Source organism: Choloepus didactylus, chromosome 6 (genome assembly GCF_015220235.1).
Source record: "Choloepus didactylus isolate mChoDid1 chromosome 6, mChoDid1.pri, whole genome shotgun sequence".
NCBI classification, from domain to species: domain Eukaryota; kingdom Metazoa; phylum Chordata; class Mammalia; order Pilosa; family Megalonychidae; genus Choloepus; species Choloepus didactylus.
In genome coordinates, this window is record NC_051312.1 from 79,608,855 (window position 1) to 79,753,033 (window position 144,179).

Here is a 144,179-nt window from a genome sequence, read left to right on the forward strand (position 1 = left end):
AATGATATTGGCCCTATCCAAGTACTAACCAGGCCTGACCTTGCTTCTATGCATTTACTAAAACTCATAGAACTAAATAAGCAAACTTCTTAAAACCATATACCAAAAATGTGTATTTTACTATATGTAAAGTGTTTTTTAAAATATTACCTAGCTTTGATCATTCTTTAGATCATTTAGATCATAAGGAAAACTGAAATAAGCTCAAAGATAATCTTCCAAAAGAAAACAAGTTCAAAAACATTGCATTTAGAAACTCTTGAAGATCTACTTTCCCTCATCAGCCAACTCTTTATCTTATACTATATAATCTTCAACCAGGAGATTGGATATTTTAAAAACATCATCAGTAAAAATTACCCTTGATCCTTCACTGGAGAACATTTTATCTGATAGTGTTAACAACCAGCACAGCAGTAAAACTCCAAGGGACTGATCCTTGGATATGTGTTTCCAGCTGAAAATGGCATTATCCCTTTTCCTAAGACAACTATCCTGAAATACACACCTACTGGAACCTTAAACTGAACAATCTTGAGGCTGATCCTTGGAGAGCAACAGCTAACCCAAAATTTGTCTGGCCAAGATGACAGAACAAGATCGATTTCTTATATCCCTCTTTAATTTTTTCTATATTTTACTACTAATCTTACTTATTATCATAATTTGTTGTCTCCTAGTAGTTTCCTAAGGGTTTCTCAAGGTATTTATATATTTTTACTGTACTCACAGCCTAGTCTCGTACAGCATTTCTGTGCTATCCAATGCAAAACAAAACTCCTGTGGTGTAGGTATATGTGTTTGTGTTTCAGTTCACAGCTCTTCTAATGCTAATTGATTGCTGGATTTGTCCTTCCCCACCCCATCTCATTTATAAAATTTTAACTTTAAACATAAACAGATTTCTTTCTACTAGTCCCCCCTGCTATTTGCATTTTCTTCATATCATTAGGCTCAAACATTCAGTATTTTAAAGATTGAATCCTGATTCCAAATTAGCAAAATTCGTCAGCTGAAGTCAGTGTGTACATCATTGCCAGTGAAAGCAAGTCCAGTAGGACTGGAGACCAATATTGGGCCTATTTTTATTATAAGAGCATCTTCATATGCTCTTCATCCTGCTTTACAGGCACTGTTGAATTCCTCAGAGAATTTGCTCCCCTTGAAGAATCAAATTTACTTTCCAACTGTTGTGATAAGTGATACAATCACAATGCAGGTAAATTAACCATTTTCCTCTTAGCTTAGCCCAGGAGAAATTTTCACCATATCTAAGGCTTCCTGCTACACCTGTGTAAACACCACATTTTAGGCAAAACAGTCTGTGACTAGGCTAAAGGGGAAAGTCTTCTGGAAACCTAGCATAAGTTCAATCGATTTTGGTCATATTTTTTGTGGCCCACATTTGGTGATCTAAGTCCCTGTCTCCATGGCCTATTACCTAGGCTAATAATCATTTAGCTTCTGGTAATTGTGTATGTTGCATGTGTCCAATGCATCCAGTCTGGAGTCTTCAATTGTCATAGCAGATAATTCAACGATTTATCCCTCAACAACAACAAAACATGCAGACTAACTGTAGACCATGTTTTCTTACCAAACTTCTGATCAATAAAATGCTGACATTGGCGTGGATCTGGTTTATAGATATGTGCCAGTTTGGATATTTTATGTCCCTCAAAAGCCATGCTCTTTAATGCAGTCTTGTGAGGGCAGAATTAATCTTTTGATTGAGTCCTTCTGTGGAGATGTGATTCACCCAACTGCGGGCAACACTCTGATTAGATTACTTCCGTGGGGCTGCGGACCCTGCCCATTCAGAGTGGGGCTTGATTAGTTCACTGGAGTATTTAAAGCAGCTGAGAGAGACTTTTGGAGGGACGCTTGCTGATACCTTAAGACGTTTGGTGATGCTAGCCCAGAGTTTACTCCAGAAAAGCTAAGAGAGGACCCCAAAGCTTAGATGCATAGGAGCTGAACAAGCTAAGAGAGACAAGCCCAGAGACATTTTGGAGAAAGCCATTTTGAAATGCAGCCCAGGAGCAAAGGAAGAGCAGATGCCAGCCACGTGCCTTCCCAGCTGACAGAGGTGTTCCAGACAACATCAGCCATTCTTCAGTGAAGGTATCCTCTTGTTGATGCTTTAGTTTGGACACTTTTGTGGCCTCAGAACTGTAAATTTGTGACCAAATAAACCCCCTTTTTAAAAGCCAATCCATTTCTGGTATTTTGCATAACAGCAACTCTAGCAAAGTGGAACAACATATTAATGTTTTGCAGGTTTATTTCATCTGCCTTTGGCCAAAAGTAGAGGCTGAGAAATAAACAAAAAAATACCTACTTGCAGTTAGAATAGCAACACATTCATTCAAGGCAACTCTGTGACAATGTCTGTATACAATAGAGAAAAGGCTGGCAATGTTTGGAACAAGATAGAGAAAGGGCTAATTCAAAATTAACTCTCCTGACTAACATGAGTAACTGCTTTTTCTTTGCCAATGTAAACTTGAGCCCTCTTTTGTCGCCATGTCCCCTAGATAAAAATATTAAGATACAATCATCAAATTACCCCCATTTCTTGACTATAGCAAATCTAGAATCTCTCCACTTCTAAGATCCCTCCTAAAAATCACCTAGCACAAGTCCACATTCAACAAGAATCCTCTCCCAATGCTCTGTTATGAGTAGCCCAGTGATTTTCTGGAGTATTTCTCCCCTTGCTGCAGCAAGTTCAGTAAACCTAACTTTTTTTTTTTTTTTTTTTACTATAGGTATGTTCCTGATGGTCTTAATTGTTAAATTCTCCTTTCCCCCAAGAGTTAGGAAGCATCTTATTTTAAGTAACTCTTCATGGCATTTTTCCGTAAAAAGTCTTAGTTATTCAACATGGGAATCATTAGAGGACTAAGAATACTCTTAAAATACAGACCAGTTACACCTGTTTGCCCCAGCCCAAATGGAAAAGGGGTCTAGAATCAAGAAGGATCTAAAACAATGATTACTTAACTGTAAGAAAATAATAGAATTACCTTAACAAGTGTATATTTTTCTCTTTGCTCCTATAATTTCTTTCGCACCTTTCACTAAAAATGCCATATTCTGTTGTAATTACCGCTTTTCCTTTTCTTTAGATCATGGGTTTCTGGAAGTGTCTGACATTGTGTCTTATTCACTTGTGAAATTCAGCACCTATTATAGTCACTGGTACATAGTTGATCTTCAATAAATATTTTAATGGATGCCTGACTACATGCATACATAAATGAGCAGTGTTTTTAAAGTTCTTGCAAATTTATTTGTTCTCTGCTTACATGACACTCATTCTGCAAACACCGTGTTACATGCTAAGTTAACTAGACTGGGATCTGAAAATAATTATATTCTGTGCATAGGCTTAGTCTTAGTTCTTATAAGAAGGAAGAGATACGGGCACTGGAGTTCCAAAGTGGAATGAATGCCTTAGAAGATCATGAGTTTTTGGCAATACACAATATAAACTATATAATGAAAAACTGACTCTAGAGAAGATTGATATATTGTTTAGGAAGGTAGGGAAACCTAATCCCAGATCTCTGGGCTGTCACAGTTATCAGTGGCCTAGGATCTGCAACCCTTACTGCAAGCAATTTTGATCTAAGAAATTTCTGGTTGCATATTAATAAATACATAAAATAAAAAAACATACATATATATATATATATATATATATATATACACGAAAGGGTTTGTATACATGTGTTCATATTCTCAACTTCTTGAAATGGTAAGTAAACAGTTTTTTTATGGTCATTTTTCTTCTACCTCCAGCACATAGGATTTATGTCCTTAGGGAGAAAGTAACTCTTCCTGGCTCTTACTTTCAAATGCCCAGTATTGTCTCCTGACCTTTCCTAGGAAGATTCAAGGCCTAGACCACATAATGGCTTTACATGAAAATGGTGTTCTGTACATTTTAGGTTTAGATGAGTTATTTTAAAACTTAGAAGTGGTTAAAATGTGAAATTTTGAGCTGTATATATGCTACTTCAATTAAAAAAAAAAATAGAACTCTCAGATAATATATGATACTGGCTAGCTGGGACAACAGAAACAGTAACCTCTAGCCCAAGGATATGAATTGCTGGAAAAGGTAGGAGATTATAACTTTTCCCATTAGTCCTTGGGGTGTGTAGAGAGTACAAGCTACTTCCTTTCCATAAACAATCCAAATATTCTTATGCGGATCTGTTTGGTATTAATGCCATAGACCAGGGGGTTGAGAACAGGGGGCAAGAGGAGATAAAGGTTTGCAAGTACAATGTGGACCTGGGGAGGTACACGGTGGCCAAAGCGGTGAGTGAAGAAGGAGAAAAAGGCAGGGATATAGAAAACAAGAATCACACAAATGTGGGCTCCACAAGTGCTAAATGCTCGGAACTGGGCAACCTTAGAGGGCAGGCGCAGCACATCCCGCAGAATCAGGCCATAGGAGGTAGCAATGAGAACCACATCCATGCCAGTGACTGAAAGTGCCACTGTGAGACCATAAACAGTGTTGGGCTTGATGCTGGCACAGGCCAGCTTGGCAATGCCCATGTGCTCACAGTAAGTGTGGGGGATAACATGATGGCCACAGAAGGGTAAGCGTTCAATGAGGATGACAAAGGGGAAAACAAAGAGAAGGCCACGGGACACACATGCCAGACCAATCTTTCCAATCACAGTGGCATTGAGGATGGAAGTATAATGAAGTGGGCGGCAGATAGCCACATAGCGGTCAAAAGCCATGGCCAGCAGGACAGCTGACTCGGTGGCAAAGATGGCGTGAACAAAAAACATCTGGGTGAGGCAGCCATGGAAGGAAATTATGTGGGACCTAAGCCAGAATATTGTTAACATTTTGGGTGATGTGGTGGAACAAAGTATCAGGTCAGTGATGGAAAGTAGGCACAGAAAGAGGTACATTGGCTCATGCAGAGCTCTGTCTGTCATGATGATGTAGAGAATGGTGCCATTGCCAACCAGAGCAAGGATATACATGGAGCAGAAAGGGATGGCAATCCAAACATGCTGGTCTTGCATCCCAGGGATTCCCAGCAGGATAAATGTAGAAGGGTGGAAGGCAGTATCATTGGGAACAGATGCAGCGTGCATAATGACGCAGAGAACAGAAGGCTTAAATCTTCCTAAAATTGGTTAGAAAATGAAATGGAGTCATCCTAGATGCCATTTATTCCTCTTAAATATCCATGCAATTTCTTGCTTCTCATTTATTTCCTCCAATGCTACTGGAATTCATGCCTTCATCATTTACTGCCTAGGTTATCAAAATAGCTTTATAACTAATATGCTCACTTCCAGGGTTTACATTTTCCAGTGAAGGCTTTTAAAAAAAATTCAGTTTTATTGATATGTACTCACATACCCTGCAATCATCCACAGCGTACAACTGACAGTTCACAGTACCATCATACAGTTGTGCATTCATCACTCCAATCAATTTGTGAACATTTTCCTTGCTCCAAAAAGAATAAAATTAAGAATAAAATAAAAGTAAAAAAGAACACCCAAAGCATTCCACCCCCCCATCCCACCCTATTTTTCATTTAGTTTTTGTCCCCATTTTCCTACTCATCTGTCCATAAACTGGATAAAAGGAGTGTGAGCCACAAGGTTTCCAGTGAAGGCTTTTGCCTAAATATTCTAACATGCAACATAGTCAAGTATAATGCAAATACAACCTTTAAATGGTTACCTCTTACTTAGTAAATGTTCTATGGAGTATCTTGCATGACCTGTCTTGAGTCTACCTGCACCATTTCCCACCATGCCTGTGCACAGACACTGACCTCAATGGGCTACATCTACAGACCCCTTATCACTTTTGACTGGGTTTACCAATGGAAAACACCAACAGGAGATTGGAGGAAGAACAGTGGGATCTAGGTTGCTGTGAGCTAACTGGATCCCTGTGTAAACTGCTTTCTCTGGTCTGGTTTCCTCAGGTCACTGTGTCCTCCCCTTGTCCTATCAGGACTAGGGGTTGAAATAGTGCCTGCTCTTACTAATCTAGGGATGCCACACAAGAACTCCTAATTTCCCTACACTTACCCACACTTATGTAGATGGCTTCCTTATTACACTCTCCTCAAATTACCCAATTTGAGTAGGCAATCTCTCTCCTGCTGGGATCCCAAATGATACCGATTCAAAGGCATGCCAAGTTTTCTTGATCTTGCTCTTTGGTACCTATCTAACATCCTGTACCACTACATACTTCATGTTCCAGCCACATCTAAATGTTTCGAAATGTAGAAAATTATGCTTTCTTACACTTAGTTGCATGATCTTTTTGTGGTACTTTTTATGCCCAGAATGGCTATTTCCATTTGGTCTCCCAGCAGAATTCTAAGGTCATTAAAAAGTCAGATAAATATTTCCTCTATGAAACCCTTCAACAATCCCTTCTCCTATAGTGTCTCTACACTTTCAACATACCTCCCTTGGAAAGTACAGCATTTTATTATACTTATGTATATGACTTTCAGTATACTGTGAAATATCTGAGTCTTATTTTTTCTCTCTATCTAGCATCTATGTTTTATTAGACCCACCAATGTTTAATGAGTAAAATGAATGAAAGATTGAATACACTAACTAAATTTGTGAACAACCTTGGGGAATCACCATGGTTGAATAATGGTGTTTCAACTTGAGGGCTTTCCTCTATAGATAAGACAAGAGTTACCTGTCTCTTGCTAGATCCCACCATGCTACTTTCACTGTGTATATTCTAAAGGTGTTCCTCAGCGCTGATCTTTAATACATTTCTAATCTAACCTGTCTGTATAATACATTTCTGTCTGCTTTCTTTCTTGATTGGCCACATGCTTTAGTTTGATTACAAAATGTGCTCTTTCATTTTCCTTAGCCTGCATTGTCTGCTTTAGAGTCTGAACTCTGATAGGGCCTGTCAGTCCAGGGGCCATGCAATTGTGTCTTCAGGAACATCTCCAAGGAACAAAGCATGTGATAGAAAGGAAAGAAGGGTACAGACTGGGGGCTCACAAGTGAGTTAAATCAGAGCACCCTTCTCAGTATACCTGGCTTTGGTTTGAAGTTATGACAATAGAAATAAAGAAGGGAAAGAATGTTATAACGAGCTTGCCTTGGGAGATACGTATATAGGTGAAGTCAAATCATCATTCTTACCTTGTAGAAGTCCAGTATTTGGGACTCAAATATCCTTGTTTTTGAAAGGGACATTAAGTTCATCCAGTGGTTCTCACCTGAAAAGAAGTTTTCAGAACTTACATGCAGAAAGTGGATGCATGTAAGCTGGGATCAAATATTTCTATAGCAATTACAAAGGCTATCCTTTCTTCCATCTCCTGTCCACTGGCACCCGCATTATCAAAAGGCTAACTAATACTGTTATGAATTTTGTTTTCATAGTTGAAATATGCATTTCTTATATACCACTAAAAGTTTGTTTATGCTAACAGTCACTGTTGCTATAAAATGTATAGTAAATAATGTGATGACATTTTAATTGGTAATGGAATTATTATTTTATTTGTATTTTAAACCCCAACAAAAGAGTTTACTGCTAATTCTATGTAACTTTATGTATCCTTAAAAAAAATCTTTAATGTAGTTAAAAGTGGGATAAAAAGAGGGATTATAAACATTTCAATGTCTATCTTGGAAAAGCATAAATGTTTCTGGCTTCTGTCTTGTTCATACTTGAGAATTTTTAACAAAAGGTGAGTCATTGGGCTTGTAGTCTAGTTAGGGTGTAAGTTACAAAGCATATGGACTTCAGTAATTATATCGTGATTGACATTCAAATGTCACATCCTGAAAAGTGGTCATCTGGAAGTTGTTGTACCTCTCCAGTGACAGAGAACTTATGTCTTTTTGAGGCAGCCATTCTCAACTTCAGACCCTTTGAGACAGAGAACACTTTCTCTTTTCCTTGAGCCAATGTCTGTAAGCACAACGTCATCAAACCAACACAAATTGCTCTCCAGTGTCTCAGGCTTCCAGTATTGTGAACACTTGTGCTCCGGTGTTTTATGTCATTCCTTTGTCAAAAAAAAAAAAAAAAGATAATTAAGAGCCTACAACGTGCAGCCTTTTTTCTAGGTGTATGATGTACATTGAAGAATAAGAACCTGTATGCTCACTGATATATTAAGCTTCTAGTCTAATGAGAGGATGTAATTAAATAATCCCCAATATATATGTAAAAATTCTATGTTGATATGTGCTATGAAGGAAAGTTACTTGTGCCAAATCTAAGTCTTCTTCAAATGCTTCAACTATGTCTTGTACAACTTGACTCCCAGTGTCTTTCCCCTCATTATGCTCCCTTTCTGTGGTCCAGTCTGGAGATCAGCCCTAGATTTAGACTTCCTTGGTTCAAAACCTGACTCTATTGCAGTTATTTGCTAAATGTACTAACTCAAACACTTTTTTATTCCCCTCTGGCTTCACTTTCTTAACCTCAATTTCAAATAATAATACATACTTCATAGGGTTTTGCAGAGGATTAAGTGAGATAAATCATATAAATCACATAGTACAGTCTTTGAAACTTAATAAGGTACAACAAATATTAGTCATAATACTCATTGCTATTTTTCACAGTTTGCAAATCTGAGTTCATCAGCTTGATCTTACACTCACTTTTCAAAAGAGAAAACTTCATTTAGTTCCTCAAGTTCAAAAGACGTTTATCTATCTTGAGTCTGTAATCAGAGGTTTAAGGCATTGTGGTTTCACCCTCCTTCATCAAAAATTCTCTTCAGAGTTATCCAAGACTGATCCTCAGTTAGCTGAATTACCTGAGCTCTCATAAGCTACGTGATGGGATGGCTGCCCAAAGATCCCCAATCTTGTCAGTATGAAATGTCACTGTGATCTCCTCATTGCTTTCCATTGGGGTCAAGGGACTACTGTGACATTCGAGGTCCTTTAACACAAAAAGAACATGAATATACAGTGCTGCCTCCAAGAGCAGAGTAAGGAGGAAGAATTGCTTATCTTATTTATGTGAAAGGAAGTACTTCAATGTGGCTGTTTAATGAAGCAGCCAGCAGAATTTGCCCTGGAAAAGAGAAACAGAACCTGAGGATGCTGCAACAGGGGTTCCTAGCTTGGAAGGCCTCTAGGGTTTCAGCCTATGAAATTCCAGGATTACCTACACTGAGGGAATCAGATTTGGGTTATACCAGCTGTGCTTAAACACTGGGGTGATGGGAAGGTCAGTCAGATGAGTTTGCTGATCCCATAGGTTTTCTGGGTACACTGTGAAAGTTCCTGGTCTCGGGAACAAGGTTACTCACTAATAAATACTTACAGATTTGTTCCTGCCTGATTGGCCTGAATGATTCAAGTGGGGGCAAGACGAAGTTATGGTCAGGAATTTTTTTTTTCTTAAAACCTCATTGTTTTAAGAAAGACTCCAAGGATTCAGCTGACTGAATTCTCTTGATCCCATAAAGGAAACAGCAAGAAACTGAAATCTTTAACTGTAAGAAGAAGGATTCAGGTGGGAAGCAAAAAAGGACTTACTGATAATAAATTTTAATATGCTCTAAGGCTACCCAAATACCTGGGGTATTCAAGGAACTGTACTGTCTATAATGGAGTCTGAGATGCCCTCCAGAGTAGACAGTGATTTCAATATTTCTATGTGATTGTCCTTCCTCTACATCTTCTCCTACTTCTGTTCCTGGCTTTACAGAACTGTCCTTAGCTTTATTCTCTGTCCACATCACCCATTCAAAACTTACCCCAACTTTGGCAGTCTGCAGCAGTGGACAAAATTTTATCCAGAACAAGTAGTATAGCTCCTTCATCTGAGATTGGCCCCATTTATCCCCACCCTCTGAAGACTTTTGCTCCAGAGAGGCTACGGTGAGGCTCACAGCACCAATGGCCCCAGCTGCCAAAAGTAGACGTGAATTTGCAAATAAGGTCTCTTGGGAAAATGCCAGTAAGGTCAGGGTCTTCTCTTAAGGGATGGACATAAGTTAAGGCAGGATAAAGGGTTACCTCTCTTCTGGACTAAGGTGTCAATACTTGCCAATCTCTGTACACATACCTCATCTTGATCTAGAAGCATTTTCTGCCGGCTATACTGATCTCAGGCCCCCAGAGACCCATTCATTCAACTAACAGCCTTTGGACAAAAAAAAAAAAAAAGTAGCCAAATTGCTCCAAACTGTCAGGCATATAAATGCAGGGAGAAAGGAAAAGACAAGGAATGAAGTTAACAATGAGAAGAGATAGAGTTGAAGAAAAAAGGACCTTATCCCATTTCTAAAAGATACCTTGAGTTGGAATGTGCACAGTTTCCTTTGGTGTGTAACGCAGGAGCATATATTGCCTATTCTCAAGAAAAAAATCACTGTGTCCTCCAGGTTGATCTTGGCCCTGATTCTTTATTTCCCTTTAACATTTTAGTATCTTCATTAGGAAAATTTTTTGTCTTTTCTCCCTCATATAATTATGCCATATAATAAGTTACTTAATCAAAGACATTGCCAGGGATGGCCAATGGGAAGGTACATACTTCTCCCATAATGCGCTGAGGAAATGACATTTGGACCCTTTGGAAACACTTTTCAGCATTCTCCATGAACCTCTCTTTCAGACCAACTAGCTCTGAATCCTGGAATGGAGATCAGGAGTTATGTGCTGCACTGATTGTGTCAGATAAGACCCCTATAAAGTGAGACAATGTGGAAAATGGGTACTGGTAAGATATGAAAAGGGTCAATAGCATTTCCTCCCAGATCTGGATCATTATCTGGAACTATCCAAGACAAGGGCATATCTGAGCCATGGGAAGATAGCTTTCCAAAAAAGAAGGATCAGCGAGGTGGTCTCATTTTAATTTAAAATGTAATCACCAGGCAGAGCTCATATAATTGTAAACATCTTAGCTAGTCTGTCACCACTCTTCTCTCTCTCTCATCCCACACCTAGTTCTCTTGAGCTATATTGAGCTCTAAATACATCTTTCATGTTCAGTAATATTTACAATTTTTCTTGACTCTCAGGCAAGTTGGTATGTAAATTGGTTTAATTTTTAAAAAAAAAAGTAATTTGGCAGTGGGTATAAAGAAACTTAAAAGTTAATTTCCTCTAATCTAGTGCTACCACACAGAGGAATCTATTTTATTCAGAAAACTGAGCAAACTCTCAGCTCTGACATTTATTATTTGAGAAATTTTGAATAAATTACTTAAGTATTCAGACCCCAATTTCCTCATCTGTAAAACAGGACTTTTTTGACTATTTCAGAAGGGTTTACTGCAGCATTCTTAGAGACTAATTTGGCAACAACGTGTCAAAACATAAAATTCACATACCCATTCCCCTAGCAGTTCCAAATCTAGAACTTTTTTCTGAAGATACAGTCAAACAAATGAACAAAGACAGGATTTTCTTTGAAGCAATTGTTTTAATATTGAAAAGCTGGTATCAGCTTAAATTTTAACAGGGGAATGATTTTTAAATTTGCAGTTTGTATATTCAGTGGAAGAGTATGGAGCTATTAAAAGGAATGAGGTAAAGCTATGTGTATGGGAATCAAAGGATGCCAAAATATATTCATTGTTAAAAAATAAAATTATACTTCAATGGTAGCATCTGTTGATTATTGTTGATTAGTTATTCACATTTGGAATTTGCATAAAAAGCCTGGAAGAATATGCAATAACTTTCAGAGTGGTATTTATGGGGAGAATTTTTAAGGGCGTGGATGGGGAAGGATATTTTACCTTTCAACTTCATACATATGCAATTTATTTGTTTTACCAAACATGTTTTTATTAAAACAAAATATTAAAAATTAATCCCCAAGTCATTTTATACATGTAAGCAGCATTAATCAACATCCACCTTGGATTTTTAAATAACTTTTAACATAATTTCAGAACACATTTTAAAATCTAACAAAGGTATGTAAGCAAAGTTCTTTAACAATGAAGAAGTGGATCATGCCCTTAATGAGTTAAAGATATGATAATTAACTTACATTTGTTAAATTCATGGACCCATAAAATAAATTAAACACATAAACAAATTACTACATAGTGTATTGCTTGTTCAAGAATAAATATAGCCATTCAGCAGAATCTACAGCCCTGAATTGCCTGAAATTTTATGATGTTTTATGAAACTGGAGGAATTAAAAGCAGTGAGAAACTACTGGGTTATTCCATAAATGGTTTGGAAATCCTTTACTATTTATTGTTAAAAAAAATGTGCCTAGATCCACAATTCATACTAAGTAAATAAAGTTACTTATGAATCAAAATAATGGTAAATCTAATCACAAGGAAACCCCCAAATTATATAAACAAGTATCTATCTGAAATCTGTATGAGAATAAAGATTTTAGGAAATTTCTTTCAGTGAATAAATAAGCAACAAATATTAAGTAAAGGAGGAAGACAAACCTGCAAATATAGATTAGAAAAAGCACCAAGGACCATATTACATGGCAAAACTTGAAAAATAATGGAAGCTGTTTTAAGATGCAAACTTTTAGTCTTAAGCAAAATAATAAGAAATAAGTAATACAAATTTATTAAGCATCCAGAATATGAAAATCAATAATTTTAGAAAAGAAAAAAGTAGTAAATGTGGAGTTGAGTCTCTGAAGTCACAAGTGAAATATTTTAATATGATGATTCAAACCAAGATCAAAAGAAAAAAGCAAAATTTCTAATGATAAAAGAATATTTCCAACAATAAAAACATTTAAAAATCAATTCTTTTTTGACATTAAAGTAAAATTGATTGTATTTGGGAAGATATAAAATATCAAATATGATTCAACAATAATCAAAAAACCTAAAAAAAAAACAATTTATATGAAATAAATTGAAAAAGCTTTCAGGGACCTAACTCTCACTAAATGGTATCTAACAAGATAATTCAATCAATTCTATTTTCTTGTAAAGAACAAATAATTTAAACAGTACTATAATTGATTCCAGAGCAAATAAGAAATGTAAAAATCTTCTAGATTTATTTGAAAGGCTGCTATAACTACTTTGTAAAAACTTAAATGCATTCATTCATTCCAACAGTATTATTTTGAGTCCAAATATGTACCCCAAACTGAGAGGAATGAAAACAAGTAAACAAGCAATAAAACATGATGATTACTGTAGTAAGATCAACAATGCCAGCCAGAATTAATGTAACAGAAGAGAGAATGGATAATAATGATTAGATTTCTGAAATTCAAGAACACAGAACAGGTAGGACTTGGCAATTGATAGAGATCGGTGATGGAAGGAGGAGAGTCAAGGTTTATTCCACATCAATGAACCTCTAAACCAAGTATTTTTGTTCTGTTTTTGTTTTATTTGAGCCCCAGTTTCACTCCTGATTTTAGAGGATAATTTGAAAGTTTCTTCGAAACATGTTCATTTGTTTACTACCTACAAAGTTAAGCAAATGCACATTAACTTGCCAATATGTTACCTGGATGTATGTATAGTAGCCATCATACCTGGACTATATACCTCACTACCGAAAACTCTGCATACAATTCATGGCTCTCTACTACCTATTGATGCCCTTGTAGGCATGCAGTTTCTAGATGCCATGTTAAAAACCCTCCATGATTACCACTGTCCAGTCTTAGACAAATGTTATTTAACACACACCAGCCCCAGATGAGAAGATCAATGGGGAAGAGGCCATACAGCCCTCTCCCATGTCAAAAGTGAGATTATTTTATTCCACTAAATGAGTCAACCCACTTTGATTTTCAGCTCTTGGGAGTACTGTCATCTGAAATTATTCTCCACCCACACTTGATTTCTTAACATTTCTTCAACTTAGTCCATCTTCCCTCTTTCCCAACTAACTTCTGCTAATCAATTTTCCCCAGCAAGATTTTGTAACCAATATCTAAATTAAGTAGTGTTCCTATAAGCTGTCATAGTATCATGCTTTATCCAATCAGTCACCACACTATTTTATTACTTTTATCACTTAATCAACTATAAACTTTTAGAGGGCAGACATATTCTCTGCTTATATCATTGTAGTTTCCCTAGAACAGTACTTGGTACAGAGTATTCAATAAATATTTGTGGATTAAATTAGTGAACAGAAGTCCTTGGGAATTCACACTAATAAGCTGATCATTCAATGCATTTTGCATACAGTTTACTCATGTTCCCTACCTTATCATTCTCCTACCTCTCCCTCAATGCACACTTAAGGCCTACCATAATACCACAAGATAGGCTCCTACATTTATGCTCTAGGAAATGAAGATCTGGAAGACCATGAAAACTGAACTAGATAAAGACTCCTACCAAAAGATTCAACCACATTAACACTTTACCAACCTAGGAACCTATGCCTCCTCTCTTGTTAGTGGTGGCTTAGGAATTGGAGGATCTAGAAATATAGGACACCTGTGTCTTAGCAGAGTCCTTATCTACTTTGATAGCAATTTGATGAAGGGCTGGGAACAGATCTACCATGTACCCAGGTCTCCTAAAACTCCTTGTATAGGGACTGTTTCATCCTCCTCTGAATCATTGGCACAGCTTATTTCATGAATGGGTGTTCAGGAGATGTCTTTTATCTGAAATAGGTCTCCATCTAATCTTACATGAGAAAAGCCTGGAGACATTGCTCTCTGTTGCTGCCATCTCCCCAGATGTGAAAAGATCTCTGTTGTCAGATACTTTCTTTCATGTTCAGTCTTGATTGGCAGTTCTCCCCATCTTCCCTCAGGGGTGAATCAACATTAACTTTGGGTTTAGTTCCTTGTTTATAGTACAGGCTGTAATCTATTTATGTGTGAGTAAATCTCTAGCACAAAATACATGCAGGTTCTAAAATCATACGTACCCACCCTGGGTACTTAGTACAATCCTTCCAACAGAAAATCTGCCTTCACAAACCTCCTGTCACTCCAACCAAGAAGTCAGGTTTCAGGGTATAGTTGTAGTTAAAAATCTGGATTCTGGAATCTATTCCTTGACATCCCCCTTCCTTTGTGCTCCAAAAAAGACACTGGAAATCAATTTCCACATCTATGAAAAAGGAATAACTTGGAAATGCTTCTTTTAAAGAAGAGTTCTAAGGAATACATGGGGTAACAACTATAAACATACTATGGAGAATATAAGTCTTTCCCAATGACTCTCCAGAATAGTCCTTCAGATCATGCTGAGTTGTAAGTCCAGGCAGACTTCCACAGGGCAAAATATGAATTTCATTCATTCATTAAAAATCATATGTTTCAAATTCTTTATTCAGTAAATACTTACTGAGTGCCTTTAATGTACTAGAAACTTTACAGGTGGTGGGAATACAATGACAAACAAAGCAGATGCTGACCTGATCCTTAGTTACCTAATGGAGGAGATAGACAGAAAATAACTAATTATGCAATAATCACTTTATTAAAGTTGTAATAAGTGCTAAAGAAAAAGTATGTTGTGCAATGGAATACTAATCTAGAAAGCAGGATTAAAGAAGGAATATCTGAGGAGGGAATTTTACCTGAAGACAGAGTAGGAAGTAGCCAAGCAGGGAAAGTAAAGCACTCAGTATGGGCAGAAAGGATGAGAAGAAGTTTGGGGCATTTGAGAAAGAAACTGAACTAGGAAAGTATGGTGGGAGTGCTGTCTTCTTTCCCTAATGTAGTTACCAGTCAACTCTGTGGGGTCATTTTTCTCCAAATTCTCCAAAATGCAGAATCCAAGAAAAACAGAGGTGGGCTGCATCTTAGGAAATAACTAGACTTCAGATGTCCTAAAATTAGCAATAGGAAGTAAGTCTAGTCTTAGCTCTCTTCTCCTCCTGCTCGTCATCTCCACGTAGTGAGAAACACTTAAGCCCAAGAAAATCTTTGTTTTTCTAAAAATTTAGATTTTCTTTCTCCCATCTCCCTTCTGCTTATTCATTACACATGTGTAGGACCCCAAAATTTCAAATTAATAGGGGTTACAACTTTCTTTTTATATCTTTCTGCATTGTAAAATTTCACTATATCAAGTTTACATAAAGTTCTTCTTCAGCAGCATTTCCCTCTTATTGTTTGATCTTCAAACAGAAGAGGAGAATAAATTTGTCTTGGATCTGCTTGGTCTCCATTCCATAAACAATAGGATTTAGAGCAGGAGGGATGGCCACATAGAGGTTGGCAAATAGGACGAGCAAGTGTCGAGGGACACTGTGCCCAAAGCGATGAGTGAGGATGGAGAAAAAAGCGGGTGTGTAAAACATGAGGATAACACAGACATGGGAGCAACAGGTACCCAGTGCCTTTTGGCAGGCACCCTGGGATGAGAGTTGAAAGACAGCATGGAGGATGAAGGTGTAGGAAACAGCAATATATATCACATCTGAGATGACTGCCATGAGAGGTACAGGAAATCCATACCAGATGTTGACAGAGATGTCAGCTGAGGAAAGCCGAGCAACAGCTATATGCTGACAGTATGTGTGTGGAATAATGCGTGTTCTGCAGAAGGGCAACCGTTTCAGCAGGAAAACATCTGGAAGAATGACAGAGAAGCTTCTCACAACAAGGCTCACCACAAGCTTGACGATCTCCTGCGGAGCCAGGAAGGTGGTGTATCTCAAGGGGAAGCAGATGGCTACGTAGCGATCAAATGCCATGGGCAATAGGATGGCTGAATCCACAACAAAGCTGAAGTGGAGGAAGAACATCTGACTGAGACATCCAGGAAAGGTTATTTCCTGGGAGGCAAGCAAGAAGTTATTGAGATGTTTGGACACTGTGGTAGTGGACAAGATGAGGTCATTCGTGGCCAGCATAGAGAGGAAATAAAACATGGGTTCATGGAGGCTATGCTCAACTGCATGAGGTACAGGAGGAGGCAATTTCCCACCATAGCCACAACATAGATGAAACAGAGGGAAACCCAATCCAGATGTGGAACTTCTCCAGGCCAGGTATCCCAACAAGGATAAAGGAGCTGGGGTTATAACAGTTCAATTTTACATGGCCTCTTCAGTCTGGGATCCACTGGTTCTTGAGCCCTGAGGACAACAAAAATGTCAGAACAGATTGTAAAAACAAATTCCACTCTGGTGCTGAAGGCAGTTGGGGACTGCAAGTGTTACATTCAGATTTCCTACATTAGAAGTATCTCCTATCCCCTCAAGGAACTGGCATGTATAGAATTGACTAGTTATTGGCCCCACGTCATTTCTTTTTATATTTGCTACTGAACCAAATGGAATTGTAATTTTTGCAAATCAGAGGAGCTGACAATAAGCAATTTCATATTAAACCTAAATAGATGTGTTCCATTAAGGCAGATTTATTTAGGATTGGCCAAGGTTCAAAAGGAAAAAAAAAAAAATGAACTATCATATGGAGAAGGAGTGGCGGGAAGAGGAGGTGGAGGAGGAGGAGAAGGAGGAAAAGGAGAAGGGAGAGAAGTAGAGCTAGGGAGGGAGAGAATGAATGATAAAAATAGCAAATGAGATGAACTGTGAGGAAAGGGAATGATTGACTTTCATACAATTATGTTTTAGATAATGGGTTTAATACAATACACAAAAGAGTTTGGATAAAGGTGGGAATAAAACAACGAAGGAAAAGAAAGGGCAGATTCTAGTTCTGTGGTGGCACAAGAAGTTTTGTTACACAGGATTGAAATATGGTTCAGAATAGGGTGCATGCTTACTGGGATGTGACTATAAGAGACAGCATCTACCAGAAACAACAGATGGGCGGTGAGCAACATGGCGCTGACACAGGCAGAGAACAGTGAGCTGAGATGACCTGTGACCTCAGGGGCACTGCCCTACATCCCGGGGAATCTGTTACCTAAGCAGGGGAGAGGCAAGTCCCCATCAGTAAGTCTGGCTGTGCCTTCCTACCAGATATCAGTAAGTGTCATTTGGCAAAGGAGAAGTCAAACTGAGAAAAATTCTCATTTTCTGGAGATGAAATAAGGAACAATGAAGAAGGTCTTTGCCCTAATGTTTTCATTTTGGTCTGCCGGTGCTTGGACCTCATCTGTGGGAATCTTCAGCTTTGCACTAAATAGAGCCTGACTTTGGAGGTGGATTTGCATGGAAAGTGCCCCATGAGTTCTAATTCACTTAGTATCATCTATTTTATGAAGTACTTTTGGAAAGAGAAGGAAAAGGAATCAAGCACACCGAAACCAGGGAGCATAGCATGAGAGACCCAGCAGAAAATGGCCCATCCTTAGATCAGTTTTGGAGAGATGTGGTTCTTCTCTTCTCTGACAAATATAAAATGACTTTCAAGGAGCTTTTAAGGAAATTAAGTGGATTTTGTAAGGAAGTCATATCAGCCCTATTTTATCCCATTTGGCAGGAGTAGGATTAGTCTTATGAACAAAGAAGGGCTTGTGACATCTCTGCCAGGACCCTAGTCAAAACTTTACATAACATGCTTCTCTCATTTAGGGGACAGTTTTGTCATGGATAGAATCCTTAATTAGTCAAGGTGAACACATTACATCTGCCTTTGGAGAAATGTAACTAGCCTTCCATATGAACGAATGTTCTAAGTTACATCCCAAGGTCCGGTGCAGGCTGAACTCCGACAGGCACGAGAAATCAAGCTTCTAAGAATAATGTATAGCAACAGAGAGTCTTCATGATGTCCTCTGTAAAACAATGGCCACATTACTTCCTGTGACCTGAAAAACAGGTAGACTGATTTAAAAAAAAAATTAGAACTCCAAAATCTCTCTATAATTTAGGCTAGATTGCAGCTCAGTCTCTTGGCGCACAGATTCACTGCCTCCTGTCAGGGACCCCTTTTCCTCAGGGTTACAGGGGGTATGTTTAACAGGAAGGAAGATTACCACTAATCAGTAAGACTGCCAAGAGAGGTCAAAAGGAAATATCCAAACCAAGGTCTGCTACTTCAGTCAAAACCTACTCTGACCTCATTTTATATATCCAAAGAGCCCTTCTTTCATCTTAAGTCAGCTGGTGTGCCAGTTAAATTAATAGTGTCTCACCAGGGTGTGTCTCCTTATTTTAGAATCACTGGTGCGAGCAGGACCCCTTCCTCTCGAGTTCATGTCCTTCAGGGCACAGCCCCTACTTGGACCCTGAGTAAACCCAAGGCTAGGCTAATGGATAAAATTGTAGAGCCAGTGTAGAGTTTTGCTCCTCCCTAAGTGACTGCAGCTTTCAACTAACCAGCATCGTCTTCTGGTCTCTTGTTTTTCAGGATTAGTGGGAAGTCTCTATTTAGAAGGAAGCAAGAAAACTTGCTAGGAAAGATTCCAGTTAAGAGGTGAATTGAAAACATTTATGTGTTTCTATATATACCCAGGAGCTAGTGTAGGGGTTATCTGGGCCCATGCATTTCCCAGTCCTAGACAAGGGATGAAATCAACCATATTAACTCCTTTTCCCTTGAGATGGAGTGTGCTTGGGGATTCTAGAAGGCTGTGGACATCAGATCCCCAGGAGATTCAGACCTAAACAAGTCGGACGTAGTCAGCTGAGACAGAATTCTTGCAGGCCTAAGAACTTTCCTGTGCTTGCTGGAGTCTTTATTTAGTGTATTTATATAACCTTGAACTAACACTTAAATACTTAAATTAAAATTTTCTATAGATTTTTTTTATGTGTGCTTTTTTTTTTAATTTTGAGATAAATTCAAAGTTACATGAATAGTTGCAAAAACAATACTAGCCCCATACACAGAATTCCATTATACCCTGACCCCCCTCCCCCGATAGCTCAATCCACCAAATTTAACATGCTGTCACATCGCTATTTCTTTCCCTCCCTCCCTCCCTCCCTCCCTATCATCCATCATATATTTCTCTGTCTTCTGAACATATGAAAGTTAGCTGCACACATCCTTGAACATACACTATAATTCACGTATGTACTTCCCATGAACAAGAACATTCTTTTATATAATTCCATTAAGCACAGCTAAGTATAAGAGATTCAACAATGATACAATGCTTACATTCTATATTTCCTTTTCCTTATGTCTCAACTGTGCCCCTTCAGGCCACCTGTCCTCCACCCTCCAATCCCATCCAAGTTCATCCTTAGCATTCAATTGTCATCTAATTAGACTATCTGTTTTTTTTTTTTTTTTTTCTTTTTTCAATTGTGGAAACATATATACAGCCTAAATCTTCCCATTCCACCCCCTCCCTAGACTTCCATTAGTGGGATTAATCACATTTAGAATGATGTTATGCTCTTTCCCACCATCCATTACTAGAAATTTCCCTTCACCTCAAACAGCAACCCTACACTCCTTTCTTAACTCCCCATTGTCCCTTCCCCCATTTCTCTTAACCTAAACTCTACTTTTCATCTCTATGGTTATATTCTCTGATAAATTCTTTGTGTTTTCTGTGGGGCTTAAAATTAACCTCTTAAATCCCTATCAGAGAGGCGGGGCAAGATGGTGGACTGGTGAGCTGTATGTTTTAGTTACTCCTCCAGGAGAGTAGGTAGAAAGCCAGGAACTGCGTGGACTGGACACCACAGAGCAATCTGACTTTGGGCATACTTCATACAACAATCATGAAAATGTCAAACTGCTGAGATCAGCAAAATCTGTAAGTTTTTGCACCCAGGGGACCCGAGCCCCTCCCTGCCAGGCTCAGTCCCGTGGGAGGAGGGGCTGTCAGCTCAGGGAAGGAGAAGGGAAAACTGCAGTGGCAGCCCTTATCGGAAACACATTCTACTGATCCAAACTCCAACCATAGATAGACTGAGACCAGACACCAGAGAATCTGAGAGCAGCCAGCCCAGCAGAGGAGACAGGTATAGAAAAAAAAACAACACGAAAAACTCCAAAATAAAAGCGGAGGATTTTTGGAGTTCTGGTGAACATAGAAAGGGGAAGGGCGGAGCTCAGGCCATGAGGCGCATATGCAAATCCCGAAGAAAAGCTGATCTCTCTGCCCTGTGGACCTTTCCTTAATGGCCCTGGTTGCTTTGTCTCTTAGCATTTCAATAACCTATTAGATCTCTGAGGAGGGCCCTTTTTTTTTTTAATCCTTTTTTCTTTTTCTAAAACAATTACTCTAAGAAGCCCAATACAGAAAGCTTCAAAGACTTGCAATTTGGGCACGTCAAGTCAAAAGCAGAACTAAGAGATCTCTGAGACAAAAGGCAATAATCCAGTGGCTGAGAAAATTCACTAAACACCACAACTTCCCAAGAAAAGGGGGGTGTCCGCTCACAGCCACCATCCTGGTGGACAGGAAACACTCCTGCCCATTGCCAGCCCCATAGCCCAGAGCTGCCCCAGACAACCCAGTGTGACGGAAGTGCTTCAAATAACAGGCACACACCACAAAACTGGGCGTGGACATTAGCCTTCCCTGCAACCTCAGCTGATTGTCCCAGAGTTGGGAAGGTGGAGCAGTGTGAATTAACAAAGCCCCATTTAGCCATCATTTCAACAGACTGGGAGCCTCCCTACAAAGCCCAGCAGCCCAGAACTGACCTGGGGGGATGGCACTTACCTGTGACATAGCACAGTCATCCCTCAACAGAGGACCTGGGGTGCACAGCCTGGAAGAGGGGCCCACTTGCAAGTCTCAGGAGCTATACGCCAATACCAACGACTTGTGGGTCAGTGGCAGAGACAAACTAAGGCAGGACTGAACTGAAGGATTAGACGATTGCAGAAGCTTTAAAACTCTAGGATCACCAGGGAGATTTGATTGTTAGGGCGAACCCCCCTCCCTGACTGCCCAGAAACATGCCCCATATACAGGGCAAGCAACACCAACTACACACGCAAGCTTGGTACACCAATTGGACCCCACAAGACTCACTCCCCCACTCACCAAAAAGGTTAAGCAGGGGAGAACTGGCTTGGGGAGAACAGGTGGCTCGTGGATGCCACCTGCTGGTTAGTTAGAGAAAGTGTACTCCACGAAGCAGTAGATCTGATAAATTAGAGATAAGGACTTCAATTGGTCTACAAATCCTAAAAGAACCCTATCAAGTTCAGCAAATGCCAAGAGGCCAAAAACAACAGAAAATTATAAAGCATATGAAAAAACCAGACGATATGGATAACCCAAGCCCAAGCACCCAAATCAAAAGATCAGAAGAGACACAGCACCTAGAGCAGCTACTCAAAGAACTAAAGATGAACAATGAGACCATAGTACAGGATACAAAGGAAATCAAGAAGACTCTAGAAGAGGATAAAGAAGACATTGCAAGACTAAATAAAAAAATGGATGATCTTATGGAAATTAAAGAAACTGTTGACCAAATTAAAAAGATTCTGGACACTCATAGTACAACACTAGAGAAAGTTGAACAATGAATCAGTGACCTGGAAAATGACAGAACGGAAAATGAAAGCATAAAAGAAAGAGTGGGGAAAAAAAATGAAAAAATCGAAATGGACATCAGGGATATGATAGATAATATGAAACGTCCAAATATAAGACTCATTGGTGTCCCAGAAGGGGAAGAAAAGGGTAAAGGTCTAGGAAGAGTATTCAAAGAAATTGTTGGGGAAAACTTCACAAATCTTCTAAACAACATAAATACACAAATCATAAATGCTCAGCGAACTCCAAATAGAATAAATCCAAATAAACCCACTCCGAGACATATACTGATCACACTGTCAAACACAGAAGAGAAGGAGCAAGTTCTGAAAGCAGCAAGAGAAAAGCAATTCACCACATACAAAGGAAACAGCATAAAGCTAAGTAGTGACTACTCAGCAGCCACCATGGAGGCAAGAAGGCAGTGGCACGATTTATTTAAAATTCTGAGTGAGAAAAATTTCCAGCCAAGAATACTTTATCCAGCAAAGCTCTCCTTCAAATTTGAGGGAGAGCTTAAATTTTTCACAGACAAACAAATGCTGAGAGAATTTTTGCTAACAAGAGACCTGCCCTACTAGAGATACTACAGGGAGCCCTACAGACAGAGAAACAAAGACAGGACAGAGAGACTTGGAGAAAGGTTCAGTACTAAAGAGATTCGGTATGGGTACAATAAAGGATATTAATAGAGAGAGGGAAAAATATGACAAACATAAACCAAAGGATAAGATGGCTGATTCAAGAAATGCCTTCACGGTTATAACGTTGAATGTAAATGGATTAAACTCCCCAATTAAAAGATATAGATTCGCAGAATGGATCAAAAATAATGAACCATCAATATGATGCATACAAGAGACTCATCTTAGGCACAGGGACACAAAGAAACTCAAAGTGAAAGGATGGAAAAAAATATTTCATGCAAGCTACAGCCAAAAGAAAGCAGGTGTAGCAATATTAATCTCAGATAAAATAGACTTCAAATGCAGGGATGTTTAGAGAGACAAAGAAGGCCACTACATACTAATAAAAGGGGCAATTCAGCAAGAAGAAATAACAATCGTAAATGTCTATGCACCCAATCAAGGCGCCACAGAATACATGAGAGAAACAGTGGCAAAACTAAAGGAAGCAATTGATGTTTCCACAATAATTGTGGGAGACTTCAACACATCACTCTCTCCTATAGATAGATCAACCAGACAGAAGACCGATAAGGAAATTGAAAACCTAAACAATCTGATAAATGAATTAGATTTAACAGACATATACAGGACATTACATCCCAAATCACCAGGATACACATACTTTTCTAGTGCTCACGGAACTTTCTCCAGAATAGATCATATGCTGGGACATAAAACAAGCCTCAATAAATTTAAAAAGATTGAAATTATTCAAGGCACATTCTCTGACCACAAAGGAATACAATTAGAAGTCAATAACCATCAGAGACTTAGAAAATTCACAAATACCTGGAGGTTAAACAACACACTCCTAAACAATCAGTGGGTTAAAGAAGAAATAGCAAGAGAAATTGCTAAATATATAGAGACGAATGAAAATGAGAACACAACATACCAAAACCTATGGGATGCAGCAAAAGCAGTGCTAAGGGGGAAATTTATAGCACTAAACGCATATATTAAAAAGGAAGAAAGAGCCAAAATCAAAGAACTAATGGATCAACTGAAGAAGCTAGAAAATGAACAGCAAACCAATCCTAAACCAAGTAGAAGAAAAGAAATAACAAGGATTAAAGCAGAAATAAATGACATAGAGAACAAAAAAACAATAGAGAGGATAAATATCACCAAAAGTTGGTTCTTTGAGAAGATCAACAAGATTGACAAGCCCCTAGCTAGACTGACAAAATCAAAAAGAGAGAAGACCCATATAAACAAAATAATGAATGAAAAAGGTGACATAACTGCAGATCCTGAAGAAATTAAAAAAATTATAAGAGGATATTATGAACAACTGTATGGCAACAAACTGGAAAATGTAGCAGAAATGGACAATTTCCTGGAAACATATGAACAACCTAGACTGACCAGAGAAGAAATAGAAGACCTCAACCAACCCATCACAAGCAAAGAGATCCAATCAGTCATCAAAAATCTTCCCACAAATAAATGCCCAGGGCCAGATGGCTTCACAGGGGAATTCTACCAAACTTTCCAGAAAGAACTGACACCAATCTTACTCAAACTCTTTCAAAACATTGAAGAAAATGGAACACTACCTAACTCATTTTATGAAGCTAACATCAATCTAATACCAAAACCAAGCAAAGATGCTACAAAAAAGGAAAACTACCGGCCAATCTCCCTAATGAATATAGATGCAAAAATCCTCAACAAAATACTTGCAAATCGAATCCAAAGACACATTAAAAAAATCATACACCATGACCAAGTGGGGTTCATTCCAGGCATGCAAGAATGGTTCAACATAAGAAAATCAATGTATTACAACACATTAACAAGTCAAAAGGGAAAAATCAATTGATCATATCAATAGATGCTGAAAAAGCATTTGACAAAATCCAACATCCCTTTTTGATAAAAACACTTCAAAAGGTAGGAATTGAAGGAAACTTCCTCAACATGATAAAGAGCATATATGAAAAACCCACAGCCAGCATAGTACTCAATGGTGAGAGACTGAAAGCCTTCCCTCTAAGATCAGGAACAAGACAAGGATGCCCGCTGTCACCACTGTTATTCAACATTGTGCTGGAAGTGCTAGCCAGGGCAATCCGGCAAGACAAAGAAATAAAAGGCATCCAAATTGGAAAAGAAGAGGTAAAACTGTCATTGTTTGCGGATGATATGATCTTATATCTAGAAAACGCTGAGAAATCGACGATACAGCTACTAGAGCTAATAAACAAATTTAGCAAACTAGCGGGATACAAGATTAATGCACATAAGTCAGTCATGTTTCTATATGCTAGAAATGAACAAACTGAAGAGACACTCAAGAAAAAGATACCATTTTCAATAGCAACTAAAAAAATCAAGTACCTAGGAATAAACTTAACCAAAGATGCAAAAGACCTATACAAAGAAAACTACATAACTCTACTAAAAGAAATAAAAGGGGACCTTAAAAGATGGAAAAATATTCCATGTTCATGGATAGGAAGGCTAAATGTCATTAAGATGTCAATTCCAGCCAAACTCATCTACAGATTCAATGCAATCCCAATCAAAATTCCAACAACCTACTTTGCAGACTTGGAAAAGCTAGTTATCAAATTTATTTGGAAAGGGAAGATGCCTTGAATTGCTAAAGACACTCTAAAAAAGAAAAACGAAGTGGGAGGACTTACACTCCCTGACTTTGAAGCTTATTATAAAGCCACAGTTGCCAAAACAGCATGGTACTGGCACAAAGATAGACATATAGATCAATGGAATCGAATTGAGAATTCAGAGATAGACCCTCAGATCTATAGCCGACTGATCTTTGATAAGGCCCCCAAAGTCACTGAACTGAGTCATAATGGTCTTTTCAACAAATGGGGCTCGGAGAGTTGGATATCCATATCCAAAAGAATGAAAGAGGACCCCTACTTCACCCCCTACACAAAAATTAACTCAAAATGGACGAAAGATCTCAATATAAAAGAAAGTACCATAAAACTCCTAGAAGATAATGTAGGAAAACATCTTCAAGACCTTGTATTAGGCGGCCACTTCCTAGACTTTACACCCAAAGCACAAGCAACAAAAGAGAAAATAGATAAATGGGAACTCCTCAAGCTTAGAAGTTTCTGCACCTCAAAGGAATTTCTCAAAAAGGTAAAGAGGCAGCCAACTCAATGGGAAAAAATTTTTGGAAACCATGTATCTGACAAAAGACTGATATCTTGCATATACAAAGAAATCCTACAACTCAATGACAATAGTACAGACACCCCAATTATAAAATGGGCAAAAGATATGAAAAGACAGTTCTCTGAAGAGGAAATACAAATGGCCAAGAAACACGTGAAAAAATGTTCAGCTTCACTAGCTATTAGAGAGATGCAAATTAAGACCACAATGAGATACCATCTAACACCGGTTAGAATGGCTGCCATTAAACAAACAGGAAACTACAAATGCTGGAGGGGATGTGGAGAAATTGGAACTCTTATTCATTGTTGGTGGGACTGTATAATGGTTCAGCCACTCTGTAAGTCAGTCTGGCAGTTCCTTAGAAAACTAGATATAGAGTTACCATTCGATCCAGCGATTGCACTTCTCGGTATATACCCGGAAGATCGGAAAGTAGTGACACGGACAGATATCTGCACGCCAATGTTCATAGCAGCATTATTCACAATTGCCAAGAGATGGAAACAACCCAAATGTCCTTCAACAGATGAGTGGATAAATAAAATGTGGTATATACACACGATGGAATACTATGCGGCAGTAAGAAGGAACGATCTCGTGAAACATATGACAACATGGATGAACCTTGAAGACATAATGCTGAGCGAAATAAGCCAGGCACAAAAAGAGAAATATTATATGCTACCACTGATGTGAACTTTGAAAAATGTAAAACAAATGGTTTATAATGTAGAATGTAGGGGAACTAGCAGTAGAGAGCAATTAAGGAAGGGGGAACAATAATCCAAGAAGAACAGATAAGCTATTTAACGTTCTGGGGATGCCCAGAAATGACTATGGTCTGTTAATTTCTGATGGATATAGTAGGAACAAGTTCACAGAAATGTTGCTATATTATGTAACTTTCTTGGGGTAAAGTAGGAACATGTTGGAATTTAAGCAGTTATCTTAGGTTAGTTGTCTTTTTCTTACTCCCTTGTTATGGTCTCTTTGAAATGTTCTTTTATTGTATGTTTGTTTTCTTTTTAACTTTTTTTTTCATACAGTTGATTTAAGAAAGAAGGGAAAAAAAATAAAAAAAAAAAAATCCCTATCAATCTTGTTTTTCTTTGATACCACCTTCCCTTCAATAGGGCACATAAACTATGTTCCTATACTCCTTCATTCCCCCACCTTTATATAGTCATCTAAAATTATATATTTTACATTGAGTTCAAAACCACTGATTTGTCCTTAGAGTTTTTATATTTTTTATCATGTAGGAAGTAAATAGTGGAGTTATACTTCAAAAATTATTGACTTCTATTTGTATTCCATTGTGTTTGGAAAATGTCCTTTGAGTATATTCAAATTTTTTTTTTTTTAATTTCTTGAGGCTTGTTCTATGTTCCAGTTTACAGTCCTCTCCGGAGAAAGATCTGTGATCACTAGAGAAAAATGAGTGTCCTGGTGTCTTGGGATGCAAAGTACTACATATGTCTGTTAAAATTCTCTATATCTCTTTCTCCTTTCTTTGTCTCTCTGTTGGTAGGGCTTCCTTTAGAATCTGAAGTAGGACAGGTCTTTTATTGGCAAAGTCTCTCAGCATTTGTTTGTGAAAAATTTAAGCTCTCCCTCAAATTTGAAAGAGAATTTTGCTGGATAAAGTATTCTTGGCTGGAAATTTTTCTCTCTCAGAATTTTAAATACATCAGGCCACTGCCTTCTCGCCTCCATAGTGGCCACTGAGTAGTCACTACTTAGTCTTATATTGTTTCCTTTATATGTGGTGAATTGCTTTTCTCTTGCTGCTTTCAGAACTTGCTCCTTCTCTTCATTATTTGAGAGTCTGATCAGAATGTGTCTTGGGGTGGGTTTATTTGGATTTATTCTATTTGGAGTTCACTGGACATTTATGCTTTGTGTGTTTATATTGTGTAGAAGGTTGGGGAGGTTTTCTCCAACAATTTCTTTGAATACTCTTTCTAGACCTTTACCCTTCTCTTCCCCTTCCGGGACACCAATGAGTCTTAAGTTTGGATGTTTTATTTTATCTATTGTATCCCTGAGATCCATTGCGATTTTTTCAATTTTTTTCTCCATTCTTTCTTTTGTTCTTTCATTTTCTGTTCTGTGGATTTCTAGGACACTGAGATGTTGTTCAGCTTCCTCTAGTCTTGTATTGTGAATATCCAGGGTCTTTTTAATTTGGCCAACAGTTTCTTTTATTTCCATAAGATCTTCTATTTTTTTATTTACTCTTTATGCTCTTCTAGGGTCTTCTTTATGTCACTTATATCCTGGGCCATGGTCTTCTTGATGTCCTTTAAATCCTTTGCCATGTTTTCATTCTTTGATTGTAGTTCTTTAATTAATTTTGCGAGGTATAGAATTTCTTCAGAAATCTTGATTTGTGTGTTTGGAGCTGGATTCTCCATATTGTCTGGTTTTATCATATGCGTTAAGATTTTCTGTTGTTTTTGGCCTCTTGGAATTTGTTTTGCTTCATAGGGTACTTTCAAGTTGTATTAAAAAAAAAAAAAAAAGAGGGGGATATCGATCTAATTTTTCAGAGACACAGTTTGGTGATGTACTCTTTCTCTTACTAACCAGCAGATGGCATCTGTTGAATCTTTAATTTGTTAGAATTGCAGCTTGGTGACATACACTTTCTCTAACTAACCTGCAGATGGCGTCCGTGAGTCACTTATTCCCCTCAAGTCAGTTCTCCCCAACTTTGTAGTATGTGGGGATCTGATTCTTTTGGGGTCCAATTGGTGCACTTAATTTGGGTGTGTTGTCAGTGCTGTCTGCCCTCAATGAGGGGCGTGTGCCTGAGTGGTTAGGGAGGAAGGGCAGGTTTAATAATCAAACTGGAGAATTAAGGTGGTTCTCTGCCGCTGACACAAAAGTCTTTGGTATTGGCGTAGGTTCCCTGGGATTTCCGAGCGGTTCCCCCCTCCCTGCTGTGCTTTTCCAGAACCTCTGTTGAGGGGCAGAGGGCCATGACACGTCACAAGTGAGCGCCGGCCTCCAGGGAAGCCCTGGGCCGCCGGGCTGTGTAGGGGCATTCCAAGCCCACTTCAAAGATGGTTGAATGGGACACGTTAACTTCCTCCTTTCTGCACAGCTCCGCTCTCCCAGCTCCGGAACAATCAGCCATGGGTGTATTCAAGGCCACTGTCCACGGCCGATATTGTGTCGTGTGAGTGATGCTGTGGGGAAGACTCCCTGTCAGGCTGGGTTTCTCCTCTGGACTCTACGTGGTGCGCTCGCCCCGGGCAAGAGCAGCCCCGCCCGCTGGGAGACCACTGCAAGCCGCGTGTCCCCCCTTTGCTTCTCTGGACCCAAGACAATCAGCAGTGGGTGTGGGAAGTGGTATCCTCCACCCCAGACACCGAGGCATTAGCCCAGACAACTCCGTCTTATCTGCAGCTGTTCCCGGGCTTCTTTTATATATATATATATATATATATATATATATATATATATATATATATATATATATAATTTTTTTTAAAGTCCAGCCCACCGTTTCCCCCCAATGCAGCGTGGCCGAGGGATTCAGCCTACTCACTCACTCGTTTCAGAATGCAGACTCCTGGTTTTGCAAAAAGCACCTTCCCTGTGGCTTTAGCAGAACTTGTCCAGCTGGTGCTACTTCGGAAGTGGTGTTCTGGGTCCTTTCTGGTTTTTTATCTAGTGTTTTGCACGGAGATGTTTTTTCTTTGTCTCACCTAGTCACCATCTTAGGTTCCTCCCCCTCTGTAGTTTTTAATAAATCTTTATATTGGAAGTGTAAGTCCTCCAACATTTTCTTCAAAAATGTCTTATCTATTCTTGGCACTTTGTTTGGTCATGAAAGTTTTAGAATCATCTTTTCAATTTGTACTCTCACAAACAGTGTTGGGGTTTGACTGTGGTTGCAATGAATCTATATATAAATATGGTGTTACTTGATGCTTTTATAATATGGTATCTTCATTCTAGAAATATAAATATGACATAGACCTCCATTAATGTAGTCTTCTTTGATTTTCCTCAATAATGGGTTGAGATGTCCATATATTCTATGGGTACTTAAAAAAATGTACAAATACCCCTTTTGTCGGAGGCAGAATGTATTAGTTTTCTACAGCTGCTGTAACAAATTACCATAAACTTTCTCACTTAAAACAATACAAATTTAATATCTGGAATGTCTCTCTGTGGTTTGAAAGTCCACCTGAGGTAAAATCATGGTGTCATCAACTGTTATCCTTTCTGAAGGCTTTGGGAAAGAATTAATTCCCTTGCTTTTCCTAGAGATCCCCCTTCTTCCCTCTTCAAAGCCAGCAGTGTTACATCTCTCTGCCTTTCTTTTATTGTCTCATCTCCCTGATTGTTCTCTTCTGCCTCCCTCTTCTACTTTTAAAGAATCTTGTGATTATAGGGATGATTCGGGATAGTTGCTGTGTCTTAAAGTCAAATGGTTAGCAACCCTAATTCCATCTGCAACCTTGATTCACCTTTGCCATGTAATCTACCTCTTTCACAAGTTCTGGGAATTATGACAAGGCCATCTTTGGGGTGAACCTTATTTTGCCAACCAGACAGAGTGTCAAACTTTGTAAATTATGACTTTCAAATTCACTGCACTTGACTAATTTTAATCTGCTAGATATATCAGTAATAATAGATGCATTTAAAAATCTCACTTAAATTATTTTGCTTTTTTTTTTTTGCCTTGCTTCTTAGTTCCTTTTTGTCTTTGTTGTTTTATTACTTTTTCCTTGCTTTATATGTATCTGTGTGTGTGTGTGTCTCTCTGTGTGTGTTGTGATGTGCATGCACATCATCTGTTTTCCTGTGCCTGCTGTGGGAGATTCCTTCTAACTACTCTCTTTCTTTTTCACATTCTTCCTTTGCTTATCCTTCCAGTTACCTTGACCTATTCTCCTAGAGACTGAATTCTGAACAAAAGTTTAATGCAATGTTTTAGGATTCTGTTCCATTTCATTAATATTGTTATGTCCAATCTCTGAGATAGAGAGAAGATTGATTCAGTTAGTAAGAGTTACTAGGTGTAGGAAGTGTCTATATCCTCTATATCTCTGGGCAAGCAACTTTCTATAAACTTCAATTCAGAGAATTGTTTTGATAGCAGATTTTGGTATAGGTACGTGTGTTTGCATGTGTGTCTGTGTGGTATGCACATCTGTATTTAGTTTATATTTTTGATCAGGGATCCTCTCCCCTATTCCTGACTTTAAGCAGTGACCTTGGATTTTTTATCTCTATATTAGAGAACTTTTTAAAATTCTCTTATGTTGTGAAAGCTAAATTTCTTTCTAAGCTACCCCTTCTCTTTTCTAGATCTGCAAAGTAGAAGATCTCTGGATTTGTAGACCTTCTGAACCATATTCCTTCTTATTGTTTTATCCTTTTCTGACTCATATCCTTCTGCCTTCTGGGATATCTTTTCTCTTACATCCTTCCAGTTACCTTGACCTATTCTCCTAGAGACTCAATTCTGAACAAAAGTTTAATGCAATGTTTTGTGATTCTGGTCCATTTCATTAATATTGTTATGTCCAATCTCTTACATTAGCTTCCATAATCCCAACTTTCTACTGCTATTTCCTCAGTTACTCTTGAGCTGCTTAAATCTCTCCTTTGAGAAAAATGTCAAATCAGTATAAAATTCTGAGATCTTAGCATGTAGACATGAATGGGGGACAGATGTTGGCTGGAAACAGCGCGAAATTGAGAGAAAGGCTCATTCTCTTAGTTACATCTTTCCATTATATCATATTAGGACTATTGTTCTGATGACTGCCAAATATAATGGCTTAACTGGTTGATTTTTTGCACTTGAATTGGATGTCCTTGAGATCAAGGACCTTTTTCCACTGTTCTAGCTGTAACCCCATCTCCTAGAACAGTGCATGATATGCAGTAATAAAGCCGGACCCATGGTGGTTACCAAACACTGCACTGATGAGTAAGAAACAAAGCTAGATCCTTATTAACTCTCTCTAGGTGAACAGAAATTTTTTTATTTGCTCTCTTCTCCTTGCCTTCAAACTGTCATTGCTCACCAAGCGTCAAGCTTCCAGGGCACAGATATGGTTTCCTGTGAAGAAGTTTTCATCTTCTAATACATCTCTGCACCGGACCCTTCCGATTCATCACACTTGTATCCTCAGAGAAAACCACAAACAATATTCACCCTAGAGAGAATTACATGTAGTTATCATTTAGAAATTATTTCACCTGTGATTTAATTTATTCCTCATATAAATACCTTGAAATAAGTGAGACTATTCCTGAAGTAGAGACATTTTAAATGACTTCTCAAGATCAAACATCTTGCAGAGGTAGAGCCGGATCTGAACCCCCGTTCTATGTCTTAGAGTACTCTTCCATGTATAGGAGCTTTTACAAAATGACAAATGCAGTAAAGGCTGGACAAGCCAGGCACAGACCCAGTGCTTTGAAAGCACAGAAAGGGAGAGATCCATTACAACTGGCAGTTCTGAGATGGCCAGAAGGCAGTGGAATGACACTTTTTAAATGCTGGAAGAAAATATTTGTGTGTGTGTATATATTCAGCCATTCTGGTGTACAAATAGATGTAAAAATCAATGAATCATTATAGAAAGTCCAGAAAGTACTCCATAAATATATTGTCCATTGATTTCTTTCTTAAACTTTTTATTTGAAATAATTTCAAACTTCAGGAGAGTTGCAAAATATTTAAACCTCATACAAAGAACTCCAACATACCCACCCCACCCCGTCAATTTTGACTTTCTATCACATTTGTCATATCATTCTTGATTCACTGCTCACCCTGTTCCTGAAATATTTTAACTGTTTTCAGTAGTTTCTGCCAGTTCCTTCTTGTTCAAAGTTTCTGTGGAGGAGGCTGTGCCCTGGAGAGTCTCACGCTGCCTTCTTGATCAGGGCAGAGTCTGATTTTTTGCTTACTTACTTATTTATTTAAAAAGTTGTGGGTTTACAGAACAGTCATGAATAAAAGACAGGATTCCCATATACCACCCCACCACCAATACCTTGCACTGATGTGCAATATTTTTTACAATTGTTGACTGTGCATTTCTATAATTGTACTATTAACTATAGCCCATGAATTAAATTAGGGTTCACTGTGTAGTGTAGTTCAATGGATTTAAAAAAAAAATTATTCTGTTACCATATACACAATCTAACATTTCCCCCTTTTAATCACGTTCAGATAAATATTCCAGTGCTGTTACTTAGGTTCACAATGTTGTGTTACATCACCACTATCCATTACCAAAACATTTCCATCATTCCAGATAGGAACCCTGTGCATTCCCTATCCCCACCCCATCCCCTGGTAACCTACATTCTAGATTCTGAGTCTGTGAGTTTGCTTATTTAAATTGTTTCAAAGCAATGAGATCACAGAATATTTGTCCTTTTGTCTGGATTACTTCACTCAACAGGATGTCTTCAGGGTTCCTCCATGTTGCTGCATGTGTCAGGACTTCATTCCTTTTTATGGCTGAATAAAATTCCATTGAATGTATATACCACGTTTTGTTTATCCATTCATTGGTTGGTGGACACTTGTGTTGCTTCTATCTCTTAGCATTTGTCAGTGATGCGGCTGTGAACATCAGTGTGCAAATATCTGTTCTACTCCCTGCTTCCAGTTACTTTGGGTATATGCCTAGTAGTGGGATTGCTGGGTCATACCGTAGCTCTGTACTTACATTTCTGGGGACCTTCCACACTGTCTTCCACAGCGGCTGCACTATTCTACATTCACACCAGCAATGAATGAGTGTTCCAATTTCTCTGCATCCTTACCATCACTTGTTATTTTCTATTTTTTTAAATAGTAGCCATTCTAATGGGTGTGAAATGGTACCTCATTGTGGTTTTGATTTGCCTTTTCCAGATGTCTAATGATGTTGAGCATCTTTTCATGTGCTTTTTGGCCTGGTCAATATATTTTTATCAAAGGCAATTCAATGGAGAAAGGAGAATCTTCTATATAAATCATGCTGAGAAATCTAGATATCAGTGTGGAGTAAAAAACATCAAACTTTACCTCATGCAAAAGATACAGTTTAACTTGAAATGGATCTAACTCCTAAACATGGGCTCTAAGGCAAAATAACACAACTAGAAGAAAACATAAGTTAAAAAGCTTTGTGCTATTGGGGTAAGCAAAGACTTCTTAGGTCAAAAAAAAGAAGTACCTATGCTCATTTTGGCAGTACATTTACTAAAATGAGAATGATACAGAGATGATTATTATGGGCCCTGCACAAGGGTGACACTAAAATTTGTGAAGTGTTCCATGTACTTTTGTATTATTTTATCAGCTTCTCTGTAAGTATGAAATTATTTCAAAATTATGAATTTTTCATAAAAAATGATAAACTGGAATTAATAAAATTTAATACTGCTCTTTCTCAAAGCTACTGTTAAGAAATCCAATAGACAAGCCAAAAATTGGCAGAAAGTACATATAAAGGACTTTTAAAATTCATTAAAAGACAGCCCACATAGGCTAGAAGACGATGACGGCACAGAGAGGAGTGGAGGCTACTTTGTCTCCCTGGAACAACTAATAAATAACCAGGAACAACCAGTAAATAATCAGGAATAACTGCAGAGGGAAAAAAGTGACTGTCCACTCATCATAGACCAACCTGAATTGGGAGGAATGTCCAAGATCACAGCATAAAATCTGTAAGTAAAAACTGTGGATCCAAGCTGGGAGGCCCCTCCCCCCATGGCCTGAACTACAAAGCATCACGTGAGGTGTGTGATGCAGACATACAATGGAATACCAAACGGTGGCAAGAAGAAATGAAGTTGTGAGGTGTGCACCTAGGTGAATGGACCTTGAGGAAAGTATGTTGAGTGAAAAAAGCCAGAACTGAAAAGACAAACATTATAACGTCTCAGTAATGTGAACTAACTACGATGTGCAAACTCTGAGAATTGAATCTGAGAACATAGGTTATCAGGGGAAGGCTTATGGTAAAGGTTCCTAGGTTGTAAGCTTTTACAGAAGTCACATCTATTCATGAGATGCAGTGGTTATCTCTAAATTCTGAGATGCTGAGTTGTTTGTGTATAATCTGGTCGGTCCCTGTAACCTCGGGTATCTGTGTGTGACACCTGAGACTCAGAGCCAGCGTTTAGCAGCTATGAATGTCAGCATTACCCCACAAAGCAAATGTTAAAAAAGCTGAAAAAGAGATCAGACTTCTTGTTTAGAACTAAACTAAACCAGACTAAAGGGTATTAACTGTTGAAACCTCAATTCTGTGTGAGACCAAAGGAAGAGATGTTTATTTGGTACACAATCGATGCTTTCTGTAGCACGCTATGTAATTTAATTTGTATGGTCAGTTTATTCAAACACCGTAATTACATGAAAACTTGAATAGGGGGTGGGATCTGATTGGTTTGTGCAGATTTGCGTGAAACCCTAATACATCCCAGAGTAATTCAGGCAGAGAGTAAGGAGTTATTTGCAGGGCCCCCTTGAGGGCCTGGTGAAAAATGTAGAAATATTAAACTTCCCCACCTGAGGAATTCCTGATATTCTCGCAAGCATTGGGGACTACCACTGTAATAGGCCATGTCCTTGATCTTGAGGCTTGCCCTTATGAAGCTTATTACTGCAAAGGAGAGGCTAAGCCTACTTATAATGATGCCTAAGAGTCACCCCCCAAAGAACCTCTTTTGTTGCTCAGATGTGGCCTGTCTCTCTCTAAGCCCATTCAGCAGGTAAACTCACTGCCTTCCCCCACTATGTGGGTCATGACTCCCCGGGGTGTAAATCTCCTGGCAATTTGGGACACTGACTCCCAGGGATGAGCCTGGATCCAGCATCATGGTATTGAGAAAGCCTTCCTGATCAAAAGGGGGAAGTGAAATTAAAAATAAGTTTCAGTGGCTGAGAAATTTCAAAAGGAGTTGAGACGTCATTCTGGAGGCTATTCTTACACATTATATAGGTATCTCCTTTTAGATTTTAGTGTACTAGAAAAATTAGAGGGAAATACCTGAAATTGTTGAACTGCAATCCAGTATCCTTGATTCTTGAAGACAATCATGTAACTATATAGCTTACACACTGTGACTGTGTGATTGTGAAAACCTTGTGGCTCACACTCCCTTTATCCAGTGTATGCAAAAATGAGTAGAAAAAAGGGGACAAAAACTAAATGCACAATAGGGGGGAAAACAGAATATGAGATGTTTTGGGTGTCCTTTTTTATTTTTATTTTTATTTTTATTTTTATTTTTATCCTTATTCTTATTTTTTGGAGTAATGGAAATGTTCAAAAAATTGATTGTGGTGACGAATGCACAACTATGTGATTATACTGTAAACAAGTCATTATACACTTTGGGTGATTGTATGGTATGTGATATATGTCAATAAAATTGCATTTGGAAAAAAAATATGTATATGTAACCAAAATAATAAAAACTTCAAATAAGAAAAAAAAAAGTTGGGTGAAAGAGACGATTATTTCCAATGAAATGAAATTACTGCAGAAAAGCAATGAATAGCAAATCAACTTTTAATATAATCAGATTAAGGTCCACATGGCTAAGAAAATTAACAACAAAGATTGTTTTACAAAGCTGAAATATTTATTTTACAATTAGATAATATTTTTATAAAAACTGATTCTTTAATCAAGTTATTCTATTACTTAAAACAAAGTAAGGTAGTAATTTTGAAAATAAACTAATATGTCTTCTTAAAATCAGTTGTTTCAAGTCATAGAGAAAGGGAGTCAGAAAAAAATCAATACACACCGCTATGGATCAGTGTTAGCATGCTAGGAAATAGCAGAACTTATTAAAAATAATGTATTATTTACTTCTCACAATACTCCATCAGATAAATTTCATTATACTATTTACAAATAAGAAAGTGAATCCCATAGAATTTAGTTTACTTCATAAGGGCTAGTATGTAGCCAGATCAGAATTAGGATAAAAACTGTTAATCAAAGAAGACTTGGAGTAATCTTGACAGTTATCTGGGACCTGAAAAATGAGACTTCAGTAGAGCTTTGACTAGTTCCCCTGAAGGTACAAACCTGTTCTATGGGACAGCTTACATTTTTTCAGTAAAAAGTACAACAAATAGTTATTAAGTCAAGACGCTTAGATAGTTGCTTTACATTTAATAATAGTTTCTCGCAATGATTTCAGTTGTTAGTTAACAGTTTTTAGCCCAAAATGATTTTAAGAAAGTAAGCACAGCCACTTAAGTATCTTATTGCAGGTTACACTGTTGGTATGTGGGAGGGAAGGACTTGAACTCAGACACTCTGGACACAAACCTAGACTCATGGTTTATACGATTTATATTATTTTCTCCCTAACTCCTTGGTAAGTGTGGGCATCAAGGGTAAACTGACACACCCCTAAGGACTCATTTTTTAGCAGGCGACTCTTAGGCAAGGTCTTAGCTAACAGACAAGGTGTTGAAAAGCTTTGCCTCAACTTCTCAGGCCAGTGGCAGAGAGAATGAGGAGTAAAGTGTTGGCAGAGGTGTTATCCCAATGCTGTCCTTTTTTTATTTTCCAGAGGGATCAGTCATTTTTCCTTGGGAATATAAAAAATTATGAATTAGGCTTCTCTTCTAATGCTAACAAGATATTGGAAGAATAAGACATGAGGCAAATTGTACACCCTATTGATAACTGAAGGGCTTTCAAAAGGAAAGAAGGGAAAGAGCAAGGAAAAGATGGTCAGGATGGTGAAAATGAACTGGGTATGAGAGATGTACTCCAGGACGAGGCACAACGCACAGAAGTGAGCTAGGGCATAAGAAAGTTTACGAATTTGGTGAACACAGGGACATGGGACGTCTACAAGTTGTAATACTGAAATATGGATAAACAGTGTTAGAAAAGTGACAATTAGAGAATTTATAGATGAGAAACCCACGGTTTGTGGCATTGAAAAATGACACAGTTTTAGCTTCATAGTCTAGGAAAACTCCGATACGACGGGGACGAACAGCCAAGGAGAGGGTGAAGAGGGAGGGATTTGAGGAAGAAGAATCCACAAAAGCTGTATACCGATTCCGCGCCTGTAAACCTATAACCCAGTAGCCATATCGAGGATGATATCTGGGGTAATCATTTTTTTTATAAACTTCACATTGTTTAAAACCAAAGTTTGGAAGGGCTTTGATAAGTTTTCCACAGAAGACCCCCAAGACCCAGCTAATTTTCTGGGACACATCCACCTCCCAGTAATGTTTCCCTGAGGTGATCGAGTGAGACCCCATGAGGTCAACAGTGATGCCCTCACTGGTGGAAAAGATATCTTGTTTTCTCATCCAATTAGGTGCATATCTCGCTTGTCTCCGAGCCTCAGAAAGGACAATATTTGAATTAGGCTTGATTGGCTTCAGAGTCATGTGAACTGTAGAAAAATTACAGAGCATGTGAGGGATATTAAGTAGTTTTATTTGTTGACATTTTGATACGGATTTTGAGAGAATTTGAGAAGGAGCTAGGAAGAACTTTGCTCAGGGTCATAGGGAGAGAGGAACACTGGAGAAACATTATGTATATGTGTGATAGAAGGGGGACATTAAAGCATGAGGCCTACTAGAGAAGATAAAATTCTGAAAAGTGATGAAAACAGGGCGGTTTGAAGTTACAGTGATTTTTCCTTACCCCAGTAGCACTGGGCATCATTCAGCTCTGAAACGACAAAAAGATTCCATAATATTAAATTCACACTAAAGAGTCAGTCCTGAAATCTATTTCCTCTCCAAACTGGGCAAGAAGAGCAGACTGTAGTGAAGTCGTGAATCAGAGAATAAACCAGACTTCTGACCATTCCCATAAATATGACTATATCACCAGCACACAACATCCCTTCGTTTCTGGCTCCCCTCATCTCCTCTATCCTCAACAAGAACCTGCACCCTCTTTCTATTTAGCCCCTACCCCACAAGAATCCCACAGCCACACCCTTCCCCTGACTCTCCTCACCTCCTGTTACTCGTAGCAGCTCACTCAGATCTGGAACTCGGAATACACTCCTTTGTTTGTTTTGAAAAGTTACTGGCTTCTTCAGGGTCAAACTCTCACTCCTAGGGATGACAAAATTTGACCACCATACCTCTGAACTGGTGTCCCTCCAACACCACTGGCTTTCTCTCTTTATACCCCATTGATGCACTTGAACCATTTTCCCTTAAGACAGTGAGAGGGGAGAAGTGAACCTCCTGACATCGGAGCCAGAAGATATGTGCTCATATCCACCTTCCCATTTACCCTCTGAGTGACCTTGGGAAAGTCTTGAGCTCTCAGAAGCAGTTCTTTCTTCTAAAATAAAATAATTACCCATTACCACTCTTAACTCCTACAAATCATTTGGAATTAAATGAAATAATGGATTTACAAAAAAATGTTGGTACCTATAAAAACAAAAGGATGTATAGAAAAGTCACTGCCATGGATGGGTTTGCAGGAAGAAAGTGAGGCTACCCAACCTGAATTGTGGGCAGGTGGGTGGTCTGAGACATATTAAGTGTGGGAATAGTATTTGGAGAAGCCCAAGAGCCTTCAAAGTCTGTTTCCCCAATAGGAAAGCCTCAGAATAACATCTGAGATTTCAAGTCCTCTGGGAAAAAGTTACAAACACATGGTAAAAAAGAAGTTATGAACACCAAAGTAACACAAACCTGAATGTCATGTGCTTTAAAGGGCTGCCAGGTAGATGTGCAATTTTATACACAGACACCACCTTTCTATACATGCTTCTAACATATGTGAACCAAGATAGATCAATCGTACTAGGGCCAAAATATTTTTCCCTGAGATATGAGTCTGTGGAAATCTAAAAAGAATCACATAGAAAGTTCTGGCCTCTTCTATTCCCAGGGAAGAAATATAAATAAAAAAGGAGTTGTCCCTATGGAAAATTCTGTGGACTTGGCAGATGAAAAGGACAGGACACCCCCTCCCAACCCCACGATAAGGCAAGCACCTATGAAATATGAACACCAATGCTGGATGAAGAAGGCACACCTTAAAATTTATGACATCACAGAGGTCTGGTGTTGCGACATTTCATTCCTAATACCCCTACTGGCCCGTGATGGGACCTCCCCAAACCCAATTCCTTACCATGAATCTGGTCCATTCTCAGTAGTTACAGAAACACTTACACACTGATTTGTGACCAGAAACTTAAGGCAAAATGACATACAAATTTTCCTGCCCTGAAGGATTTTTCATTTTAATGATCACCGGGTAACTCTCATGGATACAAACTACTTTGCACAACATTAAAGGTCCACTCTCTTCTCCAATACTTACCTTTTAATGATGCCATTCACATCCTAGGGAAAAGAGAGAAAACATGAGTCAAGGAGGGATAGACCCTCTCCCCAGTTACAAAGCTTCATTACATCCCCACCACCAACCCCTGATGTGGTTGGAATAGAGAGATGATCCCAGAGTGAGGGCCAAAAAGTAAATACAAGACCCAGACCAATAATGACTGAAGATTCACGTGAGGTTGTCAGTTCCCTAAAAGGTAGAAGCAGCTTTGAATCTTGTGGAAGTACAATAAGAGGCTTCCAGTATGGACATGGGATATATTTACAAGGAAGAGGCCCATATTTTTTTTCTCCCAAATGCATATGGCTCCCCATGAACTGATTTGAAAAATTCACTCTTCTTTCATTTATTCAATGTATGTAAAGTGATACACTAAAATGTGCCAAACATTATCCCAGGCTTTGGATAATCCAAGATGACCAATTAATACAGTCCTCAAGAAGTTTACATTATTTTTGTAGAGATACAAAGGTTCTGCCATTTGATTTTTAAGTTTATGAATTCTTCTTTATGGTCATCCACTGTCTTCTTTATATCCTTCAGCTCTTTTGCTATATCTTCATTCATTTCATCGAATTTATTTAGCATTAGTTGCCTCCACTCCTGTATCTCAGCTTAGCTATTAGTTTGTTCCTTTGGCTGGTCCATGTTTTTGTGTTTCCTGGTATAGCTTGTTATCTTAAGTTGTCTAGGCATCTGATTTTCTTGATTAGTTTATTTTGGAGCTTGTTTTCTATCTTTTACCTAGCGGTTTTCTTGTTGGTTGGCTTTGTTCTCTGGCCTCTGTTATTCAGTTCAACTTATTCTAGACCTCTAACTTAAGTTCTATTTAGTTGATCAGAATTTTTCCCCTCTTGTTTTTTCTGGTTCTTGCTCTGCCACTATGTAACCTTTTCGAGAGTGGGTCTCCTCAGATATGGTCGACCCTAGACAGATTTTCCCAGTCTAGTGAGGCCCAGGTCTCACCGGGAGGATATGGAGTTTTCCTGAGAATGAGACCCTCCTATGAGGCCTTTAGAATTGGTGCTTTTCCTCTCCTGTCCAGCAGGTGGCACTTGCCAGCCCACAGCTCCCCCACCAGTGTAAGGAGGTATGTAGACTTTAGTTCTCCTGGTGACTCTGATCCTGTCAGGGGCGTGGCTGACTGAAGGCAGAATCTGAATTCCAGCCCCTGGGGTCTGAGTTCCCAAAAGGACTGCCAGTTGAGCTGGACCTCTCTCCACTCTCCCAATCCTCAGAACTCCAGTTGTCTCTCAGGGGCACTATTCTCTTCTCCCCTCTCCTCTTTGGGGCCTCTGCAGGTAGATTCCTTGGTCAGGCTGAGTTGCCAATTAAAGATGGGGGTGGAGACCTTCAGTAGTGAATAGGGAACTCAAAGACATTGTGGGTACTCTGTCTCCCCCAAGCCCAGCCTAGTCCCTCAACCTGGGCTTTCCGATAGAAAATAACCACATATATTACTTTTAGATTAAAAAAAAAATAGAAAAGAAAAACAAGAAAAAGAAAAAAGAAAAAAAAAAAAAGAGTCTCTTTTAAAAGTCTTTCCCCAGCCTGGAAGTTTTGTCAGTGTCAGAATAGAGCATTTAAAGATATGCTTTGGGCTATTGTCTGATAATTACTCTCCAACAGCTTCAGTTCCACCCCTGCAGGGGGCTATTGAAATGCAAAAAGATAAGGGATCAGTGAGAAGCCAGAAGGGACAAAATGTAGGGGGAAAAAATGGCTTTTTTGGAGTCTGGGAATGGGTGCCCGCCCCTACGTGCACCCACTTCTCAGAGCCCAGCCTCTCCCCAGCACCCCAGCTCCCAAAACTAGTCAATTAATTTGTTAATTAATTCTGCAGTTGAGGCTGGGCCGAGCCCCCCCTCTTGCCCTCAGCAGACTGCCGCCTCCCGGTTTTTCTTTTCCCCCCTTTCAGGGAGCTGGCAGCAAGACAGTCTGTGAGGTCTGGGTGGGGAGAGGCGCCAGACCCCTGGTCTGGTCTGGGGATCTCACAATGTTCTCTGCAATCTCAGCCCTTCCCCCAACTCCAAACCTGTGCCCAAATGTGTGACTGGCCACCGGAGACCCCGAAAACACTGTTTCATATAGTTCTTGCATAATTGCCAGCTGCTCTAGGGGAGAGACAAAACTCTGCTCCTCACCACTCCACCAGAAAAAAGTGGGAGTAGCTATATTAATATCAGACAAGTTAGACTTCAAAAGCGAAACAATTAAAAGAAACAAAGAAGGACACTATATATTAATAAAAGGGTGAATTCATCAAGAAAACATAACAATCATAAATATTTATGCACCAAGCCACAATGCTCCAAAATTCATGAGGCAAACACTGCGATCACTGAAAGGAGAAATAGATACCTCTACAATAATAGTTGGAGACTTCAATACACCACTCTCATTAATGGATAGAACATCTAGACAGAGGATCACTAAAGAAACAGAGATGTCGAATTGTATGATAAATGAACTAGACTTAACAGACATCTATAGAACACTACATCCAACAACAGCAGAATACACTTTTTTCTCAAGTGCTCATGGAACATTCTCTAGGATAGACCACATGTTGGGTCACAAAGCAAGTCTCAACAAATTTAAAAATGTTGATATTATACAAAACACTTTCTCAGACCACAATGGAATGAAGTTGGAAATAAATAAAAGGCAGAAGGTCATAAAATTCACAAACATATGGAGGCTAAACAACACCGTCTTAGAAAACCAGTGGGTAAAGGAAGAAATTACAAGAGAAATTAGTAAATACCTTGAGGCAAATGACAATGAAAACACAACTTATCAAAACTTATGGGATGCAGCAAAGGCGGTGCTGAGAGAAAAATTTATTGCCCTAAATGCCTCTACTGAAAGAGAAGAGAGAGCAAAAATTGAAGAGTTAACTGATCACCTGGAGGAATTAGAGAAAGAACAGCAAACTAACCCCAAAGCAAGCAGAAGGGAAGAAATAACAAAGATTAGAGCAGAAATAAATGCAATTGAGAACAGGAAAACAATAGAGAGAATCAACAAAACCAGAAGTTGGTTCTTTGAGAAAATCTATAAAATTGATGGACCACTGGCTAGGCTAACAAAAAAAAAGAGAGAGCAGATGCAAATAAACACAATCAGAAATGGGAAAGGAAATATAACTACCGACCCTGCAGAAATTAAGGAAATAATCAGAAGATACTATGAGCAACTATATGCTAAAAAACTAGATAACTTAGATGAAATGGACAACTTCCTAGAAAAGCATAAACAACCAACATTAACTCAAGAAGAAATAGATGACCTCAACAAACCAATCACAAGTAAAGAGATTGAGTCAGTCATCGAAAAGCTGCCAAAAAGGAAAAGCCCAGAACCAGATGGTTTCACATGTGAATTCTGCCAAGCATTCAAGAACGAATTAGTACCAATCCTGCTCAAACTCTTCAAAAAAATTGAAGAAGAGGGAAAGCTACCTAACTCTTTCTATGAAGCCAACATCACCCTAATACCAAAACCAGACAAAGATACTTCAAAAAAAGAAAATTATAGACCAATTTCTTTAATGAAAATAGATGCAAAAATCCTCAACAAAATACTCACAAATCGAATCCAGCAGCACAATAAAAGAATTATACACCACGACCAGGTGGGATTTATTCCAGGTATGCAAGGCTGGTTCAACATAAGAAAATCAATTAATGTAATACACCACATCAATAAATCAAAGCAGAAGAACCACATGGTCATCTCGATTGATGCAGAAAAGGCATTTGACAAAATTCAACATCCTTTCCTGATGAAAACACTTCAAAGGATAGGAATAGAAGGGAACTTTTTCAATATGATAAAGGCAATATATGAAAAACCCACAGCTAACATCACACTCAATGGGGAGAGACTGAAAGCTTTTCCTCTAAGATCAGGAACAAGACAGGGATGCCCACTATCACCATTGTTATTCAACATTGTGCTGGAAGTTCTAGCTAGAGCAATTAGGCAAGAAAAAGAAATAAAAGGCATCCAAATTGGAGAGGAAGAACTAAAACTTTCACTATTTGTAGATGACATGATTCTGTATGTAGGAAATCCAGAAAAATCTACAGCAAAGCTACTGGAACTAGTCAATGAATACAGCAAAGTAGCAGGCTACAAGATCAACATGCAAAAATCTGTAGTGTTCCTATACACAAGTAATGTGCAACAAGAGGAGGAAATCAAGAAAAAAATCCCATTTACAATAGCAACCAAAAGAATCAAGTATTTACTAATAAACTTAACCAAGAACACAAAAGACCTTTACATAGAAAACTATAAGAAACTGCTAAAAGAAATTGAACAAGACCTAAAAAAATGGAAGAACATACCATGTTCATGGTTTGGAAGACTAAATATAGTTAAGATGGCAATTTTACCTAAACTGATTTACAGATTCAATGCAATACCAATTCAAATCCCAACAACTTACTTTACAGAAATAGAAAAACCAATAACTAAATTTATTTGGAAGGGTATGGTTCCCTGAATAGCCAAAAATATCTTGAGAAAGAGGAATGAAGTGGGAAGTCTCACACTACCTGACTTTGAAGCATATTACAAAGCTACAGTGCTCAAAACAGCATGGTACCGGCATAAGGACAGATATACTGATCAATGGAATTGAATTGAGTGTTCAGAAGTAGACCCTTGCATCTATGGACAACTGATCTTTGATAAGGCACTGCAGCTGAAGCAACTGGGAAAGAGCAGCCTGTTCAATAAACGGTGTTTGGAGAACTGGATATCCATTTCCAAAAGAATGAAAGAGGATGTCCGTCTCACACCTTATACCAAAATTAACTCAAGTGGATCAAAGACCTAAACATTAGCACGAAGACCATAAAACTCTTAGAAGAAAATGTAGGGTAATATCTTAAAGATCTTGTAATAGGAGGTGGTTTCTTAGACCTCACACCCAAGGCACGAGCAACCAAAGAACAAATAGACAAATGGGATCTCCTCAAAATTAAACACTTTTGTACATCAAAGGACTTTGTCAGAAAAGTAAAAAGGCAACCTACACAATGGGAGATGATATTTGGAAACCACGTATCAGATAAGGGTTTAATATCCCGAATATATAAAGGAATCCTGCATCTCAATAACAGAAAGACAAAAAATCCAATTAAAAAATGGGCAAAAGACATGAACAGACATTTTTCTGAAGAGGAAATACAAATGGCTCAAAAACATATGAAAAAATGCCCAACTTCACTGGCTATTAAGGAAATATAAATCAAAACCACAATGAGATATCATCTCATACCTACCAGAATGGCCATTATCCAAAAAACAGAAAATGACACGTGCTGGAGAGGATGTGGAGAAAGAGGCACACTTATTCATTGTTGGTGGGAATGTAGAATGGTGCAACCACTCTGGAAGACAGTGTAGTGGTTCCTCAGGGAGCTAAATATAGATTTGCCATATGACCCAGCTATTCCATTGCTAGGTATATACTCAGAGGAACTGAAACTTAAGACACAAACAGACATTTGGAAACCAATGTTTATTGCAGCATTATTCACAATTGCCAAGAGATGGAAACAGCCCAAATGTCCATCAAAGGATGAGTGGATAAACAAACTGTGGTATATACACATGATGGAATATTATGCAGCTGTAAGACAGAACAAAGACATGGATCATGTAATAATGTGGATGAACCTTGAGGACATTATGTTGAGTGAAGTTAGCCAGAAACAAAAGGACAGATTCTGTATGGTCTCGCTAATACGAACAGACATTAATGAACAAACTTTGGGAGTTAAAAGCTGACAACACAGGCGACCAGGAGATAGAAAGAGGGCAGAGACCAGCCATTTGATGCTAAAGGACTACAGAATGTTTAGGATTGATTGCATAGATCCAGAAATAGATAGCATAATACTGTGTGATGGTAGCACAGTATTGTAAGTACACTGAACAAAGATGTCTGTGAGTAAAGCTGAAAGAGGTGGGATAGGAGAATGTATGACACCAGAGGTAAAGATAGATGATAAAGACTGGGACTGTATAACATGGCAAAAACTGGAGTGGACAATGACTGTTACTAAATATACAAATATAAAAATGTTTTTGCATGTGGGAAAGCAAATGAATGTCAACCATGTAGAGAGTTGAAAAGGGGATGATATTCAGGAAAAAACATAATGAAAGCAAACTGGAGTCTATGGTCAACAGTAACATTGTAATATACCTCCATTAAATGTAACAAAGGCAATATGCCAATGCTAAATGTATATGAGAGGGGGATATAGGGGAGGAATATGGGATTCTTGGTAGTGGTGTTATTTGCTGTCCTTACTAGTATATTGTATTGTATGACATGTTATTTTTCTTTTTATCATTTTTTTCTTATTGCTAAAAAAAAAAAACAAACAACAATTTTTCTTGTAGTAATCAATATGTTCAAGTGCTGATTGTGGTGATAAATGTACAACTTTATGATGATACCATGAACAAGTGATTGTACACTGTGGATAAATGTATGGTATGTGAATATAACTCTATAAAATTGTAGGAAAATATATATATAGGAGTAAAAGTGTTGGAGAAAACATGGTGAGAGGGATGATGCCTCACCAATATGGACTAACTACAATGTGTAAACTCAGAATTGAATCTTAGAACATAGCCTAACGTGGACACAATAATTGTAATAGTCCCTAGATTGTAAGCTCTTACAGCAGTTAACTCTATCCCTGAATTGTAATGCCTATTTCTAAACTTTGAGATGCTGATCCCCTAGTGTATAACCTGAGTGGTCTCTGGAACAATGCATATCTCTGAGACACCTGAAACTCAGAGCTAGAGCTTGGCAGATATGAATGTCAGTATTAGTGCATACAGCTACTGTCAAAAAAAAAAAAAAAAAGCTGAAAAAGAGCCCAGACTTCAATTAGTGATATGAATGAAACAGGTCTGGTTAAGACCAGGGCAAGCCAGGCCAAAGGGTAAAGGTTGAAACTGATTGTGTTTTAAAACTTCAACTTCCATATGACACCAAGGGAAGAGATATCTATTTGGTACAGGATCTAAATTTTCTAAACGGTACAACTCTACAGTCGATTTGTTCAAACACCACAATTGCATGGAACTTTGAATAGGAAGTGAGATACGGTAGGTTAGTATAGGCTGGAGTGAAATAGTGACACATCCCAGAGTAATTTGGGCAGATAATAAAAAATATATTTGCAGCCTCCCCCTCCCCAGCCCCGAGGATCTGGGGGAATGTGCCGGTTTGAGTGTATTGTGTCCCCCAAATGCCATTATCTTTGTGGTCTTGTGTGGGGCAGAAGTTTTGGTGCTGGTTGGATTTGCTTGGAATGTGCCCCACCCAGCTGTGGGAGATAATTCTGATGGGATGTTCCCATGGAGGCCTGGCCCCGCCCATTTGGGGTGGGCCTTGATCGGTGGGGCTATATAAATGAGCTGACTCAAAGAGGAGAGAGAGGGCAGCTGGGAGTGATGTTTTGAAGAGGTGCAAGCTTGCTAGAGAGGAACGTCCTGGGAGAAAGCCGTTTTGAGGCCGGAGCTTTGGAGCAGATGCCAGCTGCCTTCCTAGCTAACAGAGGTTTTCTGGAGGCCATTGGCCATCCTCCGGTGAGGGTACCCGATTGCTGATGTGTTACCTTGGACACTTTGTGGCCTTAAGACTGTAATTGTGTAGTGAAATAAACCCCTGTTTTATAAAAGCTTATCCATCTCTGGTGTTTTGCATTCTGCAGCATTAGCAAACTAGGACAGGGAAGGTGCGGATGTGTTGGACATCCTCACCTGGACTGGTGTTGATGTTGTCACAAACATTGGGACTGGCGGTTTGATGTGCTGAACCCTTGATCATGGGACTTGCCCTTATGAAGCTCGTTACCACAAAGAAGAGTCTAAACCTGCATGTAATTGTGCCTAAGAGTCTCCCCCTGAGTATCTCTTTGTTGCTCAGATGTGGCCCTCTCTCTCTCTAGCTGAGCCATCTCGACAGGTGAACTCACTGCCCTCCCCGCTATGTGGGACTCGACTCCCAGGGTTGTAAATCTCCCTGGCAATGCAGAATATGACTCCCGGGGATGAGTGTGGACCCGGCATCGTGGGACTGAGAGTATATTCTTGACCAAAAGGGGGATGCAAAATGAGACGAAATAGTTTCAGTGGCTGAGAGATTTCAAATGGAGTCAAGAGGTCACTCTGGTGGACATTCTTATGCACTATGTAGATAAAGCCTCTTAGGTTTTAATGTATTGGAATAGCTAGAAGTAAATACCTGAAACTACCAAACTCCAACCCAGCAGTCTGGACTCCTGAAGACAATTATATAATAATGTAGATTACAAGGGGTGACAGTGTGATTGTGAAGACCTTGTGGATCACACCCCCTTTATCTAGTGTATGGATGAGTAGAAAAATGGGGATAAAAACTGAAGGACAGGTGGGGTGGGATGGAGGGATGATTTGGGTGTTCTTTTTTCACTTTTATTTTTTATTCTTGTTCTGGTTCTTTCTGATGTAAGGAAAATGTTTGGAGATGGATTGTGGTGATGAACGCATAACTATGTTATCATACTGTGGACAGTGGATTGTATACCATGGATGATTGTATGGTGTGTGAATGTATTTCAATAAAACTGAATTTAATTCAAAAAAACAAAAACAAAAACGTATCTAAATGTAAATCAGACCTACATGTAAAACACAAAACAATAAAACTTCCAGAAGATAATATAGGTGAAAATCTAGGTGACCTTAGATTTGGCAGTGAGTTTTTAGATATAATGACAAAAGCACATTCTATGAGACACACATATATATATATATATCTCATAGACTTTATCTGCTCTGAGACACTGTTAAGAGAATGAAAAGACAAGCTGCAGACTAGTAGAAATTATTTCCAAACACATATCTGATAAAGGACTTGTGTTCAGAATATACCAACACTTAAACATCAACAGTAAGAAAACAAACAACCCAGTTAAAAAATGGGCACAAGATCTGAACAGATATGTCACTAAAGATACACAGGTGGCAGATAAGAATATGAAAAGATGCTCAAGTAGGGAACTGAAAATTAAAACAATGAGATGCCACTACACACCTACTAGAATGCATAAAACCCGCCACATTGATAATACTAAATGCTGTCAAGAATGTGAAGCAACAGGAACACTCATTCATTGCTAATAGAAATACAAAATGGTACAGCTGCTTTAGAGGAAGCTTGGCAGCTTCTTATGAAACTAAACATAATCTTATCTTATATTCCAGAGATCAAACTCCTAGGTATTTACCCAAATCCTTTGAAAACTTCTGTCCACACAAAAGCATGCAGAAAACTGTTTATGACAGCTTTATTCAGTACTGCCCAAAACTGAAAGTAACCAGCTGTTTCCCAATAGGTGAAGGGATAAACAATCTACATCAGTACCATGGAACATTATTCAGTGATAAAATACATGTACTACTAAGCCGTGAGAAGACATGGAGGAGCCTTAACTGCACACTGTTAAATATAAGAAGTGAGTCTGAAAAGGCTACCTACTGAATGATTCTAACTATATGACATTCTGAAAAGGCAAACCTATGGAAAGATCTAAAAGATCAGTGATTGACAGAGTCATGGGTGGAAAAAGAGAGAGTTTAAAAAAAACATTCAAAATTGTACATTTTAAATACATGTAGTTTATGTCAATTATACTTCGTTAAAGGGGTTAAAAATGAAAATAGAAAGGCCTTCAATGGGCCTGGGCCTCAGAGGTCATTACTAGCTTTCCAGATGATTGAAAAACAACAGATTTTAGAACATCTGCCTTAACACACACACACACAAAAGACACAAGGCGATGGGGGCTAAAACAGAGCTTTAAAATACACAAAGCAAAACTGAAAAGAATTAGATGGAGAAATAGACAATTAAACAATAATAGTTGAAGATTATGATAACTCACTCTTAATAATGAATAGAATAACCAGTACAAAAACCATCAAGGATATAGAAGACATGGACAACACTATCAACCAACTTGACCTAAGTAACATCTATATTCTTCCAAATAAATTACATTCTTTTCAAATGCACATACAATATTTTCCTGAACACACAATATGCTAGGCCATTCAACAAGCTTCAAATCATTTAAATGTATTGAAATAATACAACATTTATTCTCTGATGGCACTGGAATTAAGTTTGAAATCCACAGCAGAATCTGAGAAATCTCAAATTATTCTGAAATTATGCAACACACTTTCAAATAACCCAATGGTTAATAAGGACATCATAATGGAAATTACGAAATATGTTGGTTTAAATGAAAATGAAACTCCAACAGTGAAAATGCCTGGAATGTAGTTAAAGCAATACAGTTATACCATTAAACAACTATCACAGAAAAGAAGTCTCAAATTAGTACCCTAAGCTTCCATTTTAAGAAACTGGAAAAAGAACAACAAACCAAATCAAAGTAAAATATGTATATATATATATAATATATATTATACATATATATATATATGAAATAATAAAAGAGACAAAAGAAATAAATGATGTAGAAAGACTCAGATAAAATCAAAGAAACTGAAAAGTTAGTTCTTTGAAAAAATCAAAAATTTAGCAAGCATTAACTAAACTGACCAAGAAAAACAAGAGAAGAGAGATATTACCAAAATCAGGAAGGAAAGAGAAGACATTACTATGGGTGTTACAGAACTTAAAGTGATTTAAAAGGAACATTCTGATCCTCTTTCTAGCCAACAAATTAGACAATTTAAATGAAATGAGCAAATGTCTACCAAGATACACATTACCAAAAACTGACTCGAGAAGAAATAAAAATCTAAAGAAACAAGTAAAGAAATTAAAACTGTTAAACTTTTCTGGAAAAGAAAAACCAAGATTAAGTTGGTTTCACTAGTGAATTCTACTAAATATTTAAAGAAGAAATAATACTAATCCCTCACAAATATTTTCTGGAAAATCCAGGAGGGGAAAAATTCTACCTCATTCTGTAAGTACAAAAAAAAAAAAACAAAATAACACTTCTTAAAACCCAAAGTGTATGTGTTTGCCTAAGCCAAGTTAAGAGGTGCCTCACAAATGCTCAACACCGGATCATAGACAACAGGGGCCTGTAGAATATTACTGGGTACAGTAAAGCTTCTCTCCAGGGTCAAATTCTTGTGTTGCACTTTATAAGTTAATAAAAATGAAATTTTTCCTTGCTATTCATGCATTCAATTATTCCTTTAAAATTTAAAATAGATGCAGAGAAGGGGCATTGCAGGGCCAAAGAAACCTTAGTGTCACCATTAGAATGAGTCCAGCAACAAACAAGAGAACAAAACTAAATCTTCCCTTTTCCCTGATCTCAGATGCAGAGGCTCCTTCCCAAGTCTTACCTGTAGCATCTCCATTCTTGACCCCTGCAACCGATGCTCCACATCTGAGATGAGCTCCCTCACAAACTGGCTCTGCTGAACCATCTCATTCTCAGACTCTGCCAGCTTATCCAGAACTTCCTTTTCCTCTCTTTTCAGATTTTGCAGCTCCTTCTGCTCCTCTCTTTGCAGGATATCTATCAATTTAGTAAATTCTGCCTGGATATGTTGATCGTCATCCTTTATCTGCTTCTTCAGGGATAAGAAGAGAGAGAGCCAGTCAGTCTATCAGGCAGAAGGCTCAGTTTTCAATGGGCTGGGAGCCAGGAAGGGAAGTATTTGCTCTGGGGAGTTCTCGCAGGAAAGGGACTTAGAAGCAGGGGAGCACTTCTTGGGGAAGCTGTTTTTTTTTCTATTATTTTCTCTTCCTCACATTCCAAACCAATGGCCTCTAGTCTGCCTCACTGAGCTCCATCCTGACACAAAATGGGATTCCTGGGTGAGGCTTGGTTGGCAGGCAGCTGTCCAGGACACTCATGCCTTCCAGCATTACTCTCCACCACCTCCCGCCTTTATCCTCTGCTCAATATTGAACCCTGAGGAAAGAATCCTGGACCACCCGGGATCAAACACCATCACAGGAATAGAGCACAGGACTCACCAGCCTATGGAGCCCCTCGATAAATTCACCCCCAAAATAACATTTGTGACATATTCATTTTCCAGCTTCCAGCCCCCATCAGGGAAGGGATTAAGAAGAGGACGAATCAGATTATGTCTAGACCTATTAACCATCAGGGAACAAAGAGGAAGTGGCCTCCTTATGACTAGGACCCAAGGTACTGCCCCGACTCCCCCAGGAACAGTCCCCTCTTGCCTTCCAGAGAGCTGTCTCTTGTCTGATGTCTGCTTCAAACTTGTCTGCTTCCTGCTGGTTCTTTCTCAGCTGCTCCAGGACCACCTGGAGCTTCTCCTGTGAGAAAGGAATCACATCACAGTCAAATTATGAGCTTTCTTAGCACCTGGATAGAGGATAAATTGGGGCAAATTCAGGTTAATCTCAGAAGATAAGAAATTACAGAAATCATGACAAGCAATTAGAATCTTTGACTTGGAAGAAATCTTGAGGAGGTGAATATTTTCTTTAGGTCCCAGGCAATAAAAGTCACCATTCTCTTGTCAACAGTAGTAGCCTGATTCTATCTTGTCCTAAAGAGGAACCTGATCCTGCAGTAAGGAACATCCTTTCCTCTCACACCACCAAGCTCTCCAGTTGCCCTCTTGCTCAGGGGGACAATCTTGGGTACTAAATCTCCACCAATTCCGGACAAAGTACAAAATCATCTATGCCTGGCCAAAACTCTGTACTCTAGACTTATCCTTTATTTAAATGGGTAAAAGACACAGAAATGCCCTTCAAGCCTTGGAAGATGAACATAGGGTACAGAAAGAGATCACAGGCCTCAGTATTATGGTGACAAAATAATTAAATTAGGATGCAAAGTAGCAATTTCCCATCTGATACCACTTTCTGCCCTGTTTCCCTCTATCTTGGGCTCCCACCTGGAACATCTGGGCAGCCTCCTCCACAAGGAATGTGTAATGACCACGGTACTCCTGAGACCGCTCACAAAGCCAGCAAATGATCATTCCATCCTCCTTACAGAAGAGCTGGAGTTTTTCTCCATGGCGTGCACAAAGAGTGAACTTTGGCTCCTTCCTCGCACCCAGTGACACCTCCCTGAGTTTCTCCACTATGTTGGCCAGATGCCGATTGGGCCGCAGGTTTCCAGGCTGGTAGCTGGTCTGGCACACAGGACAGCTGTTTGCCCCTTCTTGGCTCATCTCTGATTGCTTGCTGTTCCCTGTGATGCAGGCTTGGCAGAAGCTGTGGCCACAGTCTGTGCTCACGGGTTCTGTCAGGAGGTCCAGGCAGACGGGGCAGGTCACCTCCTCCTGTATGTCCACCAGGAATTCTGCAGCCATAATGGCTACTGCCCAGCTCCTGTCTGTTCCAATTTCTGAGGCTCCTCTTGCTCACAGGCTTCTCTGGAGACGAAGGAGGAAGGGACTTTCTGCCTCTGAAAAGGGAGGATTATGGTTCCCCCTGGCAAGATGCAAAAATCAAACTGTAAAACTAATGGTCTGTCCAAGAAACAAAAAGGCCCTTCACTTCTCCAAAAGCTTCTTTCAAGGCTGCCCCTGCCCCAGATTGAGGCTTCCCTTTTGTCTGCACTCAGGGCAGCAGCCTGCAAGCTGGCTCTTTCCCTTCTGCACAGCTTCTGGACAATAAATTAACTCACCTGAGCATATACAGTGTTTTCATCCTGAATTCTCTTATCTGTGTCCCCCACAAACCTCCCAGAAGGCAGGACATGGGGGCAAATGTGGTCAGGAATCACTCACCAGAACCATCAGCCTGATCTCCGCAGAAGACTTCCCCAAGATTGTCTGGAGAGAAACACAAGTTAAATTCTCAGTGACAAGCAGGAAATTGAAAGAGAAACTTGTGAACCAATGAGAGCTTGCCAATTAGAGTTGCTGGAAGAGGTAATGCTTTCTGCTTCCTGGCCCAGCTAGGTAGGGACTGCATTCTTATCCCTTTCCCAATTATTCTCAGGCCCCAATTATTTCCCTAAGATGTCCAACCTCCCCTCAGGTTCAGGGTTCCATCTTCCCCCCAAATCTCCATCCTATCTTCTAAGAGGTGTTTGGTTAACATTTTCAAAACTAGTTACCTTTAATGAGGACAGAATATTTGAATAAGAAGAAATTGAGTTACAATTATATCATCCCCACAGCCTTGTCTCAACACTCAGGACGTCAATTTGATCCTCTAAGTATTAGTTGAGCTTATCCTATATTCAGGCTCTGTACCAGTCACTGGGGATAAAATGATCAAGAAAGACTTGGTTTCTGACCTCTTATAACACTGAATCTGATGGAGAAAATAATCTGTTATAAAGCTCTGTGTAATTTGGGCTGATATTTGGGTAGTATAAGCAGTTGTTGGTGTGAATGGGAAAGTAAGTAATAAAGCATCTTTGGTTTGTGAGTTTTTGAGTAAATTTGTCCAGATATCATGGTATATTAGGAGTCCATTTCTTGATGGGCAATTTTTGCTTCTTATCAAAGCAAGCCAGAAGAGGAAGGCTTTCTTGGACTAGTACAGGGACAACTGTGTTGCTGTCCTGTTACCAGCAACTAATGAAGCAGATGATAAAGAAATGTTAATAGTTGGTACTATTCAAGAGTAATTTTTTTATTGAGTTACGCTCATACTTTCATAGCTTTTCCCCCTTTATCCCCTTTTGGTAATTTTACACCATCATTCAAAAAGTAGAATTGAAAGGCTTTACATTTGCTACAAATACTGTTGTGCCCTATTGTCCATCTGTTCCTTTTCTGACTGCGTGTGTCCCATGGTCCAGCTACAAGATGATAGAGCAACCGTAGCTTGGGTCCGTGGCTGACACACATCACACATTTAACAGTGAGATATGAAAGGTGAATAAGAAACCAACTTCAGGGGATTCAAAGCATAGATAATTTTGTACTGTTTGTTACCCACAGAATAATAAACTAATTTTCACTTACAAACATTTTTTTTTTTTTGACTCACTATAACTATGAGGCAGGAACTGGTAACTTTACTTGCATAACTGAGCCATATAATCATTTTCACTTTCTTGAGGATAAGTGAAGTTTGTTCTACCAAAAAACTTATGTTGTTTTTCAAGTTTAAAGATACTACTTATCTCAATTTTTTACAGATTGTATTCATAGAGCTGCCATTGTTAATCATGTATTACTATCATTGAGAATCCCTTAAACCCACTCTAAACCCTCATACTCCAAATTTCATAAAGGCAGGCAGGGACCTTGACTCTTTGTTCATATTGTCTCAAACTGATTGCAAAGTATAGTACACAGGGAGTGATAGTTCAATAGATAGATACTCAGATATATAGAAATAGACATCATTTGAATCGAATTGAACATCCTGATGGTAACACAGGCTTCTGTTCTATTGGTGTTCTTGATGTGAACACAGTTGCTGCAGTAGATACTGAAATTCCAGAAGTATTAATATTTATATAAACCATTTGAAAGATTTCAATGAACAATATTCCACATCTTCTCTGCTTTCTTCCTAAGGTTTATCACAGATTTACCTCAATGCTTTGTTTTTCAATTCCTCTCTCCCACCATACTCTAACCATAGTAATTCTTACTCTGCCCATGGTTTTCTTAGAGAGGAAATGTTAAAATACCATACTCTGAATAAATATCTGAACTACACGTTTGAGACAGATGCAAAGCAGCCCAGACAGCTGTGGGAACTGAACAGAGATTTCAGCTGCTGCATCCTGCAGGGGAGAATATAGAATTCAAGTTCTATAAAATTAGTTCCCTGAAAAAAATTAATATTCTTGAGAGAAATATACAGAATCCAGTATCTATGTCATGACATTTCCATTCCTAGGATGCAAACTAAAATTATGCTACCTACAAAGAAAAGAAAACATGACCCACACTCAAGACGAGAGACCATCAGTGGAGACCAACTCTGAAATAATAGCAGCCAATATATCTGGGAAGGAGGATTTAGAGAAAGTATGCTTATAATAATGAGTAAAAAGGGAATGTCAACAGAAAAGGAGAAACAAACAAAAAAACCCTGCAACATTAGAACTAAAAACTAAAGTAAGTCAAATTACAAAACAAAAGAAGGATTGGCTTAAGAGCAGTGATTCAGAAATGGCTGATGATAGACTACATGAATGTAAAGGTAGAGCAATAACAACAATCCAGTCTGAAAATAATGAAGAGAGTCTAGATGATATGTAGGAATATCAGGGTGTAAACCACAGAATAATCACTAAAAAAAATAGAACTAAATAAAAAGAGCAACAAAAGGAGAAAAACCATATGTTCATATGTTCATTTCAATGCATGCAGAATAAACATTTAACAAAATCCCATACCAGTTTGCAATAATAATAAATTAGGAATATCAATATGATAAAGGGAAACAAAGTAAAACCTACTAACATCACAATTAATGGTCAGAGATAAAATGTATTCTATCTGTGATTTGGAACATGTCAAGGAACATATCAACACCCACCACTTACATTCATCAATGAAATGTAGGTCCTGGATTGAGAATAAGACAACAGAAACAAGTAAAAGGCATTATGTATTGGAATATTCAAAGCAGTCTTAAATTCAACTGTAAGGAAACAAACAACCAAATTTAAAAAGGAGCAAAAGATCTGAAGAGAAACCTCACCCAAATACAGATGGCAAAAAAAGTTTGAAGAGAAGCTCAACATCATGTGTCCCTAAGGAATTACAATTTCAAACAAGTAAATACCACTCTGTATCTAGTCGGACAATTAAATCCAAATCACTGACAACACCAAAGGCTAAAAAGGATGTGGAAACCAGGAACCCTCATTCATTACTGGCGGGAATGGAAAATGGTACAGCCACATTGGAAGGCAGTTTGCCAATTTAAACATAGGCTTAACATGTAATCCAGTGATCCCGCCCCTAAGTGTTTACCCAAATGATTTGAAAACCTATGTCCACAGAAAAATATGCATACAGATTAAGGGCAGTTTTATTCATGTTTCTCAAAATTTGGGAGGAAGCAAAATGCCCTTTAATAGGTGAATTTGTAAATAAACTGGTACAACCATACAATGGAATATTATTCAGCAATAAAAATAATCAAGTCAAGAAAAAACATGCAGGAACGTTAATACATATTGCTAAGAGAAAGAAGCCAGTCTGAAAAGATTACATCTGTATGATTCCAAGTATATGACATTCTTGAACAGGCAGTAAAAAGACCAGGGGTTGTCAGGGCTTCAGGGGAAGATGGGGAGGGATGAATAGATGGAACACAGAGCATTTTTAGGGCAGTGAAACTATTCTGGATGATACTTTAACGGTGGATACATGAAAATATGCAAAGCACCATGCGACAAAAAGAGTGAACTCTAATATAAACCATGGGCTTTAGTTAATAATCATATATGAACATTGGTTCATCACTTGGAGCAAAGGTACCGCAGTAACACAAGACATAATAGGAGAAACTGTAGAGAGAGAAGGGATATATGGGAACTTTCTGTACATTCTGTGCAATTTTTCTTTAAACCTAAAAAACAGAGCCTATTTTTTAAAAAAGAAATATATATTGGAAAAGAAGAAATAAAACTGTCTGGATATTCAGATGACAGTACAGTACAGTTCCTGTAGAAAATCTGAGCAAATTAGAGGACAACTATTGGAATTAATAAGTGAATTAAAAAAGGTCACAGACTCAACAATGATACTAAAAATTAATTATATTTTATAAATAAGTAGCAAATAATTGGAATTTACACATTTCTTTACAACAGTGTCCAAAAACAAACAAAAAAGAACTGGACACTCTTGCATGTATTCAAGAAATCTATTTTGTATCACTAACTTACCCACAAAGAAAATTTCAGGCCCAAGTGTCTTTACTGGTGATTCTACAAACCATTTAAACATTAAATAACATGACACATGACCCAATTTGTTACTAAAAGTGTATAAAAATTAATGCAACACAGACATGCACACACAAACACCTACACAAGCATAAATGAATGTGTATGTGTGAAATTGAGGAAACCTGAATAATATTAGTTGGTAGATTGTATCAACATCAATATTTTGGTTATGATATTATACTATAATTTTGCCAAACATTACTATTGAGGGAAACTCAGATTGAGGATCAGCAGGAAATGGCAAAATTCATATTTGCAAACCATCATCAACTCCACATACAGAGACGCTAAAGGCATGTCCAGTTCAAACAGTTAAGACAACTTGATGAATGGCTGGATTAGTCCGGCAACGAGACTCCCACAGTTATGCCCATTACTCAAAGAAGGAGGATTAAAAGTGATCAGGGATCCATGAGAGACCAAGGGAAGAGATGTTTATTTGGTGCAGGTTCTATATTTCCTAACAATATAATTTCTACAGTCAGTTTGTTCAAACACCATAATTACATGGAACTTTGAATAGGAAGTGAGATATCGTAGGTTTGTATAGGTTAGAGTGAAATAGCAACACATCCCAAAGTAATTTGGGCAGAGAATAAAAATATACAGGCAAGGCGCCCCTGAGGAGCTGGGGGAAAATGCAGATGTGTTGGGCTTCCTCACCTGGATTGCTGCTGATGTTCTCACAAACATTGAGGACTGGTGGTTTGGTATGCTGAGCCCTTTATCTCGGGACTTGCCTTTATGGAATTCATTACTGCAAAGGAGGCTAAACCTGCTTATAATTGTGCCCAAGAGTCTCCCCCTGAGTACCTCTTTGTTGCTCAGATGTGGCCCTCTCTCTCTCTCTAGTTAGGCCAACTCAGCAGGTGAACTCACTGCCCTCCCGCCTACATGGGACCTGACACCCAGGGGTGTAAATCTCCCTGGCAACAAAGGATGACTTCCAGGGATGAATCTGGACCTGGCATCATGGGATTGAGAAAAACTTCTTGACCAAAAGGGGGGGATGCAAAATGAAATGAAATAAAGTTTCAGTGGCTGAGATTTCAATGGAGTCAAGAGATCACTCTGGTGGGCAGTCTCATGCACTATACAGATAACCCTTCTTAGGTTTTAGTGTATTGGAATAGCTAGAAGTAAATACTTGAAACTATCAAACTGCAACCCAGTAGCCTTGACTCTTAGAGACGATTGTATAATAATGTAGTTACAAGGGGTGACAGTGTGATTGCGAAAGCCTTGTGGATCACACTCCCTTTATTCAGTGTACGGATGGATGAGTAGAAAAATGGGGACAAAAACTAAGTGAAAAATAGGGTGGGATGGAGGAGATGATTTGGGTGTTCTTTTATCTTTTTTATTCTTATTCTTATTCTTTCTGGTGTAAGGAAAATGTTGAAAAATAGATTGGGGTGATGAATGCACAACTATATGATGGTACTGTGAGCAACTGATTGTACACCATGGATGACTGTATGGTTGTGAATACATCTCAGTAAAACTGAATTTAATTTTAAAAAAAAGTGAACAGGGAAATCAGACATCACCTACAAATTGCTGAGGGATCCCAAACCAGCTACCAATTCTCACCAACATAAATTGGGAGTCAACAAACTTTATTGTAAAGGTCGAGATAGTAAATATTTTACTGTCTCTGTCACATATTAGTCTTTGTTTTGTTGACTTTGCAATCTTGTAAAAAACATAAAAAACATTCTTAGCTGGAAGGACGTATGGAAACAGACTGCAAGCCTGTCTATCATGTGCCAATCTCTGACCTAAGCCTTCTTTCATAACTAATATGAAAGTCAGTAGACATGGGTGGATTAATAGCAGCCCTAAGAGAAACCAGCCTGTGGCCTCAGGATGTATGTTCCTAAAAACTGTTGCCATTTTAAGACAAGAAAAACTATTTAAAAGAAAAAAAAAAACAAAAAGAAAACAGTAAAGAACAAGAATATCTACTAATCAGAAAACAATCTTTGGGGTTGTGTGCTGGTTTGAATCTGTTACGTACCCCAGAAAAAGTGAAGTTCTTTAATGCAGTCTTGTGGGGGCAGACCTATTGTGAGTGGGACCTTTTGATTAGGTTGTTTCCATGGAGATATGACCCACCCAACTGTGGGTGAGACTCTTTGATTAGATTATTTCCATGGAAGTGTGTCCCTACCTATCCAAGGTGGGTCTTGATTAGTTTGCTAGAGTTCCTTAAGAGAGCTCAGGCACTGACACAGACCTGGATGCTTGGACATGCAGACAGAAAGAGGCTTGGAGATGCTAAGCTAAGATATGCAGCCCAGAGTTTGCCCTGGAGAAGATAAGAGAGGACCCCCAGATGCTTAGAAAGAAACATCCTAGGAGAAAGAAGCATGGATGCACAGGAGCTGGGAGAGAAGCACTAAGACAGAAGCCAAGAGACATTTTGGACAAATGTCCCAGGAGCAAAGGACCTGCAGACAGCAGCCACATGAGTCCCGAGAAGACAAGAGGTGTTCTGGACACCATTGGCCTTTCTTCAGTGAAGGTATCCCATTGTTGATCCCTTAGTTTGTACACCTATGCTCTTAGAACTGTAAATTTGTAACCTAATAAATCCCCTTTATGAAAGCCAATCCATTTCTAGTGTTTTGTATAAAGCAGCCTTAGCAAACTGGAACAGGGGGAAAAGAAAGTAAAGATTGTATTTTCTGGCCAAGTAATTCTACTTTCAGAGAGTGAGCCAAGGAAAATAACACTATACAAAAAAAAAACCACACACACAATTCTCAAAACAGACAAATGATTTTCAGCATTGGGGGATCAAGCAGGGCTTGGACTCCCCAGCTGCTGACTGCCTCTTTCTTACTCTTATGCTGCTTCTTGGGCTGGTGTTCTAGAGGAGCTCTTACTCCTTGGAGGCCATGTAGGCCATAATGTCCACCACCCTGTAGCTGTAGCCAAATTCATTGTCAAACCAGAAAATAAGATTGACAAAGTGATTGCTGAGAGCAATGCCAGCCACAGCATCAAAAGTGGAAGAGTGGACGTCACAGTTAAAGTTGCAGGAGACAACCTGGTCCTCAGTGTAGCTAAGGATGCCCTTTAGGGGCCTTCTGACTTCACTACCTTCATTACCTTCTTGATGTCATTGTATTTGGCTTCTTTCTCCAGATGGCAGGTCAGATCCACAATGGACACGTTGGGGGTGGGAATGCAGAAGGCCAATTCAGTGAGCTTTCCTTTCAGCTCTGGGAGGAACTTGCTCACCACGTTGGCAGCACTGGGAGAGACAAGGATGATGTTTTGAGTAGTCTCATGGTCATGATATCACATTTTCCTGGAGGGACCATCCACAGTCTTCTAGGTGGCAGCAATGGCGTGGCCAGCAGTCATGAGTCCCTTGACAATAACAAAGTTGTCATGGATGACCTAGGCCAGGGTGTCAGGCAGTTAGTGGTACAGGAAGCATTGCTGATGATCTTGAGGGAGTTATACTTTGTTCCGGTTTGCTAATGCTGCCATTATGAAAAACACCAGAAATGGGTTGGCTTTTAAAAAGGGGGTTCATTTGGTTACAAATTTACAGTTCTACAGCCGTAAGTGTCTGAACTAAGGTATCAACAAGAGAAAGCTTTCACTGAAGGATGACCAATGACACCCAGAAAACCTCTGTTAGCTGAGAAGGCACATGGCTGGCGTTTGCTGACCCCAGGTTGTGTTTCAGCTCCTCTCCTCAGTTCCTGTGTGCTCTTGGTTCTTTCTCCCAAAATGTTTCTCTGTAAGTGCCTGGGGTTCCTATCTTAGCATATCCTGGGGCAAACTCTGTGCTTTGTCTCTTAGCTTAACATCTCCAAACATCTTTGTCTGCAGCTCCAAGCATCTCCAAGTGTCAGCCAGTATCTCTCCAAAAGTCTCTCTCAGCTGCCCTCCAAAATGTTCCTCTTAGCTGCTCTCAGCTCCTTCTGTTTGTGAGCTCTTTTATAGGATGCCAGTGATTAAATTAAGATCCACCCTAAATGGGTAGGGTCCATATCTCCATGGAAATAATTTAACCAAACGTTTCACTCACAGTTGATTGAGTCACTCTCCACAGAAACACTCAATAAAAAGATTCCAACCTAGTCAACACTAATATGTCTGGCCCCACACAACTGCATTAAAGAATATGGCTTTTTCTGGGGGACATAATATATACAAAATGGCACATACTTCTTATGATTCATACCCATCACAAACATGGGGGCATCAGCTGAAGCAGCAGAGATGATGACTCTTTTGGTGCCACCCTTTAAGAGAGTCTCAGCCTTGTCCAGTGTCATGAAGACACCAGTGGACTCCACAACATATTCAGCACCAGCATCATCACATTTGATGTTGTCTCCTGTAAGATAGTAATGGGATACCCACTGAAGACAAACTTCCAGTTCTCAGCCTTGACAGTGCCTTTGAAATTGCGCTTCCCATGGGTGGAATCATAGTGGATTACATTCACCATGAACTTGAGGTCATTGAAGGGGTCATTGATGGCAACAGCCTACACTTTGCTGGAGTTTACACTAGTCCCCGTGACCAGGCATCCAATACAGCCAAATCCGCTTATTCCAACTTTCTTCATGTCTCAGGGATGTGGCTGGCAATGCATGAAAAGATGCAGCCATCTGTATATCAGAGAGGAGGACAGAAACTATTACATGGATTTTTGATGTTCTCCAAATATAGGTAAATGAGTTGGACAACTTCTACCAAACTCATTAGATACTATAAGTTTTTGTTAATTTATGTGCCCTCTAGCATGAGCAACAAGTAGCTTAAAGAATGGCTATGTGTGTAAAGGACAAATGAATTGAACTGTAACCAGGCTTCCCCACTGCGAGTAGGTTGCTCTTCTCCCACTACACTGTACCCTGGAATTTCAGTTATTGCATGATGCTTAATAGGAAGTCCTCAATGCCATAAATAAAATCCCATGGGTACAAGTACAGAGTATGAGTGTTCTGACTATTAATAGTTGAATTACCACTCTAATAATTAAGCTTCAAGTACTGTTGCAGATGCAATTGTATAATATTGTTACTCATTTAGTTCCAAATCTTCCTGTTCTAGAGGATTCAATTAGGTGGTAATCGCACATGTATTGGAAATATTTACCTGGTGACCCATTTTAATTACAAGGTAGTCCATAGTATTATTCTAACATTTTTAGTTCCTGATTTAGCAATACAATAACCCAAGAAGTCTATTTAATGATGCAGATAATAAACATATAGTATGCTTATAGACTATGGAGATTATAGCATTCCAGGAATGGAGATTAGTTCCATAATAAAAATAGTAAAAGTAAAAAAGACATAGGAGCTACATTTAAAAGGATACTGGAGCCACATGTTTCCCACTTCACACAGTGGCTCAATAGCAGAATAGAACATACGCCCACCAGAATATATCAGCAAGACACCACCACCCTGTGCCTTCTGGTTAGTAGACTTAGGGGAAAGTCCACAAACACAGAATAATACTGTTGGTATTACGTCCAGTTTACCAGCATTAGCCACTTCTACCTAATAGAATGTAGGGTGACAATTTAAACAGGAGGAATTTATAACTTTCATACTTTCCCTTCCTGACAAACACCAAATAGCAATAACTCAATGTACATAAATTTTCTAATACAATCTACCAACAATATAAGGTGATTTCAATGTACCCATTTAAGTTTCATTCACGTGTATTTTATTATCCATAAACACAAAGTGGTTTGTCCGCAGGAAATATGGTGAATTTAAGGCTAAAGGAATAAAAACAGGAATGTTCTGCACACCTGCCGACAATATACATTAATGAAAGATGAGTCTGCGAAGAGTCCCAATGCACTGTCTACCGAAGTGAGGAATGAGTTTTCTGCCCCGGGAGAGAAGACTAAGAGATCAGAGTAAAGAAATCTGCAGTGTATTACAATATTGAGAAATTAAATGTTTAATAAAATGACAATTGCCCCATTACATAGCACATCCTTCTCTATATCTAAGATTATATTTGGGAGTTACTTCTGGAATATCATCCTCATGACCCAGTGCCCAACAAATATATACTGATGCATTGGCCTAAATTTTCCCTGGTTTTACATTTTTCCCTTTTATATCCATGCATTTAATCATGTGTTCTCTGTTCTCTCTTTCTTGTCCCGAGTATCAGAGCATGAACAGGGACATGGGCTGAAAAACAAAAAAATAATTGTGATCATTTGCCTTCTCTTCCCCATTAAAGTGTGGTAGCACTTCATTTGGTCAATAGCAAAAACACTTACTGATAATCTGAGTTAATGACTCCTCCTATTAAACCCAAATATTTTGCAGACTCAAATTGGATTTGGTAAATAATTGTGATCATACCATTAGTGGCAATGCATACATATGAGTTGAGAGGAATCTTCCTCTGATCTCTAAACACTATCCATCCAGATGGGGAAAGGGACATCCAATCTAGAGCTGAATACTACGGATGGATATGACCGATTTAAACCAGGGTTCTCTTAGAAGATGTGAAATGCACTGTGCATTCGTCCCCTCGGCTTTTGTGGTGGTGGAATCATTCAATCCATGAGCTCACTATTACCCTTTTCTTCAGTTAAAACAACAAAAATTTCAGGGGCCATTGCCCTTTCATGTTCTATAACTTAATCTTTAGTTTAACAATACCAGTGGCTTGCAGGTAATAGTATTCATGTACATACTGAGTTTCATAATTATCATTAAAGCAGTTTGGAGATAATAAAAATATTGGTAATGGCAGTCTGTAAGTCTTAATGCTGTAATGCCCCATAATTCTGAAGTCAGAGAAAGCTACTCCATATCCAGGGTAGATGTCAACTTTTATCAATATGACTGTGTAGAGGCTCTTTTTAGGTAACAGGAGTGTCAAGTCCACTTGCTACAAACCATTGGCCTTTTCCCCAGGGAGCTTAGGCTTGCTTCCTATCATGAATGATGCATGGGATAATATTTCACACATTTTTAACTTTCTACCTCGTCACTTTAATTGTTAACCAATCACAAAAGGAAGTGCTGTTTAGAGCCCCCCTGAGGAGCTGGGGGAGAATGCAGGGGTATTGGGCTTCCCCACCTCTACGGTTGCTGATGTGCTCACAAACATAGGGGACTGGTGGTTTGATGGGCTGAGCCCTCTACCATGGGACTTGCCCTTGGCAAGGCTGTTGCTGCAAAGGAGAGGCTAGGCCTCCCTATAATTGTGCCTAAGAGCCTCCTCCCGAATGCCTCTTTGTTGCTCAGATGTGGCCCTCTCTCTCTGGCTAAGCCAACTTGAAAGGTGAAATCACTGCCCTCCCCCCTACGTGGGATCAGACACCCAGGGAAGTGAATCTCCCTGGCAACGTGGAATATGACTCCCGGGGAGGAATCTAGACCCGGCATCGTGGGACGGAGAACATCTTCTTGACCAAAAGGGGGATGTGAAAGGAAATGAAATAAGCTTCAGTGGCAGAGAGATTCCAAAAGGAGCTGAGAGGTCACTCTGGTGGGCACACTTACTCACATTACAGACAACCCTTTTTAGGTTCTAATGAATTGGAATAGCTAGCAGTAAATACCTGAAACTATCAAACTACCGCCTAGAACTCTTGAATCTTGAAGACGACTGTATAAAAAGGTAGCTTATGAGGGGTGACAATGTGATTGGGAAAGCCATATGGACCACACTCCCCTTTGTCCAGTGTATGGATGGATGAGTAGAAACATGGGGGCAAAAAAAAAAAAAAAAAGGCACCCAGTTTTCTTTTTTACCTTAATCGTTTTTTCACTTTAATTTTTATTCTTATTATTTTTGTGTGTGGTAATGAAAATGTTCAAAAATTAATTTTGGTGAGGAACACACAACTATATAATACTATTGTGAACAACTGAATGTATGCTTTGTATGGCTGCATGGTATGTGAATACATCTCAATAAAATTGAATTAAAAAACAAAAAAAGGAAGTGCTGTTCACCTGGGTGATTTAAATGACTGTCCCTCTAAAACTACATTAATATTTCTGAAAAAAGTCATGGTATTAGCTTTGTCACTATTTCTCTCCCAAAGTTTGTCCCTGATGGTGTTTGTGTCCTTTAAGTTCTATTAATTGTCCAAATGATCTCTCCTTTTACAGTCTAGTCTTCTTTTGGGGCCCAGAGTTCAACTCATTTGATGTCACTCATGACTACTGCCAAAGAGTATGGAGACGTACACTTGTCTCTATTGTTTTATGATAGCCTTATCAATAGCCATATATATTGCATACAGTTCATTGTCCATGGCAGATTTTCCCAGTTCTTTTACTGTTTTCATATCCATGTTTGAACAGATTACCAGCACTTACTATATCCATTGACATTCATGACTGTAGTGTTACAACTGGCATATAGAATTTACTTTGTTTTTCAACATAAGCTTCAACATAAATATTTCTGCATTACCTTGGTCAACATAAACTGGAGCCCAACTTTCATATTTCTTAGTACCATTTATGGGCAACATAGTTATAGGAGTCTTCCTTCAATCAGAACTAACATTTGAATATATTCCTTTTGACTTGTTTTTCAATATTTTTTACATTTCAAGTGTTTCCCTGATTTGTCTGGAATATTCATGGTGGGTCCACACCAATAAAGGATAGTCTCTTTATAAAATGAATGGCAGATCATGGTCAAACCTTCAGCGATGTTTTTCTAACAAAGTCTTTATTCGTCCATTTGCAGCTCAAAAAGCTCAAAGCCTATTTTGAGCTGCCACCCCAGGGCCGCTGAATTCCAATCATCATTTTCCAATGGGTCTTTAACATGTGAGTCAAAGGAGTCTGAATTAATTCCATGTCCTAAAAGCAGAGCCATCTGAGCATTCTGTGGTAGAACAAGGAGTGTTCCTGTTGTTCTAAAGCCACTGAACTTGGGCAACTTTCTTTGTTACTTGGTATTTAGAAGTCATCATTGGATTAGGTAGGGTTAGGTTGCTTCCAGAAACTGAATATATCTATTCACTGTTAGGATCTTGTCTTGCTTATAGTCATTTCTGAATATGACAATTTTTTTCTTACCACACTAGGTTTATTTTTGGTTCCACCCATGTGTGGTATTCAGGGGAATTTTACTGTCTGAGTTAACCCTTGAAGTCGCTTTGGATTTACATTCTGTCCATGCAGTGTTATCAACAGTACCAACTTCTCTGATATATCTTGTGCTTAGTTTCATGAATGGGCTACTCTCAGAATATCATGCATAAATGAAACATAAAAAAGGGAAGTCTATCTGGCATTATACCTACTAGATTATGATAAAAGGCAGAAGAATCCAGAGTAGTACTGGAATAAGATTGCAAATTTATATGGTATTCTGAGCCATGTGACGACAAATTGGTCCTGTTTGGATTCATCAAAAGGAATAATGAAAAACAATAAGCCTAATCAAATGTATTCCACTCTCTTTTGTTTTACATTGTCATCAACTAATTTTCTAATATGCTGCACAACTGTGCTAATCCGTTGACTATTCAATTTACTGTCTTATTTCATTCCTGATAGTACCTTATCAAAATTCAGAGTCCATTGGGTTACTTTAATGGCCACAGATTACCTAAAAGGACAGAAATTTTTAACACCCTGGCTCTCTGTAGTTTTTACTGTATTGCACAATTTCCTCTATATATTTTAACAGTCTGTATTGTTACCTCCTTTTGGCTTTGGTAATGGTAGCAGGTCAAGGTGCAAGTGCTCTGCAATAAGGGGCATAGTACAATGATCACAATTACTCTACTTCCAAAACCGACACTGATCTTTTTCAGAATAGTTTATCTTTTCATGACTGCTGGAGAAAACAAAGGACATATTTGATATTTAAATCAGATAGAGATAGATACACCTTTTCCTTGGGAAGTTCTATCAACAACTTTTGTTATTACCACATCTTTACATCATGAACTTCTTTTGATATTACCTACTATACTGGTGGTTTTATCAGTTGTAACAGTTTCTCCCCCTCCTCTCAAACAGTTTGTTGTTACTGGTACACAGAAACTCTGTATCATTCCTTATGATAGAGAATTATCAGATCAATAACTTAAGGGGAGGCTGAGGAAGCTTAGCCTGTCTCCTATTTTGCTTTTGTAACCATTTTAATTTATGCACATTTAGCTCCTTGTAATTATTTAACATCTACTTCTTTCCACCCTTTAACTTCATGATTCAGTACCTATATAAACATCTATTTCCTATTTAAGTACATCGCTTTATCACACATCCATGTTTCCTCTGTTCCGGTCCCCTTTTGAGTATTTTATGTTTTCATTTCTGTCCACAGCTCCAATCCCCTCTGATCAGTTGCCTGCTGTGGCAGTGACAAGAGGTAGAACCCATTTACAATCTACCATGGGAGCAACCTAATCAGATCACAGAGCATGTGATCCAGATTTGATTGTGCCCTCTCACCTCTGCCTCCTGAAGTCCCTGCTATACTCTCCACCAGTTCCATGCATCCTGTTCTTCCAATTAAATTGCAATTTAATTAATTTAATTTTCATTTTTATTACCATTCTATCTTAGCTTGGCCTTTAATTAAAGATGCTTCTTTTACTGTGGTCCATGCCCATGTATACAACAGCAAAACGTCTTCTTCCAAAGGCCACACTATCTTTGTTGTGTCCTAAATTCAAATTAGAAAGGGGAGGCTTGGGGTGAAGATCAATATCAGGGAGCACCCACATTACATATATTTCCTCAAGAATCGATACCTGGCCCTAACTCAGACCCTAACCTCTCTTTCTTGAATTATATAGCAGAATGTGAACATGCTAAATGGATCTATAATATAGCTCAATTTAATTGTCTTATAATTTCCTTCCCTCTATATCCATTCCCAGAGCCTCTGTTCTAAGCCCGTCTTTCTCATTTATTTCTTGATTTTTGTTGTACCTCTGTACCTCTTCCAATCAGCATAAAGCAATTATGTAGTAGGGATCAGCAAACTTTTCCTTAAGGTCCTGCTAGTAATATTTCAGGATTTTCCTGCCATTTGGTCTATGTTGCGACTCTTCAATTCTGCCATGGCAGCATGAAAACAACTGTAGACAACACACAAAGAAATGGGCATGTAGATGGCAGGTAGGATTTGGCCCATAGGCTAGATTGCTGACCCCTGGAAGATGAAAAACTCATCAAGACTAGCCTGAGGATTATACTGACTTGGTTTAAAGGCTGGTTCCGCCACTTAATTGTCCAGTTTTGAGCAAATTATCTCATCTCTTTGGTTCTCCATTTACACATATTTTAAAAAGGAAATATGACGATATTTCCCTCATAGAGCTGTGTGAAGATAAAGTTCACCTACATAAGATGTGCAGAAATGTGACTGACACGCAGAACGTGATACAGAAGACTGAACTGCTGTCATCTTCACATAGCTGCCTCAGTGGCCAGTTGAATGACAGATTCAATTGAATGTGATGATGTGATGACTTGTCAGTTCCCGATGGTCTCTTTTAATAAAGGCCAATGCTTAGCTCAGATTGACAACACAAATTTATAACCTTATCGTCACTTCTCTCCTAACACTCTTCTGAATACTCCAAATTGGACTCCATGCTTTTCCCTGAGTTCCATCACTTCCAGTATAAATGAGTATCTATTCAGGGTGGAGAGGGACTAGAGAAAGGGATTACAAAGGGGCATGAAAAGACTTGGAGGTGGAGAATATCTTTATTATCTTGATTGTGGCAATGTCTTCACAGGTGTGTGCATGTGTCAACTTTACTTGTGTCAAACTATACACCTAAATATGTGCAATTTATTGCATGCCAATTATATTACAGTAAGTATGTTGGGGGAAAAACATCTTTTAACTTAAGGGAAAAAAAAGGTTTCCCTTTAAATCAGGATCAAATGTAAATGCTAGCTCTAGCACTGGCTTGCTGGGAAATATTAGGATAACTATGTCATTGTTTAGAACTCTGGGAACAGCAGAACTCTTCTCTTTTTCTTTACAAACTTTAGGTTACAGGATGAAATGAACCCTGGAAAAGAACCTGGGACCTGGGTCTTCTGTAATGAGGCAGAGGTGTTGCTGTAAGTGGTCTAGAAACTCATTTTATTGTTCATTGCCATACTCACATCATCTCAATTTCTTTTAAGGTAGGCTCAAAAAAAAAAAAAAAAAAAAAAAAACCACAAACATATAGCATCTCTCTACTAAACTCATAGCAGCTCATTCACCAGCTGTTTGTGTTTGGGCATAAAAAGAACAAAAGAGGGGTGTAGGGAGGATGGTGGGAATCATGATCTTCCTAAAAGTGATTTATGTTAATCATATTTTCTCTTTGTGTTTTTCCACCATCCTGACTCTGTTTTGGGTTGATCATTTTCCTCTTCCCTTCCTGTTTCTGTACTTCAGTTCATTTGGAAGATATATTTTCATTTTCTATTTTTCAATAACTACCCTTAAATTTTAAGAACCAGAAAGGTTGTAGCAGGGACTAAATTTGGAATCTCTTGAATTTGAATTTAAGGCCACCAAAATTAACATTCTAATGGTTCATTTTTAGCACTCAATCCTATTCACTCTCAAATACAGAAATCCCTCTGCTCACTATTGTGTTTTGTAACAACTGATGAAGATACTACATGAATGTAGAATTCCAAGCCAATTTCTTTCATAAACACAGATGAAAGAAAAGCTTAAGTATATTAGCAATCATATCCAGTTTGTATATGAAGAATAATAAGGGTTTATTTCAGGAATTTGGGTAGAGTTAAAATTTGAAACAAATCAATGTATTTGGCCACATTAGCAGAAAAAAAAAAGTTACATTATTATCTCAGTAATTACAGAGAAAACATAAGTTGAAATTCAATTTCTCAATCAATACCAAAAAACTTATACTAAATTAACAACAGAAGGGAACTTCCTAAATTTGGTTCCATGCATCAGAACAATAAAACACACATCAAATACTTAATGGTAAAATATTGAAAGCCCCTTCTCCCCCTCCTAAAGATCTGTAGTTAGTCAAAAATACTCACTATTATCATCGGTACATCCTAGTATCAAGTAAATGTTCACAAGAGAAGAAAAGGAATGAGAATGTAGAAAAATAGAAGGTCAAAGGGTAGAGACTTGGTGCAGATGAGCCTCAAGGCGAGGGGCACTGCTCAGATGAGGTGGGGACAGCAGAATGTTCAAGAGCTCGGGCGACGCAGGGTCATCGGGACTGCACAGGTGCAAGGATTGAAATATGCACAAAGGGGGGTAGGAAAGTAATATTTAGAGAAAGTGTAGATGGGAAAGCCGTGGTTTGTGACATTATAAAAGGAGACAGTGCCGGCCTCGTAGTCTAAGAAAATCCCAATGCGGCGAGGGGGTACTGGCATGGAGAGGATCAGGGAGGCGAAGGTGTCCTCGTAGGCTCTATACTCGTGCTTATGCTGTAACCCGATCACCCAGTAGCCACCCTGCGGGCGAAACCTGGGGTGGATGTTCTGATTGTCAGCATACTGGTTGAAAGGTAACGTAGGTCCCACTGATTCACTGCACACCCCTAGCACCCAGGCAGTCTTCTTGGCCACATCGACCTCCCAGTAATGCTTTCCTGAGGAGAAATGCTGGAAGCCCAGGACACTGGTGGCACAATATTCCTTCAGATAGCAAGGCTCATACATCTTAGCACCCACAAATCTCACCTGTCTCCGGTTTTTAGACAGGACAAGATTTAAATTAGCCGTGTATGGATTCAGAGTCACGTCCACTGTAGGGAAAGGTAAAATATCAGCAAAGGAGAATGGGCACATGGGTTTTACATGAGAGCTGGGAAGACAGGGAGTGACTGGGGGGAACTGTAACTAGGTGGTGGGGGGTTGGGAATGTGTATCAACACTTCACTCCTGAGTGTGTAGGGCTATGTTTGGGGAGGAACATGTCAACTCAAAAGGCCATGGTTTCTACTTACCCCAGTAGCTTTGGACATCTGTCAAGTCTGAAATGATAAAGAATGAATAAAATTAATAGAACTAAAGGTCTCAGGGGTGTTGTCATCTCTCCCCTTATGGGGTTGGGAGGTGGGGCAGGGTATCCTGTGAGGATATGAACTGGCCATTTCACTTCCCCTCAAATAGGAAGTGCATCTTCTTCAGCACACTCCACCCCTTCCTCTCTGACCTGCCTCTTCTCTACTGCTCCCATGTACCAACTATACCCTCTCTTCTATTTATTGCCTGCCACTACAGTAATCCCACTTCCAAACATTCCCCGGAGTCTCCTCACCTCTAAACACTCGCAGCATTTTTTTCAGATCTGGGGCTCGAAATGCACTCCTCAGCTTGTTGGGTAAAGCTTTAGGCTCCCTCAGGGTCCAGAACTCACTCCTGGGGAGGAGAGACCTCATGAACCCCACACTGCTCACGTTGGGTCCCTCAGCACCTCCATGTCTCCCATCACCTAGGCCCGTTGGTAAACCTCAGCACTCTTTTCTAAAAAAGCTTAGTAGCATTTTGCAGAGTCCTGGAACTGGAGACAATGTGGAGTTGAGATTAACTTCTCACCATCTATCTTAACTTTGGTAAGACTTAACCTCTCAAAGCCTCAGGTTTCTTTCTTTTTTTTTTCCTTCTTCTTCTTTTGTAAAATACAGTAATTTTCCCTTCTCTCTCTATGTCCTAGAGTTAGTATGAGATTTAATAAAATGTCTGGGAAAATCTATGTTGCCTCTAAAAATATATAAAATATCTGAAATATTGCTGCCTTTGAGGGTTTGCTATGAAGAGCAGGCTGAAGGCCAGGAAGGCTGCTGGGATCAAGTGAAGAGCTCCCTTCTGAAAAGTCTGTGACTTTGGACCCTAGAGTCTCCGCAGAGGCTCAGAGGGGGATGCTTTGAGTGGCAACTTGGGATTCACTATCTCCATGAATCTTTCACCAGCTGGAGAGAGGAGACACCCTCACCTCCAAAATGAAAGTGAAGATTTCAGAAGGGACAATAGGCTCCAGATTTCATGTCAGGGGGGAGAAGGAAGAGGAGGAGCTGAAGATACCAAGTGGGTGGGCAACTTGTGATGTCACTGTACCTCATGAGAATCTGGAGTATGTGACAGAGAAGAGAACATGCATTTATTCCAGGGCCAAAGCCACTCTTCTCAAGATGTCAGGTCTGTTTTCACTGGAATTCAGAAAAATGGAAATCTGGAGCACTAGGTAGCAATGCCTTGACTATTCTAAAGCTGAGGAAAAAAGGCAGCTTTAAGGCAGCTGTCCCAAGAGCTGATTTCAGACTTGGGGAACAGTGCAGAGGGGGATTTTCCCTATGATAAAATACACAGGCAAAGAAATCCCTGTGTATTTTCAGTAGCTATAACTACTGGAATCAGAGCTAGAAGCAGGGAGAGGTTTCTGAAAGAGGTGTCACGTGACTGAGTACCTGGGTGGTCCCTGACACCGCAACCCTTTATTCTTAACAGCAACACAGTCCCCAATTTGAGAACTCCCATCACCCAAATTCTTCTACCATAGAAGCCAGTCCATTCCTTTTATTTGGGGGATGCCCAAATTCTCATGTGATGAGCAACTCAAGACCCCATAGTCCTGAATCTTTTCTGTCCTGTAATTTTTTTTTTTTTCCTTTTCCACTGGCCACATGATAACATTCTGGCTACAAGAATCTTTTGATAATACAAGGGAATCACCTCCTGTTCTGATACACACCTTGTCATGACATCACTCGCATCCTAGGGAGGAAAAAAGACAGGTTAAGTGAAAGAGCAATAAGGATTCCTCTCTAAGAAGGCCCACTCGTGTTCCTCACCTTATACCCACAACCCCATGAGATGACTGGAAATAAAGATGGTCCCAAGGGGAGGCCACATGGTAGATAGAAGTACTCAGGCAGGCTGTGCCTGAGAACTCAGGTGGGGATGTGGGAAAAGATTCAATTCATTCATTAGTACCTTTATTTTCACAACAGCTTGCATGTTTGTATGTCACATTATGCATGTATAGAAACCATTTGTCAGGCATTATGCCTGGACCTGGAGATCTAGTTCTTGTCCTTTAGAAGCTCACATTGTCGTAGATGGGAATACAAGCTAATATGACTGGGTCTCAAACTTTTCATCCTGTAACTCTTTACTCTGCCTTTGTTGATTTTAACCATTCCCTTGTCTTCACCTGACCCCCACATGTGTGTATGCTTCCCTAATGTGTACTTCTGCTCAGATCTCTCTCTTCTGATCTTATGAAGCAACTTCAGTTCAAGCGTCTCCCTCAGATCTCTCTTGGACCCTCCCTGCAAACATATAAAGACCACAGCCCAGTCTTCTTTATGCTCCAAAAACCTGTTTGAGTCTCTCTGGTGATGCAGGAAACAGAATCTGGGAATGAGCCTGATCCTGGCATTGAGGGGTTGAGAATGCCTTTTTGACCAAAAGGGGGAAAAGAAAAACAACAAAATTAGGTTTCAGTGACTAAGAGATTTCAAATAGAGTTGAGATGCTATGCTGGAGATTATTCCTATGCATGCCTCAGCTAGATATGCCAAATGGCCACAGTATGATAAGCCCAAGTCAACAGTAGTTCTGAAAATCTTAAATACCTAGATCCCTATCTGAGACTTTTATAAAGTTTCACTTGCTAAGTTTATTCTTCAGAAACTTAAATCCTTCAGAGAGCTGCTATGCCAGCTAAGTCCCAAAACCCAGAGGCAACAGCTTCTTCCAGAACATCAATGAATTGCACCCCCTTTTCCCATAATACTGATGACACTTCTTTTCAACATGCCTAGACATCCCTGAAGATTGGAAAAGTGATTAAACTAGAGGAAGGAGTAACAACAGACAAGATAGAATTTAACAAAGGATTATGAATTCTGAATCTCTATATGATTTTCTTTTTCTTGGTTGCTAGGATATTAGAATAGCTAGAAGGAAAGAACTGAAACAGTGGAACTATAACCCATAACATTCTTTGAAACTCGCTCTGTAGCTACTTGTTAAATTGTAATCTGAAAGTTATCACCTTTTTGTATATATGTTATATTTCACAATAAGGAAATAACTGAAACGGTGGAACTGTAACCCATAACATTCTTTGAAATTTGCTCCCTATTTGTTAAATTGCACTTGGAAAGTTATCACTTCTATGTATATATGTTGTATTCCACAATAAAAAATAGCATTAAAAATTTAAAAAGAAGCATTTAGTGCCATATCTGTGATTTTCTGGAAATAAAGACTGATCATTGAGCTTTCCCCTTAAGAGTCAATGTGTGAAAAGTAAAAAAATAAAATAAAAAAACAATAAAAAACCAAAACCTGTTCTACAACATGTTAAATGTTTCTGTCCAGAGAAAAGAGTAAAAGCAAAGAAGGTCAGTTATTCCATAAAGATTCTCTAAGAACTTGTGTGTGGCATGTATTTGCTAGTAACTAAGCTGGGTGAAAGGTATCTTACAAATTCCCAACAAAGGATCAGAGACTACAGGTGTCTACAGAAAAGTGGTTCTCATTTGTGTGTGTGTATGTGTGTACTCATTTGTGTGTGTGTATGTGTGTAGTGTGTGTGTGTGTGTTGGTGGCAGGCGATGCCCCTCAGGGGGCATTTGTCAACGACTAGAAGAAATTTGGGTTGTCACACCTGGGGTCACGCCAGTGGCATCTGTAGAGGTCAAGGACACTGCTAAACAACCTATAACAGGACACTCACCTACAAAAAAAGAGGTGTCTGGCCTTAACGTCAGCAGACACTGATGTGCTGAGACTGAGAAACCCTTCCATGGGGTATCTGGGTACAGTACATTTTCTTCACAGTAATAAATAAAACTTTTGGACCACTCTTTGTAATAAAAATAAAAAATAATATGTCCCCTTATCATTTACACCTGGAAGCTTTACTTCATGGTTGATAGGCTCAGAGGAAACGTCTTTCATGTCCCCTCCAGAATATCAGTCTTGTCTCCTAGGAGGGAAGTTTCCCTTTTCCTTGAATCTCAGACTGGGGACTCCTTCACGAGTTTTACCTGCAGCAGCTCCATTGTAGACCCCTGGCACCGACGCTCCAGATCTGAAATGAGCTCTCTCAGCGACTGACTCTGCTGGGCCAGTTCAACCTCAGCTTCTTCCATAATACTAAACCCCTTCCTCTCTTCCTTCTCCAGTCTTTTCAGTTCCCGCTGCTCCTCTTTATCCAGGATGCTTCTCAACCGATTAAACTCTGTCTGGATCCTGTGTCTCTCAGGCTCCATCTGATTCTTCAGAACAGGGAAGAAAAATAAGTTGTTAGTCTGCTGGGCTGAGGATCTCTTCTATGCAGTTGGAGAGACAAGCTCACCACCGCTTTCCCGGGCCCAGTCTTACTGGGAGAAGAGGAAATCAAGAAAACCTGTGGAAGTTGTTCTTTCCTTCTATTCTCCCTTCAGCTTTTCTCACACTGTGGTCCTCAGGCTGCCTTATCCAGGCCTCCTTGATACAAACTGGATTAGTATTTAAATTTCTGGGTTAGATTTAAATTTCAGACAGCCTTCCTGGTCCTTCATGCCTTTGCGTCAGCCTCCCCTTCCAATTTTGAGTCTTGAGGTAGAAATGTTCGGCCTGTGCCTAACCTGTCTTTCCCAGGAGGCCTCAGAGTTTGCAACTGTGGAACAAGGTCCAGAGTTAGGAATTAGAGGCCACCCTTGGTCATAGTTCCCCTCCTATGTGGCTGTCTCCAAAACCCTGGGTTCACTTCTGATATGATCATTATCTGTCATCCCCTCCTTCATCAGGGGTAATACCCTTGTTGGGAAGGGAAGCAGTGGAGGGCTAGGCAAAGGGAAGCTCTTCTACCCATATTATCAGAGAAGAGATTTCAGCCACCAGGACCTGCCCTGATTCTTCTCAGAGGACACCCTCAGGAAGGGTCCATCTTGCCTTCCAGGTTGCTCTCCTCTCTCTGATAACAGCTTGTAGATTCTCAGCATCCTGCTGCTCTTTCCTCAGTTTCTTCAGAGACTCCTGGAACTTTTCCTGGAAGAAACACTTCAGGTCAAGCAGGGCCAAGCTTTAAATTGTCTTAGGGCCAAGAAACAGAATGAATGGGTAGAGATTATGTTGACCAAAGAGGAAGACTGTCCTATCCTGGGATGGAAAACAGAGCAGGTCAAATCTTTTATTTTGGATGACAGGAGATGGAATCCACCAGGAAGGCTGCTTTGCTTTCTTCTTAGGGGAAGAAACTGATATTTACTCTCATTGCCAGCATATCCTCTGTACCCAATCCATCTTTTCCCCCACCCACCATTAGTTCCCAGGAGCTCCCTTTGCTCACAAGGTCATGCAGAGCTGACCTTGTGCAGCAAGTAAGAGAGAAACACTACTCTTGGCCAAGAGGGCATTTCCTAGGATCATCCTTCAGGTAAATGGAAGGACTATAAGAAATTAGATTAGAACAAGGCGAAAAGTCAAAATAGCCTGACAAGGACTGTGTTCCTCTTTACATTCCCTCCATCTTGGGCTCCCACCTGGTACTCCTGGGCAGCTTCCTCCATGAGGAAAGTGTGGTGACCACGGTGATCCTGAGACCGCTCACAGCGCCAGCAAATGACCTTCCCGTCCTCCTTACAGAAGAGCTGGAGTTTTTCTCCATGGTGCGCGCAAAGAATTAACTTTGGCTGCTCCCCTGGACCTAAGACCACCTCCCTGAGTCTCTCCACTATGTTGGCCAGATGCCGATTGGGCCGCAGGTTCCCAGGCTGGTAGCTGCTTCCGCACACAGGACAGCTGTTTGCCCCTTCTTGGCTGATATCTGATTGCCTGCTGTTCCCTGTGATGCAGGCTTGGCAGAAGCTGTGGCCGCAGTCTATGCTCAGGGGTTCTGTCAGGAGGTCCAGGCAGATGGGGCAGGTCACCTCCTCCTGTATGTCCACCAGTACCGCTGAAGTCATCGCCGCTATCTCTTGGCTCCTGCCTGACCTGCCCTGACTTTGGAGATGCTTCCTGCTTCCAGAAATCTAGATAAATGGACAAATAGAAGAAAGTCAGGGTTAGAAAGGGGAGGAGAAAAAAGGGACACTGACTATCTGGGAAAAAGAGGTCAGGCACCTAGGGTAACGAGGGCTTCCCATTCTATTTCTAAACACTTTACCCAAGCTAATATTAGACACCAACTTCCACCCTTCCTAGAGCAATGATAATTACTTCCTTTTACTACAATGAGATGAGGGATAAACTGAGGCCCTGGAGAATAGGGAGCTTGTATGAGCCACCACCTATCCAACCTTTCCTCAACTCATCGAAACACATCCTCATTGTTGAAAAACACCAAACTTACTGTTGCCTCAGGGCTTCTGCTCTTATTCCTCCTGGAAGGAAGACACTTCAACCTTATTTACTCTCACTTCATTCAACTCTCTCCTTACATGTCTCTCTTAACAGAAGGGTGTGTTCTATCTAGTTTATCAGAACACTGCAACCCACACCATCGCTCTGATATAGTTAAAGCTTTATTTTTCTTCTTATCACCACCTAATACATCTTTGTCTGAGGCCTCCCAGTAGAATGCAAGCTCCATGAGATCAGAGACTTCGTTTTTGTTCACTGTTGTATTCTTACCTCTGAGCACAATGCCTGGCACACAAATCCTCAGCAAGTTTTAATGAATAAATAAAGCTAGAACCTTCTCCTCCCTCCACAGACGACCTCTCTTATGGCCTTTCTCATCTCTCTTTGCCATCACCCAGGCATTGTTCTCCTATAGCCAGTCTTCAAGATCAAAGATACGATTTGGTGTGAAGACACTTTTACCTCCTACCATTCTACACAGAGCACTTCCATCCTTCATGTTCATCTGCCCAGAATAATCCAAAATAAAACAATGACCACAATAAGGAAAGGCAATATTTTCACAACTAACCACCTTTATAACTAGTTTCAACTTAGAAATCACTTTTTCTTGCCTTATTTATCCCTCATAGGAAATTCCTGGATAAATAAAGAGCATTCTTGATCATCTGATTATGAAATAGATATTAAGTGACTTTATAAGATTACATATCTTGTAAGCTAGAGAGCCAGCACTGAAACTAACATTTCCAGGTCCTAGATCAGAGCTCTGTTCTCGACCTCATAATATTATCCAAGACAATCAGCAGCAAAAGCAGGAAGATTCAGGCACAGATATAGTGCTTTAAAAGTGTGGTAAAGGGAGAGACCCCATTTGACAGTGGGATTTTACCAGGGTGTGAAAGTAGACCAAAAGCTTAGGAGCATAAGGAAGTCTGGGTACATGGGAGGGAGGGAACAGGTGGAGGTCAGGGCCACATGGGTTCTAGTCATAGGATCATCCACATAGAAAAAACCTCAGGAAAACAAATGCAGATGGGGAGACTGGGCCAAAACTGTCTTGCAGTATTTGAGGAATCACTAATAGAGGAAAAGTTCAAAAAGTGAGGGGGCAACTTATGGAATAGTTGCACTGATTACTTCAGTTACTTTAAAGAATAATCTCAACAAAAACTAGTTGTTTGGCATCTTCTTGACCAAGAGGGGGATGTGAAAAGAAACAAAATAAAGCCATCAGTGGCTGAGAGATTCCAAACGGAGTCCAGAGGTCACTCTGGTGGGCATTCTTACACACTATATAGATAACCATTTTTAGGTTTTAAGGTACTGGAATAGCTGGAAGTAAATACCTGAAACTATCAAACTGCAACTCAGTAGCCTTGACTCCTGAAGACAATTGAATAACAGTGTAGTTTACAAGGGGTTACAGTGTGACTGTGAAAGCCTTGTGGATCATATTCCCCATATCCAGTGTATGGATGAATGAGTAGAAAAATAGGTACAAAAACTAAATGAAAAATAGGGTATGTGTTGGGGGATGATTTGGGTGTTCTTCTTTACTTTTATTTTTTATTCTTATTTTTACTTTTTCTGGTATAAGGAAAATGTTCAAAAAATGGATTGCGGTGATGAATGCACAACTATATGACAATACTGTAAACAGCTGATTGTACACTACAGATGACTGTATAATATGTGAATATATCTCAATAACACCAAATTTAAAAAAATGTCATTAGGTTTCCTTCCTCTCTCTCTTCTTTCCTTTCTCCCTTCCTTCTCCCCTCCCTCTAGCCTATCTTCCACCCTTCCCTCCCTCCCTCCTTTTTCTTCTCTTCCCTTTCCTTCTCTTCCTCTTTTTCCTCCCTCCCTTCCTTCCTTCCTTCTTTCCTTCCCTCCCTCCCTCCTCTGTCTCTCTCTTTTTCTCATTCTCTCTCTTTCCTTGGAAATGCCTCTCCACAATCCTGGTTTCTTCTGCTATCTAAACAATTTACACTCTGTGTCTACCAAACAACTGTCTTACTGGGGCTTTCCTTTATCATCCTCCTGGGACTTTTTTCCCCTCTTCCTTTTTCTAGAACACTTCTTTCTCTCTTTTGGTTTGTACCCTCACTTTGGTAAAGTACAAACCTCTAGTAACTACCTGAAATGCATATTAGTTGATTATTATTATCATTATTAATATTGACAGTTTGCATGTGCAATGTCTTTAATTCCCTTACCACACTTGATTGAGAATTTATTGGAAATGCCAATAATTTTAATTTATTATTAGAGGTGAATGTTGGAGAACTGCAAATATTAGCTTTAAAGATTTGCTGCTATCAATGAGTATTTCTCACTTTCTAAATTTGGTTTATGTTTGGTCCAGGCATTTTCAAAAACTGGTTTTATAAGCAGAGTTTCTGTTTGTTGTAAACAAATAAATTGAACTCTGGTTATGTTCACAAGAGGGATATTTCAATAACCACTAGATTCAGATGATTTTTCTCTAGGTAGGAGCAACTAACAATGCTGACAAGGTAATATATTTCATTTAGTCAAATAGGGAAAATAACGAGGGAGCTTCATATGGAAGTCTGTGCAGGTGAAAATTTTTAATAATAACAACAAAAACAAAAACATCTTGTTTGTCCTACATTATAAATAATATCAAAATTCTATCTTTTCAAGCATGTTATATAACAGCCTTAAATGTAACTTTTCAGGATAACAATAATTAATTTTTAGAAATTAACTTTAGATTCTGCTTCACTTATTAAAATACCCAGTTATTACAATCTTTAATTGTGTATTTCTATGGCAGTTACGATTAATATTCATGCTTTCCCAATGCAAATGTATTTGGAATTGAATTTTGTCTCAGACTTGTGTGTATTTGACATTTCTTATATTTCTATAACAATGTGTTAATCAACATTTAATCTCATGCCTAATAAAGTTACCCAAGTAATTCATCATTCCTTTCCTTAAAAAAAAACCAGTTGTTTGGCAGGTGGACTCACTGCCCTCCCCCCGATGTGGGACATTATTCCCAGGGGTGTAAATCTCACTGGAAACAGGAGACATGACTCCAGGGGTTGAGCCTGATGGACCCGGCATCATCGTGGGATTGAGAAAGCCTTCTAGACCAAAAGGGGGAAAAAATGAAACAAAATAAATTTTCAGTGGCTGAGAGATTTCAACTGAAGTCGAGAGGTCATTCTGGAGGTTCTTCTTATACACTATATAGATATCCCTTTTTAGTTTTTAGTGTTATTAGAATAGCTAGAAGGAAATACCTGAAAATGTTGAACAGCAACCCAGTAGCCTTGATTCTTGAAAACGATTGTATAACTATATAGCTTATATGGTGTGCCTGTGTGATTCTGAAAACCTTGTGGCTCATACTCCCTTTAACCAGTGCATGGATAGATGAGTAGAAAAATGAGGACAAAAAGTAAATGAATTAAAGGTGGGGGCTGGAAGAGTATGGGATGTTTGGGTGTTCTTTTTTACTTTTATTATTATTTTTATTTTTTTGGAGTAATGAAAATGTTCAAAAATTGATTGTGGTGATGTATGCACAACTGTATGATGATGCTGTGAGTAACTGGCTGTACACTTTGGATTACTGTATGGTATGTGAATATATCTCAATAAAATGGCATAAAAAAAAACTAGTTATCATTACAAATACTTGTTTCTTCAGTGCTATCACTGACCTCTCCATCCCTCAGGGTTCATAGACTGTGCTAGCATTGATTTGAGTCTCTTTAAAGGAAAAATTTTGGTAAAGGGTGGTGGTGTCAGTGCCATAACATTGTGGATGTAACTATCACCACTGAATTGTATACAGTACTTGAAAGTGGTTAAAATGGGAAATATTAGGTTGTATATAAGCTACCAGAATTAAAAACAAAACAAAACAAAACATAGAACTATACAACACAAAGAGTGAACCCCAGTGCAAACTATGGACTGTAGTCAATATTACAATAATATCATTTCATCAATTTTAACAAAGTTATCACATTAATGCAAAATATTAATAATAGGGAAAACTGTGGGCTTGTATGAGAACTCTGTACTTTCTGCATGATTTTTCTATAAATATACAAGTACTCTAATAAAAAATAAATTAAAAAAATAATAAAAATTTAAATCTAAGCTCTATCTAACCCTTGCCTGCACAGAAGCAGGCACTTGACCATCAGCTACAGCTGAAAGCAGCTCAGATGAGACAAGAAATGTCAACTGAATCGCTAACTGAAGCTGGGTCTCAGAGACCTGAGCTGACTGTGTGAGAAGTGCCTAGACCTGAGAACCTGAGGTTCTAGAGGCCACAGGGATCAAATTAGCAGATGAATGAGGCCACATTCATGACCAGTTAAATCAGAAGCAGATGCCAGGAAAAGATGTCACATGGTCTGCTGACTAACAGCATTGGCATGTACCAGAGCACTTAATGCAGAATTTTAGCTTCATCTAGACCTGATTCAGAATCTGCACTTTAAAATTAAGATACCAGTTGATTTGTGCACACATTAAGATGTCAGAAGAACTATAATAGATAAGGGGCGCTCCCTCCTTTCCAGGCTTATGCAACTTTGTTTGCAAAATAGGAAGAAAGAGGGAAAAGAGGTCAGAGAATGGACTGACATTTAGATCCAAAGAATCAGTAAGAATGGGAGCTCAGATATCAGAACAGCTTTCAGAAAAATAGCAAGCACCTAAACAGAAGGTCCTGGGGACTGTGATTCAGCTGCAGGCTCAGAAATGAGGTAGGAATAAAATGTACAGGGCTTCCCCCGCCAGTTGGGAGACCTTACTGAAAGAGACTTAAAAATCCAACAGATGGAAACTACATTCATCAGTGAGTTGGGCTTTTTGTACTTCGGAATTAACATTATTTTGTGACTTTGTGTAGGGTTATTACAGTCCCCATTTACCTCTTATCTGGAATTGATTATCTAACAAGTGGGTACTTGAAAAATACTTGAATTGGAACATTATCACTTTCAAATATTTAAAAAAAATCTCTATCCCATGCATTTTGCAAACTTCTAATTTAACAACTTTACCTATGCTTAAAATATCCTGCACAGGGTTTCTTCTTCTCCCTGAGTCAGTGTTAGATAATCCATTAAGGAAGTTTGTTTTTACTTTTAGAATAGAATATAAAATTCTTATAATTTTTGATTTTGTAGGATTCCACTTTACAATTTTTTAAAATTCTGTTTTATTTTGACTATTTAGATTTAATAAAAAATCATATTCTCCTTTATCATAGTGTATCTTAACATATCTTATTCCCTATATTTTTTTTCAAAAATAATTTTGTGCATTTTTTAAAGCTAGGCATGGAGATTGTCAGTAATATAACTAATGACTTCAGTGTTTAATATTTGTCAGGCAGTTTTCTATGTATTTAACCTCAGCCTCATTTAATCCTCACTCAAAAAGAAACTGCAGCTCTTTTGAAGAGGTCAAATAATAGGCCAGTTCCAGAATTTGAGCACAGGCTGCATGCAGTACCCACCTTCTTAACCACACATTTCTGTCCCTACTGAAATAAAAAATGCCATAAAATGCTGTTCCTAACCTTACTGGGGTTACTTGCGGTGAGGATGAAAGAGCAAGATAAAATTACCTTTACCTGGAGCTCCTAAAGGGAAAGTACCTGATCGTTTTTACTACTGTCTTGTTCCCTCTGCCAAAAGTCACAGCCCAGACACTGAGCTGTGGGTGTTCCCCTCTGAAGGGTAATGAGCCGCCAAAGGAGCTCTACAAGTGAGCAACAGTCAGGGGTCAAGGCTCTTTAGAGCAAACCAGGGAGTTTTAAATTAATTCTGAGGGACAGAGGGCACCTACTCCGCCCTTTATTCGAACTCAACCCCGCTTGGCTTTGCTCCCTTCTCGCCGCCGGCCGTGCAGGCTTTCCTCCCAGCCCCCTGTGGGAGGGCCTCCTGGGGTGGAGGACTTCCTGGAGGTGAATGGCTGGATATGGGGGGAGGGGCTGCTGCTCTCTGAATCCACCCCAGGCCCAGGGTTTGCCCTAACTCCCTAGCATAAAACTTCCAGAGCTGCCCCCGCTATATCATTTAGCTTCCAGAATCAGAGTCTGAAGTGTCACTATTCTATACAGCCTATTCCTGGCCTCAAAGGTGCGCTTTCTGTGCTCCCCAAACTTGAGCCAACTAAAAGCTATTGAGGTCTAACTCCTTCTCCCTCAACCCGCGAATCCCTCAATCCGACCTGTGGGGCAGGGCAAACTCTACGTTAGTGGAGACAGCGATTTGGTCGCCGGCCAGAAATCAGATTGTCTTACTAACCTGGAATCTACGGCCTGGATCACAGCCAAAGGTCTGCTGCCGCCGCTGTCGCCACCAAATCTGAAAGACACAGGGGGAAAGGGGCGGGGCCAGGGAAGGGATGCGGCTGATAGGGCCAATTCTCCCAGCCCAGCGTTAAGTCCTGCAGACTCCAAGGGTGTGGTCACCAGCGCCGGGTCAGGCAGCGTGGGAGACCAAGACGATTTTGGAAGGCAGTAATGCAAAGCTGTTTTTACCTGACGAAGAGCGAATTCTCAGGCTTTTGAGAACACCTGAAGGCCAGAGATGGCACCTGTAGTGTCTTCTGTGTACTTTAGTTTCCCAACGTCTTATCAGTGTTTAATAACACTAATAATACATCTGAACTCCATATTAAGCATAAATATTTTAAAACTAAAAGAGTAAAAGGTGGCCACTTGGTATAATGGCATGTTTTGCAAAAGGATCATTAAAATTTATAAATTAAAAAAATCACAAGGTATGTGTATATATATATATATATATATATATATATATATATATCAACTGGAAGACTATACATGTATAAAACTGGGAGGCCATAATTATTTGCTTTCTGGTCCTTATTAATGCTTGAAAAGCTTTTACAGCCTAGGAAATGTATACCTATAGGGTTTCAGTGTCCCAGCAATCCTGAGAAGAAAAAGAATTGCTGCACTTACTGCTCCAAGGAGACTAGATGAGAGGTCATCTGGGCTGGCTTGTAGGTTGGGGGAGGGTACGGTGGAGGGAGGAGGGGCTTAGGTATCAGAGACCAAGTCTAGGCCCGGGGTTAGACAACATGGAGAGAATTGGGTGAAGCTTCTAAATATTTCCCAGAACAGTCCTCAGGCAAAATGGAAGGTCCGTGGAATTCCATAACAGTTGCAGACATCTGTCTCTGTTCAGTGAGTACTCCATCTGCAGGGTTGAGAAGCCATCCCTGAAAGGTGCACTTGGGATCACTTCTGGCAAGGGTTCTAAGTATGACTACCTGCACTTTATCCATGGACGATCCTGCAGGTTGGAGTCTGCTTACACCCCGAATCTCCATTAGGTACAATTTTTGGATTTCTATCAGCAAAAATCATTTGCATTACTAGCAGCTTTCTGCAAGGTACATAATTGTAAAAGAACTCAAAAATAACCCAGAAGGGTACATAGGCAGGACATCAAATACTTTTTTTTTTCCATTTCAAAATCTTTCACACTAGGCTGTCCCATCTAAAACATAAATACCCACCATTGAATTTATGATGAATATAAATTCCTCAGCATGGGATTTGAGAGGAAAAAAATTTGTTGACTGAAATGGGAATTGGGAGGAAGGGTAGAGCTAAGAGATAAAGATGGAAAACAAGATAGGATAATTGGCAACACCTTTGTGTACCATGCTAAGGAAGATGAAACTTAGTATATAGGTAAAAAGGAATCAGTAAAGGATTATTTGGGGAAGCCATATGTGAGCAAATTATTTTTATTTGTTTATTTTTTCTTAATAAAGCATCCTTATTGGGATAAAATTTATATAGCATAAAATTCACCCATTAAAATTATACATGTTAGTGGCTTTTTATTGTATTCACAGAGTTGTGCAACCATTACCACAATCAGTTTTCAAACATTTTCATCACCCCAAAAGGGAAATACATACCCATTATCAATCACTCCCCATTTCCTCTCAAACTTCTCTCTACTCTCAGCCCTAGGCAACCAGTAATCTGTTTTCTCCTCTTTATAGATATGTCTATTCTGGACATTTCATATAAATGAAAATCATTCAATATGTGATTTTTGGTGACTGGCTTCTTTCACTTAGCATAAAGTTTTTAAAATCATCCATCTGTATTTCATTCCTTTTTAATGCCAAGTAATATTTCATTGTATAGATATGCAACATTTTATTTATTCATTCATCAGGCAATGGACTTTTGGGTTGTTTACACTTTTGGGTTATTTATAATACTGCTATGATCATTCATGTGCAAGTTTTTGTGTGGGCACATGTTTTCATTTCTCTTGGGTATATATCTAGGAATAGAATTGCTGGGTCATATGGTAGTTCTATGTTAACCCTATTTTCCAAAGTGGCTATACCATTTTACATTTCACACCAGCAATGTAAGGAGGTTCCAATTTCTCCACATCCTCACCAAATCTTGTTACTATCCGTCTTTTTGGTTATAGTCATCTTAGTTTGCATGAGTTGGTATTTCATTGTGGGTTTAATTTGCATTTCTCTAAGGACCAATAATGTTGAGCATTTTTTCATATGTTTTCATTTGAGTATCTTTGGATAAAAGTCTATTCAGATATTGAGACCCTTTGCTCAGTTTTTAAGTGGGTTTCCTTATTAAGTTGTAGGAGTTCTTTACATATTCTAATACAAGTCCCTTATGAATTATATTATTAGACAATATTCTCTCTCATTCTGTGGGTTGTCTCTTCACTTTCTTGATTAAATCCTTTGAAGCACAGTGTTTTAATTTTTTTTAATTCCAATTTATCTTTTCTTTTTTTCTTTCTTTCTTTCTTTTTTTTTTTTTTTTTTTTTTTGTTGTTGTTGTTGTTGTTGTTCACTCATGCTCTAATTGCCTAATCCAAGGCCAGGAAGATTTAAGCTTTATTTTCCTTTAATAATTTATTGTTCTAGCTCTTACATTTAGGTCTTTGATCCATTTCCAGTTAATTTTTGTGTATTGTGTGAGGTAATGACTAAAATTAATTATTTTGTATTTGGATATCCAATTGTCAGAACACCATTTATTGAAAAAAGTCCTTTCCCATTGAGTTGTTGTACCATTCTTGGCAAATCACTGAAGGATTTTAATTAGGGGTGTGTGTGTGTGTGCATGTGTATGCAAGTGTGTGTGTATGATTGTAGAGGCCATTGGAGTATAGCAGGTTCTGAATGTCTAAATGGTGTGTAAGAAAAGATCACCCAGCAGCAGTGAGCAGGTTGAAGAAAGAAATAGGCAACAAAAATGGATTTAGGATGAAAAAATGAATGCCTGGCTATTGCTTTAGTATGGAGGAAAAAATGCTTAACTTATAACTTCAGTATGGAGCAAAAATATACTTATACTCACTAAGTATAGATATAAAGAAATAGATTTGAGAAATAAATGATTTTCTTCTCTCTATACTATGTGATGACTATGTCGGTGGGAATTAGGAACAAGGAAACATATACGTCCAGTTTTCTGACTCTCAGATCTTAATGAAGGACATTAGGAAGAAAAGGTGAATTAAGAGATGAAGAATGCAAGTAAGATGCGAACTGTGAGTTGATATCCAGAGCAGCAGAAACAAGAAACAGATTTCCAGGGAAAGCACACTGAAGGAAAAAGGAAAGAACCCAGGAGAAAGTTCAGAAAGGCATCAGCATTAAATAAGGCAAAGGGCAAGGAGTCTAGAAAGAAGTTTCAAATGGATGAAATCAGCTCAAATCTCATGACATAACAGTGTTTTCAACCAGGAGGATGTATAAATCAAATAACTGAGAAATGATACTGTTCAGTACAGCTTTCTTTTTTGACTTGTATTTCTTTCATGAGATTACGTGCTCCAAAATTTCTAATGAAATTTCATTCTGTATCTACTATTTGTGGAATGTTTTTTTCAATCTTGCAAATCAGTTCAAATTCCCCTAAAAAGTTTTCCCTGGGCTCCTTTATTTCCTTGATCCTATCCCACAATATTGAAAATCACCCCTTTCAAAGCAAACCTAACTCACCTACCCCCATAGTCCCACCTCTCATATGCCTTTAAATATCGCATCTTTGCACTTGAAATCCAGCTGGTCTCAGAAAGGATAATGGAAGGATGGGCCATCTGCTTTACAAAGAAGCTCTGAGAAACTTATTTTGCATTTGGTTGCCTAAAATTAACTGGCAGAATAGGTAGTGAATAGGTGTTGTCCTTGTAAGTGTCTGCTACCTGGATCAGATAAAACTGGCTCTAACTTGATATACTAGCATCCACCTCCAAACCACAAATCCCTTAGGGACAGTGTTTGTTCAGTGAAAGAAAATGGACTGTGTTCAGCATTTAGGCTTTTCTATCTTCTGGGGCTACAACTGTGTGGAATCACTCTGCTCAGGCTGCAAGAGAAGGAAAATGGAAGGATTCAAGAATGTCTTCATTTGCATCATCAAGATATCAGAACAGAGAAGCAGAGACAACATGGATGTTCCCTGGTTATTTCTGGCTTTCACAAGGAAGACTTCTCCCACCTGGATCAGTTGTAATCAGGAGTCTAACTTCTCTGTGCCATGTCTGAAATCAGTTCATTTAGGAATTGGTTCCCTGGGCCCAGGCAGGCCTCAATTCTCTCTCTGTATTATAACAAACTCTCACATTTCTACTTAATCTCTGTGGTTTCCATTGAGCAGTGACTGTCTCATTAGTGCCAATAATGACTACATCTCCCGATTCTCCAAGGACTGAGGAAAAGAAGAGATTACACACTGTGCCTCTTTTCTTCAGGACTCAGGGGATACCAGGCTGATTCTGTGTTTGTCATGAGTAGATTTGACTATTGGGGATGACAGACCATGAAGAGAGGGCACCTCCTATTGAAAAAGATCTCATACCATCCTTCCTTGGTCACCATCAGCCTGTGCCTCCTTCCCATATCCACTTACCTTTCCTGTAACTCATGTGACTTTAGTCTGACACAGGGTGAGGAAAGTAGAGATAGTCTCTACGATATCCTTTGTCAGTTCCAGCTCAGCAGCTGAATCTGAATCTCTGCCTCCCTATCTCAACAATGAGCCTTCAGCTAGGCTTTCTAAAAGAGTACTTGTTGTGACAAGCAGGTCTCAGGCAAGGTACTGGGCCATGAAGTAACCGTCATCTCTCTTCTATGACCTTCTCTTCCAGGCTTTGATGTCTGTTTCAAATCCTTTCCTCTTAACCCTTTTAATCCCCACCAGGAAAATAAGCCAGAGCAGTGCAAACCGGAGCATGGCAATGCCCAACTTGTGTCAAGTAGTAAAGGATATAATAGTGACTTACTTGAGAACAAAGGACTTACAGTTTGCTGATGTGGAGTTGATTCTAAAACCTTTTGTATTGCCCCCCTTTTCACGGCTTTAATACAAAAGGAGAACATTGTAAAAGTTATTATATTTAGCCACCCATTCATTGTTATCCAGAAAGGAAAGTGAACGTGCTCTTCACTTGGGAAGAGTTCATACATACTGTGGGATTTCAGCAAACTCTGGAAGGTATCTGACTACCTTTCTGGGAAAGAGTCGTTCAGACTGAAGTTTCAAGAGCTGAGGCTGAAAGTGATAACAGGCAGGCTGGGTCCACCACAGTAGGCCAACCCCGAAAGGAAGCAGAATTCTGAGTCTCAGTGTGTGAGGAACATTGTTGAGCTATCTTGTGGGAAAGTTCTAAGTCTGTGAGAGGAAATGGAGAGTAAGCATGGTTGGGAGGCTTCCAACAAGGGCTGAGAGGTTTGGAGATGGAGAGGGAATGATGTCTGTAACCATGAAGCATGAATGAATGAAGGCCAGGTGTGTCTTGCGGTAGGGGCAGATGGTGAAAATCGTGTCCTAGGGAAAGGTGGCAGGGGCCTGATCCATTAGGGATTCCTCTGACTGCAATTGGCAGTTCCAGAGAGAAGGTGGGGCCCCTGGATAGCACAACAGTCATCCAGGCTCCGTGTGAAAATCTCATGCAGTTTGAGTTTGAAATGTTCAGAGGACCTCAGGAGTCATTAAAGGTCAGAAGGAGACATAATGACTGAGTTAAATTTGTAACACTTACAAGCTTAGGATGGGGAGGGTAAGGGTTTAGAACAGGGTGAGAATTGAATCAAGTTGATTTGTGGGAGAAGGTGTTTTGATAAATGAATAAATGAATGAATGAGTAAAGTGAGCAATGGTACAGAAAGTGAAAATGTGACAAGGTAATTCCTTCTCTGAGATCTTTCACTTGCCTTAAATGCGGGATCTCAGAAATTTCTGACGTATCACTAACCAGTTCTGCCTTGATGCAATTTCCCTTTAGAGATAGCCTGACTGATTATGCTCAGTCATGGAAGAAAAGAAAAGAAAACTACCTCTGGAAAGTTGGAAAGATTAGTATCTGATCCTTGTGGACTCATTGGCTCCAGCTCCAGTTCTGTCCACAGAATGAGGTGTGAGGAGCATTTGGAAGCAGGAGACACTGTTGCTGATCAGGTGGTTGGTGAGAAAACTCAAAAGAGCAGGAGGAAAGTGGAGAATAAAGGAGAGTGGGCTGGTACCACTGTCCATCCCTTTCCTCAAACCCAATCTGTTTCCTTTGTTAAATTCCCTATCCTGAGGTGGGCTGCTTCCCCTGCTTTCCACTTTAACATGTTGGCTCTAGAGAAGCTTCCAAAAGGGCTTCCATTTCAAATTTTATGTAGCTGATTTTATGCTTCTAATGGTGCTGTCAGGGAGCTGACAAATTTTTGGAAGTTTTGGGAGGCGCATGTCTGCCTCTATATCTATTCGAATTATATTTATATTCATAGACTCATTAACTCTTAATCAATGCTATTTTTCAGAAAGGAGTAGTAAAATTTCTTCATACATTTTAAAGCTATTATTATGTGCAGATACATTAATGATTAATATTATATCTTAAAATTTATTGTTTCTTTATTTTCTTTGATCTTTATTTCTTCATGAGCCCCCATCACCACCATCAATCTGATGAACTTGGGAGTATAAAATTCCTAACTATGCCAATTAAGAATCTTAATATCTATAATATCAAAAGCACAATTCATAAAGGAACAAATCAATAAATTAAAAACTTACTGCAAAAGACTGATGAGGGAATGAACACAAGCCACAGAATGGGAGAAAATATTTTCAAATCATATATGTGACAAAGGATTTATTTCCAGAATAAATAAAGAGCTCTTGAAAACTCAACAATCATCTCATAGTACAACAGAAAGTATTAATTTTACTATATGAGAATTGAGAAATACTACAGTCTATAGTATTTATTAAGTTGCATTATATATCATTTCTGCTTTATCATAATCCAGGAAAGAAAAAAAATATTTTGAAAAGATAGAGGAAAACAATGGCAAAGTTAATAATTGTTCTATTATCTCTATTGTCTAATTTTGAAAATTTTTTACCTTTTTAAAAAATATCAATTTTGAAATATATTAAATGAAATTGTATGTCTGGTATGATCCCCAACAGTTAACGATCAAGTCTGAAGGAGTGGTGAAGTTCCTTATAGGGAAGGTATCCCTCCTCCAACTCCACAAAGGAGCCCACTTACCACAGACAGGGCACAACCACACATGGCACCAAAGTTGTGGCCTTAGACAACCCTTTCATGGCCCCAGATTAGCTTTTTTTTTTTTTTTTAATTTTAGAACATTTTTATTACCCCAGAAAGAAACCCTGTACCCATTAGCTATCATTCCCCATTCTCTCATCCGCTCAGCTCCTGGCAATAACTAATCTACTTTCTTTCTCTATGGATTTGCCTATTATAGACATTTTGTATAAATAGAATCATACAATATGTGGCCTTTTTTGCCTGGCTTCTTCCACTTAGCATAATGTTTTCAGGTTCATTCCACGTGTAGCACATATCAGGACTTCAATCCTTTTAATGGCTGACTAATATTGCATTATATGGGCATACCACATTTAGTTTATGCATTCACCAGTTGATGGACATTTGGATTATTTCCACTTTTTGGTTTATGATTAATGCTACTATGAACATTTATGTACAAGGTTTTGTGTGAACATATGTTTCCCATTCTCTTGGGTATATACCTAAGAGTGGAATTGCTGGGTCATATATATGGTAACTCTATGTTTAACTTTCTAAGGCACTGCCAAACAGTTTTCCACAGTGGCTGCACCATTTTACATTCCCACTAGCAGTGCATCCTTGCCTACACTTGTTATTGTCCTTTAAAAAAAAAATGTAGCCATTCTAGTGTGTGTGAAGCGGTATCACGTGGTGGTTTTGATTTGCATTTCCCTAGTGATTAATGATGTTGAATATCTTTTCTTCTGCTTGTTGGATGTCTATTCAAATCTTTTGCCCACTTAAAAATTTGGTCACTTGTCTTTTTATTATTGAGTTGTAAGAGTCTTTTATATAATTTGGATACTTCATCTTTATCATTTGTATAATTTGCAAATATTTTCTCCCATTTGTGGGTTGTCTCTCTTCACATTCTTGATAGGTCTTTTTAGATATAAAAGTTTTAAGTTGTGATGAAGTCCAATTTATCCATTATTTTAAAAATCACTTGTACTTCTGGAATCATATCTAAGAAACCATTTTCTAATCTAAGGTCATGAAGATTTACTCCTATGTTTAGGTCTTTGATCCATTTTGGAATTTTTTTTTTATGATCACAAAGAAGCCACGTTGTTTTTATTGACAATTCAGTCTCTACACACATACAGTATTGTGCAAACCATAAGTGGATCAACAATTGTCTTAATGTTACAAACTCATGAGCATTTACAGAAAGCTGCTATTCCAGGTTTGGTGCATTCTGTGCCAGGTACTTTAGTGAATATGACAAATAAAGGAACTTGGGTGCTACTTCAATTTAGGAGAATATGGCTTTTTTTTTTTTTTTTTTAAATTCAGTTTTATTGAGATACATTTACATGCCATACAATCATCCACGGTGTACAATCAATTGTTCACGGTACCATTGTATAGTTGTGCTTCATCACCACAATCAATTTTTGAATATTTTCATTACTCCAAAAAATAAATAAAAAAATAAAAAAATAATAAAAATAAAAGCAAAAAAGAGCAACCCAAACATTACATATCTCCTATCCCTCCCTCTTATTCATTTACTTTTTGTCCCAATTTTTCTACTCATCTGTCCATATACTGGATAAAGGGAGTGTGAGCCACAAGATTTTCATAGTCACACAGTCACACCATGTAAGACACATAGTTATACAATTATCTTCAAGAATCAAGGCTACTAGGTTGCTATTCAACAGTTTCAGGTATTTCCTTCTAGCTACTCCAATACACTTGAAACTAAAAGGGGATATCTCTATAGCACATAAGAATACCCTCCATAATGACCTCTGGACTCCTTTTGAAATCTCTCAGCCACTGAAACTTTATTTTGTTTCATTTCTCTCCCTTTTTTTGGTCAAGAAGACTTTCTCAATCCCATGATGCCAGGTCCAGTCTCATTCCCTGATGTCATGTCCCATGTTGCCAGGGAGATTTACACCCCTGGGAGTCATGTCTGATGTGGTGGGGAGGGCAGTGAGTTCACCTGCCAAGGTGGCTTGGAGGTGAGACCACATCTGAGCAACAAAAGAGGTTCTCTGGGGGAGACTCTTAGGCACAACTGTAAGTAGGCTTAGACCCCCCTTTGCAGTAACAAGCTTCATAAGGGCGAGCCCCAAGATCAAGGGCTTGGCCTACTAAATTGGTAGTCCTCAATGCTTGTGAGAATATCAGTTTTTCCCCAGGTGGGAAAGTTTAATATTTCTGCATTTTTCCCCAGTTTCTCATGGGGGCCCTGCAAATACATTTTTATTCCCTGCCCAAATTACTTTGTGATGTTTCAGGGTTTCACACTAACCTGTACAAACCTACCAGATCTCACTTCCTGTTCTAAGTTCCATGTAATTATGGTGTTTGAACAAACTGACCATAGAAGTTAAATTGTTTAGTGTGCTATAGGAAATATAGATCCTGCACCAAATAAACATCTCTTCCCTTGGTCTCACAAAGAACTTGAAGTTTTAAACCACAGTCAATATTGTCCTTTATCCTTTGGCCTGACTTGCCTTAGTCCTAACCAGATCCACTTCATTCATATTTCTGATTGAAGTCTGAACTCTTTTCCAGCTTTTTAAACAGTTGCTGAATGCACTAATACTGACATTCGTAGCTGCCAAAATCTAGCTCTGATTCTAAGGTTTCCACAGACACCCAAAGTTCCAGAGACTGACAAGGTTATACACCAGATTAGCTTTTTCTTTGCTTCCTCCCCAGGCTTTGTTCACACTTTCCTAGCAACATTCCTTACATTTCTTCCTCCAACCCTAGACAAAATGCTGACATCTGGTAGAGGAGGTGAAACCTTCTGTAGGGAGGGTAAGGACAGCCTGACTTCATTCTCCTGTTCCTGTGTAAGCCCTGAGGAGCTGCTGTTGCAGAGCTGGACAGGAAAATGAAATATTATAGGAATGGAGGAGGCAAAAGAAGGTGAAAGAATGGGATGGGGAAGTGTCTTGAAGAGAGAGGAGAGGCCAGGAAAGCCTGGTAACAGGGCCAAATTCATAATACATCCACTCATTCCTGGTCCATGGTTTGGAAAGTAGTGCAATATCATCACTCAAAGAGGGGTAGAGAGAGCTGTATCAGAGTCGTGAAGAGCAGCAAGCACGTGAGGCCAGTGGACAGTGATATTGATTATCTCAGCCTCAGCAGTGTTTGCTTTTGCCCCACCATAAAAGCAAAAAGTCCACACCCCACATATTAAAATCTAATTTGTGGAATCCACAAGAGAACTATTAGAGCTAATAAATGAATTCAGCAAAGTGGCAGGGTTAAAGATACACAAACACGAAAATTAAGTTCCTTTACATTAGCAATGAACACTCTGAGAAGGAAAATAAGAAAACAGTTCCATTTAAAATAGCATCTAAAAGAATAAATATCTAGGGATAAATTTAACTAAGGATATAACAGACTTGTATACTGATAACTACAAAACACTGCTGAAAGAAATCAAAGAAGATGTAAATAATTTGCAAGATAGCTTGTGTTCATGGGTTGGAAGAGTTAACATTGTTAAAGTGTCAGTATTACTCAAAGCAATACACGAATTCAAACCCCATTAAAATTCCAGCAGCTTTTTTTGCAGAAATTTATATGGAACTGTTGGTGGTTCCAAATAACCAAAACAATCTTGAAAAAGGAAAACACAGTTTGAGGACTTATGCTTCCTGATTTCAAATTGTATTACAAAGTGACAGTAGTCAAAACAGTGTAGCACTGGCACAAAGACCAACCAGTAAATCAGTGTATCCAAGTTAAGAGTCCAGAGATAGCCTCACACATCCATGGTCAGTTGATTTTTGACAAGGGTGCTAAGTACATGCAGTGGGGAAAGAACTCTTCAACAAATGGTGTTGGAAAACCTAGACATCCATATGCAAAAGAATGAAACTGGACCCCTACCTCATACAATATGCAAAAATCAACTAAAAATGGATCAAGGACCTAAATATAAGAGCTAAAATTATAAAACTCTTAGAAGATAAAATAGGAGTAAATCTTCATGACCGGGGATTTGGCAATGGATTCTTAGATGTAAAAAACACAAACAACAAAAGAAACAGTAGATCAATTTTGATTTCTTCAAAATTAAAATCTTTTGCTCATTGAAGGAAATTATCAAGAAAGTAAAAAGACAGAATGGGAGAAAATAGCTTCAAACCATATATCAGATGAGTTCAACATCCAGAATATATAAAGAGCTCCTACAACTCAACAACAAAAAAGACATACAACCCAATTTAAAAATGGGCAAAGGACTTGAATAGAAGTTTCTCCAAGGAATATATAAGGATGGTAAAAGGAACACAAAAAGTTGTTCAACAGTATTTGCCATTAGGGAAATGCAAATTAAAACAACGAGATACCACTTCCCACCCAAAAGGATGAATATTATTTAAAAAATGGAAGACAAGTGTTTGAGAGAATGCAGAGAAATTGGAACTCTAGTGCATTGCTGGTGGGAATATAAAATGGTGTAGCCACTGTGAAAGTAATATGGTAGTTCTGCAAAAAGTTAAATACAGAATTACTATTTGACACGGTAATTCCACTTCTGGGTATATACCCAATGAGAGTTAAAACAGGGTCACAAACATATACTTGTACACCAGTGTTTATGCCAGCATTATTCAAAATGGTCCAAAGCTGGAAACAACCCAAATGTCCATCAACAAATGAATGGATAAAGAAAATGTGGTACGTACACACAATGGAATATTTTTGACCATAAGAAAAAATGAAGTTTTGAGACATGTTGCAACATGGAAGAACCTTGGAAACATCATACTCAGTAAAATAAGCAAGACACAAAGTGAATGATATCATTTATAAGAAATGACTAGAAATAGCAAATCTGCAGAGTTAGAAAGTAGATTAGAGCTTATGGGAGGTTGGAAGGAGGCAGGAAAGGGGAGTGTCCATAAAAATCAAAGAAATAAAAAATAAACAATCAAGCAAATAAAAAGGTGTATAGTATGCCAGAGGTAGTTAAAAAATAATAATTTACCAGGAGAGTTGAATTGAAGCATAACAACATGCTTCATAGACAGTTAAGTGCTGATTAATTCTGGTTTTACAACTTCCCTCTGCTTCTTAAGGTGTTCAATAAATCACTATTTCGAGGATCTAAATATTTTTGCAAGTACTTAAAAAGTCCTGGATACCTAGCTTAAGACAGAAAAGAGCCCTGGGCAGAACCTGACTACCCTGACGAGAAGAGGAGAAGTTCATTTGGGCCCAAGGGAAAAGGGAAGTTGGGGTGATGCCCCAAGGGTAAAGAGAGTACCCCTGCTCCAGAAAAGATCAGCTCTTCCCCAGGACCCACACTGGAATCCGTTGGAGCAAACAGTGAATTCTACCAGACTGATCTCTTATACCACCTTCTCACAATACTCACCACCACTCTCTGCCTTGAGACCATCAGAAAAAATGACATTATGCATTATGTCATGTAATGTGCAGAAAGCTCAAAAGGCACAGATCATCTGTCAGACCCTCATCTCTAAAAGGCTTGAATATCCCTTTTTTTTTATTCCATACACCACCCCTCGCCAACTTTTGAAATCCTTCCTGGACTATTTGGAACTCATAATTAGCCATCAACAAAATTCCCTGTATTACCAACTTCTTGGAGTATTTTCTTTCTTGCTGTGGGAGCCTTTGGCCCCCAAGTGTCTTGAAAACTGTGCAGAGCAGTTTGCTTGACCTAGGACCTATTCTCCTTGTAATATATCAGATGTTAACTGTAATCTATACCCAAAACTACCTCCTCCCTGAGACTTACTGAGATACTGTTATCTCTATAATCCTCCCCTCCTCCCTGTTGATTACAATCAACCCCTCCCTACATTGAAGGACCCTGCTCCCTGCCTTATGCTCTCACACCCATTGGGAAGTCAAGCCCTTATAACCAGTTTATTCAGCCCCCCAAAGGGCGGACTGTTTCCACATTGTGCTCTGAACTGGCTGCCATTCAGAGCAGCTCCTGAATCCATCCAGAGAAGCTCCTGATTTCAGGGCAATGTGGCTCGACTTGCCCACCCTGTAAGTAAGCCCTATAATAAAAGCTCATATCTCAGAACGTGTCCAGTGCTTTCTTTAGTCCTTTGGCTAAAAAAGCCCTCTTGGGCTGTGACAGTTGCTCTAACTGAAACTTGGCTCTCTTTTCTCCCAGAAAATAGGACATTTCTTCATTTTCTCCCACACTTCTCATATCTCTCAGCCTGGAGGTGGGATTTGTTGTCCTCCCTGCACTTTATTGCTAATTTTCTCCTTCTCTCAAATGAAACCAAACTGAACAAAACAACCAAACAAAAAAACATACAAATAATAAAACCACCTTTGAATTTAAATTCATTATATTATACCTCTAATGAACCTTCCTTATTCCAGCTATCTACTCACACCTGGCACTCCTCTGCTTTGCTGGGTGGCTTCTGTTATTGACTTTTTGTCTCTATCTCTCCATAATTCTCTTATTATATTTCTTGATGGGTGTTTTAAATTCTGATATAGATGATCCTTGCTTATTCTGGTCCTCAGGTCTTTTGACCACTTTTCTCAGATGAGCAAGTCTTTCATCCTTCCTCAATTTCTCACTTCCATGGTTATGCCACAAATCCTATTATTACCAATAATTGCAAACTTTCCTTGTCTGCAATTTCAAGTGTTCCACTCTCCAGCCGTCACTTTCCTCACTTCAACTCTCTCTCTCTTCAGTGCCATCACCCCAACATTCTTGGATCCCACCAGAACCTATAATCTATTGGTTCCTACCACCTACTCCCTGTCCCTCAGCACCCCCCTCCATGTCTTCACTGCACTCCTATTTGCCCAGCTTAAACTCCACTATTATAATCACTCTTTGGCATATAAATTCAAATACCTTGTCCTTCAGCAACTTCATTGCACTTTCCTAGCAAAATGCCAATTGTGTTTTAATTAATCCTTTGTTTCTACTCTCTTAACTCAGACTGTGCTTGGAGAAATACACACACACACATACATACACATAAATGCATTCCTCTTCTCACTTTAAATTCATAACCACCATCCTCAAGCGAGCCTTTAATGCTCCTCAATCCATTCTGTCTTCCACTCTCCTAGATCCTTTCTCCTGTCCTATCTCTTACTAGAGGGTTTAAAAAGATAAAATCACAACAGTCATTCAGCTATAACATAAACACAAGTTAAAAGATTTTATTTAATGTTAAGGAGGGAACCAGTAAGAAGTTAAAACCAGTTCAAATAAGAATGATTCGAGGCATGAGAATTCAAATCTTCTACATCCTAAACAAAACCTTATTGCTCCACTATCTTTCTCAATTGATTTTACTACTTTAGAAAGCTTTTGCCTAGGAAGACAAAATTTCAAAAAACACAAGTAGGACGAAGAAGGGACTGTTCCAGCTTTTTCTTTTTAATGCTCTTTCAATTCCAATTCTTTTGAAAATCTGTCAAATTGAAATGGTAAAACCATCATTCATTTGCACATTCTCAGGGATAATTGAGAATAACTGTCTAGATGACAGTAGGGGAAGGGCAGAGTGGTAGGGACTCAGTGAAAAGAAAAGTCTCAAACCTCTAGATATTTTTTTCTGTATACTATATGACATGCCCTCTGGATTAAACCTTCTTTACTCAATCTTCCACCCAGAGACTCAGCCCTCAATCTGCAAGCAAAAGCCCTCACATCTTACATGAAAATGAGCAGATTCTCCCTTTGATTCTTCACATTTATGTTAACTTCCTGGTTACAGTGTCAGAGAAATTTTGCTTTCCGCTTCTTAATTTTAACTCCTTATTCAATAGCATGTGTTCATTTTGTAATAAAAATATAGTAAAATAAAATATAGAGCAAAGTTTTTGTCTTAAATAAAGAGGAACATGGTAATGGTATAACACATATCTAAATTTATAAATAAGGAGATTGACAGACTCGATTAGATAAAATTTAAAATTTCTGAAGAATGTTATTGGTATTATGTTGAAAAACAATCTGGAAAAAGGACTGCTACCTTTTGTATATATCAAGTCTTAAAAATCAATTAGGTCAAGAAAACACAAAAGGAAAACTATTGTATGATCTCACTGCTTTGGAATAATTAGAATAAGCAAACTCATAGAGTCAGAATCTAGAAGATAGGTTGCCAAGGGATGGGGTGGGGATATGGAATTGGAAGTTAAGGCTTAAAATGTACAGGGTTCCTGGTGGAATGATGGAAATGTTTTGTTAATGGATGGTAGTGATGGTAGCACAACATTGTCAATATAATTAGCAACACTGAAATATGGATCTGAATGTGATTAAAGGAGGGGAAATGTCAGATTGTATATGTGGTAAAAGAATAAAATTAAAAAAAACAAATAAAAAAAAAAAACAACACATGGAACTACACTACACAAAATGAACCGTAAGTTCAACCATGGACCATAGTTAATAGTATAATTATAAAAATGTGCTATCATCAATTGTAACAGATGTTCCACATCAATGCAAGGTGTTAATAATAGGATAGTATATGGAAATCCTGTATTTCATTGCATGAATGTTCTATAAACCCACACCTTCTCTAATAAAGAAAAAAAATCAATTAGGTCAAGTAAACCAGGTGAAAGACAATTCAGAGAAGACAAAAATATAGATAATAATCATGAAAAGATACTTAATCACATTAATATTTTGTGTGTGTTGAAGTCTTATATTTTCTTTTTTTTTAATATCAATTAATACGATGAGATAATGTCCATTAATATTCAATTAGTATGAATTGGCCTAATCAAACTTTAGCAGACAATGTGTCAGCTTCTATCAAAATTTTAAACATGCATAATCTATGATCAAGATGTTTCATTTATAGACATTTAACCTACAGAAATACAGTTCTCCCAGAGGTGCATGCAAGTATACCTGAGAGGAAGTATATCTTGCTATTTTATAATAGCAAAAAAATTAGCAACAAAATGTCCATTAATACACCAGTTACTTATTTTGTTATATCTAGATAATCTCATGAATAATCAAAACAACCTCTAGTGTAGGTATTATTACCCCTTTTTACAGAGAAAGCAACTGAACTTATAGAGGTTAAATAGCTTGCCCTGTGACCCACAGATAGTATATGGTGAATATGATGACTTTGAAATCCTATCCCAAGTCCGTCTGATTCTAAAGTCACTGTTTTGAACCTCTGTTCTCTTTTTGACATGGTTCCCCCAATATGCAGATGACTCCTTAACTACTCTGAGTTCATCTCAGCTCTTGGTTGTATCAGTCAGGTAGGTTCTGTTTCCAGGGGACCAGGCCAGTTAAATTCTGAGTCCTGTCACCAGCCTCAACCACTTTCCCAAATCATCTGCCTTCTGGCTTCCCATTTCTTCCATCCTTTCAGACCTTATTTCCCTCTACCCTTCATATTTGTCTGCCAGTAGGTACTGTGGGACAAAACTTAATTTCTCTACTGGTCTGGTTTGGAGTGATCTTTTCAAGTGTCAGTATTGATATGCTACAGAGACTGGGGGTGGGGGTGGGGGGTGGGGTGTGGCCAGCTGTCACTGAGGAGAGTCCATTTATACAGAACAGTTTGAATGAACAAGCCAGGAGACAAGGGATATGAGAATACGAGATTGAGAATAATGGAATACTAAAGTGGTGAGTAGAAGTAACACATTCATTAAGGTCATCCAGAAAATTAAAGAGAGAGAGAGAGAGAGAGGGAACGAAGAAGAAGGAGGAGGGGGGGAGAAGGAGGAGGAGAAGAAGGAGGAGGAGGAGGAGGAGGAGAGAGAGAGAACAGGGTAGCTCTGATACTAAAGAAATATCCATCTCATTAAATTAGAAGATGGCCAAGGCCAGTAGACAAGACCCAAACCCAGAAATGCAGCCTGGAGAAAAATAGGCACAGAAGCTCTTGTAGGCTGCCTTTCATACTCACTACACAAATCAGAATATAATTTCTTGGCACAGCCACTGTGTAAATTATGCAGAACGGCATAGAGATTTGCAGGTGCAGCTCCTTTAGGCCAGGGCTGTCAAGACTATTATTTGTAAACTTTGCTGTCCCTTAGACACCCCAGGGAAGCTTTAAAAAGTCCCCATATCCAGGCCATAACACCCTCCTTCCCAGGTGATTTGAGAAGCACTGGAGGAAGACATAATGGATGATAGAGTTTTAGGAAATGAAGCACCATTTCTCTTCTTGCCTAATGAGAAACAAGTTTAGTGTTGTGGTTGCCAAACCTTGCTTCCCATTAGAATCTCCTGGAGAACTTTTTAAAACAATGGTCTGGGATAGAGTCTGGGCACCAGCCTTTTTTCTCTTTTTTTAAGAGGGATTAGTCACAGCCCTCACCAACTAACCTACAAACATTTATAGAGCTCCCCATGTGCCGTGATTTCTCCCACAGAAAACATCAGTTAACTAGAACTCACTATCTGGTGTTTAACACTGTTAACCAGAGAGTCTGCCATACAATTTTTTGAAGAGAAAAGCTAAGTAACAAGGAACTCAGATGGGGTTTGGAGAATTATTTGGAAAACAAACATCCACAGAATACCATGAGGTTTGTACCAATGTAAGGAAACTTTACATTCACTTATTTGATCAAGGTGTTCATTAATGGCCACAAACTCTGGAGTATTCACCAAGAGCATCAGTTGTGTTTTTTAATTTGGACTCACTGAGGCAGGAGAATGGATTCCTACATTTGAGAAAGTTTCAGAACTGAATTGAAAAAAAAGAGGCACTCCTGGTTTTCCCAGTTAAAAAAAAATTAAGTTGCCCAACATAAATATTATGTTACTCTGCACTCATCTGTTGTTTACCTACCATGGACCCAGGGAAGAAAAATTATGTATAAATGGAAATACAAATCCCTTGTTACACAGCATTCTTGCACATATATTTTCCTAGATAATTCATTCTGATGATCAAGGTATTTTTTTGCTTAATTATTTAATGATAATCTATATTTTGCCATCCAACAATTTCATTTTCAGAGTTCAAAATGGTTCATTAAATTTTTTAATCTACTACTGACACAATTTATGAATATGGCCACTTAAAGTTGGGACTATGGGGTAATCTGCTAAATATGCCTGGCAAAAGGGTATCCATCTGAGTAGAAAGATAGGGTGAGGGGAAATCCATCCTAAGTTTCATCATCCCCTGATTTAAGTCTGTTTGTGTCTGAAGGAAATGGAAGTTTTAAAAAATGCTCAAAAAAGATATATCTGCTTATTATATACTATGCCCATCTAGAGTAGGGGAAGCCTTTCCTAATTCTCATGAAGTTACCTTTTATGGACTATTAATGGTCCTTGCACAATGTAGCTAATAATAACACATATAAGTCATGTGCTTGCTCTATTATTGTATGTGTGTGTTTTGTGTAACTTTCTTTTTTTTTATTAGAGAAGTTGTAGGTTTACAAAAAAGTTATGCATAAAATACAGAGTTCACATATATATCCTGTTTTAGTTTGTTACAGCCAATGAAATGCAATATACCAGAAAGGGGCTGAATTTAATAATGGAGTTTTATTAACTTACAGATTTATAGTTCTGAGGACATGAAAATGTCCAAATCAAGGCATCAACAGGCAATGCTTTCTCCCCAAAGACTGGCTACCTGGGATCCTCAGCTTCTCTGTCACATGGCCAGGCACATGGTGACATCTGCTGGTCTCTCCCTTCTCTCCTGGGTTTTGCTGCTTCCACCTTCTGGCTTCAGTGGCTTCCTCTGTGTTTCTGTTGTTTCTGTCTGTTTTCTGTGTGTCTTCCCTCAGCTTCTCTGGTTTTTCTCTCTGAGCTTCTCAGGGGCTTTTTTCTATACCTTCTCTCTTTTATCTTACAAAGGACACCAGTAAGAGGATTAAGACCCACCCTGAATGAGGTTGTTCATATCTCAACTTAAATTATGATTCTACTCACTCATTTTGCTGTTATCTACTGAGAATGCAGACCATTCTCAGCAGCCAGACTGTCAACATTCCAGAAAATGTCAACATCATGCTGAAGGGAGGCACAGTTATTGTGAAAGATTCCTGAGGAAGCTTGAGGAGGGACTTCAATCATGTCAATGTAGAACTCAGTGTACTTGGGAAAAAAAAGAAGAGGCTTTGGGTTGACAAATGGTGGAGAAATAGAAAGGAGCTGGCTGCAGTTCACACTGTCGTCATGTACAGAACATGATTAAGTGTGTTACACTGGGCTTCCATTACAAGATGAGATCTGTGTGGCTCACTTCCCCATCAGTGTTGTTATTCAGGAAAGTGGGTTTTTGGTTGATATCCAAAAGTCTTGGGTGAAAAATACATCTGCAAGTTTCAGAAGAGGCCAAGTGTTTCCTGTTCAATATCTCAAGCCCAGAAAGATGAGTTAAGTCTTGAAGGAAATGACTTTTAATTTGTATCAAATTCAGCTGCTTTGATTCAGCAAGCCACAACAGCTAAAAACAAGGATATAAGAAAAATTTTGGATGCTATCTATGTCTTTGAAAAAGGAACAGTTCATCAGCTGGTAAATAAGATCTCAGGGTTGTGCAGCAATGGAAACAGCAAGATGCCAGACCTATTTGTGATTTTAAAGATGCAATAAAATTCATCTGTTAATTTGAGGCTTTTTGAATTTTAAAAACATTCTCTGTCCTAAATAGAATCTACTGGGTGAAATGGCTTGAATTTTGTTCTTGTGGATGATATTTCAGATGAGGAATAGTATATTACCAGTGACAGGTGACACATTATCATCACATATGGAACTTTGGGGAGGTGCTAAAGGTGTCTGTAATTTTGCTGAACTATGAATTTTAATGCCTGAGTCACTTGTCTGTATCAGAACTTTTTATGAAAAACTACCTATGAAGAGGAACAAAGTTGATGTACTGCCTTAATGAGAGTTAGAGACTCTCAGTTTGTGTTCATGATTAACAAGGTTTTGCTGTTATATAAGGTCCTCTCAATAATTCTAAAAACTGGTAACCCTTTTGTGTCTTATTCTGTCCCATTTTACATACCATATGATGCTACCATACCTTCCTAATTATTACCAAATTTCTACTTCCAGCTTAAAATACTTACTCTTAGCATCTGAACTTCTGTTGAACAATTTGCTGTTCAGCACTGGTACATGACTGCATTTGGGGTAGTGCTGGTTAGACCAACTCGAGGCCACTTCCACACCTCTTCCTGTCTTGCCCATCTCATCTGATGACAACTTCAACTTTCCAATTTCTGAGGCAAAACTTACACTCATCCTCGAGTTCCCTTTTACACAGCTGATATCCAAACCTGTCATGTTCAAGGACCAACAAAAACAAAGCAAGGAAAAACAGGAGACTCAAAGATTCAATAAAAGAGGTTAAAGTAAAATAGCAACCAGTTACAATGTATGGCTCTTACTTAAGTCTTCATTGAAATCAGCCAATTGGATATTTGATATTAGGAGTGATATTAGTTTTTTTTTTTTTTTTTTTAAAGAAATGCAGATGAAAATGAAGTTTTGATTAAAAATATTTAAGGTAGCCTTCTACACGAAACAAAATTTCCTGTGAGTTGGTAATTGTTGAACTTGGATGATGGAAGTTCATTAAAGTTTTGAAATTTTCCATAATGTAGAAAGTAAAAACCAAAATCTTGTGTATTTTGCCTGAAAAACAAAAGATCCTACTCATTAAAAAATCCTACTTACAATGGGTCCACACCACAGGAATGGATGAGCTTTAAAAACATGATCTTTTTCGGAGTACTTACAGCATCAAACTATCACACACCCCTATTATTTATTAATAACTTGCATTAGTGTGGTACATTTGTTACAATTATTGAAAAAAATTTGTATAATTGTACCATTAACTATATTCCATTGTTTATATTAGGGTTCCCTGTTTGTATTATATTGTTTTAATATCCTTTTCCTATTTCTTCTAGTATTTCTAATACTATTGTTTTCCTTTCCCTCCCCTCCCCTCCCCTCCCCTCCCTTTCCTTTCCTTTTCTTTTCTTTCCTTTCCTTTCCTTTCCTTTCCTTTCCTTTCCTTTCCTTTCCTTTCCTTTCCTTTCATCACTCCTCTCCTTTCCTCTCCACTCTAGTCCTTACCTTTCATTATATTTCCTCTCCTTTTCTTCCTTTCTTTATCCCTTCCTTTCTTTATGACTTCCTGAGAGTGATCTGTTAAAATCCTTCCCCTACACTGTAGTGCATTTGCTAATAATCTTTAAAATTTTGCACATTTTATTTTATATTGATAGATATAGAAAGGGGATTAATTGAAGTCAAGTTGGGAGCATTCATCTAGATTTGCAAACATCTATTTAGCCTCTTCTATAATCCCATAAAAAATGGGATTGAGCATAGATGGGATGACTAGGAGGGTATAGCATGGGATGTATTTCCCACCAAACCTCTAGGTAAAGACAAAAAACAGGGCAGGGATGTAGAAGAGTAGTATGACACAGACATGGGAGCCACAGATGCTCATGGCCTGGGACCAAACAACTCGAGAAGGGAGGCAGAAAACAGGTCGGATCATGTGGACATAGGAAGCAGCAATAGGATGATGTCCAGACCTATGGAGAGAAGGGCAGCTGCCAACTCATCCTGGGCACTGATGGAGATGTCAGAACAGGACAGAAGGACAATACCCATGTGCTCACAGAAAGTGCATTTATTCAGCAATTGTGCCAGTGCTTGAGGAGGAAGACAGATGGAAATATGATGATGAAGCTGCGGGTCAGGGTGGAAGTGACAATCTTCCCTATGACCTTGCTTGTGAGGATTATCACATAGGGGAGCAGACAGCCACGTAGCAACAAAGGTCATGGCCAGCAGCAGAGTCTGCCATGAAAAGGAAGTAGATGAAGAACATCTGGATGAAGCAGCTCTCAAAGGAAATGTGGCCAGAACCTCACTAGAAGTTGTCCAGCACCTTGGGCATTGTGGAAGTAGAAAGCAGACATTGGCACTGGCCAGCAGTGACAGGAATACATACATGAGCTCATGCAGCCTTGGTTGAGAAAGGGTGATGCAAATTAGAATGTCATTGCCTGTCAGGGCAGCTATGTACATGGTACAGAAGGGGATGGAGAGCCAGATATGTAGGGTATCTGGCTACAAGATTATCAGAGTTGTTTAAGCAGCTATGCTGTTGGCAGAAAAAAAAGCCACGGTTTCCTGCAGAGCGCTCACCTGTGCCATCGGGGAAAAATGACTTCAAATTTTAACTTACTGGCAGAGTGCACATGAAGGCTTGCAAACAACCACAAGCTCTGTACAGTAGCACAGGATCTGCACACACTGGCCCTACAACAATTGTGGGCTCTGCACACAGGTACTTTCTCCACAGGCAGTTACACACAGGTTTTGCACAAAGCCACAGTTAGAGAATCTGCCCACAGGCAGTCTCTGGGGCCATATTCTGAGACACTGCACACAGCTGTAAGGCTTTCAGTCAACTATAGGATTTGAAAAGATTGCCAGACTCAGCACAGTGCCACCGGCTCTGAAAACACCAGGGATGGTGAGAATATCAGAACAATTCCCATTGTTTTGTAAACTGTTCTGAGCTCTGTAAAAGCCACAGGATCTGTTTAGAGGGGCTTCAGTCCCACACTAAAGAGCAATCTCCTCTGCTTAGCAGACTGCATGTAAGAGGAGGGTTGGGAACGATGGGCACTGCAGACCAGGCATCTCTGCCCCAAGTCACAGATGTTCTGACAGATACGGAGGCAGCAAAGGCAGCTATGGAATTTAGAAGGCACAGTGGACAAGGTGTGTAAAATCCTGGGTCAGAGATCTGCTCCATCAGTTGTTGACTGTATAACCTCAGGCAAATCACTAACTTCTCTGAGTAACAATTTTCTGATCTTTAATGAGCATTATTGCTGTCCTGTTTATGTATACAATGAAATTTTATCTTTGGAAGCATTGCTGAACTATGTGGTGTTTCCCATGTTTCCTGAGTCACCCTGTGTTTGTGAACTGTAGTGCTGTCACCCACATCATGGAGGCAGGTGTAGAGCAATGGTTCTGAAGGTGTGGGCTAGAATAGCAGCGTCAGCATCCTCAGGGAACTTGCAAATTATTGGGCCCTATCTCAACTCTAATGAATTAGAAACCATAGGGTAAGGGTGACAAGCTCTCCTGGTGATTCTGATGCTAAGGTTTATGAATCACTGGTATAAGAAATTAAATTTATTTTTTCCCATATTTAGACTAGCTCTCCATCTCTGCTTCTACCAGAACCAATAACTTCTCAGCCTCCTTAGGTTTCTGCCACATTCTCCCTGCAAACACTTAGACTTCAACTAAATCTAACCAGTGTTATCCTCAGCTTACATAGTCAGAATGTGAAGAAAATGACTCAGCCACACAAATAGTCTTTGCTACGTATTAGGTCATTTGACCCCTCCTCAGTCCCATTAAATTCTTCTCACAGTGGCTATACAAATTTTGTCACTGTCTGAATCCTATTCTACTCTCTCAACTGAACTTTCCTCCTACATTACTAAGACTTCAAGGCTATCAGAACCAGCTCCCCTCCTGTAAATTTATCTTCTGTCTGCACACATCCTTCCCTCCTTTCTTCCAATATCAGAGAAACTAGTGCTGATATCCCTTCTCCTTTTCAACGTTTCTATAATATACTTTAGTTCACCTTAACCACAAGAAAGCTTCCATAAGATATTTTAAAAACAAGCTGAATACAAATTACCATGTAATAATGGGTCAGCTTAAACAATGGGAATTTATTAGCTCACAGTTTTGAGGCTAAAAGAAAGTTCAAATCAAGACATCATCAAAGTTAGGCTTTCTTCCCAAAGACTGGTGTTCTGGGGCTGGCTGCTGGCCATCCTTGGTCCTTAGCTTGTCACATGACAAGGCATACTGTGGCCTCTTCTGGACTCTCCCTTCTTTTCTGGGGTCTATTGCTTTCAACTTCTGGTTGTTCCCTCTGTGGCTTTCTCTCTCTATATCTGAATCTCATTCTGCTTATAAAGTACTTTATATTTTTATTTTTATTTTTTTATCTTCATTTTATTGAGATATATTCACATACCACGCAGTCATACAAAACAAATCGTACATTCGATTGTTCACAGTACCATTACATAGTTGAACAATCATCACCTAAATCAATCCCTGACACCTTCATTAGCACACACACAAAAATAACAAGAATAATAATTAAAGTGAAAAAGAGCAATTGAAGTAAAAAAGAACACTGGGTACCTTTCTCTGTTTGTATGTTTGTTTCCTTCCCCTATTTTTCTACTCATCCATCCATAAACTAGACAAAGTGGAGTGTGGTCCTTATGGCTTTCCCAATCCCATTGTCACCCCTCATAAGCTACATTTTTATACAATTGTCTTCGAGATTCATGGGTTCTGGGTTGTAGTTTGATAGTTTCAGGTATCCACCACCAGCTACCCCAATTCTTTAGAACCTAAAAAGGGTTGTCTAAAGTGTGCGTAAGAGTGCCCACAGAGTGACCTCTCGGCTCCTTTTGGAATCTCTCTGCCACTGAAGCTTATTTCATTTCCTTTCACATCCCCCTTTTGGTCAAGAAGATGCTCTCCGTCCCATGATGCCAGGTCTACATTCCTCTCTGGGAGTCATATTCCACGTTGCCAGGGAGATTCACTCCCCTGGGTGTCTGATCCCACGTAGGGGGGAGGGCAGTGATTTAACCTTTCAAGTTGGCTTAGCTAGAGAGAGAGGGCCACATCTGAGCAACAAAGACGCATTCAGGAGGAGGCTCTTAGGCACAATTATAGGGAGGCCTAGCCTCTCCTTTGCAGCAACCGTCTTCCCAAGGGTAAAACCTATGGTAGAGGGCTCAACCCATCAAACTACCAGTCCCCTATGTCTGTGGTCATGTTAGCAACCATCGAGGTGGGGTAGGCCAATACCCCTGCATTCTCCACAGGCTCCTCAAGGGGGCACTACATCTTTTTTTCCTTGTTTTTCTTTTTTCTTTAACTTTCCTTTCTTTTTTAAATCAACTGTATGAAAAAAAATTTAAAAAAAAAATACACAAAAAAAGAACATTTCAAAGAGACCATAACAAGGGAGTAAGAGAAAGACAACTAACCTAAGATAACTGCTTTACTTCCAACCTGTTCCTACTTTACCCCAAGAAAGTTACATAATATAGCAACATTTCTGTGAACTTGTTCCTACTATATCCATCAGAAATTAACAGACCATAGGCATTCCTGGGCATCCCCAGAACGTTAAATAGCTTATCTGTTCTTCTTGGATTATTGTTCCCCCTTCCTTAATTGCTCTCTATTGCTAGTTCCCCTACATTCTACATTATAAACCATTTGTTTTACATTTTTCAAAGTTCACATTAGTGGTAGCATATAATATTTCTCTTTTTGTGCCTGGCTTATTTCCCTCAGCATTATGTCTTCAAGGTTCATCCATGTTGTCATATGTTTCACGAGATCGTTCCTTCTTACTGCCGTGTAGTATTCCATCGTGTGTATATACCACATTTTATTTATCCACTCATCTGTTGAAGGACATTTGGGTTGTTTCCATCTCTTGCCAATTGTGAATAATGCCGCTATGAACATTGGAGTGCAGATATCTGTTCGTGTCACTGCTTTCCGATCTTCCGGGTATATACCGAGAAGTGCAATCGCTGGATCGAATGGTAGCTCTATATCTAGTTTTCTAAGGAACTGCCAGACTGACTTCCAGAGTGGCTGAACCATTATACAGTCCCACCAACAATGAATAAGAGTTCCAATTTCTCCACATCCCCTCCAGCATTTGTAGTTTCCTGTTTGTTTAATGGCAGCCATTCTAATCGGTGTTAGATGGTATCTCATTGTGGTCTTAATTTGCATCTCTCTAATAGCTAGTGAAGCTGAACATTTTTTCATGTGTTTCTTGGCCATTTGTATTTCCTCTTCAGAGAACTGTCTTTTCATATCTTTTGCCCATTTTATAATTGGGCTGTCTGTACTATTGTCATTGAGTTGTAGGATTTCTTTATATATGCAAGATATCAGTCTTTTGTCAGATACATGGTTTCCAAAATTTTTTTCCCATTGAGTTGGCTGCCTCTTTACCTTTTTGAGAAATTCCTTTGAGGTGCAGAAACTTCTAAGCTTGAGGAGTTCCCATTTATCTATTTTCTCTTTTGTTGCTTGTGCTTTGGGTGTAAAGTCTAGGAAGTGGCCACCTAATACAAGGTCTTGAAGATGTTTTCCTACATTATCTTCTAGGAGTTTTATGGTACTTTCTTTTATATTGAGATCTTTGGTCCATTTTGAGTTAATTTTTGTGTAGGGGGTGAGGTAGGGGTCCTCTTTCATTCATTTGGATATGGATATCCAACTCTCCCAGCCCCATTTGTTGAAAAGACCATTATGACTCAGTTCAGTGACTTTGGGGGCCTTATCAAAGATCAGTCAGCCATAGATCTGAGGGTCTATCTCTGAATTCTCAATTAGATTCCATTGATCTATATGTCTATCTTTGTGCCAGTACCATGCTGTTTTGACAACCGTGGCTTAATAATAAGCTTCAAAGTCAGGGAGTGTAAGTCCTCCCACTTCGTTTTTCTTTTTTAGAGTGTCTTTAGCAATTCGAGGCATCTTCCCTTTCCAAATAAATTTGATAACTAGCTTTTCCAAGTCTGCAAAGTAGGTTGTTGGAATTTTGATTGGGATTGCATTGAATCTGTAGATGAGTTTGGGTAGAATTAACATCTTAATGACATTTAGCCTTCCTATCCTTGAACATGGAATATTTTTCCATCTTTTAAGGTCCCCTTCTATTTCTTTTAGTAGAGTTATGTAGTTTTCTTTGTATAGGTCTTTTACATCTTTGGTTAAGTTTATTCCTAGGTACTTGATTTTTTTGGTGGCTATTGAAAATGGTATCTTTTTCTTGAGTGTCTCTTCAGTTTGTTCATTTCTAGCATATAGAAACATTACTGACTTATGTGCATTAATCTTGTATCCCGCTACTTTGCTAAATTTGTTGATTAGCTCTAGTAGCTGTATCGTTGATTTCTCAGGGTTTCCTAGATATAAGATCATATCATCTGCAAACAAAGACAGTCTTACTTCTTCTTTTCCAATTTGGATGCCTTTTATTTCTTTGTCAGTGTCCCTGGCTAGCACTTCCAGCACAATGTTGAATAACAGTGGTGACAGCGGGCATTCTTGTCTTGTTCCTGATCTTAGAGGGAAGGCTTTCAGTCTCTCACCATTGAGTACTATGCTGGCTGTGGGTTTTTCATATATGCTCTTTATCATATTGAGGAAGTTTCCTTCAATTCCTACCTTTTGAAGTATTTTTATCAAAAACGGATGTTGGATTTTGTCAAATGCTTTTTCAGCATCTATTGAGATTCTCAATTAATTTTTCCCTTTTGACTTGTTAATGTGTTGTAATACATTGATTGATTTTCTTATGTTGAACCATCCTTGCATGCCTGGAATGAACCCCACTTGGTCATGGTGTATGATTTTTTTAATGTGTCTTTGGATTCGATTTGCAAGTATTTTGGTGAGATTTTTGCATCTATATTCATTAGGGAGATTGGCCGGTAGTTTTCCTTTTTTGTAGCATCTTTGCCTGGTTTTGGTATTGGATTGATGTTAGCTTCATAAAATGAGTTCGGTAGTGTTCCATTTTCTTCAATGTTTTGAAAGAGTTTGAGTAAGATTGGTGTCAGTTCTTTCTGGAAAGTTTGGTAGAATTCCCCTGTGAAGCCATCTGGCCCTGGGCATTTATTTGTGGGAAGATTTTTGATGACTGATTGGATCTCTTTGCTTGTGATGGGTTGATTGAGGTCTTCTGTTTCTTCTCTGGTCAGTCTAGGTTGTTCATATGTTTCCAGGAAATTGTCCATTTCCTCTACATTATCCAGTTTGTTGCCATACAGTTGTTCATAGTATCCTCTTATAGTTTTTTTAATTTCTTCAGGATCTGCAGTTATGTCACCTTTTTCATTCATTATTTTGTGTATATGGGTCTTCTCTCCTTTTGATTTTGTCAGTCTAGCTAGGGGCTTGTCAATCTTGTTGATCTTCTCAAAGAACCAACTTTTGGTGTTATTTATCCTCTCTATTGTTTTTTTATTCTCTATGTCATTTATTTCTGCTTTAATCCTTGTTATTTCTTTTCTTCTACTTGGTTTAGGATTGGTTTGCTGTTCATTTTCTAGCTTCTTCAGTTGATCCATTAGTTCTTTGATTTTGGCTCTTTCTTCCTTTTTAATATATGCGTTTAGTGCTATAAATTTCCCCCTTAGCATTGCTTTTGCTGTATCCCATAGGTTTTGGTATGTTGTGTTCTCATTTTTATTCGTCTCTATATATTTAGCAATTTCTCTTGCTATTTCTTCTTTAACCCACTGATTGTTTAGGAGTGTGTTGTTTAACCTCCAGGTATTTGTGAATTTTCTAAGTCTCTGATGGTTATTGACTTCTAATTGTATTCCATTGTGGTCAGAGAATGTGCTTTGAATAATTTCAATCTTTTTAAATTTATTGAGGCTTGTTTTATGTCCCAGCATATGATCTATTCTGGAGAAAGTACCGTGAGCACTAGAAAAGTATGTGTATCCTGGTGATTTGGGATGTAATGTCCTGTATATGTCTGTTAAATCTAATTAATTTATCAGATTGTTTAGGTTTTCAGTTTCCTTATTGGTCTTCTGTCTGGTTGATCTATCTATAGGAGACAGTGATGTGCTGAAGTCTCCCACAATTATTGTGGAAACATCAATTGCTTTCTTTAGTTTTGCCAGTGTTTCTCTCATGTATTTTGTGGCACCTTGGTTGGGTGCATAGACATTTACAATTGTTATTTCTTCTTGTTGAATTGCCCCTTTTATTAGTATGTAGTGGCCTTCTTTATCTTTCAAAACATCCCTGCATTTAAAGTCTATTTTATCTGAGTTTAATATTGCTACACCTGCTTTCTTTTGGCTGTAGCTTGCATGAAATATTTTTTTCCATCCTTTCACTTTCAATTTCTTTGTGTCCCTGTGTCTAAGATGAGTCTCTTGTATGCAACATATTGATGGTTTATTTTTTTTTGATCCATTCTGCGAATCTATATCTTTTAATTGGGGAGTTTAATCCATTTATATTCAACGTTATAACCGTGAAGGCATTTCTTGAATCAGCCATCTTATCCTTTGGTTTATGTTTGTCATATTTTTCCCCTCTGTCTATTAATATCCTTTATTGTACCCATACCGAATCTCTTTAGTACTGAACCTTTCTCCAAGTCTCTCTGTCTTTTCTTTGTTTCTCTGTCTGTAGGGCTCCCTTTAGTATCTCCAGTAGGGCAGGTCTCTTGTTAGCAAATTCTCTCAGCATTTGTTTGTCTGTGAAAAATTTAAGCTCTCCCTCAAATTTGAAGGAGAGCTTTGCTGGATAAAGTATTCTTGGTTGGAAATTTTTCTCACTCAGAATTTTAAATATATCGTGCCACTGTCTTCTTGCCTCCATAGTGGCTGCTGAGTAGTCACTACTTAGTCTTATGCTGTTTCCTTTGCATGTGGTGAATTGCTTTTCTCTTGCTGCTTTCAGAACTTGCTCTTTCTCTTCCGTGTTTGACAGTGTGATCAGAATATGTCTCGGAGTGGGTTTATTTGGATTTATTCTATTTGGAGTTCATTGAGCATTTATGATTTGTGTATTTATGGTGTTTAGAAGATTTGGGAAGTTTTCCCCAACAATTTCTTTGAATACTCTTCCTAGACCTTTACCCTTTTCTGCCCCTTCTGGAACACCAATGAGTCTTATATTAGGACGTTTTATATTATCTATCATATCCCTGAGGTCCGTTTCGATTTTTTCAATTTTTTTCCCCATTCTGTCTTTTATGCTTTCATTTTCCATTCTGTCATCTTCCAGGTCACTGATTCGTTGTTCAACTTCCTCTAGTCTTGTACTATGAGTGTCCATAATCTTTTTAATTTCATCAACAGTTTCTTTAATTTCCATAAGATCATCCATTTTTTTATTTAGTCTTGCAATGTCTTCTTTATGCTCTTCTAGGGTCTTCTTGATATCCTTTGTTTCCCGTACTATGGTCTCATTGTTCATGTTTAGTTCTTTGAGTAGCTGCTCTCGGTGCTGTGTCTCTTCTGATCTTTTGATTTGGGTGCTTGGGCTTGGGTTGTCCATATCGTCTAGTTTTTTCATATGCTTTAGAATTTTCTGTTGTTTTTGGTCTCTTGGCATTTGCTGAACTTGATAGGGTTCTTTGAGGATTTGTAGACCAATTGAAGTCCTTATCTCTAATTTATGAGATCTTCAGCTTCGTGGAGTACACTTTCTCTAACTAACCAGCAGGTGGCGCCCACGAGCCACCTGTTCTCCACAAGCCAGTTCTCCCCTTCTTAACCTTTGTGGTGAGTGGAGGAGTGAGTCTTGTGGGGTCAAATTGGTGTACCAAGCTTGCGTGTGTAGTTGGTGTTACCTGCCCTGTATATGGGATGTGTTTCTGGGCAGTCAGGGAGTGGGGGGTGGCTCTAACAATCAAATCTCCCTGGTGATCCTAGAGTTTTAAAGCTGCTGCAATATTCTAATCCTTCAGTTCAGTCCTGCCACAGTTTGTCTCTGCCACTGACCCACAAGTCCTTGGTATTGGCGTATGGCTCCTGAGACTTGCAAGTGGGCCCCTCTTCCAGGCTGTGAACCCCCTGGTCCTCTATTGAGGGATGACTGTGCTATGTCACAGGTGAGTACCATCCCCCCAGGGCAGTTCTGGGCTGTTGGGCTGTGTAGGGAGCCTCCCAGTCTGCTGAAATGATCGCCGAATGGGGCTTTGTTAATTCACACTGCTTCACCTTCCCAAGTCTGGGACAATCAGCTGAGGTTGCAGGGAAGGCTAATGTCCATGCCCAGTTTTGTGGTGTGTGCCTGTTATTTGAAGCGCTTCCGTCACACTGGGTTGTCTGGGGCAGTTCTGGGCTATGGGGCCGGCGATGGGTAGGAGTGTTTCCCATCCACCAGGATGATGGCTGCGAGCGGACACCCCCCTTTTCTTGGGAAGTTGTGGTGTTTAGTGAATTTTCTCAGCCACTGGATTATTGCCTTTTGTCTCAGAGCTCTCTTAGTTCTGCTCTTGTCTTGACCTGCCCAAATTGCAAGTCTTTGAAGCTTTCTGTATTAGGCTTCTTAGAGTAATTGTTTTAGAATAAGAAAAAAGGATTAAAAGAAAAAAAAAAAAAAGGGCCCTCCTCAGAGATCTAATGGGTTATTGAAATGCTAAGAGACAAAGCAATTAGGGCCATTAAGGAAAGGTCCACAGGGCAGAGAGATCAGCTTTTCTTCGGGATTTGCATATGAGCCTCAGGGCTTGAGCTCTGCCCTTCCCCTTTCTATGTTCACCAGAACTCCAAAAATCCTCCGCTTTTATTTTGGAGTTTTTTGTGTTGTTTTTTTCTATGCCTGTCTCCTCTCTGCTGGGCTGGCTGCTCTCAGATTCTCTGGTGTCTGGTCTCAGTCTATCTATGGTTGGAGTTTGGATCAGTAGAATGAGTTTCTGATAAGGGCTGCCACTGCAGCTCTCCCTTCTCCTTCCCGGAGCTGACAGCCCCTCCTCCCACGGGACTGAGCCTGGCAGGGAGGGGTGCGGGTCCCCTGGCCGCAAAAACTTACAGATTTCGCTGATCTCAGCAGTTCGACGTTTTCATGAGTGTTGTATGAAGTATGCCCAAAGTCAGATTGCTCTGTGGTGTCCAGTCCACGCAGTTCCTGGCTTTCTACCTACTTTCCTGGAGAAGTAACTAAAACATACAGCTCACCAGTCCACCATCTTGCCCCGCCTGCTTATAAAGTACTTTAGCAATAGGATTAAGACCTATCCTGCTTGAGGTGGGCCACACCTTAACTGAAGTAACTTCAAAAGGTTCTACTTACAAGTGGTTCACACCCACAGGAATGGATTAAGTTTAAGAACATGTTTTTTCTGGGGTACATACAGTTCCAAACAACTGGTGTGTGTGTGTTTGTGTGTGTGTGCTCAAGAGTTATTTTCCCACTATTCTCTAAATTCCCTTTCTCTACTACCTTTTCAGGGACTTTGCTCCATCTACTATACTCTCTCTTCTATGTCTTCAGTTTTTCCCAGTCTCCTGGATGTTTATCTTCATTATTTAAGAATATTCAAATCTGTTTACTCTTGAAAATAAACAAATATAATGTAGCCACAAAATTCTACTAGCCTCTCTTACTAGTTACTGTTCTGTCTCTTCTCTTCAAATTCACTCCTTCCATGAGATACCTCTTTTGTCTTTGATTTCTCTATCCTCCTTTGGTTCTTCTCTTGTCACATGTCCATGTTTCCCAGTCTTTGTTAAAGGCTCCTCTAGCCCTGCTGGATGGTTTACTTTTGGTGTTTACCATGTTTCCTGTCTTCTTCCTCTTCTCACTCTTCTGTTTCCCTGGCCGGTATCGTCCACTGCCTTGGCTTCATCTAGCCTGAATGAGCTAATAGCTTCTGAATCTATATTTGTCATTTTATTGCTTTCCAGATCTCCTGATACACTTATTCAAAGACCTGCCACTTAGTGTTCTAGCCTGTAGCCCCTCCAGTCTCTAATCCATCCTCTATACCTTAATAAAATTAATAAAATATTGTTTTGGAAATAAAATGATAAATATATTATTTGGAAATAAAATGATAAATATATTATTTGGAAATAAAATATTTCCAAAAGATAATTTTGAGTATACCATTTTCTTGATTACAGATAAAAATTGTCCATTACCCAACAGATCCCCTCTCTCTCACACATACACGCACGCACCCACACACACTTGTGCACACGCATTCCCTGCTTCATCTACTCCTAATGAACAAAATGTGGATCCCTAACCTGATCTTCTTTCTCTGTAGTCTTTTATAAATTCTGCTTCCTAACATCCAGGGCTGGTTTAGGTGCTTCCTCTGTACTCCTGTACTACCACACAGTTATCTCCCTTAATTTTTAGCACCTTTCTCATTGAAATATCATTTTCAGCCCAATTATACTGTGAGGGTCAGGACTGTGGCTTATTCGTATTGATGTCTGGGGAAGAGTTGACACAAGCAAGATTTTCCCCTCCCCTCCCCTGTTTTCTCATCCCCTTTCTTCCAGGAGATGGGTTTATGTCTGCAGTAACAGAGAAGATCCAGATCTTCAAATACAAACTCCTTTATTTTCCTTTCTCTCCACTCTGACTGATCTGCTATATCTTAATTCTCTTATTTCTACCAGAAAAAATACCCTGTCTACTATTTCAGGGAATTCCTTTTATCTGCTCTCTAAATCATTTTTTTTTGATTGCCTCATGCATGAACTTAATCCATTTACCCTTTATAAATGGCCCCTATGGCACTAGATAAACTTGTCTTCCATTGATCCTCAATGTCTGAGGATAGAACCTACACATAATTTATCATTATTGGAGCCTCCTTAGGAGCCAGAAGTCACTTACCAATTTCTCTATCCTCATCTGGGATATGACCCTCCAAATTGCCCTTCTTCCATTCCACTTCCCAGGAAAAACAAATTTACTACAGCTACCCTAGCACATTCTTCCCTCTGCCCTCTGCCCTTTGAAAATTGCCACAGATCTGTCCACTTAACTGGTACTCATTCTCCATCATCTTCCATATTAATTCCCTCTTCTTTTTCCTAAAAAGAACTAGACCTAGACTTATCTCCCTAATGCTACCTTTTCAGACTTACAGTGTCTCAATTCTACATTTTATACATAGCTCAGTTTTCCTCAATATATAGAATTAAGTCTCCAGATCTTGCCTCATGTGGTGTTTATTCCTTTGGGAGCAAGGGTTCTCCTTTCTCCTTTCCTTCTTCTCTTCAGCTCCACATCCCTCCTCCACAATTTGGGCCAATATTCCCCTGTTCAACACAAGGATCTAGGACATGGTGGGATATGTGTTAGCATGGAGATAGGTAGGAAGGAATCTCTGGATAGACACTCTTAGCAGCAAAGGAGTGGTCAGTACCAACTCAGACATTCTCGGCTTCATCTTATTTTTTTTACATTCCCTGTTCCAGTTAACATTGACCATCCTTGGCTGCAATCCCAGTCTCTCTCTTCTTTTCTTCTCTTCCCATTGTCTTTCTTAAAGTACTTTCCCTCTTGCCTTCTCATCCATTTTTTGTCCAGTGTCTCCAAACCCCTATTTATTTTTCACCTTAGTGTTCTCTGCTCATCCCCTCCACTACCCCTATACATTCGTTATATTCATAGTTCATGCTAAACAGAGGAATGTCACTGCCTAGCTCATTCAACTATTTGACAAGGCTTGTCCTGGGCTTGGTGTTGAGGTCAGTAGATAAGGGAATTATGCCCCCTCACCAAAAGTTGCTAACAGTAATTACACTGCAGCAGTGGGGACAAAATGCTGTGGGAAGCAAGGGGCCAGAGGAATAATTCTGCCTGATTTAACAAGGAGAGGCTCTCCAGAGTATCAAATTGCAGTTGGGAATTAAAAGAATGTGTGTGTGTATGTGTGTGCGTGTGTGGATGTGGATGTGGATGTGTGTGCATGCACACAGAGGGCTATTGTGAGTTCCAGTTGAGACAATAGATGTGGAAGGAATTTACAGGTTAAGTAAAAGGTGATGATGATGCTTTGGAGAACTTGGATTGAGGGGTAAGAAGGAAAATAGAATAATAGAAGCAGAACAGAAATAATGAAGAATGGTATTCAGGAGATAGGGAAAAACAGCAATCTGTTTCAGGATCTTTCAAAAATAGGATGATTCCACTTTCTGGGCCAGTTCTTATGTAGTTTTAAATTGAGATGTAATTCACATATAATAAAACTCATCATTTATAAGTGTACAATTCAGTGGGTTTATTTGTTTTTTTTTTTTTTAATCTTCATTTTATTGAGATATATTCACATACCACACAGTCATACAAAACAAATCGTACTTTCGATTGTTTACAGTACCATTACATAGTTGTACATTCATCACCTAAATCAATCCCTGACACCTTCATTAGCACACACACAAAAATAACAAGAATAATAATTAGAGTGAAAAAGAGCAATTGAAGTAAAAAAGAACACTGGGTACCTTTGTCTGTTTGTTTCCTTCCCCTATTTTTCTACTCATCCATCCATAAACTAGACAAGGTGGAGTGTGGTCCTTATGGCTTTCCCAATCCCATTGTCACCCCTCATAAGCTACATTTTTATACAACTGTCTTCGAGATTCATGGGTTCTGGGTTGTAGTTTGATAGTTTCAGGTATCCACCACCAGCTACCCCAATTCTTTAGAACCTAAAAAGGGTTGTCTAAAGTGTGCATAAGAGTGCCCACCAGAGTGACCTCTCGGCTCCTTTTGGAATCTCTCTGCCACTGAAGCTTATTTCATTTCCTTTCACATCCCCCTTTTGGTCAAGAAGATGTTCTCCGTCCCATGATGCCGGGTCTACATTCCTCTCTGGGAGTCATATTCCACGTTGCCAGGGAGATTCACTCCCCTGGGTGTCTGATCCCACGTGGGGGGGAGGGCAGTGATTTCACCTTTCAAGTTGGCTTAGCTAGAGAGAGAGGGCCACATCTGAGCAACAAAGAGGCATTCGGGAGGAGGCTCCTAGGCACAATCATAGGGAGGCCTAGCCTCTCCTTTGCAGCAACCGTCTTCCCAAGGGTAAAACTTATGGTAGAGGGCTCAACCCATCAAACCACCAGTCCCCTATGTCTGTGGTCATGTTAGCAACCATGGAGGTGGGGTAGGCGAATACCCCTGCATTCTCCATAGGCTCCTCAAGGGGGCACAACATCTTTTTTTTTCCTTGTTTTTCTTTTTTTTTTTTTTAACTTTCCCTTGTTTTCTTAAATCAACTGTATGAAAAAAAAGTTAAAAAGAAAACAAACATACAATAAAAGAACATTTCAAAGAGACCATAACAAGGGAGTAAGAAAAAGACAACTAACCTAAGATAACTGCTTAACTTCCAACATGTTCCTACTTTACCCCAAGAAAGTTACATAATATAGCAACATTTCTGTGAACTTGTTCCTACTATATCCATCAGAAATTAACAGACCATTGTCATTCCTGGGCATCCCCAGAACGTTAAATAGCTTATCTGTTTTGGATTATTGTTCCCCCTTCCTTAATTGCTCTCTATTGCTAGGTCCCCTGCATTCTACATTATAAACCATTTGTTTTACATTTTTCAAAGTTCACATTAGTGGTAGCATATAATATTTCTCTTTTTGTGCCTGGCTTATTTCGCTCAGCATTATGTCTTCAAGGTTCATCCATGTTGTCATATGTTTCACGAGGTCGTTCCTTCTTACTGCCGCGTAGTATTCCATCGTGTGTATATACCACATTTTATTTATCCACTCATCTGTTGGAAGACATTTGGGTTGTTTCCATCTCTTGGCAATTGTGAATAATGCTGCTATGAACATTGGCGTGCAGATGTCTGTTCGTGTCACTGCTTTCCGATCTTCCGGGTATATACCGAGAAGTGCAATCGCTGGATCGAATGGTAACTCTATATCTAGTTTTCTAAGGAACTGCCAGACTGACTTCCAGAGTGGCTGAACCATTATACAGTCCCACCAACAATGAATAAGAGTTCCAATTTCTCCACATCCCCTCCAGCATTTGTAGTTTCCTGTTTGTTTAATGGCAGCCATTCTAACCGGTGTTAGATGGTATCTCATTGTGGTCTTAATTTGCATCTCTCTAATAGCTAGTGAAGCTGAACATTTTTTCATGTGTTTCTTGGCCATTTGTATTTCCTCTTCAGAGAACTGTCTTTTCATATCTTTTGCCCATTTTATAATTGGGCTGTCTGTACTATTGTCATTGAGTTGTAGGATTTCTTTATATATGCAAGATATCAGTCTTTTGTCAGATACATGGTTTCCAAAAATTTTTTCCCATTGAGTTGGCTGCCTCTTTAGCTTTTTGAGAAATTCCTTTGAGGTGCAGAAACTTCTAAGCTTGCGGAGTTCCAGTGGGTTTATTTGTATTCCTTTCTTCTTTTTACTTTTTTTTTTTTCTTTATTAAAGAATTAATTATGATGATAAAAAAAAAAAAAAAAAAAAAAAAAAAAAAAAAAAAGAATTAATTAAACCATTAAAGAATGGTTTACAGAATAATCATCCATTAAATACAGGATTCCCATATACCACCTTAATATTAACAACTTGCATTGGTGTGGAACACGTGTTACAATTGACAACAGCACATTTTCATAATTAACTGTAGTCCATTGTTTAACTTAGGGTTCACTGTTTGTAAAGTGTAGTTCCACGGATGTTTCTAAAATTTTTATTCTGTTACCATATACAATCTAACATTTCCCCTTTTAAATACATTCATACATATATATTTTTTTCAGTGATGTTAAGATATTCACTATAGTGTGCAAATATCACCACTGTCTCATCCTAGAATATTTTTATCAGCCCCCCCAAAAATCCCAAACCCTTTAGCAGTCGCTGCTATTCCCCTCCTTGTCAGCCACTAATATAATTTCTGTTGTGGTCATTTCATGTAAACGGACTCATATGATAAACAGTCATTTATGACAGGTTTCTTTCTTTTATATGTTTTTGATGTTCATCCATGTTGTAACATGTCTCAGTACTTCATTATCTTTTTTATTGAGGTGTAATTCATGTAACATAAAATTAACCATTTTAAAGTGTACATAGAATTCACTGGCATTTACTACCATTACCATGTTGTGCAACCAACACTTCTATCTAGTTCTGATCTCTCATCACCTCCAAGGGAGACCCTATACCCATTAGCTGTACTCCACATTCCCCTTCTATCAGTCTTTAGCACCACTAATATACTTCCTGTCTCTATGAATTTGCATATTCTGAATATTTCATATGTTCCAGTTTGCTAATGCTGACCATTATGCAAAATACCAGAAATGGATTGGCTTTTTTTTCTTCAGCAAGTTTCGTAAACTTTAATAAAAGAAAAAACACTTCCAAAAATAAATGCCACACAAATGAAATTTTTAAAAAAAAGTGTAAGATATTCAAGGAACAAAATCCTTTACTATCAAAATATACTAAGTATTTAAATCTACTGATGTTGAACATTCAAATTCAGGGCAAACATAGCTTATAATAATATAGTTATTAAAAAGTAGTGTTTTTCTTGATATGGCTGTTTCAAGACATCACTTGTAATAGTTACATTTTTAAGCCTACATTTTCTGAAACCTCCATTTCACCAATTTTACATTCATTTATTAAAATCAATGGCATATTTTCTAGCAACCGGTTAATTTGTGCTTTAACAATAGTGAACCATGGTAAAATATTCAAGTGATTTAAATCCTATAGTAATGACTATACCCATCCAGATTTTAGTACATTTATACAGCCATTCCAATAATTAGAAGAGTTACAACTATCCTTAAAAATTACATTCACTCATGTTTGATAAGCATGCTAAAGAATAAACATGTAATTTTCCCCAAGTTATTAGAACTTTCTTGCTTTCTTTAAAAGCTGTCATGACAACCTGCTTATTTAAATCATTTATAGCTGGCAATTTATAAAAACAGAGGGAAGCATTATTTTAGAGTTTGCTTTGTAACTTCTATAGTAAAAAATGAATGTTCTCTTTCAAGCTGCAATGACATTAAAATTCTATTTCAGAAATTCTATATCTAAAAATGTCAAGAAATACAATGTCAGTTATATATGGAGGGGCATTTTAATTAACTGAGCTATTCAGGTTTATAAAGACTTTTCTTCAGTGTTGCTGACTCTGTCTTACTCTCATTTCAGTACTTTAGTAAATAATCCATTTTAGATGTAATCCAAGAAAAACCTCAGTTTGTTCTAAATTCTCCCCTATAACAAGGGGTCAATTTAGATTATCTTAAAAACTCTTAATTTAGTTAAGAGATACCCAACTTAAAACAACAAAATTTACATAATTAATGGTGGACAATGCCAAATACAACAAAACTCATTTTTACAATTTGGAATTAATCTTCATGCAAAACTTTATATAGAGTTTTGATCCTTATAGATAAAATAACTTTAAATATTTTATCTTAAGTAATCAAAGACAAATAGTAGAAAAAGCATTTTATTTATAGGGAAAAGGCTACAGTAAGATCTGTAAAAGTTGTCAATATAATATTGCCTATACAGGAAAAAATTCAAATATGAATAGCAACAAATAAAAGTTATACATCTTCCTACTTAGCAGTGCAATTAATTCACATTGCAATAGTTAAGTCAAGTATAACAAAATCAAAACAAGTGTTTCTCCATAATCAGTACACTGAGAATTACAGTGTAAAGATCATTTCAGGTTTAAGAAATCTGCAATCAATCTACAGAATATCCTCCGACAAGGGAGACAGACAGTTAATTCATTTAATTGGTTTTTGTGTTTTTTCAATACTGTTCACAGGAAAAAAGTAATGAGTTGATGTACATGGTAAATAGAATATATTTAGTCTATACATTAAGAAAATACAAATTATAAAGTGAGCTAACAAAGAATGAAATCTGAATACAGATTTGTAAAACTGACATCTTAGCACACACAGTATTTCTCATGTAAAAACACCTAGTTTCAGCAAAAAAATAATTTGGTTACTTTTCAGCTGCATTGTAGATCTTGAAAGCTGAAGATGCAGATGTCCAGGTCTCTGAAAAACCATAATAAATGTCTTTTTTAATACATACAAAATTATAAATGCTCTCATCACAGTCTTAAGGGTATTTTTGGAAGTTTGTTTTGTCTTGCTTCAGAAACACATTTAAAATGGGTAAAAATCAAGGGATTTCATGGTACACTGAAACAGTAAACAGTGCTCAATTTACTGCTAATGTTGAAAAAAAAACCTAGACTTTACAGTACTCGTATATGAAAAAAAATTTTGAATTTACATTGCATATTTCTGAGTCCATTCTCTTGCGTGTCTGTTGTATTTTTCTTTGTCTGATTTATAGATTTGTGCAATATCTGGTACTAAAGGGTCATCTGAATTAGGATCACAAAGTAAAGAGCATATGGAGAATAAAACTTTTGATACAGTCGGAGCTGGTGCCCCAGGGCAACCTTAGGATATCAAGACAAATACTTCCATTACTGTTTATGTTTGGATTGTAAATTTTTGTTGTGAAAGCAATGTTTGGTGGTTTAAAAGGATAGTCTGTCAGAAAATGTACAGTGAGAAAGAAGACTCCACCTTGATATGCACTATCGGGAGGCCCCATAATAGTTGCTTGCCAGTGGAACAAGTCATCTCCCACAGGTCCAGCAGAACAGTGAGCAGGTGGATCACGCTGCAGATCACTCAGTTCCTGTCCCCTGCCGGCGAGTGGGGCCAGCGCTCCCTGGTCCCCCACTCATTCTCCCATCCTGTGCCTTCCCGATGCGTCTCTCCAGAAACTCCTGGATTGGCTTTTATAAAGGGGGTTTATTTGGTTACAAAGTTACGGTCTTAAGGCCATGAAGTGTCCAAGGTAAGACACTGACAATAGGGTACCTTCACTGGAGAAAGGCCATTGGCATCCAGAAAACCTCTGTTAGCTGGGAAGGCACATGGCTGGCAACTGCTTGCTCCCAAGTTATGTTTCAAAATGGTGTTCTCCAAAATGTTGCTCTTGGGGTGTTTTGTCCTCTCTTAGGTGTAGCTCCTCTTCAAAATATCACTCTCAGTTGCTCTCAGCTTCTTCTGTCTGTGAACTCTTTTTATAGGACTCCAGTGATTTAATAAAGACCCATGCTGAATGGGTGTGGTAACACCTCCATGGAAATTATCTAATCAAAGATCTTTCCCATTTGATTCACATCTCCATGGAACACTCAATCAAAGATTCCAACCTAATCAACACCAATATGTCTGTCCCCACAAAACTGCATCAAAGATAAAGGTGTTTTGGGGGACATAATACATCCAAACTGGTACATCATATAAATGCAATCATACAATATGTGACTTTTCAAGTTTGGTCTTTTTTACTTAGTATAATGTTTTTGAGGTTCTTCAATATTGTATGTATCAGTACTTCATTTCTTTTTATGGTTGAATAATATTCCACTGTTTGGACATAACTCAATTTGTTTATCCATTCATAATTGGATGAATATTTGGGTTGTTTCCATGTTTTGGCTATTGTGAACAATGCTGTTATGAACATTATCTGCAATTGTCTGTTTGAACACATGCTTTCAATTCCGTTGGGCATATACTTAGGAGTAGAGTTGCTGAGTCATCTGGTTAACTCTAAGTTTAACTCTTTGAGGACCTGCTAGACCATTTTCCACAGCAGTTGCACCACTTTCCACTTTCGTTAGCAATGTTTGATGTTTCCGATTTCTCCATATCTTTGCCAACATCTATTATTTTCTTTCTTTTTTCATTATAGCCATCTTAGTAGGTGTGAAAGCAGATCTAATTTTGGTTTTGATTTGCATTTCCCTTTGGATCAATGATATGGAGCATCTTTTCATGTGCATATTACCTATTCGTATATCTTCTTTAGAGAAATCCCATTTAATCCTTTGTTCATTTTAAAACTGTGTTGTCTTTTTTTTTTTTTTTTTGGCTGAGTTGTATGAGTTCTTTATAGGTTCTGGATATTAGACCCTTATCAGATCTATGATCTGCAAATATTGCTCCAATTCTCTGAGTTATCTTTTCAGTTTCTTTGTAGTGTCCTTTGAAACACAACAGTTTTTAATTTTGATGAATTCTAGTTTAACATATTTTCTTTGGTTGCTTGTGATTTAGGTGCCCTATCAACAAACCATTTCCTAATCCAAAGTTTTGAAAATTTTTACCTATGTTTTCTCCTAAGAGTTTTATAGGTTCAACTCTTACATTTAGATCTTTTATCCATTTTGAGTTTATTTTTGTATATGGTGTGATTTAGGAATCCAAATTCATTATTTTGTACATGGATATATAGTTTTCACAGCATCATTTATTGAAAAGACTGTTCTCACCCCCTTTAATTTTCTAGGCATCTGTTGCTGTTTGCTAAAGTTGCCAAAATGCAAAATACCAGAAATAGATTGGTTTTTACAATGGAGTTTATTAATTCACAAATTTACATTTATAAGGCCATGAAAAAGTCCAAATTAAGGCATCAAGAGGTAGAAACTTTCTCTGAAGAAAGGCTGATGGCATCTGGGGTTTCTCTGTCACATGGGAAGGCACATGGCTGGCTCTGCTGAACATTCTCTCCCAGGTTTAGCTTCTGGTTTCTGTGGCTTTCTCCAAAATGTCACTGGTCTTCTTTCTGTCTCAGCTTCTCTCAGGGGCAAACTCTGGATTACATCTCTTAGCTTCTCTCCAAAAGTCTCTCTCAGCTTCTTGAAGTGTCTGTATCTGTGTTGGCTCTGAGCTCTCTCTCTTTCCTTGATTTCTTTTAAAGACTCTAATAAAGTAATTAAGACCCACCTTGAATGGATGGGTTCACATCTCCATGGAAATAATCTGATCAAAAGGTCATGACCACACTTGGGTGGGTCATATCTCCATGGAAACAACCTAATCAAAAGATCCCACCCATAATAAGTCTGCCCCCACAAGAGTGGATTAGAAGAACAGTCTTTATGGGGTACATAACAGATTCAAACCAGTATAGCATCCTTGTCAAAAATCATTTTAAAAATGGGGTATGGGTTTATCTCTGAACTCTCAGTTCTATTCCATTGATCTATATGTCCACCCTTATGTCAAAGCCATACTTTTTATTTGACAACTTTTTTATTATATCTTGGTAGTTAGTTTTGAAACTGGGGAATTTGAGTCCTTCAACTTTGTTCTTTCACAAAATTATTTTTGTTATTCTGGACCCCTTGTATTTCCACCAAATGAGATGGGGAAGGATTCCCTTCTTTTCTAATTTTTGGAAGAGTTTGTGAATGAGTGGTATTTCTTCTTTCAAATTTGGTAGAATTCACTAGTAAAGCCATCTAATCTTGTGCCTTTCTTTGTGGAAAGTTCTTTGATTAAATCCAATATCTTTATTTGTTGTGTGTCAATTCAGGATTCTATTTCTTCTCAATCCAATTTTGGTACTTTGTGTTGTTACAAGAGTTTGCTGATTCTTCTGACTGCTCACACCAGCTGTTGAGAACCTCTAGCAATTTTTTCATTTTAGTTAATTTGTTTTTCAACTCCAAAATTTTTACTTAGTTTGATGTTTATAATTTCTATTTCTTAATTTTTAGTCTCTATTTTCAGAGATATTATTGTCATACTTTGGATTTTTAGACTTAGTTTCCTTTAGTTCCTTGAATATATTTAAAAATAGCTGATTTAAATTCTTTGTATAGTAAGTCTAAAACTTTGGCTTCCTTAATGACAGTTTATATTAATTGTTTTTGTTCTCTGTATGTGCATCATTTTGTTGTTTCTTTGAATGTTTTCTGTTTTTCTTGAAAACTGGGCATTTTAAATAGCATAATGTTGGAACTTTAGAAATCAGATACTCCCTCTCCCTTTGGTCTGTTGTTGTTGTTGATGCAGTTGTTGTTTGTTTGTGTAGTGACTTTTCTAACTAATTCTGTAATTTTTTTATGTTTTGTCATGTGTGTCTACTGAAGGTTCTATTTAGTGGTCAGCTAATGATTGGACAGATTTTCTTAAAGTACTGGAAATAACATATCTTTCAGTCTTTACCAAAGGTCCCTATGTATATCTTGGGACACACCTTCAACACTCAGCCAGGCAGTTTAAGTCTCCTCCTTAGCCTTTACTTTATGTTTGTGAAGGTCCTCAAGGTCAGTCACAGATGAGAGCTTAATGCCTTCTTAGGTATTTCCTAAGCATGCACACAGCCCGCAGGAGTTTTCAAAGCCACTAAGGACATTTTATTCCCCATTATTTTCCTTTTAAGCTTCTTGGTGAGTCTATGTTTTGCCTATATTGTTACCCATTCTCCCAGGCAGCTTTGAAGTTAAAACAACTGTCTGAAATTGTTTTCACCAAACATCCCCCCACCCCCAACACCTCCCCACCCCACCCCCCCTCACTCCCAAGGTGGAGGCTTTTAACAACAGATGAACTCCAATACAGACTTGTTAAAGGCATCTTTCAGGGAATCATCAGACAGGTGAGATAAGACGTTTCTTTGGGAATGAGGCTTTGGAAGTGATCCATCTCTGTTCTGATTCTCCCATCCTCCAGTGGCTGCCAAACTGCCCTGGGAATGCAGGCTGTTACTTTTCAAGGCTTCCATATAGGTGGAGAGTGTGTGATAGGACTAAGGTATGTTAAAATGCCACAGAGCTCACTGTTCTTAAAGAGATTTAGCTATTTATCATGAATAACTTTTCCAGAGGTCCTTACTCAGCCATCTTCACTCATATTATCTCTTTACCCATGTTTTTAAAAATCAAAATGAAATGGAAATTTCAGGATACTATGAGATGGATACACTGACACAAGATTTTATAGAACTTTTATTCATCACTAAAATGATGAAAAGTAATACTCAAATAGTACCAACCTGGCTTCCAGCCCTCTGCCTTAATGTAGAATTCATCCATTCTCCAGAAGGATCTAGGATCCGTGCTATTCTTATAGTGACAACTAGTAGGCAAAATTAAAACAAAACCAAATAAAAGCAAGCAAGCACATAGGCATATTTTGGATATTTGCTGTCAAAGTTCTACAGGAATAGTCTCCCATCATTACAAATCAGGTTGTCCTGATCCTTTTTATTGCTTAATTACATCCCTTAGGGAAGAAATTATAAGCCTGGAGTAACCTTTCAGCATAGCTCTTATCTCATTTTGGTCTCTGTGTGAATATTTTTCTCTATTCATAATAGAAACATAGATTTAAAGATAGCATAATATCTAAACAGGGAGAAACTTTAAAATAATTCCAAAACATTTCATGGAGGAATGTGCTGGAGCTAGCTCAAACTAGTTTATAAAAGTTAAATTGTTAGCAACTTGTTCCTGCTCCATATTTCCATATCATACCATAAAAAGTTTCCTATATTAGAGAAATATTTAAAATGTATGGAAGAAAATAAAAGAGAATATATTCATGAACGCTGGATGGGAACTAATTTCTTAATTAGGCTTCAATAAGCACAAACTATGAAGTTAACAGTTGATTAATGTGATTATATCCACATAGGAAACTTCTGTACTATACAAAAATCATAAACTATGTGAAAGGTTAAGAAATACCCAGAAAGTCAGTATTGAATAATAGGCAATAGATTAGTATCCACATTTTATAAAGAAGTCCCATACAGTAAAAAGAAAAAAATGACAACTCAATAGAAAATTGATCAGATAAAATGAACTGGCAAAGTAAAGAAAAGGACACTCAAATAGTTAATGAATATTTTAAAATATATTTGTGGTGAATTCTGCAGTTTGGCTCTTACAACTTCCATTTTATATGCTTTCTAGTTGGGAAGGTTTAGAAACTGAACACTATACATCTCTCTGAATGACATTCAACTTCCTCAGTTAGATGAACTCTAAGAAGATTTAGAAGAAAAGAAGTAAGCCAGAGACCATGATTTCCAGCCTCTAACTATCATCTACCTACCTATCTATCTATCTATCTATCTATCTATCTATCTATCTATCTATCTATCATCTCTAATATCTATCTATCTATATATCATCTATCTGTCTCTAATCGTCTATCTATTTATTGTTATTCAGTTTGCAAACAAGATCAAAGAGATTGCATTTTTTTTATTTTTGTAATTTGCTTTTCTTCAGCATCTTTCTAGTGTCACTAGTATCTAGATATGACAGCCAGCTGTAGTAGTATCCATGGTGACTCATTTATTCTAACTTGTGATCTCTGGAATGTAGTTGTGAAATTTTATCCCACAGCTTCTGGAAATTGAGAGTCATCTGTGATGACGTTAGAGTCAGCAGTGGCACTTATTCATTCTGGAAACTTTTAGTAATGACCTCAGATATGGTAGCTTCCCTGGAGCTCCCCTGCTTGGGCAGTCAGTTCTACATTTTTTTGGAACCTATTATTTAAGCCCTTTCAATTATTTGTTTTAAATTAGTATCAAATTATTCCAAGATTTTCTTAATCAATTGACAGTCATACTAGCAATATTGAGAAAGTGCACCTTTGCTTTTATCTAAAACTTAATATTCATCCAATAATTTTTAAGCACTTGCTGGAAATAACAAAACAAATAGTTTTTTCTCTCATGAACTTTAAAGTATGTATCATTTTGGATTGACTTTTTAAACCCCAAGTTCTCAATACCACATGTAGCTAGTGGCTACCATATTGGAAAATGCAGACCTTTTAAGTAGTTTCTAAAGAGAATTTTTATTTTAGAGTTTTTGAAAATATTTTAAAAATGAGAGAAGAGTATGATGAACCAGCATGTATCCACCATCCAGCTTCAACAATTATTAATAAGCATCTTGATTAATCTGTATCTCCAACCATTTCTCTTCATTGCCCTGGGTTGGTAAATTAGTAATTTTTTAATAAACTTTTTTAAGAACAGTTTTAGATTTCTAGAAAAGTTGGAAAGAGTTCCTATATATGTCACATGTGGTTTTCACTGTTATTAATATTTACATTAGCATGGTACATTTATTACAATTAAAGAAACAAAACTAATACATTATGATTAACTAAGGTCCATGCTTTATTTATATTTCCTTAGTTTTTACTAATGTCCTTTTTCTCTTCCAGGATCCCATAGCAGATACACTATTGCATTTAGTTATTGTGGTTCCTTAGGCTATTCTTATGGAAGTTTAAATTAGTTTTTAAATGCTTTCAATCTATTTCTATTTTACTTCAATTCTGAAAAATGGCTTTTTTATGTGTATAGTATGCATTTTTATTTTTAAAAACCTGTTAATTTTCTTTTTTATGTTGTTAGAATGGATGTGATTGGTGTCAGTATATGCTCAATCTGACTTCGCCATGGAACTCTCACTTGCTGAAATGCATGACAGTTTCATGTAAGCGACTGAAAGACCACAAACCAAGAGTCAAAAGGCAAAGAAACATTTTTAGGAAGGTGGAAGATTATTTTACCCACCTGTATATGCAACAATTGATCCAGCAAGCTAGTCAACCTGTAATAATATGGTCCATTTCCCCTTGAAATATACTGGACCTGATATTTTTATCTGATTTAGTACAATTGGTATCTGCATTAGCATCACAAAATTACAATGATTCTTCAGCTGTTTTTGCCATGGGGAAAGCTTGCTCTGCATTGCACATTTGCTACACTGTTATATATGAGACTCTCTAAGCATGAAAGGCCTCTGTAAGATACTGAAATCTATTGAAGTTCCTTTTTTTTTTTTTTTTTTTTTTTTGAGGCTACATTAACAGAATGTTAAACATAGAAAGCAGAACATGGGGAATGATAGAAAAGGTGATATCAAGATTACAATTAGGGAGGAAATTCTTCCTAATTCATTTTATGAAGCCAATATTACACTAATACCAAAGTCAGATAAAGCCACCAAAAGAAAAACTACAGAGCAATTTCTCTTACGAACATAGAATCCAACAACATATTAAAATAATTATGCAACATGACCAAGTAGAATTTATCCCAGGAATGCAAGGGTGGTTCAACACAAGAAAATCAATCAATGCAATACACCACATTAACAGGATAAAGGAAAAAATATCATATGATTATCTCAGTTGATACAGAAAAGGTTTTTGATAATATCCAACATCCCTCCCATGATAAAAACATTCAGAAATATAGGAATATAAGGTAACTTCCTGTACATAAAGAACACGTGAAAAACCCACAGCAACCTTATACTCAGCAGTTAAGGACTGAAAGCCCCCTAAGATCAGGATCAAGACAAGGAGGCCTGCTTTCACAACTGCTATTCAACATTGTACTGGAAGAGTCCTTGCCAGAGAAATTAGGCGAGAAAAAGAAAAAGGGATCTGCTCACAAAGGAGAAAGTAAAATCTATCTCTTTTTTCAGATGACATGATCCCTTATATAGAAGATTCCAAAAATGCCACAAGAAAACTACTAGAATTGAATTGAAAAATGAATTCAGCAAGTAGCATGCTACAAAATGGACAAATAAAAATCGGTTGTGTTTCTATATGGAAAGCATAAAAAAATCCTATTCACAATAGCTCTGCAAAGATTAAAATACCTGGAAATAAATTTAACTAAGGAAGTTAAAGTCTTGTACCCTGAAATCTACAAAACATTGTTGAAAGAAATAAAAGAAGATCTAAATAAATGGCAGAGCATCCTGTGTTCATAAATAGGAAGACTTAATATTATTAAGATGTCAGCATTACCCAAAGCTGTCTACAGATTCAAAATCCCAGCAGCTTTCTTTCCCTTCCTTCCTCCCATCCTTCCTTTCTTCCTTCCCTTCCTTCCTCCCTCCCTCTCTTTCCTTCCTCCTTCCCTCCCTCCCTTCCTTCCTTCCTTCCAGAAATGGAAAAGCCAATCCTGAAATTCATTCAGTATTGCAATGGGGCCCCAAATAGCTGAATCAATTCTGCAAAGAAGAACAAAGTTGGAGGTCTCACACTTCCCAATTTCAAAGCTTGATACAAATCCACAGTAATCAAAACAGTGTCATACTAGCATAAAGATAGACACATAGACCAAAGGAATAGAATTGAGAGTCCAGAAATAAACCCACATATACATGGCCTACTGATTTTTGACAAGGTTCAAATTAGGGAATATTAATTAGGAAATGAATAGTCTCCTCAACAAAGTCTGTTGGGAAAACTGGATATCCACATGCAAAAGAAGGGAGTTAGATCTCTTCCTTGTACCATACACAAAAATTAACTCTAAATAGGTCAAGGACCTAAACATAAGAGCTGGAAACATAAAACTCTTAGAGGAAACCATAGTGCTTTCTTAGATATGACATCAAAAGCACGAACAACAAAAGAAAAAATAGACAAAATGGGCTTCATCAAAATTTAAAGCTTTTTTTACATTAAAGGACTCTATCAAGAAAGTGAAAGTACAATTTTACAGAATGGGGGTAAATAATTGTGTGTGTATGTGTGTGTGTGTGTGTATTCAGAGTATATAAAGAACTGCTACAACTCAACGACAACAAAACAACCCAATAAAAAATGTTGTTCAACTGACTTGAATATGCATTTCTCCAAACAAGTTATACAAATGGCCAATAAGCACATGAAAAGATGCTCAACATCATTGATCATTAGGAAAATGCAAATCAAAATGTGAAGTACCACTTCACAACTACTAGGAGCACTATAATTAAAAAACAAACAAAACAAAACAGGAAATTATAAATGTTGGTAGGATGGGAAGAAATAGGAACCCTTATCCATTGCTTGTGGCTCTGTAGAATGATGCAGCAACTGTGGAATCAGTTTGGTGGTTCCTCAGAAAATTGAAAAGAGAATTACCATTTAACCTGGCAATCCCACCATTTAGTAAATACCTAAGATAACTGAAAGCAGGGACTCAATGTTTTTTGTCTTTGTCCACCAATGTTTATAGCAGCATTATTCATAATAGCAAAAAGTGGAAGCAACCCAAGTGTCCGTCAATGGATGAATGGATAAACAAAATGTGGTGTATACATTAAAGGGAATATTGTTGGCATAAAAAGGAATGAAGTATTGATGCATGCTGCATCATGGATTAAACTTGAGGTCATCATGTTGAATGAAATAAGCCAGACCCAAAAAGACAAATATTGTTTGATGTTACTTATATTAAATATATAGAAGACTCAAACTTCATAGAGGCTGACAATGGTTATAGGTTACCAGGGGTATGGGGTGGGAATCATAGCTTAATGGGTGAGTAGTTTTTGTGTGAGGAGATGAGAAAGGAGAGTAATAGATGCTGGCGGGTCATAATACTGTGAATATAATTGATACTACTGAATTGTACACTTGAATATGGTTAAAACGGGATATTTTGTGTTCTTCATTGTTTACTGCAATAAAAAGTTTGTTTTTTTTTTTTTTTAAAGAACATTGATTCTTAGTTTTCAGCCATAAGCAGCAGATGTTTAACAGTACATTGCCAGCCACATAGTAAGCACTCAATAACTATGCAATGATCCAAGGGAAAAAATTTAACTTATCTTGCTCAGGAAACATTGGGTTTCTTGAAACCAAGGAGTATCTCAATGCAATCACAAGTAGAGTCATAGAAGCCACATTCAGTGAAATAGAAGAAAATGATATAATAGTCCAGAAGAGCCCTCATCGGATTAAGGATTTGGGTTTGGGGAAATAATGGCATCAGAATTTAGGGGATATTGAAAGTCTGGTATATTAATAGCTGTCTGACAATGATGTTATCCGGAACCCACCAACATTCCTAACCAGTCAACTGTCCTTTTCCCAAACATTCACCTAAACAACATCTGGGATCCAGAATTTAAAGGGTCACCATCACATGAGTTTTCCAAGTCAGAAGCTGGAGAATGTCTATTTTCATTCATTTATTCATTCAAAAGTATAGACAGACAATAAATACCCTGAAGGATCCCGGCACTTCCTGGATTCTTCCCTCTGCCCACAACCCTTAGTCACATCCTAGGTAGAGATGGTGGAGTTCACAGACCAGGGGAAGGTTAATGTAAATACGTTGGTCCTCGGAGTGTTGACTGGGGCCTGGAGTCCCTGAAGTCCCTCTAGGTTTGAGAACTCTCACCTGTCAGATCCTGCCATCCTTTGAGAAAACCAATAAGAGAGATAAAAGATTAGGTTATCTGGGCTCTGCGTCTGTCTTTCCTGACTGAAATTAAATTTCTTTCTCCCAATGCTTCACCTTCTCAGCTTCATACCTTCCCCTCCTATCTTTTTATCTATCCTTCCCAGTTGGGCTGGGATCCTGTATCTCTCTGTCTTAATTTTTGGGGCCATTCTCTTTGACCCCTCTACTGACTTTTTTACCCAGCACCAACATTGAATTCAGATGCCTGTGAGTATTACCTGACTGTGGCAATGGTGGTGGTGACTGAAAGGATTTGGGAAGGCAGGGCCGAACAATGGAAAAGGTCCTTGTGGTAGACAGAATAATGGCTATCCAGAGAGAAGATAATCCTTGGAACCTGTGAACAGATGAATTTAGAATAGGAAGATTATCCTGGATTATCTGGGTGGGCCCAATATAATCCCATGGAAACTTAAAAGTGAAAATGGGAGACCAAAGAGTTCAGTAAGGGAGGGAGATAGGACTATGGAGGATGTCAGAGTGATGCAATGAGAGAAGGACTCAACCAGCCGTTACTACCTTTAAAGATGGAGGTGGGCCCTTAACTAAGGAATATAAGCAGGCTCTGGAAGCAGGAAAAGGCAAGGAAGTGGTTTCCCCCCCAGAGCCTCCCCAAAGGAACACAGTCCTGCGAATATCCTGATTTTAGCCCAATGTGACCAGTATAGACTCTGACCCACAAAATTGTAAAATAAGATAGTAAGTTTGTATTGTTTAAGCCACTACATTTGTGATATTTGTTATGGCAGCTATAGAAACAAACTCAGTCTTTCAGCACTAAGAGTAAAACTCATGCAGATAAGACAGAATGGAAGAGAATTAACAAGTTAGGATGAGTTCAGTCTTAGGACAAGGAAAGCAGAAATCAAAAGTAGATTTGAATTAAGATAACTGTGTGTAGATATGGTTTTTAAGTTTGGATATGTGCATGTATGTGTGGGTAGTAGCTTTATTTATGACTTTATATGTATGTGCTTATCTGTCCAATTTTTTTTTTTTTTATCTTCATTTTATTGAGATATATTCACATACCACGCAGTCATACAAAACAAATCGTACTTTCGATTGTTCACAGTACCATTACATAGTTGTACATTCATCACCCAAATCAATCCCTGACACCTTCATTAGCACACACACAAGAATAACAAGAATAATAATTAGAGTGAAAAAGAGCAATTGAAGTAAAAAAGAACACTGGGTACCTTTGTCTGTTTGTTTCCTTCCCCTATTTTTCTACTCATCCATCCATAAACTAGACAAAGTGGAGTGTGGTCCTTATGGCTTTCACAATCCCCTTGTCACCCGTCATAAGCTACATTTCTATACAACTGTCTTCGAGATTCATGGGTTCTGGGTTGTAGTTTGATAGTTTCAGGTATCCACCACCAGCTACCCCAATTCTTTAGAACCTAAAAAGGGTTGTCTAAAGTGTGCATAAGAGTGCCCACCAGAGTGACCTCTCGGCTCCTTTTGGAATCTCTCTGCCACTGAAGCTTATTTCATTTCCTTTCACATCCCCCTTTTGGTCAAGAAGATGTTCTCCGTCCCACGATGCCGGGTCTACATTCCTCCCCGGGAGTCATATTCCACGTTGCCAGGGAGATTCACTCCCCTGGGTGTCTGACCCCACGTAGGGGGGAGGGCAGTGATTTCACCTTTCAAGTTGGCTTAGCTAGAGAGACAGGGCCACATCTGAGCAACAAAGAGGCACTCGGGAGGAGGCTCTTAGGCACAACCATAGGGAGGCCTAGCCTCTCCTTTGCAGCAACCGTCTTCCCAATGGTAAAACCTGTGGTAGAGGGCTGAACCCATCAAACCACCAGTCCCCTATGTCTGTGGTCATGTTAGCAACCATGGAGGTGGGGTAGGCGAATACTCCTGCATTCTCCACAGGCTCCTCAAGGGGGCACTACATCTTTTTTTTTTTCCTTGTTTTTTTTTTTTTTTTTTTTAAATTTCCCTTCTTTTTTTTTTTTTTTTTTTTTTTTTTTACCAGAATACATAATCAAGCTTTATTAGAAATATTTGAAATTCAGCTCTTTGATAAATCAGTTTTTTGTATTATTCTGCTTTTTATCTGTTGTGGGGAACAAACAAGCTATTTCTGGTCAGCCTAGAATGCTCATATAATTTGAAATGGTTTAGGCATTGCTATTTGCTAACTCCTGGGACCTCTGAAAAAGGAATCTTCACTTTCTCTCTTGTACTGGAAAAAAAACTACAGTTTCCTTTATTTGTCACAAGGTGGCAGTCCTGCATCTTAATTTAGATTAAAGGCAGCCCAAATTAATAGAGATTCAGATTTTCAGGATGATTTAAATTAGAGGATTGACTTTTGTTGCTAGAAAGCTAAACATTGGTAGTCTTCAACTTGAAAACAAGTTGTTTTTTTTTTTTTTTTTTTTTTTTTTTTTTTTTTTTGCTTTTTTTTTTTTTTTTTTTTTAAATCATCATTTTATTGAGATATATTCACATACCACGCAGTCATACAAAACAAATTGTACTTTCGATTGTTTACAGTACCATTACATAGTTGTACATTCATCACCTAAATCAATCCCTGACACCTTCATTAGCACACACACAAAAATAACAAGAATAATAATTAGAGTGAAAAGAGCAATTGAAGTAAAAAGAACACTGGGTACCTTTGTCTGTTTGTTTCCTTCCCCTACTTTTCTGCACATCCATCCATAAACTAGACAAAGTGGTGTTTGGTCCTTATGGCTTTCCCAATCCCATTGTCACCCCTCATAAGCTACATTTTTATACAACTGTCTTCGAGATTCATGGGTTCTGGGTTGTAGTTTGATAGTTTCAGGTATCCACCACCAGCTACCCCAATTCTTTAGAACCTAAAAAGGGTTGTCTAAAGTGTGCATAAGAGTGCCCACCAGAGTGACCTCTCGGCTCCCCCCGGAATCTCTCCGCCACCGAAGCTCACTTCATTTCCCTTCACATCCCCCCCCTGGCCAAGAAGATGTTCTCCGTCCCACGGTGCCAGGTCTACATTCCTCCCTGGGAGTCACACTCCACGTTGCCAGGGAGATTCACTTCCCTGGGTGTCTGATCCCACGCAGGGGGGAGGGCAGCGATCCCACCTTTCAAGTTGGCTTAGCCAGAGAGAGAGGGCCACATCTGAGCAACAAAGAGGCACTCAGGAGGAGACTCTTAGGCACAAATACAGGGAGGCCTAGCCTCTCCTTTGCAGCAACCGTCTTCCCAAGGGTAAAACTTATGGTAGAGGGCTCAACCCATCAAACCACCAGTCCCCTATGTCTGTGGTCATGTTAGCAACCATGGAGGTGGGGTAGGCGAATACCCCTGCATTCTCCACAGGCTCCTCAAGGGGGCACTACATCTTTTTTTTTTTTTTTTTTTTTCCCCTTGTTTGTCTTTTTTCTTTCTTTTTTTTTTTTTTTTTTAACTTTCCCTTCTTTTTTCAAATCACCTGTATGAAAAAAAAGTTAAAAAGAAAACAAACATACAATAAAAGAGCATTTCAAAGAGACCATAGCAAGGGAGTAAGAAAAAGACAACTAACCTAAGATAACTGCTTAACTTCCAACATGTTCCTGCTTTACCCCAAGAAAGTTACCTAATATAGCAACATTTCTGTGAACTTGCTCCTACTATATCCATCAGAAATTCACAGACCATAGTCATTCCTGGGCATCCCCAGAACGTTAAATAGCTTATCTGTTCTTCTTGGATTATTGTTCCCCCTTCCTTAATTGCTCTCTATTGCTAGTTCCCCTACATTCTACATTATAAGCCATTTGTTTTACATTTTTCAAAGTTCACATTAGTGGTAGCATATAATATTTCTCTTTTTCTGCCTGGCTTATTTCGCTTAGCATTATGTCTTCAAGGTTCATCCATGTTGTCATATGTTTCACGAGATCGTTCCTTCTTACTGCTGCGTAGTATTCCATCGTGTGTATATACCACATTTTATTTATCCACTCATCTGTTGAAGGACATTTGGGTTGTTTCCATCTTTTGGCAATTGTGAATAATGCTGCTATGAACATTGGCGTGCAGATATCTGTTCGTGTCACTGCTTTCCGATCTTCCGGGTATATACCGAGAAGTGCAATCGCTGGATCAAATGGTAACTCTATATCTAGTTTTCTAAGGAACTGCCAGACTGACTTCCAGAGTGGCTGAACCATTATACAGTCCCACCAACAGTGAATAAGAGTTCCAATCTCTCCACATCCCCTCCAGCATTTGTAGTTTCCTGTTTGTTTAATGGCAGCCATTCTAACCGGTGTTAGATGGTATCTCATTGTGGTCTTAATTTGCATCTCTCTAATAGCTAGTGAAGCTGAACATTTTTTCATGTGTTTCTTGGCCATTTGTATTTCCTCTTCAGAGAACTGTCTTTTCATATCTTTTGCCCATTTTATAATTGGGCTGTCTGTACTATTGTCATTGAGTTGTAGGATTTCTTTATATATGCAAGATATCAGTCTTTTGTCAGATACATGGTTTCCAAAAATTTTTTCCCATTGAGTTGGCTGCCTCTTTACCTTTTTGAGAAATTCCTTTGAGGTGCAGAAACTTCTAAGCTTGAGGAGTTCCCATTTATCTATTTTCTCTTTTGTTGCTTGTGCTTTGGGTGTAAAGTCTAGGAAGTGGCCACCTAATACAAGGTCTTGAAGATGTTTTCCTACATTATCTTCTAGGAGTTTTATGGTACTTTCTTTTATATTGAGATCTTTGGTCCATTTTGAGTTAATTTTTGTGTAGGGGGTGAGGTAGGGGTACTCTTTCATTCTTTTGGATATGGATATCCAACTCTCCCAGCCCCATTTGTTGAAAAGACCATTATGACTCAGTTCAGTGTCTTTGGGGGCCTTATCAAAGATCAGTCGGCCATAGATCTGAGGGTCTATCTCCGAATTCTCAATTCGATTCCATTGATCTATATGTCTATCTTTGTGCCAGTACCATGCTGTTTTGGCAACTGTGGCTTTATAATAAGCTTCAAAGTCAGAGAGTGTAAGTCCTCCCACTTCGTTTTTCTTTTTTAGAGTGTCTTTAGCAATTCGAGGCATCTTTCCTTTCCAAATAAATTTAATAACTAGCTTTTCCAAGTCTGCAAAGTAGGTTGTTGGAATTTTGATTGGGATTGCATTGAATCTGTAGATGAGTTTGGGTAGAATTGACATCTTAATGACATTTAGTCTTCCTATCCATGAACATGGAATATTTTTCCATCTTTTAAGGTCCCCTTCTATTTCTTTTAGTAGAGTTATGTAGTTTTCTTTGTATAGGTCTTTTACATCTTTGGTTAAGTTTATTCCTAGGTACTTGATTTTTTTAGTTGCTATTGAAAATGGTATCTTTTTCCTGAGTGTCTCTTCAGTTTGTTCATTTCTAGCATATAGAAACATTACGGACTTATGTGCATTAACCTTGTATCCCGCTACTTTGCTAAATTTGTTTATTAGCTCTAGTAGCTGTATCGTCGATTTCTCAGGGTTTTCTAGATATAAGATCATATCATCTGCAAACAATGACAGTTTTACTTCTTCTTTTCCAATTTGGATGCCTTTTATTTCTTTGTCTTGCCGGATTGCCCTGGCTAGCACTTCCAGCACAATGTTGAATAACAGTGGTGACAGCGGGCATCCTTGTCTTGTTCCTGATCTTAGAGGGAAGGCTTTCAGTCTCTCACCATTGAGTACTATGCTGGCTGTGGGTTTTTCATATATGCTCTTTATCATGTTGAGGAAGTTTCCCTCAATTCCTACCTTTTGAAGTGTTTTTATCAAAAACGGATGTTGGATTTTGCCAAATGCTTTTTCAGCATCTATTGAGATGATCAGTTGATTTTTCCCTTTTGACTTGTTAATGTGTTGTAATACATTGATTGATTTTCTTATGTTGAACCATCCTTGCATGCCTGGAATAGACCCCACTTGGTCATTGTGTATGATTTTTTTAATGTGTCTTTGGATTCGATTTGCAAGTATTTTGTTGAGGATTTTTGCATCTATATTCATTAGGGAGATTGGCCGGTAGTTTTCCTTTTTTGTAACGTCTTTGCCTGGTTTTGGTATTAGATTGATGTTAGCTTCATAAAATGAGTTAGGTAGTGTTCCATTTTCTTCAATGTTTTGAAAGAGTTTGAGTAAGATTGGTGTCAGTTCTTTCTGGAAAGTTTGGTAGAATTCCCCTGTGAAGCCATCTGGCCCTGGGCATTTATTTGTGGGAAGATTTTTGATGACTGATTGGATCTCTTTGCTTGTGATGGGTTGGTTGAGGTCTTCTATTTCTTCTCTGGTCAGTCTAGGTTGTTCATATGTTTCCAGGAAATTTTCCATTTCCTCTACATTATCCAGTTTGTTGCCATACAGTTGTTCATAGTATCCTCTTATAATTTTTTTAATTTCTTCAGGATCTGCAGTTATGTCACCTTTTTCATTCATTATTTTGTTTATATGGGTCTTCTCTCTTTTTGATTTTGTCAGTCTAGCTAGGGGCTTGTCAATCTTGTTGATCTTCTCAAAGAACCAACTTTTGGTGATATTTATCCTCTCTATTGTTTTTTTATTCTCTATGTCATTTATTTCTGCTTTAATCCTTGTTATTTCTTTTCTTGTACTTGGTTTAGGATTGGTTTGCTGTTCATTTTCTAGCTTCTTCAGTTGATCCATTAGTTCTTTGATTTTGGCTCTTTCTTCCTTTTTAATATATGCGTTTAGTGCTATAAATTTCCCTCTTAGCACTGCTTTTGCTGCATCCCATAGGTTTTGGTATGTTGTGTTCTCATTTTCATTCGTCTCTATATATTTAGGAATTTCTCTTGCTATTTCTTCTTTAACCCACTGATTGTTTAGGAGTGTGTTGTTTAACCTCCAGGTATTTGTGAATTTTCTAAGTCTCTGATGGTTATTGACTTCTAATTGTATTCCATTGTGGTCAGAGAATGTGCTTTGAATAATTTCAATCTTTTTAAATTTATTGAGGCTTGTTTTATGTCCCAGCATATGATCTATTCTGGAGAAAGTTCCATGAGCACTAGAAAAGTATGTGTATCCTGGTGATTTGGGATGTAATGTCCTGTATATGTCTGTTAAATCTAATTCATTTATCAGATTGTTTAGGTTTTCAATTTCCTTATTGGTCTTCTGTCTGGTTGATCTATCTGTAGGAGAGAGTGATGTGTTGAAGTCTCCCACAATTATTGTGGAAACATCAATTGCTTCCTTTAGTTTTGCCAGTGTTTCTCTCATGTATTTTGTGGCCCCTTGGTTGGGTGCAAAGACATTTACGATTGTTATTTCTTCTTGCTGAATTGCCCCTTTTATTAGTAAGTAGTGGCCTTCTTTGTCTCTCAAAACATCCCTGCATTTGAAGTCTATTTTATCTGAGATTAATATTGCTACACCTGCTTTCTTTTGGCTGTAGCTTGCATGAAATATTTTTTTCCATCCTTTCACTTTCAGTTTCTTTGTGTCCCTGTGTCTAAGATGAGTCTCTTGTATGCAACATATTGATGGTTCATTTTTTTTGATCCATTCTGCGAATCTATATCTTTTAATTGGGGAGTTTAATCCATTTACATTCAACGTTATAACCGTGAAGGCATTTCTTGAATCAGCCATCTTATCCTTTGGTTTATGTTTGTCATAATTTTTCCCCTCTGTCTATTAATATCCTTTATTGTACCCATACCGAATCTCTTTAGTACTGAACCTTTCTCCAAGTCTCTCTGTCCTTTCTTTGTTTCTCTGTCTGTAGGGCTCCCTTGAGTATCTCCAGTAGGGCAGGTCTCTTGTTAGCAAATTCTCTCAGCATTTGTTTGTCTGTGAAAAATTTAAGCTCTCCCTCATATTTGAAGGCGAGCTTTGCTGGATAAAGTATTCTTGGCTGGAAATTTTTCTCACTCAGAATTTTAAATATATCGTGCCACTGTCTTCTTGCCTCCATGGTGGCTGCTGAGTAGTCACTACTTAGTCTTATGCTGTTTCCTTTGTATGTGGTGAATTGCTTTTCTCTTGCT

At 38.5% G+C, this 144,179-nt stretch overlaps 3 protein-coding genes, 1 non-coding gene and 4 pseudogenes across 8 annotated transcripts; 1 reads left to right on the forward strand and 7 right to left on the reverse strand.

Annotated features, from left to right (window-relative positions):
• Positions 1-4,182: 4,182 nt before the first annotated feature.
• On the reverse strand, positions 4,183-5,133 carry LOC119538431 (olfactory receptor 52D1-like). The gene has a single exon (XM_037841359.1). It carries the CDS (start codon positions 5,131-5,133, stop codon positions 4,183-4,185), a length of 951 nt encoding a protein of 316 aa, XP_037697287.1.
• Positions 5,134-16,068: 10,935 nt separating this feature from the next.
• LOC119537040 lies at positions 16,069-29,912 on the reverse strand (annotated as a pseudogene).
• Positions 29,913-34,403: 4,491 nt separating this feature from the next.
• LOC119538882 lies at positions 34,404-34,510 on the forward strand. The gene has a single exon (XR_005217670.1). It is a non-coding gene; the product is annotated as a U6 spliceosomal RNA (small nuclear RNA).
• Positions 34,511-36,764: 2,254 nt separating this feature from the next.
• LOC119537742 (tripartite motif-containing protein 5-like) lies at positions 36,765-54,425 on the reverse strand. Of its 2 annotated transcripts, none has more exons than XM_037840283.1 (8): positions 54,358-54,425; positions 53,515-54,058; positions 52,829-52,924; positions 51,973-52,203; positions 40,528-40,550; positions 39,196-39,296; positions 38,875-38,901; positions 36,765-38,617 (listed from the first exon to the last, which is right to left on the reverse strand). In XM_037840283.1, exons 2-8 carry the CDS (start codon positions 53,935-53,937, stop codon positions 38,022-38,024), a joined length of 1,497 nt encoding a protein of 498 aa, XP_037696211.1. In that variant the 5' UTR covers positions 53,938-54,058; positions 54,358-54,425; the 3' UTR covers positions 36,765-38,021. The 2 variants fall into 2 exon arrangements, with proteins under 2 accessions (XP_037696211.1, XP_037696213.1); XM_037840285.1 differs by having other exon boundaries at positions 53,515-54,032; positions 54,358-54,369.
• A 6,967-nt stretch (positions 54,426-61,392) lies between these two features.
• On the reverse strand, positions 61,393-63,102 carry LOC119537744 (annotated as a pseudogene).
• Positions 63,103-64,343: 1,241 nt separating this feature from the next.
• TRIM6 (tripartite motif containing 6) lies at positions 64,344-85,234 on the reverse strand. 4 transcript variants are annotated; one of them, XM_037840287.1, is made up of 8 exons: positions 85,132-85,234; positions 77,998-78,486; positions 77,408-77,503; positions 76,519-76,749; positions 74,211-74,233; positions 72,780-72,880; positions 72,466-72,492; positions 64,344-64,699 (listed from the first exon to the last, which is right to left on the reverse strand). In XM_037840287.1, exons 2-8 carry the CDS (start codon positions 78,418-78,420, stop codon positions 64,635-64,637), a joined length of 966 nt encoding a protein of 321 aa, XP_037696215.1. In that variant the 5' UTR covers positions 78,421-78,486; positions 85,132-85,234; the 3' UTR covers positions 64,344-64,634. The 4 variants fall into 4 exon arrangements, with proteins under 4 accessions (XP_037696215.1, XP_037696217.1, XP_037696214.1 ...); XM_037840286.1 differs by lacking the exon at positions 64,344-64,699 and adding an exon at positions 71,158-72,264; XM_037840289.1 differs by lacking the exon at positions 72,780-72,880.
• A 21,502-nt stretch (positions 85,235-106,736) lies between these two features.
• On the reverse strand, positions 106,737-107,623 carry LOC119537041 (annotated as a pseudogene).
• A 17,717-nt stretch (positions 107,624-125,340) lies between these two features.
• On the reverse strand, positions 125,341-136,113 carry LOC119537042 (annotated as a pseudogene).
• Between the last annotated feature and the right edge of the window lie 8,066 nt (positions 136,114-144,179).

Coding starts and splice junctions, on each gene's coding strand:
- LOC119538431 (XM_037841359.1), bottom strand. CDS start 5,133: ATGCACGCTGCATCTGTTCCCAATGATACTGCCTTCCACCCTTCTACA.
- LOC119537742 (XM_037840283.1), bottom strand. CDS start 53,937: ATGGCTGCAGAATTCCTGGTGGACATACAGGAGGAGGTGACCTGCCCC. Junction 52,204..52,828: donor AAGAGACAGCTCTCTGGAAG/GCAAGAGGGGAC, acceptor TTATCCCTGAAG/AAGCAGATAAAGGATGACGA. Junction 38,618..38,874: donor TGATGCCCAGTGCTACTGGG/GTAAGGAAAAAT, acceptor ATTTTTCTACAG/TTCACATGACTCTGAAGCCA.
- TRIM6 (XM_037840286.1), bottom strand. CDS start 78,420: ATGACTTCAGCGGTACTGGTGGACATACAGGAGGAGGTGACCTGCCCC. Junction 74,234..76,518: donor CTACAATGGAGCTGCTGCAG/GTAAAACTCGTG, acceptor TTTCCTCCCTAG/GATGCGAGTGATGTCATGAC. Junction 72,881..74,210: donor GCGAGTGATGTCATGACAAG/GTGTGTATCAGA, acceptor TCTCCTCCCCAG/GAGTGAGTTCTGGACCCTGA.